General features: G+C 33.5%; 2 protein-coding genes across 2 annotated transcripts; both read right to left on the reverse strand.

The window, feature by feature from the left end:
• Positions 1–1,680: 1,680 nt before the first annotated feature.
• On the reverse strand, positions 1,681–104,418 carry LOC123695274. Its single transcript, XM_045641052.1, has 12 exons — positions 104,253–104,418; positions 37,620–37,725; positions 33,530–33,641; positions 31,161–31,327; positions 30,508–30,591; positions 25,667–25,765; positions 25,159–25,277; positions 15,320–15,475; positions 12,863–13,097; positions 7,513–7,725; positions 4,568–4,820; positions 1,681–3,681 (listed from the first exon to the last, which is right to left on the reverse strand). Exons 1-12 carry the CDS (start codon positions 104,332–104,334, stop codon positions 2,461–2,463), a joined length of 2,847 nt encoding a protein of 948 aa, XP_045497008.1. The 5' UTR covers positions 104,335–104,418; the 3' UTR covers positions 1,681–2,460.
• Positions 104,419–120,480: 16,062 nt separating this feature from the next.
• LOC123695600 lies at positions 120,481–125,765 on the reverse strand. The gene is made up of 4 exons (XM_045641500.1): positions 125,588–125,765; positions 123,734–123,812; positions 121,129–121,341; positions 120,481–120,627 (listed from the first exon to the last, which is right to left on the reverse strand). Exons 1-4 carry the CDS (start codon positions 125,690–125,692, stop codon positions 120,527–120,529), a joined length of 498 nt encoding a protein of 165 aa, XP_045497456.1. The 5' UTR covers positions 125,693–125,765; the 3' UTR covers positions 120,481–120,526.
• Between the last annotated feature and the right edge of the window lie 3,174 nt (positions 125,766–128,939).

Raw genomic sequence — 128,939 nt, forward strand, 5'->3', positions numbered from 1 at the left:
GGTAGCCCTGGTGTTGAATAATACATTGAGAGAACCGAAAACAAAATGTTATTTTGACGCAGTTTGCGAATTTTAAACTAGTAAGAACGAGGGATCAAGTGTAGGTATCGGTGGTATGTGTTTAAAAGAATATTGTTTATTTTATCGCAAAATGGTATCCTATTTTTACTATTTTAAGTTTGATATTTTCGTCGTAATTATTCATAATAATTAGATAAATACAATTACAAAAAAGGGCAATACTTAATAATTATCAAAGCTAGACAAATAATAGCAAAATATTAGAAAAGTTACAATTTAAACAGAAAATAAATATAATTTATATACAGAACAGAACACAATATCATGCTTTACTATTCTTTTGTATCTATCTTCTCCCTTTATAATAAGCGATAGCATGCAGTTCAATTCAACCTTAAATAAAACACAAATATCTATCTAGTAATTCTAATGTGACTGAGTGACAAACATACAAAAAAAATCTTTTAGAAAAAACTATTGCTTAATTAACTTGAACGTTCAGAACCGCTTCTTATATGTAGGATTTTATGACTAACAATATTTACATTTTAATAATATCGTAGCCAGTTAAATTTAAAACTTTTACGTAATATGTACCTAATCCCATTATTATAAAGCTGAAGAGTTTGTTTGTTTGTTTGAACGCACTAATCTCGGGAACTACTGGTCTGATTTGAATAATTCTTTCGGTGTTAGATAGCCTATTTATCGAGGAAGGTTATAGGCTATCATCACGCTACGACCAACAGGAGCGGAGCAATGCGTGTGAAACCGCGGGGAGCAGCTAGTTAATAATAAAATTTTAAAAGCACTTACATTTTTTATACTACAATATAATAAAGCATAATAATATAGTGAACGAAAAACGCGTGCAAAAAAAAAAAGAGATTTTTTAATCACACCAGTTGAAGTTCTTCGAATAACCGATATAATGAATTTTTTCTCCAATGAGAAACATATTTTACTTGGCTATGTGTTAATAATCTTCGTAATTACATACTGGCTACTGTAGGTAATAATAGGTATTTTTGATAATTACTGGCTACGACATTATTAATACTATATTAGTAACAATTTTCTCGTAAATAGTGCGATTGAGTATTTTAATAGTATTTATAAATGAAAATGTAACTTTTAAACCAACTTGTAAAGCTATGAAACAACTGAACCTATTATCCGTACACGATATTTAACTGATTTAAAAGAGATGGTATAGGTTACAATTTTTTATGAATTAGGTATTCTTCTTGTATAAAAAAAATGTACCTAAGGTTTGCAAAAAAACACTGCAAAAAGAAAACTAATCCGTACTTAGACGCCTTACTGTTCAATTATTGTTCATTTAAAGTAATTCCTACAATAGACATTGTATTCAAATGAAACTACAATAAACATAATAATGTCTAAACTAATCTAAGAACAATACAGAATAAGGAACACAGTCACGTTATTATTTATCCAAGTTCATATGTTCATTATAAAATTTATGCTGCGATTTTGCATTCTTTAGCAGCTTTAAGATATCATGCACAGATAGTAGGTATTTTTATCATTTTAAATGAGCTACGAAACTTTAAATAAAAAAGTGCTATCAATATTCTTGTAATCAGTCGGCAGTATTGGTCTTATTTAATTTCAACAGATCTATACCACCAGAATTATCAACTATCAGAATGCTTCGATAGAGATGCCAGCTAGGCTATATGAGACTCAATATTTCAAGAGCTAGAAAGAACTAGAGAGAAGAAAAGAGAAGGAACTAGAAAGGATCTTTAAAATTAGGAAACAGGATCTTTAAAACAGGAAATAAAAGTTTAGGGTGTATTGATGAAACCAATGCAAAATATCTTCTTTTAATCACTTTAGGTATGAGTCCAGATGGTTGGGAAGTTTGAAATAAAGCATTCACTACCATTGAATATAAAGAAAATTAGTATACAAAAAAAAACGTGAAAATGTGTAAATCTATCGATAATATGTCTAGCTCACATCTCTTGTAGAACTACACCCTTAATACTTACTTAGATCACCAATCAATATGGCTACTATCACCGTTTACTAACCTATGATCTTCAAGCATCTTTCAATATCAGAGTAACTAGAGGGTATATACACTAATTACAACAAGGTTTGAGTGCCAGATCTAAACATTAATACGCAGATTAATGAACTTCTAATCGTATAAACAACTATAGGGTTACAAAAACACTGGAACCAATAAATCGCATAATCTAAACACAAACATACATGTACAGAAAATATGAAACTTTGTACAAATCTAAGAACCTCGTAACGTGATGTAAAGTTAATTTAATAATCAACAAACGATTCCGGCACTCAATATAGTGTCTGTCAATGTAAACTCCAGTCCAAGGGAAGATCCCTAGACGCTGAGCGAGAATGGAGCGTGGGCGGCGCGTGCGCACCGCGGGCCGCGTGTCAGTAATCCAGGGACTCTTCATCTGGGGACCGCTTGCGGCAGCACAACCTCCACGCTGCTCCCAGCGCACATACACATATAGCTATAGCCAGCCCTGCTCCTAAAGCAGGCGCCAGCCAATCACCACTACCATTCATTCGCGCTCCTGTACACAACTCTGGAGCCTCATCGTGCAACTTTCCCAACTGTAAACCACTTAACGCATCCAAGTAACCAAGTCTACGCAAACTGTCCTCTGAATACGCTTCCCTTGCTCGTTTTTCTTCGGCAGTCCAGAATCTTCTCTCCCCGCCGGTTATATTTGGACAATTGACAACCCCATTACATATTAAACTAGCTGGGATGCATAGCGCTTCTTCTCCAGGACATATGAAATCGCAGTTGTGTCCTTCAGGGCTACCTAAACCACTGTCGGTCAAACGTGACGTCATTAACGTACCGTCAGAGTTTTTCGGTAAATGGTATAACCCTGTCCAAGCAATTTTGAATGCTGCTCGCGCTGGCGACGCACTTCCAATAAACACAATTCTGATAGACCTCGTTTTTTCTTTTTCTATTATTAATGGATCATCCAAAGATTCAAATCCGAGTTCACCAGCTGATAGAATAGGCAGTTCCCGAGCAAAGGATACATTTTCGCCACACACTGATAAATATGGTTCTATACGACCTGGTAGATAAATTTGAATATTACCATCATCACAGTGTCGCGACGCAAATTTGATGCTATCAAAGTGCAGCCAAATATCTCTCTTCTCCTCTATTTCCAGGTCCCATATACATTGTATTCTCTTAGGTGGTTCTGTGTATCCCAGTGCTTCTAAATGCGGATATACTATTTCCCCATCAGACGCAGCGGCTAGAACTGCTGGTCCACAAAGCGGTCCATGCACGAATTCGTATCTAGCTTCAAAGAGCGGAGAAGGATTTTTAAAGTACGACGCCGCAGCATGAGCATTGTCAACAATTAATTGTAAGTTCAAAGTTTCACCAGACGAAACTACTCTATAAGGCCTTGCACGAGATACTGTATTTGCGTGCTTTGCGCAAAGACAAGATCCTACAGATCTCTGAACGGCTAAATGTAAAGGAAGAGGCGTTGTTGTCATTCCAAGGGATAAGTTTGCAGCCCTTCCTCCAGGGAAAGGCTCCCATATGATTAGTTTATCGGCTCTGTCTTCGTAGCAGTTTTGACAAGAAACTGGTGTGTAGGGGTGTTCCTGCAAAAAACAGATAATGAAAATATGTGTATTATTAAAAATGGTATTGACGTTATAATAATAGACGAAATAATGGTTATTGATGAAATAGTAAAGTTTCCATTCTGTTTAATTTCCCGTTCTCTTTTAAAATTCTGTTACATAAAAATTGAAGACAAAGTTTTATCGAGATATAAAATATTAGCAATTTAAATGTCCATTTCGAAATAAACAAAGCCAATAAAGTAAGTTAAATTTAAATCACTACTCGTCGCTATCAATTCTACGTTAAAAATAAATAAATCGTCTTCATTGGAAATCGAGAAGCGTGAATGAATCAATTTCATTGCGAGAAGTAAATAAAATTTCAACAAAACATCAGCTATTTATTAAATCGCCGTGAATATCGGAGTAAACAACTGTCTGATACTGATATTTCACTATTTAAATAAATACGTTCGGATTTTCATATATTAAAGGCACTCGTTACGCCTGTAATTATGAGTACAGATTCAGTTACGAATATTATTTATGTAGTGAAAATTATATTGAAACATTTTGTTTCATATGATTTAAAGTTATGGTAATGAACGATATATTACCGTGGTTATCATAAATTATTATTGGAACCGTTAACGTAATTGGTATTTCGATAATGTTTTTATGGGTAGATAAGCGATTATATAGTAGTCTTTAATAAACTACCCGCATGGCAATAGAATGATGTTTCAATCATATAATATTTCTATGATGTTTCAATTATTAAACTTGCTTATGAAAATAGTACATACACAACTTAATCTTTGCATTATGTGCAATGAACATTTCATAAATTATCATTTCCTTAATCATAAGTGTCTTATTTTAATATACAATTTACGCTGCCAAAATTGCATCATAAACTCACCTTAAAATTAACACTCATTATAGTCAATATGACCCTTGCATATATCCGCTTGTCCGTTACGAATCTGTACAAGCAATGCACGTCCTCTCCCGGCGGCGCCTGCTTGTAAACTAACGTGTTGAGCGGCGAACGCAGCCGACCTGCCCTCTGCTTCCATGACGCGATCACTTCGTCGCACGCGGTATTTGGTACGGGCTCGCCAAAGCGGGTATTATTGAAAAAGTCGTAGTGCGCCCAGTAGTAGAGGGATGAGCTGTAGAATATGTTCTTGTTAATACGTTTAGTTCTATATTTAATTATTGCATTTAGGTTGGGTTAGTAGTAGATAGAAATCTTTATTGAAAACTTTAAAATGATACAAATACATAGTATATTTGGAGAAACTAAAGCCTGTGTTAAAAAGTAGAGGGATGTGCTGTGGAATGTTATTTTTAGTTTATGTTTTGCATATAAGTGTAATGAGGAGTTGGAATCCTGGAGGAGGCTTAAAACTTTAAAGTGATAAGGTCGATATATAATTTTAACTGTATCAGTATGTGCTTGTAAACTTTAACCAACGTAATTTGATTTATGTTATGAAATATAATCAGATTTTTTTTATATGTTGCACCAATTTGTTTTAAAATAAACGTAATTGTATATTAACTAGCAAGTTAAGTTAGTTTTATACATTTTTCAATTAAAAAAAAAAAATTATGAATACATAATTGCTTTAATTTCCAAGCACCTCATAATATTATGTCATGTATTTTACTAAAATATTTAAATAATGTTCACATTACGAGTCGTAGTGACGACATGAAAGTGATGAAAGTAGAACAGTCTATTTGCCAAATTTGGACTGAATTGTAAGCGAGTTTGAACAAAACTAGAGAAGAACAACGACTAGTTTTAGTTTCTTATGTTTTTCTGTAGATACTGTCTCACAGATGCTGCGTAATATTTTTATATTTGAAGATCTTTTGTAAGAACTTGCAGAAATTAAGTTTTAGTTTGAGTTTAATGTTTATTAGAATTGGAAACTTCATTTAGTCTGTTTAACGGACTGGCAACTCTACAAAACACATCTTACTTAAAATATATATTTATTCATTTTATGTATTTTTAACACTTTTATAATGAAATTATACAACGGGCTCTCATGCAAATATATTTGTACGTGAAACGCTTAAAAAATCATGAAAAAAGTGCGCCAAATTCTATCTCTAATCTGTATTCCCGAACTTTTAATTCATCAACGAATTTGAAATAATGGAGCATATAAAAGAAGCCGTAAATAATATACCTCAAACCAAACGTACGTCCATTACTTGGAAATCACAATCCAATTAACGACCAAAAAACATCCGTATTACCGGGCAATATAACCTAAATAACCGAGCTTAAGATGTTATCGCTAACGTTGGAAATAATATGAGGGTAGTAACAAAAGCCAACGCTGTAATGGACGCCAATTACATGATTAGAAACGATATTGACCCATTCCGTAGTGAAGGCGGCACACAGAGCGAGCAGCCTCGCGAAGCGATTGTGCGCAAAGCAGCTTGGTCCAATGATGTAACAAGAAAAAAAGAGCGTGTGTGCGCACACGTGTCAGAAGTGAAACTTCTTTGGCAAGATTCAAAGATACCAAAATCGTCGCTTTACTCCATGATGTGGCGGTATTGCCATGGTGTAGATATGTTATTATAACGAATGGCATGTGAAAATTTGCTAATGCCATTTTTTCAGTCTCTTTTTTACTCACTTTGAATCATGCCATCTCACTTTGTTTAAATCGTGTGTGCATTTGTGTGCTGTTTTAGAAGATCGAACGTTGTATTGGTAACCTATCTAAATATTTTTAATCATAATATCATTAGCACATCATTAGCACACAGCTCGGTCAGTGAGAACGTGGCAGTTCGAGGAAAATGACGTCACATGCGCTTTCTCGGGCGTACTGCTTCGCGAGGATGCTCGCTCTGTATGGACCCGCCTATTGAACTGTTCCGTATTGATTGCTATGTTAGGAATGATGTATTGAATCTTGCATATTCTTGAGTTATTGTGCCTTGTGATTCGATACGTATTGGTAAGGTCTCGAGTATAATAGAGGGGATCTTATTGTGAAATACGTTGTTAATTTGTTATACTATTTGTTTGTAGTTATTTTCTTTGTAGCATTTTTTTGGTTTTTAAATGATTATAGGTATGTATTTAAATACATTAAGATAAGTATATCGTGATATAAATTAGATAAATGGAAAATAATTTTCTCCACGTGTGTGTATGTTTTGTGTATTTGGAAATTAATGTATTGTTTTCTACTAAATACACAATGAATGTGAATAATATGATAAATAATTTTAATAAGATTAACGATAAATATATTGTATACGTTGAAATAATATTATATCATGTGTATCCAAGCGTAGGCATCCTATAAATAGAAATATCGAACAAATTCAATCAATGACGAGGGTTCTTGAGTGACCTGACTGTCTAAGGCGTTGTTATTTAAGGAGAAAGACGGGGGGTTCTTATCCAGCCATGGTTGAAAATATTTAATTTTCTTGTACAGTTTTTAAAGCACATTTACTCGAAATATGATTAAACGAAAAAAATGAATATTTTAGACACATTATATTATATTTAAACAATAGATTATTAAATAAAATATTATCACAGACTTGCACAAGACTTGCAGAGTTAGCTTATAGATATAGACCCATCCGTGCATTGTCTAAAGTTTTTTTACTAATAAAAAGAGCGTGTGTGCCGAGCACACGTGTCAGAAGTAAAACTTCTTTGGAAAGATTCAAAGATTACGCCTTATCAATGACATGACGGTATCACCATGACGCGACATTTAATTTTTTCTCTCAATGTGCCTAAAGAAGTTTCACTTCAAAAATTTCAGGTAAATTATCAATAACAAATGATGAAATATCTAAAGTACTTACCCACTATAACTGCCAGTTTTGCTCTCAAATCTCACAAACATCGCGTTGCCAGTGGACACGAAGTCATGTTTCTCCATCGGTCTACTAAATGTGTCACAGAACGTCTTGATAATCTTAGCGTCGTCAGGTCGAGGCGCGTCATACAGCGTCAGGGACTCGCCACAGTCCCCTGTCCATGGCACTATGGGAGATTCTATCCGGTTGATTCGGAAGCTGTTGAGAAAATGAACTTTATGATTGGGGGTGAAAGTTCAAAGTTGCTAGTTTCAATTTTATATAGGTAGCAGATATCGTTATAAATGATGTTGAAGAAAATTAGATGCATTATAAAAATAAAATAGTTATACAATGTATTATTAGTATTAGTTTGTAATTAAAGTTATAAAGCTGAGGAATTTGTTTGTTTGTTTGAACGCGCTTATATCAGGAATAACTAGTTCGAACTGAAAGAAAAATGCGTTAGATTCTCGGGGGAGACTAGACTACATCGGGGAAGGAACGAAAAGGAACTACATTTCATTGCACTGCGACTAATATGAGCGGAGCAGAAAATATGATAAATGTTGCAAAAATAGTCCTTTTGACAACAGACGAAGTTGCGTGGGTCAGCTAGTGTGGTACCAATCAGGTTATCAGTCCTTATAAATATTTAAGTTAGATACAAGAACCACGCCACAGTTCACTGTCAAAAGAAAAACGATGAATTCTGTACGGCTGAAGTCTAACTTCCTCCTTTTGTTAATATTTTGTATCGAAGATAGTTTATTATAATAACTTTGTAATAAATAAGGTCTATATTGTGTATGTTAGTTTATGGACGTATATTGTAAGGACGTCAGTCCTCTGTTTGTGTTATGTGGTTAATATTTGCAATAACCTCAAGAATGTTCGGTTCAATGGACCCAGGATTTGAAACAGAGGAACAGGGAACTGACATTTCAATGTGGTGAAGCTTTCACGTGGAAAGTGATATTTGATATGACTTTAATTGAATATTATTATGACATAGTATTATACATTTAGAAATTAAAGACTTTTAACAGATTTTAAACGGGAACATACGCTCGCTGTATAGAGTTCGAAACCTCGAGTTGAAAAAAATTACATATCAATCGTGTTTCTAAATTATTAAATTCAGTTAATTTGCCTACTCACTAATAGTAGTTTTATAGAGCGAAAGAATCATTTATGGTGTTCATTTACATTAGATCCATCTAGAATAATTTCTTATTTAACCTAGTGAGTTTTAAAAGAAGCTTCTTACAGAACACTTATATTTTCTGGAATCAGGCTTTCATATTGTTCGATAAATAGTAGCATAACATCTTTGAAAATAAGATGTTATAGGTACCTATTATGTTACGTCAATAAACTTGTAAATATGAATTCTCAATGTTTATGAATTTAAAATGAGTATAATTTTAATGTTTTAATTTATGAAACAATTTAGTATGTTCATTATGAAACAATTTAGTGTGTACATTAGATGATTTTTATATGAAAAACAATAAATTTTTACACGAAAACGTTATCATAAAATGGCATTTTTATTACTAAACTTTTTAATATTAATTTTACGATGTCGGTCATTGTGATATTTTTCGTTCTTGTAGTAAAATGAAGATTTAATATTGATGCTACATTTTCAGTTGGAAATTTTAGCGCTCCATTTTGTTTTATTTTAGGGTTCCGCGGCCGAATACTGTGAAAATTTTATGAATGTCGTCCTTTTATAATATATTGGTGGCATGAAAAAGTTTTAGAAGTTTTTATTTTAGAATTAAATTTGTAGTTATATTGAGCTGTACGGTGAAAAAGTCACGCACTTTGAAAAGCAAACAAATGGCTTGTTCATTTTAGTATTTTGAGAATACACAATGAAAACAATAAAAAAAATCAAAAGGCAGGTTAATGAACTTTGAGTAGGTTTATTCATTTTTAAAGCTTAAGAAATACTTTTTTTCTATATAAATGTAAGTTATTTGTAGTTGAAAGAAATACCTCGCTTTCAATAACATCAGATTTTCTGAATGAAAAATGCAGGTAAATGTGGTGGGCGGGAAATTATTGGATATTCAAAGAAATGTGGCATTCAAAGTAATGGCATCGAATGCTTTTGATACGAAATATAGCTTGTAATGCTATGTTGAATTTTTGTTTTTAAAGTGAAACTTTTATTACATCGTCTCGAACTTTTTTGTCTGTGTAGCGCATGTCGCGTGACGCACGATACGTACGATAATTATCGTACAAATACGATAATTTTTAGTTAAATGTCTATAGTGTGAAAAAAAGGTTCACTTTTACCGTGGTTTCATAAAACCACACAACATTTTTTTTATTATTTATTAAGCTATTGCATAGCTTCTATCGCGGGCCTTGAGCGCGGGGACCGAATCGAGAAATTCCGTAACGAAAAACCTCACGCTCCCCACTCCGACGGGCTCGGAGGTGTGGCTGGAAGCATCCGATAGCTTTACCGTGGCAGTCCCCGAGTGAGAGTTTTATTTATTTATTTAATCTTTATTGTAAAATAAAAGAACAACATAACCATTCAAAATTTACAAATGGCGGCCTTATGGCTCTAAGCCATCTCTGCCAGGCAAACTTCAGGTAAAGGACAGAGCATAATATAGCAAAAGCTAGGAAGCCAAATAACTAATTAATTAAATATTTACAAATATTATTGTCCTATTTTAATAGAATCTTGTACTATTATGATGCCATATTTACCAAGGAATATAGGCTATGCATACTTATGTCATCTATATATCAGATCAAACCGAACGAAGTCGGGGCAGATTTTAAGTTGTATGTATGTTAATAAAATAGGTTATAAACAATTCAAGGATTTATCTTATTATATCTATATCAAAATATGTTTAGCCGTTTAATAGCAAACATTCAATCGCAAACTAAACTTCAGCAATCATAATAAAAGTATGGTTCTACTGAATATAATCGTCTATTATGGCAAGCAAACAAACATATAAAAATTTATAGGCATAGTATGTTTGTTGACGTAAACTCGCTATTATTGAAGATTGCTCTTTATATGCTCACATTTTCTTTTACTGAGGTAATCGTTCAAATTAAAAAGCAATACTATCAGGAGTTAAAAAGACACAAACCCAAAAAATCCTATTATGGCATTTGTTACATTGTGATATAGATATCTCTTAACCTAAAAATGCTTCTAATTCCTTAAACAAAACATAATATGACGACGCGGTTGGCGCAGTGGTAAAGTAACTCCCTACTGAGCCGACGGTCCCGGGTTCGATCCCCGGTCAGGGCAAATATTTGTGTGATGAACTCAATTATTTGTTCTTGGGTCTGGGTGTTATTATCTATATATATGTATTTATTAAATATTATATTTATCGTCGCCTAGTACCCACAACACAAGCCTTAATTGAGCTTACTGTGGGACTAGGTCGATTTGTGTAATAATGTCCTATAATATTTATTTATTTATATATTCTTTTCAGTCGGTTAAAATAGCTCAGTATAAGTCCCACGGTACGGGGTTTATGCATTTCACATCTGTGTCATCGATTTTCTGATTAGTCGTTTATTTCCTGAGGGACTGTTTATTTATATTACTGATGCATATATAGGTAGAAAGATTCTACGTGTCCGTTTGTAGAGCCTTTTACTTAATGAGATGTATTTTTAAAGGGACATCCATACTAATATTATAAATGCGAAAGTAACTCTGTCTGTCTGTTACTCAATCACGCCTTAACTACTGAACCAATTTGCATGAAATTTGGTATAGAGATATTTTGATACCCGAGAAAGAAGAAGGCTACTTTTTACCCCGGGACATAGGATAGGTTTTATCCCGGAAATCCCACGGGATCGGGAACTATGCGGGTTTTTCTTTGACTGCGCGGGCGAAGCTGCGGGTGGAAAGCTAGTTATTAATATGGAAGAACTACTGGATTCATTTTGAAGTTTCACTGGCAAATAGTTGATTTTACATTGAAAACAATTCAATAAATAAATATATTGAAAAAACTAAATTAATACGCTTTAATACGATAAACTTATGAAATTGATGATGATGATGACTGATGTTGGATAACCTAAATAAAAAAAAAAAAAAAATATTATGTTGTCATCGATCCTTGATAAGTATACAATTTTGAATTAAGTCTGTCCGTTTTATGTGAGTTAAAAAGGTCAAAAACGACTATAAGGAGACGGTGAAGCGAATATAAAAAGTAATGTACCATCAACGGACGTGAAAAGAATTTATATTAGGTCTCGAAAACTTGGAACTTGTTAATTAAAATAGAAAGTAAATTTATGAGAAGTAGACTCTTTTGATTTATGTACACTATAAAAATTTATATCATAAGTGTCTATGAAAAGTATGAACGCAGCTACATATTGTATGACGTAGGTACTAGGTAACATAATATAGGTAACCTATCGAGTCCTGTGTAACATGAAAGGCCACTAGCACACTCTTTGATGAGTTAAGTGGGAAAAATGGGTCTCCATTGATGTGAACTTTTTAAAAGGCTAGACTATAGTTATAGCTAGCAGTTTCAATACGAGTATATAAAAGACTAGCTGTGCCCCGCGGTTTTACCCGCATTGCTCCGCTCCTATTAGTCTTAGCATGATGATTATAATATGTCTTCATAAATAAATAGGCTATCAAACACTAAAGTTATTTTTCAAATCAAAAACTTAGTTCCTGAGATTAGCGCGATCAACCAAACAATCTCTTCAGCTTTATAAGATAAGGATAGATTTTATACAACGTTTTCGAATATGAGATAAATTTTTAATATTAAGAAAAAATTATGATTATACAAAAGGGATGATGGATCGTATGCCTGAATGAATCTGAATAAAATTTAGGACACCGATTTATTTATAACCTGGGATAGCAAAAATTCTTTTTCATTCAGGTGTCACGCGTAAATTCATTCAAGCTGTTTTTATGTGAGATCACGCGGATATTTTCGCGGTAATCATTACCGATTAGTTCTATATTTGACAAATGACAGTTATTTGACAAAATTCCCTCAAATATCGTCGAAAAGTGCCAGATATTGTGAATAATCACACAAGCACACAAACATTCAAAAATACAAACACGAAATTAAATTTATTTCTAACATCTAATTACAACTATTGGACATAATTTTATATTTTATTTTATTTTACAAATAACAAGCTTATTCACGCAACTTCTTTTCTCTGCACGCGATGAAAATGTTTCTCAATCGACTATCCAGCATAACAATAATTTATCTGTTGGTTAACTTTTTGAACCAACCACACAATAAAACTATTCATCTTTATAACACTACCATACATATTTATTTACCTTGGAAAATACAGCCTCACAACTTGACCCGGAAAGCCCTGCATCAGATACGTACAAGACGTGTGAGGTGGATACCAATGTGCCACAGACAGGAATATGCCCTCAGTGTCTCCAGACTTCTTCAGAGATTCCGCTGTGAGGAGCCAGTCGCAGTTACCGATCTTGGAGCCTGGAGCTTCCACGTGCCCTGGCCAGTTGCCGACGTTGAAGTGGAAACCCGTGTTCAGGAGAGGACCTGGTAAGATAATGGTGATAAGTAAATAATCTTTAATTTATTAGTCATTCACGTGTTTTTTGATGGGAATATCATTTTCCTACCAGTACCTGCCGTACCTTTATAAAACACTAGCTTTTCGCCCGCGTCTTCACCCGCGTTTTCAAAAGAAAACCCGCATAGTTCCCGTTCCCCTGGGATTTCCGGGATAACCTATCCTATGTGTTAATCCAATTTACCCTCTATATATGTGCTAATATAATCGGTTCAGTAGTTTATGCGTGAAAATCATACATACATACCTTTCCTCTTTATACTTGTTTTTTTTTTTTCAATAAATGAAATATTATTACCCTTACGTTTATCTACACCACTATAAGAAGAGGGATTCGATTTATCAATTCATCAACCAATATAAAACTACGAAATTTCACGTAACATAGATCACAATTTTTAGTTTTAATCCTATCCTAAAAACCTGTATCATAATGCCATTAATTCGTTATACTATTAATTCGAAAACGAAATAATCTCGAAACAAAATATCCAGCATAAATTCCCATTCTCCAAGTATAGCAGCGTTAATAAAATTGTAACTTCCAGAATAAACTTGTAAAGTCGAGATACGTGAGGATGTGATGAGCGGAGTAGTTCACTGGGCTAACTACGGGAACTTTCCATGATTAAATACTGAACTTTGTTCCGTCGCCATTTTTTATGGCGAGTCTCTGAACATTTTTGAAGCGAAACTTCTTCAGGCGCGTAGTAAAATTACTTGACAATACCGTGACGTCATGGAGTGGCGATTTTGGTATGTTTGATCTTATAAAAAAAGTTTCACTTATGACACGTATGCTCGGCACACACGCTCTTTTTGTGTTGTAAGAAATGTTTGGGACTGATTTTGTATACTAAAACTCTGGCTTGTGATGGATGGAAATTAAAACGGTATGACCTAGTTTTCTTAAGAATGTATAGTTGCTGTCGGTGTAAAATGCAAAATAGGTTAAGTACTTAATGAGTTCATCCATGACAGACAATCACGTCTTTTCTCTGAATTAGTACAGATACAATATATTACTGCATATAGATTTAGTATACCGTTAATTGAGATTAAAAAAAACTAGGGCAATGTTATTCGTCATTCTAATTACTGTTTCGGATGTATCATACATATTGAAAAACTTTCAAAACGTCGTTATTAATTCTAGAAAGAGCACAAAGAGGCATTCTCAAGGTCATTCTTCATAAACCTTTTAGATATCCAACTGACCAGCTGTATAGGGAAGCTAAAATTCTGAATGTAAGGCAGACATATATATTGCAAATAACACTTAGACAACATAAAATAACACCTCTTTGTGCTGTCTCTTCTGGTAAGAGAAGAAATGACCTTGTATGCTCTAACCTTATTCCGCGTACTGGTTTCCTTCGTCGCCAATCTTCATACATGAGTATATTTTTATATAAAAAGGTCAATAAAAGCCTTTCTATACACAATCTTACCTTAGTAAAATGTAAAAAGAAGGTTACAGAGTGGTTGCTGACCCAGAATTATTCAGATACTGAACAGTACATAGTTCAAATAAAAATTTAGCAAATGCAACCACTATAATGGCCACTACATCCACTCACGCGCTTACACACTCATTCACACATACATTCACACACACACACACACACACACGCACACTCATACATACACACAGGCTCACACATGCATGCAAACGCGCACACTCATTCAAACACACACGCACAACATATGAGTATATCTACAACTTGAGTTAAAATGTATAATTTAAATTTTATTTTGTATAGTTTTGTATAAAAAATAGCTAAATTACCTAAATCATTATTTAAGTTAATATTATGCTATAGTTTTGTTATTATTGTGTCATTAAGGAAGGTGGACCCCAAAATACAGGCTGTCCTAGTTTGGGGTCCAAATGTTACATGTTTGTACCTAACCCACAAATTGATCAATAAATGATTTTTATTTTTATTTTATTTTAAAAAGCAAGAACCCAAGCTTTTCTAATATTTTTAAATAAGTACAGAAAAGTTTTTAAAAAGATTAGAAAAACTACTAAAATAAAGAAAATAAAGATGAGACTAGAAAAACTACTAAAATTTCTGTTTTTAGTACCCCACATGCATCAAAGTAAACCTTATCTAACATTGAACATAAATCAATTCCTAAAGGCCGTTTAGAACAGAGACGTTACAGAAAGTTATGCAGATACCTGCGGGCGAACTGACGAACTCGACAAACAAGTCCTGCGAAGTGCCGATGATGGAGTATGGAAATTTGCCCATCCCGCAGAAAGTTCCGATCACGGCGGATGACTCGTCCTTCCCGTCGTAGATACGGATGTAGTCGTATGGACAGTTCTCTGAACCTGGGGGTATTGATTGTTAATATAATATCTAGTGAGTAGTAATTCTTGTTATGTTATGATAAAAGGCTAAAAGAAGATTAAAATATGATAGTAATTTACATAAATGATGTTGATGTCTGTTTAGTATCACCTGTATATTATTACTGGTCCCAGTTAAGTTTTATGTACTCTGACGTTTCAAAAGAACTTCTAAAGGAAGTCTAGTTGTACAAATAAATGTTTAAGTTAAAATTGTATATTATTTATCATTTGACCATCTAATTCCCTATCTAAAAAATTAACATTGTCGATAAGATACTCGGTGTAATTTTTTTCTATCAAAAAATATTATAATGTTGACATTAACAGCAACATTAGGAAAAAGCAAGAAGCTTATATACTCTAATACACTGGAGATTGCACTATGACCATTAACTTGAAACAAGAAACTATGACATTCAATGACGTCAGTCATGTTATTTGTCTCTTTCTGTCGAGTGACCACGCTGGTTTGTAAATTCAGGATTTTTCAAAATAGAAAAAACTAAAAATCATGGTCTATAAATAATAACGACATATATTTTTAACAGTATTTATATTATAATATTATGGTCATACTTTATAGGTAGGTACATACAATTTTAATTGGTATAGAATGATAGTTATAAATAACTTTTGGCTACAAAGCTTGGATATGAACCGATATATAGCATTAACATCCTTTGTAAATAGAGGAAAGTTGTGTTTTGCATCAGATGCTGTTTACCAAATTGTTAGCTACTCAGATCTTCTTTTTAAACGCGTTGCTTCGACGGGTCAATTTCAAGCCAGAATCATCAAAGAAAAACTGTTTATAGCAGCCTTGCACAAATTTCAGCTAACTTTACAAAGTTTATATTTTTTCAAAAGGTATTTTTTTCTGGGTCGTAATCCTCAGTTACCTTGATGGGCACATATCGCACGCTGAGAATGAAAGTGACCTAAAACGAAATTCTTGTTTTTTGGGAATCATCAAAAAAGTGTTCGTAATTTACAGAACTATTTACAAATCATGTCATAATTTGTTCGCATGCAAAGTTATATAGGATATTAAAGTCTGATATCATTTTAGAGGATATTGTCCAAACATACAACCCATAAAAAATAAATAAAATTAAATTTAAATATTTTTTATCTTTTTTTAAAAATTACCATTAGATATTGCGTCACTTTAGTACTGAAAACTTGTAAATCGTCTTTGACTAGTTTGGGAATGAGTCACTTTAGTATTTTTTTACTATGCATGCATTTGGACGTAACCTGAATTATGTCAACTTAGTATTAAAATATTAATGAGAAGTAGTCTAATGAAACCAAAATGTTAACTAAGAAATTATATTTATTGTTTGTTTCAAGACTTATTTTTACTATTTACTTAATACGTATGGGGCAAAAAACTCTAATATTGGTATTATTAGTTTAGTTTTTTTGTTTTTTTGTTTAATTTAATTGAAGTACTGAGTCAAATTCTTCTAACAGCTGCGAGTGAAGATCTAGGTAATGAGATACGATGCAGCAACAAGTGGTTTTACGACGAATGCCAAAAGGTTACTAACGAAAAGAATGAAGCATACCTATCGTTACAGCAGGCCTACACTTGCAGACGAGAGAGAGCATAAAGCGCGACGAAGGAAAAAAAAAACTACATAAGAGAAAGAAGAAGAAATGTTTTGATGTCAACCAGCTTGAAGAGATTGCAAAAAGTTACTCAAGGAAGGACTCGAGAAACTTAGCTCTATCCAAACTAATAGAGGTAGGAAAGATTTCAAACCTAGAACCTCAGCTTGTAAAAGTAAAGATGGCGAGCTACTAAATATGTAGTAAGAACGATATTATTAAAAGATGGAATTAGTACTTCCAAGAACTGCTAAATAGCACAGAAACTGCTGAAACATCATCTTCCATACAAAATTATACTAACATCCCAGATATCTCTCTGCCTACAAATAGACCAAGTTAAATTGGCCATTAGGAAACTCAAAAATCATAAGCCACCAGGAACTGATAACATCTCTGTGGAATTGTTAAAATATGCTGAAACTTGCTTTAAGGAGAAATTTTACGAGCTGATAGTCCAGGTGTGGAAGTCTGAAACGACGCCCTGTTAAGTTATGGGTTTTAATGATAACAACGATTATTTAGCACAATTTTCTTTATTCTTTCTAAAAGGACATTGCTTTACACATTGCATAGGTACAAGAACCACAGACTAAGTACAGGGTTGCCACAGTGACATAAGAAAAATTAAAGTTAAATTTTTGTAATATAATCTAATACGCCCGATGAGAGGAACACCGCTGTAATATAGGGTATATACAGCGGCGTGTACTGCACAAGAAAGGTGACATATTTGATTGCAGAATTATCACGGTTTATCTCTTTTAAACACGGCATATAAAATCTTCGCTTATGTCCTTTTCAATAGAATATCTCCATACACAGAAGACAAACTAGGCGACTACCAGTGCGCTTGGGGCCCTAACCGGTCGACTACTGATCAGATTTTCGCCTTGCGACAGATTCTTGAAAAAAACACTTGTGTTCAATCATGTCATATTATTTTCGTGGATTTCAAGGCTGCATACAACAATGTTCACCGAAATTTCCTGTACCAAGCGTTGACTGAGATCGGCATTCCACCACAATTGGTGTTACTTACAGCAATGATGTAAAAAAAAAATAACAAAGCGTCGTTCGGATCCATTCAGTATCTTGGAACCTTTTAGGGCAATGGAAGGCCTTAGGCAGGGTGATGCGCTCTCCAGCCTTCTGATTAACATAGCCTTAGAAAAATGCATCCGAGATTCCAGAAATTGAGACATCGGGCACTATTTTTCGAATAGATACAAATACTGGGATACGCGGATGACATAGACCTGGATCGCGAGGACGCTACCAGCAGTGATCCTCTACTGCTGTTAACGCATATCTTGCTATAGAACGAACTGCCCAAAAGCCCGGTCTACAAGTCAACACTGCCAAAACAGAATACCTGAAAGCTACTTACGAAACTTGGTAGGAATATTGTCATCGGCGACAAGGCATTCGTGGCTGTACGTGACTGTGTACCTGGCATAATTAATAACAAACCAGAACGAAATATCTGCAGAAATATGTAAACGAATTATGGCTGCTTCGGCCTTCTAAGATATTTTCGTTCGAAACTGCTATCCCGAAACATAAAGGTACTGCTATAAAAGACCCTACTAAGAACATACGGGTCCGAAAGTTGGGTCCTGAGCAAAAAAATGAGGATTGCCTGCTGGTGTTCGAGCGAAAAATCCTTAGACGGATTTTCGGTGCTGTGCTGGAAAATAGACATTGGAGAACGCGGTATAACCATGAGCTTTATGAAATGTACGAGGAGCCGAATGTCATAAAGACCATAAAACTAAGCCGTTTACGCTGGGCCGGACACGAGGCACGTATGGACGACAACAAGGCACCTCTGCGTCTTCTCTATGGAAAACCAGATGGGCCGAAACTCCGATGGTTGGATGGGATCGAACGATTGGTGTGAAAAGCTGGAGACAAAGGACCGAGAGATCTGGAAGAAAATACTGGACCAGGCCAAGGCCCACTAGCAGCTGTAGAGCCTCAGATGATGATGATCACTCAGCGAGGAAACTCTTGTATTTCATGATAACTTTTTGGGTATGAATTTTTCGTTTTCTTTTTCATTTTCTTGAACCATTTGTAATATAAAATCATCTTTAATCTCTTCATATAATGACCTAAACATAAATATTTAAACAAATTATTATTGAAACAACGACATAAACTTTAATACACCATAAAATTAGCTTATCAAAATATTATTAAAACGGCCTAATTATACATAATACACTTACACAAAGAAAGCATTTAATAAAGTACAGGCATAACATGAAATATGTCGTTACCTTTAGAATAGTTGATAATACAAAAATGACCTATTATGATTTAAGTCACAATTCAAAAACTGCATTTTAGTAAGAAGGTGACCTAATACGAAAAACGGTCTTTTTAAGATTAGAACATTGACAAAATATTTACTTACCTTTCGGTAAAAAAACGCCGCAATCAGGATTGAATCACTTTAAAACTAAGAAATGTAATCACTGTGCCGACATAATACTAAAACGGTCACTATTTTAGCGGAGGGACGTATAAAATACGCAAATTATAAAGAGACGCAACATACGTGTTTTTCTCTTTCTAGGTGACATAGGATAGTTTTTGATTTATTAAATGATAGAATACCTTATTTTGAGTCATTTTATGAGTATAACTCATTTTTGCAAAATTTTGAATTAGGTCACTTTCGTTCTCAGCGTGCGATATATTTCTTTTTATTTTACTTTTTGGAAAGCTGAAATACGTAAAACAAAAAAATATGAGGTAAGTTAAAAAAGTATAAATTTCAATGTAAAAACGAACAATCTTATAACTACATGTGAGTGCAATACCGATGTCATGTGTTGTTTCATTACTAGTAACAATCTTTAAAATGGTGTTCTAAATTTTCATCATAATATTGTTATTACCTTAGATTACAAAATAAAGTACAGATGGAGCATGACAACCGCCCGTCGCCCTTGTCAAAGAAAATACGAAATCAAAAACAAATACGTCGCTGCACCAGTGCTATAGCGCATAAAGTGTCATGCAATACGTCAAAGAGGGTTTGTAATTTTGGTAAAAAAATGCCGTCTTGTGATAATAAAACGCTGTAAAATTTGTTCCCGAAAACAAAAAAAAGATAAAACATCGTTTCACAGGTTTTCTGTAGATTATTTGGCTGATTTATTTCTTTAATACGAATAATAATTTTACAGATATGAAGGAATACAAAACTTCAACGTATGTTGCCAGTATTTTGAAAATGAATTTGCCATTTTTATTGGTAAAACGGTAAAATGGTTAAAAGATCTTCAGGGTAATGCTGTTGGATTTTTCGATCGTGAATGTGATTATTTGTATAGTGCACTAAAGGTTCATGATAATTATTAGATTATTTTAATAAGCATAATACATTATTTTGTTACTTTTATAAAGCTTAAAAACGTCATAGTCGTTTTCGCTAGCGATTTAATTTATGTGAACTCCATGATGGATATGATGAAAATAAAATGTCCCGTATTCTCGACTAAAAACTACCGCTATTCGTATTCATATATTATGAAAAATAAAAAATAATATAATTATTATAGTTAATATTGAAACTTTTTTTATGTAATTTATTTAATAAAAAATTGAATACATTTACAATTTTTTCCATATATAACTTTAGTAGGCAGGTACTTTATGTAATAAAAGAATTTAAATAAAAATTAAAACTTGACTTCTCATTTATGTATATAGCCTACGTCACTACCGCCACTAACATAATAATTCAGATCATTGCAATGAAACCTCACAACTCAAAATCGGTCCAACGGTTTATACTGCAGGGCGTGTCAAAGAAATATTATACAAACATCCATAAACTCGAAAAACATAACCCTCTTTTTTCCGTAGTCGGGGAAAAATTTGGGAAATTTTTCAATATCTGGCAACATTACACGCACACAGAAGCACCGTGTACGTACAGTGCAGCGGCGAAATGACAGCACACATAGCTTTATTGAAAATGACGATAAATTATTCGGTTTAGTTCGGCAACGCTCCATCTGTCTTTTATTTTGTAATCTAAGGTTATTACAATATATTCTCTTCGCTATCCATAAAAACTCGTCATCATGGTTACCTTACTTGTTAAATCTGTTTATTGAAAACTTGTTGAAAAATGATAAAGTATTAGGGAAATAACAAATTTAACATGACTGCTTACTAAAATGATGCTAAATTAGACAATTTTTGCCATTGAAATGATTCTAAACAGGTAAATGCAGGAGTATTGAGGAATATTGTAAATAACGTAAATATACACTTGCCTGTGAAATTCTATGCCAGAATTTGGTGTCCAAACACTTCTGCAATTTTGCACAATACAATGCATTCTTTATATTCGGAACATATTCATTAAATAAGCAACAATATTAACTTAAATATTCGAAGCGACGCAATTTTTTTGACACACATGCCATATTGACAAAGTGAGAGTTGCTACAATTTTATTATGGTGATGGGTAGTCACTCAGGGAGTATCGCTTTTTAATAATTGGTTCAGATACTTAGTTTATTTAGCATAAATAATAATTGTCTCATCCAACAATGCTTCGAAATGACGTTGTTGGCAATTTATCAACAAACTCATGTACAAAAACTAACCTTTTGCACAGAATATTACAGTGATTACAGCATACATAGTAGCCTTGGGAAAACTTCGTATTAACAGTGGCAATACCAAGTTAGGTGTGAAAGTGATAAAAAACATGAACTGGGCAATATTTTCTTGTTACACGTCAATGTTCATACCGAAATCTCCAGTGTATTAGATATAAGCTTCTTGGGAAAAAGTAATGCTCAATTTTATTTTTAGTAGTGGCTCTCATGAAAGTGCCAATGAGTCGTCATATTGAAAAATTGATAGTTGGCAAGATTTACGAAGCGATTTCAGAATTGCACTTAGCTAGCTCATTAATTATACTAATCAGTGACCTTCGTATTAAAACACGAAGGAATTTTGTTAGAGTGGTTTCATTTGAATATATTAGTGCCATTTTGCAAGGCAAATAGTGGTAAAATAACAAGCCTCGAGACTTAGTCGTTGATTTTTTATCTATGTTTAATACAGTGTTTAATAATGGTGATGACTGCGATGATGATGATGATGATAATGGTAATGATGAAATTGATATTTTTGGTTTAATGGCATTCAAATGCTTTATAAATTTATAAAGAATACAAAAATTTGAATGAATGAATGAATGAATGAATGAAACATTTATTGACAACAAACGAAAAAGTATACAAGCCGCACAAATTTATAATGGTAATGATGATAATGATGAATTACTGATACTTATTCGTCATGAAAATCGATCAGCAAACAAAGCATACGCTAAATTTAATTCAGACATGGGATTACGACAGTCAATCAAATGTCTAGTTATATAAAAGTAGTTTCCATTTAATTTTTCATCTGTGACAAATATTTTAGCGCTATTGTTCGCAGAAATATTTACAGTAACAGCATTTCCGCGACACGCCACCGAACGACGCAATAAAATGCAACGACTAGGCGACGTTACGTAAAAAATAAACTTTCAAAATATAGTAATATGGTACGGTTTGACACAATTTTTCGGCATTTTTCTCATAAAACGTTATAATGGACAAATAACCTTTCATTGTCTTAATAATGAAGTATTCTTTCGGTTCATTAACTGGTTCTTAATGCCGTTGATAATAATGTTATTAATTCTCGACATAATAGAGTAGATACTAAATAAAGTTACTAATTAACTTATTTAGTATCTACTATTTTAGTATTATTGTCAATCAGTGTACTGAAATTTTAATAATATTCTGTTTAAAAGAAGACTTTAAATCACAATCATTAAAGAATTTAAATTGCACAAATGAATAAAAGAAGTTAGTTCTCTATATTTTCTGAAATACTAATAGACCTTTGCATACCTTAAAAACGTTGGATAAGCAGTCAAAAAAATAAATAAAATAAAATACGCAACACAACATACTCTGATCTGATCCCAATATCTAAAATTATATTTAAAATGCCGCGTATTTTTCAATCTGCGTTCCTTTATACCGTAATATCGAGATCATAAAGTATTTGCAGCACAGTTATGCCATAACAAATGGGATAGACAACTGGGCCAATATCGCCAATAGGCCTCCGAAGTATCCAATAATTTTTCTATCGCGAGGTGCGGTAATTTATCGCTATAATAAATAACGAATATCCCATAATGGACACGGATTCTTAGCGATTCTGGAAACTTCCACGCTCCCCGCTGTCAAAACTTTTCTGACACAGCGAGCCGCTTATTAGCCATCATTTTTCTGTATAGCTTTATATTTACAACTTTGAAGGTTCTGACCGATACTTTTTATGTTCCCGATAAATTTTTACTGAGTGAATGTAAATGCTTTTTATTGGGAATGAAGGAATGGTTACGTCAGAAAATATTTTTTATTAATATTATAAAAAATCTATACTCATCAATGTCCCTGCCAAAAAATGTATTAGTTACTATAAGAATCGAATTATAAAATAGCTGGGACCCCTTGCCATTCCATCGAAATAATATCAAATACCAAAAATGGCTTAACGGGCTCTTTACTGAGGGTCTTTTCTAATAAAATTACAGTATATTGACTTTACTGGTGAAATTGCCAATAACACGAATAACACTTGCATTTTATCTTCTTAAGAATGAAGCTATGAAGCTAATATAACATATTTTGTTTAAGTAATCCACCAAAACATATTCTTGTATAAAGTTGCCAAGACGCGACTGTTGACTGGCTTGAAAAAATTTTACAATGACCAATAATAATAATATGTGAATTTTATCTTGTTCAGAGTCAAACTAATATAACATAATTATTATCATATTTTAATAAAGAAGTATATCATTACAACAGCTCTTTTGATTTCAATTTCTAAAGGCTAAGGCCCTAATCCTAAGGCCCCTTAATAAAAACAGTTTCAGTGTTTTTATTAAGGGGCCTTAGGACAAGGTATAACTAGATCTAGGTATCAATGATCTTGTAAATACCATAATATTCACTAGAAACAATTATACATAGTTAGAAGGTACGATAGGAATGATCAAACGGCTTACCATATAATATGGCAGAGCAAACCATATTGCTCGTAAGTTCTGGATATAAGCCGATTATGAAGACTTAGAGCTTTGAGTCTTGGAAGCTATGGTTCTTGCGACATACTAATTAATGGGGATAATTTATCTACTGGTGTGTATTGGCAAGAGTGAGGCTGTATATGAAATTACGAAATATATAAAAGAAAGTGTAACTTGTGATAAAATAAATAAAATTTATATTCAATTCGATTCATAAACCGCATAATAACGCTTTCGTATTCATTGACCGTCGCGTTTCGTCGTCGCGACCGACTCGAATTTTATAGTTTATTTTTAAATCGTCTTACTCCTGTAGGTGTCGTTACAGAGAAATGATTCTTTCAGATAATTTTAAGGCTCAACCATAAATATATTAATACTTAATATTTTTCAAATTTAATACATCGAAATGAAGAAGATATTATTATTGAAGTGAAACTTCTTTATCGGGGTTGGAAAAAAATTTAGTGTAACGTTTTTTCGTTACGCGTGACATTTTTCCGTTACGCGCCATCTTTTTTTTATCCCTACCACGCGCGATTCGACGTATTTCTGTAAAGTTGCATATAGTAAATTATTTTTTGAAAAATAAGGTCATCAAGAAGTTTCACTTCTTACGTGTGTACACTAGTACACGCACACATTTTTTGATTATTATAATTACGTGTGTCTATCTCATCAGTTGGATATAACAGTACAACAAATAGGATTAGGTAGTAATGAAGCCTAAAAATCTTGTCTAGATGGCTTGATCGTTTAATCCAATTTTCCCAATCCAGGATTTGTATCATAGATATCAAGTCTCCAATTCATCCAGAGGGATAATAATAACGAAGCATTCACTCGAGATTCAAGAGTACAAATGAAATATGATTCCCTAGATTAGGTACGTCAATTAGCAAATCTCACCTGATGTGATAGGCCTCATGGGACAGGTCATAATGTTCTCGCAGCGCTGACCGTCTATATTAAATTCTTCGTTTTCTATGTACAGCTTTATGTATGGGAGCCTGGTGTTAAGGTGGTACCTGGGAGGAAGAATTAATTTTAGTAGACGAATAAAATATGATGTAATTAAAGTTGATAAGATTCCAGATGGAATTGTTTTAAGAGCCGAGTATGAACATTTTTGCAGTTTCGTGACGAGCTTAATTTTGTAGTGCAGGTAGCAATTTAATTGTATTTATGTGAAACTTTAATTTACTTTTATAGATATTAGAGCTTCTACTCTGTTGTCTGTTCAATGATACTAAACTTCCTTTCAAAAATATTACTAACAAAATATTAGGAAGGACATGCGATGACTCGACTACATACATCTGGACCACATTCCATAAGTAAGTAGCCCATACCATGTTCAATAATCCGACCCATAGATAACAAAGATGATGAAATTCTCCAATTTAATTAGACCCACCTGCAGTGCAGATTCCTCGGGTATACCCCAGGGTAGGCCGCGGACTGCACGTAGCAAGTCTGCAGCCGGCAGTCTCTGAACACTCTCTCGCAATATGATCTGTGAAGAAGATGTATTTGAAGACGTGTGTGTACTGCTTTATTAGGAAGAAATATTCTGTGTGAAGTTGTTCCAATATGATACATGTCGAGAAATAATAATTTTGATACATGTATATGGTAATGCTTATGTAAGTCATAGTGTTAGGTATTGTCATAGGTATATAGTCATAGGTATTGTATATGGTAATGCTTATGTAAGTCATAGTGCTGATTTTTTGTTAATTAATGATTTAACGCTGAGTAGTTTAGAATATTGAACTTGTTTAGCATGTTGTGTTGTGATGTTTTAATAATTTTAGAATTAACAGATAGAGTTTTGTCAGATGAAAAAAACATGTGTATTTTAGTATGAAGGGTTTGAAGATAATAGCTTAATTAAAATAGCCTTGGAACAATTCTAAATTGGTTTCAATGATTAATTCTAAAATTATTAATATTCGTGTTTTACCCAATGGTCACAAAAATAATTATAACTTCGTTCGTTTATCTTTTATTAATGAAATATATTTTATATTTTAAACGTATTTTAATTAACGAGTTCTTCAAGAGAGGCGCCATAATGTGGATATAATTTAAATCCCTCTTGCCTCATGAATTAATTTCTCAATTAGCTTTGAGCATAATGTATTATAATAAATATTTATTATCTGTATTTTGTGAAAAAGGAATAAAACTGGAAACCATTGTTAAATCTTTTTTTTATAAAAAAGGCAAGACTATTGTGCATCTACTGATAAAAAACATGAGTGTCCAGTACAGTATCATATTTCTAAGGGAACCCTTAAATGAAAGAAAGTAGATGGGTAAGGAAAGTGCTTGGTAAGTAATCTTTACTTGCTTGGTAATTGGCAAAATATTTGTTAATAGGTTTCCGCCCGCGGCTTCGCCCGTGCAGTCAAAGAAAAACCTACATAGTTCCCGTACCCGTGGGATTTCCGGGATTGCGTCATTTTCCCGGGATAAAAAGTAGCCTATGTCCTTTCTTGGGTATCAAAATATCTCCATACCAAATTTCATGAAAATTGGTTCAGTAGTTTAGGCGTGATTGAGTAACAGACAGACAGAGTTACTTTCGCATTTATAATGTTAGTATGGACAAGTATGGATATAATTATGTAGCATGTTGCGTGAAAAGCGTTATTGATAAAAAAATATAAGGACTATGTAAGAATGCGTATTGCTGAATCAGTTTCTGCTAGATAAACATATTGCGACGAATAAAATAAGCTGACAAAAAAAAATATTAATATGTTTTACAAAAACATTTGACATAACAGAAAGGTCTGTCTTAATTTCTTCAGACTGGACCAAAATAAAATCCTACATGGACTTAAATAAAATGAAGTCCCATGTCCCCTAGTGGGGTAAGAGGCAGATGCATTATACATCTGTGTCCCTGATCGATTTTCTTTAGGGAGCAGGGGCAAGTTGGCGATCAGCCTTCTGTGTCCTGCCAGACCGAGACATTTTTTTCTTCGTCTCCACCGGGAATCGAACCCAGGACCCCTCGGTTCTACGCTCACGCGTCTACCGCTGTACCAAGGAGGCGATCTCAAATAACAGAATACAAAACCTCAACCCAAGTATAATACAGTCAAGACATTATTCAAATACCAAAGTCACTTTGGAAATGAAAATCCCAAGAATACAGTCGACTTTGTAACGTCAGCTAATATTGATTCAGACCAATAGAACCCGATGTCAGCGTTCTTTCATTTGATTACAGACATAAATCTGTGCCCCTTCGATTGTAATATTTCATATGAAGGTATTCAAATTTTCGGCGTCTCTTGATATTGAAAGTCTGTATTTTTTAATTTTTTACCTATTTTGGACTAGTGATTTATGTTTTTAAACTGGAAATATAATATTTTAGTTTTATAGCATTCATATTATGCTTTATAAATAAGATTTTTTTAATGAATAGGTACCTAGCAAAATATTGATAGCAAAACTGTTGCCCGCCTCGGTATCGATTTTTTTTCTATAATATAAAAAATATCTCACTCATGAAAATATTCAAATTCCATGTCAAATAATTCTGTTTTGGTAATCTTCTACAAATAATAATAACTACCTGGTTTCAAACTACCTTTTTATATACATATTACAAAAAAGAGCAGCTCACTTTCTGGAAAGTTGTCGCTACCTATGAACCTTCAGTACCTTTAGGAATTTCGCTTCTTCCGAGAAGAATCAGCAAATTCACTATTATTTGTCTTTCATTCCTATTAACATATTATGGCTGATTTATTTCATCTATTTTTATCTTCCAACTGTTGTTAAATTGTGAATTGCGTAGGTACATAATATGTGGAATTATCGTGTCGAATAGAAAGAGAGAAAGAATAATTAGGTATTGATAATTATTCTTTAATATGAATAGTAATGTAATGCAACGAAACATGTGTTGGCTTTTTGGTTACTATTGCCATTATCCAGATACATACGTTTAATTTGGTATATCTTTTGGTTTAGGTTATTTAGTAGGTACTCTTTAGGTTTTTAATAGCTTCTCGCTTGCAGCTTGCGTAGCGTCATGTCATAGGATAACTTTTCAATCTTGCAAAGTTCCACACACTATATCCTGTTCATATAGGTGTATTGCGGCATAATGCATCAACAACCCATTTAAAAGCATTTTAATCCATAACAATAAAAAATAATAAAATACATTTACAATCACGGCATTGCAGTGAAACATGCATAAACATCCCCATTTTTCGACCACCAATCAAGCTTTATTGTAGCATAAATCGACCCAGCAATTACTAAGACCCTTAACTGAACTGTCAGTGTGGAATCATTTTCTGGCAGCCTCCAAATGGCTAGCACTTTGGTCGGTACGTGACCAAAATTGTGAATAAATCGCGTTGAATTGTCGACGTGCCACCCGGCCACCTATTATTGCAATCTCTGATTTATAACTTGTAATCAACTCGGATGTATTGGTGGAAAAACGCGATTTAAATATTCTTGCGAGTGATGTATTGGTGTGCTATTGTTGTTGGGTTTTAGTGGGAGGGTGTAAATTCTGTGAAGTTACTTAGTTGCGATGCGTCGCACTCAGTGGCGTAGCTATCGTATGGCTAGGTGGTGCAGTGCACCAGGGCCCTGGAGCTCAGGGGGCCCTCAAACCTCAGCTTTGAAAAAAAAAAATTTTATATATTTTTTTAAATAAAAAAAAATCTCGTGAGCAGGCTCGAGCCATTTTTTTGTTTTTTTTTAAACCAACAATTATAGAACTCCTTATTCAACATTTCCAACCTTGTTTCCAACACATGCGCCAGGCGTCCTCGATAGGCATGTGCTGTTTGTTATCGTTAGTTCGGTTATTTGGTAGTTTTGATGAGTACGCCCGTAGTACATTGGATCAGCGATAAGCTCACGTGCTTGACGGTAGTGAGACCAATTCGCCAATTCCACCCATCAACTTTTTAATGAAACTTTCATTCGCTCTTGCCTTGCATGAGTTCTCATTTATGATATTTGTGGCGATGTTTTCAACTTTCTGGGGTCTGGGACGTAGGTACTACAATAGTTGACGCTAGTTGTGTCGCTGACTGTTGTAATTCGTAATTCCCTACTACCAGCCTTATTTCATCAAGTATCACCACTAATGCTATGATTTATATTCCGCACATCCATCCATCTGGCACCAAATTCTGCTAGAACTCATTTTCGCTAAAAAAATTTCCGATGACAAAATATGTATTCGATACCGGTTGCAGCATAACGGTAACCGTATAATCACAGACTAATAATAATATACTACTTAAACAAGTATAATCTATGATAGCTCTCAACATGATCGACAACAAAAAATAAACAACGTTATTCTAAACTCAAATTCAAATTGACAAATGAGCTACTTCACGGAAAAAAAGAAACAGTAAATATCGCAGTGTAAACTGCTTAAACAACGGGGTACCCACTTCATTTTACAGTGGAACAGAGAATTTTCCTGTCCAAACTGATATTTACACTAGATTGTTTACAGTACGATACACTAAATTCATCAATGTTTCCAGTAAAACAGCATTCGACAAGATCGCCTCCGACATTTATCGTTAATTGCAATAGAAAATGAGGCGGCATCAAACTTGGATTTGAGTGAAATTATAGGCGAATTCGCAAAAATTAAAGCGCGCAAGAGAATGTGAATTGGGCGGGGAATTCTGTTAAAAATCGTTTTTTCCATTAATTAATCTCATTTGTATAATAAATATTCTATATTGTCATGTGCGTCGTTGTTTATTTATTCCCTTTTTCTTCTATTAAACACATGAAGAATCTAATAGAGACGACGTATGGATTTAGCCTAACTACTAGAGATAAGTTCTTGTCACTGTTTTCTATTCTTATTCTTATCAATAATTTTGAAGGCAAATATAAGTTCAAACTACGCGGAAAGAGGGGAGGAGGAGGGCCCGGTTCTTTCCCTATGCACCAGGGCCCTTGTCCCCCTAGCTACGCCACTGGTCGCACTTAGAATAGCAAAAACAAGATTAAAAAAATGTTAAGGTGTGCCTATGCATTATTTTGATATTTGATATTGGAAAGATTCGCAGAAAGATAGGAACTTTAGAAAATATTTTGAACCGCCTGTTACACTAGACAATAGCTGCCTTCAATATCGTTGTTCGATATTATGTTTAACTTAATCAATAACAATCAGAATAAATATAATTGCCAATGAAAAATCTACTTTATGCACCCTTAAATAAAAAAGAAACTTACCCAGCCACAACTTCTCCTCTTCTATTCGGGTATAGTTCTGGATGCTGTCCATATCTGAGGTACACTTCGAACTGCTGTTCTGCTCTGTAAAATTGTACCTTATGTTTAGAGTCTAAATTTGAATAAATGTAAGTACAATTTTTATAAAAACAATAATTAGAAACAAGAATACTATTTTCTCAAATGAAGGACTTATTTTGCTTTCTAGTCTTTATTCCAATCACAAACTAGTTTCAGACATAAGTCTGAAAAAATACGTTTTATTTATCATAAGGTAAAAACATTTTTTCTACATAGGCTCGAGAATTCTTTTAGAAACAGACCAAGAAATTATTTCAAACAACACAGCGTCAACTAACATAATTTTTTTTTGACTATTTCAACAGTTATTAATAAATTAACGATACTTCTCTTTCACTATTTCGAATTATATAATACCACTAGCTTACCACCCGTGGCTTCGCCCGCTTTCTCTAAAACGATTTGAGATTCAAACTATCCTATCTCTCAAGTTGGATCGAACTGCATATGTTACATTGTGGTTTAGGAGTCCATTGAGGACAAACATTGTGACACGAGATTTATATATATTAAGATGGTCTACATAATACACATACAAGCTGCTTTCCTTAACAAGTCTAGTTCATAATAACCTTGAGTCAAAGCTGAAGTAAGTTTGGTCGGTGAAGTTATCAGCGTGGAAGACAATTTTCACGAAGTTAGTCTCGGATATAAAGGTTTGCGGCTGCTCTATCTCCCCGCAGAATAGACCCGGCTCTTTTCTGTTTGATACGTCCGTTTTTGCGTTCCCATCGACTATCTGGAACAATATGTTTGTGTAGAATTATGGTGGTAGTGACGTCATAGTATGAGAATGTGTGTGTGCGCGTTGCTATGGCAACCGTGAATTAATTTTGTAGAGACTTAAAATAGAAATCTATTTGATGGAAAAAGTATATTTCCAAAGGCAAATTCAGAAATCGGTATATTATATATTTTTTATTACTTACTATAGAAGGTCATTTCTACTTATTATAGAAATGACCAAAACAATTTCCTTAATTGTTACCAGATTTAATAACATCATTGATAAATGTATGAAAGAAATCACCTTCCATGAATGAATAAAATGAAAAATATTGTGAAAAATATGAAACTTTAATGGATTTTGAAGTGCAAAATTGACCTAAATTGAAACAAAATAAATATTGACGTTAAACGTTGAAAAATGAAAAAGAGATAAATGTTCGGCACACAGCGCTTACATAGCCGTCAATATTTTGTCAGTTTTGTAATGTTAGTTTTAGTTGGGAGTTTATTTCAGATATGGAAGATTGAATTTTAATTCAAATTCAAATTATCTTCATTTGCTAGATCAAAATATTATTCATCCCAAAATTTGTTATCATGACGAATATATGGTAGTTGCCTTAAGGTAGTTAGTTGCCTATTGAAATGTCATAAAGTTACTTAGGGCTGATTTTTCAATCCTTGGTTAAACTTATTCATTGAACAACGTATTAAACTACCATTTCAAAAATGTATTCTAATTGTTCCTATTTGACAGTTTACAGGTGAACTTTTAAAATGTTCGTGTAATATTATATTGGACGGATTAATTTTAACCAAGGATTGAAAAACCTACAAACCCTAAAACGAACAAATTATCTATCAATACCAAAACCATTTTTCAGTACAAAACTTGATTCAAGATTCAGTATTTTAATAATCCCGTTAAATCCGAGCGAATCGAATCAAGAAATGTTAAGACAAAGGTCAAAATTTTTGAGCCGTGAAATTACGCTACGACTAGCGCAGTAAGGTGCGTTAGTTAATTTGGGTCGAATTTATTAATTAATTCTGAACTCAGTAAAAGTACGGAAGACCAATTTGCTCGGAGATTATTGGATCGTGATTTCTTATTGAAATTTGTGAGCTTTGAGCTTTTGGATTGGACTGGAGCAATTTCGTTTCTGTTCGTTTGCTTAAGCGTAACTTGTACTTAATATTATTATGATAATTTTGATGGCGTAGTGTTTGTTGAAAGAATACTGTGATTTAATATGGTCTACAGAAAAGCAAGAGCTCTATATGGCAATATAATTAGAATAATGACAATGTTGAAATATTATGATCGTCGATGAAAAAAGTAATGGATTTGAATAAAATAAAAAAATCTTTATTTGCTAAAAACACTAACTTTACAAAAATATGTACGCTGACTCCTTAACTAGAGGAACTCTGTGTCTTAGGAGCCAGCGTTCCTCCTTATAAAATGAAATGAAATGAAAATACGTTTATAATGGATACAAAAAATATACATTAATGAAATAAATAGGTATTTCTATAAAATATGTATGCCATAATTAGGCTTGCCACTCAGTGTATCATCACTGATTTTCATTGTTTGCTTTAGGATGCCTTATTGACAGTGGATGCATTTATTGTCAAACTAAAATATACAACGTATAACTATAACGAATCAAACCATCATTCTCTAAGAACTTTACACTTTTTGGATATATTTGAGTAGGATAGTCAATAGCAATAAGTGAATACAGTGTGCTCTCAACTGGGGCACTCCACATCTGTTTTATATCTTGTTTTCCGAAGTTATACCAAACCAAACATTTATATGAAGACCTCCGTTGGGGATTGAGTCTAGAACTGCGTCCTCTGTGTTTGGTCAGTCAGTTTGTGTTTGTATTAACTATCATGGAAAGTCGCATTTATTGGAAGTATCCACAAGTTCTTTTAATATATTATGTCTATAAATTACTTCTATACAAGTTCAATCATTTTACTTTCCATCCTTTGCTGCATACCTATCCTGCTATTGTGGCTTAGTCATTTTAAAGTTTCCTATCTCAAATAAATTGGCTTATCCACAACATGGTATCTTCAAAATGTTCTCTAATCGTAACAATGTTTTGTGAATAGCAACTACGTAACTTTGTGCAGTTCAGAGCTATTAGCTTTAATCTGACGCGGCACTTAACGTCTGCGAAGTTCCAGAACTCACCTGCATATATCCCTTGTGACAAGTGGTGCCATTTATTAAACTACCCACTTTGAACTTCTTGAAACGTATCCTTAAGATCCAGTCTTTTGGTGACCCGCGGAATGCTCTAAACCTGCGAAAAAAGCATTTTTAAATGTTTTTCCTTAATTGAAGTCGGACAGTATTTTTGCCTGGTCAGTCTTAAAATATATTTTTGGGAATTCGTACAAGGTTACAGACTTAGAAGAAAAACAATTCAGTAATATTAAGCTCGAAGATAAACTTAATCGGTAAAAAATACATAAAAATAGCGCAGCAATAAGTGATTGGTTTTAATTCATTAACTCAAGAACATACAATCTGTGTAACCAGTTATTCTATTGACTGATTTTCAATTAATTTTGCTTTATTATAATTGTTTTAATATTTAATTAAATATTAGGGATATAGGGATCTTGTCGAAAACCAGCGCCAGGCATATGCCTGGCACATGCTGAACTCGATCCTTTTTGGCGATACGGGGGCACTTTTATCTAACATTGTTTTATTTTTTGTTTTTGTATTGTTTATTCATTTCTTTTTTGTAATTTCTTTGGGGTGTCATGGCCATATAACACCTTTTGGCCAAAGCCAACCTCACCTGCTCGTGGTGCACCCTGCTGGTCTACAAACGAGGCTCTGGCGATTAGTTTAGAGTGGTAGAACTACAGCTGCATACAGTCTCTGTATGTAGCACGAACGGGCTGTAGTTCGTCCGGGGCAGGACCACTACCTCACAGGAAACCGGCGTGAAGCATAAATTTGCGTTTCGCATTAGGTAAGTGAGGCATCCGGAAGCCCATCCCCCCCCCTCCCTTTAAGCATCATGGCAGCGGTTTTAAACAGAAATTTACCCCAGGAGGGTACCAGCTCTTTTGATGCTGGAGAATCCCTCCCTGAGCAATCTTGTTCAGGCCGCCCTACGTATTCTGGGGAGGGCAAAATACCGCTCGTTACTTCCCTACCAGGCAAAAAGAGCAGAAAGACCTGCGCACCCCTTTCCACGCTCCGCGTTAACTTCTGCAATATCAGGGGTATTCACTCTAATATCAACGCCGTGCATTACCACCTCGAAACGGCGAAGCCGGCCTTACTGTTTCTAACCGAAACTCAGATATCTTCACCGTCTGATGCGTCATACCTTAGTTACCCTGGCTTCAGCCTGGAGCACAATTTTTTACCCCGCGCTGGTGTATGCGCATATATCCGGGAAGATATCTGCTTTCGTCGCCTTGGTCATCTTGAAGGTAGGGACCTTTCCATCCTTTGGCTACGTGTAGAATGCGACGACCACCCGCGCATCTATGCGTGCCTTTATAGGTCCCATAGCGGAAATGACGAATCGGACCGACTCTTTGAGCACATTCAGTCATCGGTTGACACCGTGCTTAATCAGACTCCTGCTGCAGAAATCGTTGTCCTTGGTGACTTCAATGCTCATCATACCGAATTTCTCAAGTCACGAACAACCGACCATGCGGGTAGATCTGTACACGACTTCGCTCTTGCCTATAACCTCACGCAATTGGTATCATCGCCCACGCGAATTCCAGACATTGAGGATCATACGCCTTCTTTGTTGGACCTTCTGCTGACTTCCCACCCGGAAGGCTACCAGGTAAATGTCGATGCCCCTATGGGCTCTTCCGACCACTGCCTAGTCCGGAGTTCAGTGCCAATCTTGCGCTTACCTCGGCCTCCACGTGCAGGCCACCGCCGCGTTTGGCACTATAAGTCGGCAGATTGGGATGGGATGCGTACTTTCTTCTCATCGTATCCCTGGAGCCGAGTTTGTTTCTCCGCGAATGATCCTAGTGCGTGTGCTGACTCTGTCGCCGATGTGGTGCTTCAGGGAATGGAGCTCTTTGTTCCAAACTCTGTTGTTCCCGTGGGTGGCAAGTCCCAGCCTTGGTTTGGTCGCTCTTGCAAATCGGCATCGCGCCGTAAACAAGATTGCTTCCAGGCCTGGGCCAATGCACTCGCATCTAGTGATCCAAACGCCCGTACATTGAAAAGAGAATTGAACTCGGCCTCTAGGTCCTTCAAGAAGGCTATTGCAAGAGCGAAAGCAGAGCACATTGCTAAGCTTGGCGAAAAACTTGCCCTACTTCCTTCTGGAACTCGAGCCTTTTGGGCCCTCGCTAAAGCTGTGCAAGGGAATTTTTGTCAGCCGTCCCTACCATCTCTGCGCATGGAGAATGACTCGTTGGCCCACACAGCAAAAGAGAAAGCCGACCTTCTTGGCTCTCTTTTTGCTGCTAATTCGACGTTGGACGACACAGGGTTCTTGCCACCTACCATCCCACGATGTGAAGCATCCATGCCTGACATTCGTTTTAGTCAGAGAGCAGTGCGTAAAGCACTCCTTTCCCTGGACGTCCATAAGTCAAGTGGCCCTGACGGTATTCCTCCTATTGTGCTTAAGATGTGCGCACCTGAGTTGGCTCCGGTTCTGACGCGACTTTTCCGGTACTCCTACTCTACAGGCGTTGTCCCGAACTCATGGAAGACGGCTTTAGTGCATCCGATCCCGAAAAAGGGCGATCGCTCGGACCCGTCCAATTATCGACCCATAGCTATCACTTCTTTGCTCTCCAAGATAATGGAAACCATTATCAATCGCCAGTTGCTGAAATATCTGGAGGAGCACCAGCTGATCTGTGACCGTCAGTATGGATTCCGTCACGGACGATCGGCTGGTGATCTTCTAGTATATTTAACACATCGTTGGGCGGAGGCGATAGAGAGCAAGGGTGAAGCATTGGCGGTCAGTTTGGACATAGCGAAAGCCTTTGATCGGGTCTGGCACAAAGCGCTTCTTTCGAAGCTTTCTTCCTATGGGCTTCCCGAGAACTTTTGCCGATGGGTCGCCAGTTTTCTCACTGAGCGTAGTATGAAAGTCGTGGTCGACGGTTCATGCTCCGAACCCAAGCTCGTGAACGCTGGTGTACCTCAAGGCTGCGTTCTGTCTCCCACACTGTTTCTTCTGCATATCAATGATTTGCTGCGCGTTAGCAGCATTCATTGCTATGCAGATGACAGTACGTGTGATGCAGTTTATGCCGGCCGAAGCAATATTTCTCGGGATCGCGTCATTGAGTGTCGGAACGATCTTGTGTCCGAAATCGAAACTTCCTTAGAAGAAGTCTCGAATTGGGGTCGAATTAACCTGGTCCAATTTAACCCCAATAAGACACAAGTCTGCGCATTTACCGCTAAGAAGAATCCCTTTATCGCGACTCCCATTTTTCAAAGTACTCCCCTAAAAGCCACAGCCAGTATCGGAATTCTTGGTCTCGAAATCACGAGTGATGTGCAGTTCTCTTGTCATCTGGAAGGAAAAGCTAAGTTAGCTTCCCAGAAATTAGGTGTACTCTGTAGAGCGGGGCAGTATTTCACTCCGAGCCATCGCCTTAACCTTTATAAGGCGCAAGTCAGGCCGCATATGGAATACTGCTCCCATCTCTGGGCCGGTGCACCTCAACAGTATCTCCTTCCATTTGACCGAATCCAACGGAGAGCTGTGCGCCTCGTTGGCGAGCCAAGTCTAACCGATCGGCTTGATTCTTTAGCACTGCGTAGAGAAGTCGCCTCCTTGTGCGTCTTCTACCGCATTTATCATGGGGAGTGCTCTGAAGAACTGTTTGGAACACTGCCTGCGGCTGAATTCCACCACCGTACAGCACGTCACAAGCTCAAATTCCATCCATACCATCTGGACAGCTGGCGATCAACAACAGTTCGCTTTAAAAGAAGCTTTTTGCCTCGTGCTACGGAAATTTGGAATCTGCTCCCGCCGGCAGTGTTTCCAATGAGTTACGATTTGGGGACCTTTAAGAAAAGAGCGTACACCCACCTTAAAGGCCGGCAACACACTCGCCATACCCCTGGTATTGTGGGTGCAAGTGGGCGACGATGTTCACTTAACATCAGGTGACCCGTCTGCTCGTTTGCCTGCTATTAACATAAAAAAAAAAAAAAAAAAAAAAAAAAAATTTATGCTTTTACTGTATTGTGTCTCACTATTTTGCCAAATAAACATTTTTTCTTTCTTTCTTTCTTTCTATTATACCTATATGTACAAGTGAGCGGTCGACCAAAGTTCTCGGCTGTGACGGGCGGAGACGACACATCTTCATATATCTCAACTGTCTTGTTGCAGTGATCTCGCTTTGAATCTGAAACAATGGAAATTATATTTAATAATGTAAAGATAAGTTGGCAAAAATGTTAGTGTATGTAAAAACAAGTGAATTAAGGATTTATTTTGTCACGCGAGTGAAAATTATTTTGGTACAAAAACAGATTGGTGCCTGAACAACGCACAAAATATATAAAAATGAAACCCGCTTCGCGTTGTCACGGCATCACGCGTGAACGGGTGGACCGATTTCGATAATTATTTTTTTATTAGATTCCTTGAAGTACGAAGATGGTTCTTATGTAGAGAAAACGTAAATATGTACCACGGGCGAAGCCGGGGCGGACCGCTAGTAACTATTAAAAATAAATTTATGAACCCGAAAAAGAGTCACCAGATGGACAGTCTTGATATGAATAATGTATCATATTGAGATTTAATTGGTGCACACGCATTTTCCAAATTCTTATTTTTTGCTCTTACTCAGTTCTTAGCTCACTTACCCTACAAGTTACAACATATTGTGTTAATAAACAAAAACATTTAAGGAAAATCTTACTAAGTGCAACATCACGTACACACTAAATTTGCTACGTGTGCACATGTGTGTATTTGTCGCTCTGTACTTTAATAGTCTTGAGGAAGGATTATATGAGCCATTTTATTGCTACCAGCTTGTTGTAATGAGATGATTATCTTGAGAACTTTATATGTGTGTAAAAAGATGAGTCTTTATCCTTGTGTTTGTGTTTGTGTTCATTAAAAGGAGTTAGTTCACTTCTTTGTTTGTAACTGTGTATAAATTTGGTTTAACAATTTCAATTATGATTGATAGATTATTAACTGCTGAACTACAAACGATGTTTTCATGATATAATATTTTGAGGCAACTTTTAACTGTATACAGTTATAGAAAAACATTTTTCGGAATGATTTTTTCATTTATTTTAGACTAGCAGTGCTCCGCGGTTTTACCAGTACGCAGTGCTACACTTCTGTTGGACTTAGCGAGATGATATATAGCCTATAGCCTTCCTCGATAATGGGCTATCTAACACCGAAAAAATTTTCCAAATCGGACCAGAAGTTCCCGAGATCAGCGCATTTCATTTATCAAGGAAAAAGATCCTTTTTAATCTAAAGCTTGAATAACCAATAACTGACAACACTATAAAAGCAACATAAAACTGTAAAGAACAAGCTTGTATTCATAGTGATAATATTGACGATCCATATTGCGAAACAAAATTATAAACTTCCATTTTCCAATCCATAATTTTAGCTCGACAATGGAGTTAATAATATAGAGAGATAGTTAAAAGAAAAGCGAAGCGTAATGGAAAATATAAAGCCATTGTATACTGTATACTGTATACTATGTTATAACTAGATTTTGTTATAAAGTAAACAATTGTGAGCAGCTTTTTCCTTTTAGCGAATCGTGTTAAAATTTATCGATTTTATGTTGAACCTGTTTATAAAAGGGTTGTTCTAGAGCGATGATTTAAAAATAGAATATAGGGCGATTGTATTTTATTAGCTGGTTTCTTATAGTGTATAATTTAAGCATGTGGTCTTCTGTGGTCTAATTTTATAACGTCATGTGCATTTTGGAAATTAAGTACCTATCTGTGAAGTCGTCTTTAATCATATATATTTGTAACTTATAGTAGATATTATATAAGTATAATAGAAAATTTTCGAATAATTGTAATCATGCTGTATAGCGAGTCGGCTCGACTGCTGCACTGCTTCAAACTGTCTACTTCATTGATAGTATTGTAACAGTGGAGTGCATTCCTAGTAGTCATAACAAATTGTACAGGGTGTCTCAAAAGAAAGTTTATATTTTGTGGATGAATAAAAAAAAAGTAAGCGGTGTATTGAAAAAATGTTTATTAATTATTAAAGTGCATACTATGGGAATTTATTTCTTAAAAATAATATTGTCCAAATGCAGTCCATTGCGTTCACGGCACTCATTTAATCGAACAGTGTATGCCAAAAAACCAACTTCTCTAGTGCATTTAAAAGAAAATATCCGGCACGAAATGGCAGCCATCACCGTTTCTACCTGCCGAGCTGTCATAAATAATTTTAGTGTTCGATTAAATGAGTGCCGTGAACGCAATGGACTGCATTTGGACGATATTATTTTTAAGAAATAAATTCCCATATTATGCACTTTAATAATTAATAAACATTTTTTCAATACACCGCTTACTTTTTTTTTATTCATCCACAAAATATAAACTTTCTTTTGAACCCTGTATATTTTTACTGACGTATTTTTTAAAGTTATTAATTGTTACTAACAAAATGAGTCCTGGTTGCTTGAATTTGAATTACGAAGATTTTTATCAAGATTAAAAGTATTACTTATCTAAATGACAGACATCCTTGTAAACTGAGCACAAAGCATTCCTCTCAAACTGATTGAATAAAATTTCAATGCCGAACGAACTACGACTTAGTTATTTATCGTATTTCTAAAATAGCAAAGAGAACCGTAAATATTTGTCCGTCTAGGATCCATTTACTGCTCTGTGAATATTTGAGACGTGATGAACAGTTTGAAACGCATTACATCTGCCCCCGTACCATGTGTTATAACATTACTATCTGTGCCCTGCGGTTTTACCTGTATTGTTCCGTTCCTATTGGTCTTAGCGTGATGATATATCTTCATTAATATTATAAAGAGGAAAACTTTGTTTGTTTGTTTGATTGTAATGAATAGGCTCATAAACTACCGGACTGATTTTAAAAATTCACCATTCGAAAGCTAGGTACATTATCCACGAGTAATAAAGGCTAGGTTTTATCCAGGAAATCCCACGGGAACGGGAACTATGCGGGGTTTTCTTTAAAAACGCGGGCGAAGCCGCGGACGGAAAGCTAGTAGCCTATATAGAGCCTATCTCGATAAATGGGCTATACACCACTATTTTTTAATCAGTACAAAAAAATTTACAGGGTGTTAAGTACCTTTAACCAATCATATTTGTGTAAGAAATAATTAAAAACACTAACAAACAGAAATGTCCCAAAATTGTCCACATAAATACGTAAAAATTGTTAAACCTATTCTTAGTCAATGACCCACACTAGGTATTGTGTTGTAATTTTCTAGCGTACGATTTCGAATAGGTCCGCTGCACAGCTCCATTGATAAATTCCGGCAAACTCGCGTCGAAGCTCGCCATCCTTCACCCCGCCACCCCCTTTCCCTCTGTGGCCTGCGCCCGCGTCGCAGTTCGCACTTCGCACCCCAACGCCGAAGGCCGAACGCGTTGCGACAAACACTAAACAGTGCCTAATTGTTAGCGGAAGTGAAAACTTGCTTTTTTTCGTCGCGTTTGTTTACGTTTTTCCCGGTACAATATCATATCACGGGATTATGTACTTATGCTTCGTGCGTTCTTTTTGAGTGGAGAAAATGCGAGTGCAGCAGTACGTATGTACAGTTAAAGAGTACCTGAGTCCCGAATGCTCGATCGCCAAATGTACGAACCGTGGTAAATGCTTACCAGCAGGCGTTGTCACAAAATGTTAACGTGTAATGTACTAGCGTATTTTGAAGAGGATCCTCGACTCGACGTAGTACGAATGTCAAATAACGCTGCGGATGGCGGTTCATGAATTTCTCACAGCGGAGTTTGGAAGTCAGTGGATCGGTCGAGGCGGGCCTGCTGCTTAGCCTCCTCGCTCACCTGATCTCACACCCTTGGACTTCTTTTTGTGGAGTGAAATTAAGTGAACAAAAGTGAGCCGGTTAGTGTCGAACAATTAAAACAGCGCATATTGGATGAAGTGAAAAGACAAAAAAACGTACCTACTTCTCTCGTTAAAAACAATTTAATAAAACGTGCACGTCTGTGTATTGATAATGGTGGTGGAAATTTTGAAGGACAATTATTGAAATACTTGTAAGGTTAGTTAAGATAATTGTAAATACCAGCTGATTCTAACTTCTTAAACACGCTAAAATCGTTTTTTCTTTCAATACAGGTTAGGTATTGTAAAAACAGCTGATTCTAACTTCTTAAACACGCCAAAATCGTTTTTTCTTTCAATACAGATTAGGTATTGTAAAAACAGCTGATTCTAACTTCGTAAACACGCCAAAATCGTTTTTTCTTTCAATACAGGTTAGGTATTGTAAAAACAGCTGATTCTAACTTCTTAAACACGCCACAATCGTTTTTTCTCTCATACAGACTAGTATTGTAAAAACAGCTGATTCTAACTTCTTAAATACGCCAAAATTCGATTTTGATATTGTTTGTTTTGTAATTAGGTACATACCTACGTACCTAATTTATTGTAAAAAAGTAATTATGCCGGTCCTAAGCCCGGATGAAGTATGAAGGGGAGATTTGAATTTAGGAAATTAAAATAAATAAAGTTAGTAACTACATCTCTTGTTTCATTCTATTGCCCAAGGTTAGGTAATACTATCAGTGAATAAGTGAATGAACTCTGCAATGTGTCTATGATTTTAGTGAGACTTTCTTAAATAAACAAATGATTATATCTTTGCTATTTATCGATATTATGTAATTCTTACATCATATATATGATAATAAAGTATTCGCTAACATGTCCTTAAAGTTTTTGTACTGATTAAAAAATAGTGGTGTATAACACGGAAAGAATTTTTCAAATCGGACCAGTAGTTCCCGAGATTAGCGCTTTCAAACAAACAAAATCTTCATAAATGTCACTTTAACAGTACAAAAATATGTTTACATGTCTGGATGTATGCCTACTATTATCAAAACTACCTCGTTATTGATATATGAAACTTCATTAGCGAATCGGCTGTAATTGAACTGTATTTGTTCAATGGATAATTTTACTCTATTATGGCTGTATAAACATAATGAAATGGTTTAATGGGATACAATTGAAGTTATAATTTGTTATGGATAGCTAAAGTTTGTGGGAGTAGGTTATTACTAATTATCCGCGCGTGGCTTCGCCAACAAATTATATGTATACTAAAAAAACCGCATCAAAATCTGTTAGGTAGTTTTAGGATTAAATTGTTGCTATCTGTCCGTCTCTATGAAGCATACAGAGACGGACAGATAGATTGTTTTATAATATTATGTTGTAAAGGAAAGGGTTACTGGTAATAGTGTTACTGACTCTATCCAATGTGATGATGTTTTATAATTGTAGTGCTTTTGTTTTTGTTTGAAAAATATTCGTAAATTCAAAAGTTCTGCCAGTTATTCTAGCTTTTAAAGCATATTTCTTAAATATAAATAATCTTTGATGTTTATTTTTAACGGGAAACATGACTAATATTATGTGCAATACCATTGAGCTCTATCTTTCTTTACTCTATCTACGTATCATATCAAAACTGCTAAACAACGTACCAAAGCAGTAATTGTATAGTCATTTCTGGTGTACGAGCATACATACTAATAAATCAGTCCAATGTTTATCACGTGTTTACTGTAGCGTTGTTGTAGCGACAGATTCGCTAAAAGGGGAATAATTTTCTGACTCCACGCGATAATATTGTCTTAAGTTATTCAAGAGAAGTTTCTAGAGAAGATCTTTATAAGGTGTAGAATTTTCATAGATCAATATACCCACATGCATTCTTCGTATTTACCACGTTAAAATATCTAATATAATTTAATAATTTGTTTAATTAATTGTATTCAATTGAAATTGTATACGTTATATTGGTGATAGAATAAAAAAAACGACGTGTGGCACTCGGGTACTGCCGCGGTAAAGGTATAATGCATGCTATGCCTTCAAGCCACACCTCCGCCCGTCGGAGTGGGGAGCGTCAGGTTTTTAAAGTGAAACTTTTATTACATCGTCTCAAACTTTTTGGTCTGTGTAGCGCATGTCGCGTGACGCACGATAAGTACGATAATTATCGTACAAATACGATAATTTTTAGTTAAATGTCTATAGTGTGAAAAAAGTTTCACTTTTACCGTGGTTTCATAAAACCACACAACATTTTTATTCGTTACGGAATTTCTGGATTCCGTCCCCTCGCTCGAGGCCCGCGATAGAATTCAAATTCAAATTCAAATTCAAATATTTTATTCCATGTACATGGGTACAATACAAGGTGTTATACAAATATGAGATCCAGCCATATTCTACCCGTCAAGACATATGGAATTACAATTAATAATTTTATCCTAAATTTCAATATTATTATTAAATTATCAAATTCATTAATAATAAAAAAAAAAATACACATCAATAAGTCAATAAGGTGCGTCGGGGTAACATCGTAAAAGGGTAAAGTACGAAAATTCTCATTTACCTGAGATTTCGGCAAATAGTTTTACTTATGACAACCTAGCGGTGAAGGACAACTCATGCCGTCCCCCATCTCACACTGCCTCGAGCGTTCTAACCGTGTGGTTGTGTGTGAAATGCATTTTTTGCCAACTGTCATTTTCGACGAAATTTTGAAGATTTTCGATCTTTACCCATCATCTGTAACTTTCCTCTCAGGTGAGATATTTATATGTTTTATACTTGTAATTGTTTATTATTACGTTATTAGTGATAACAAAGCAGTAGATAGATCATAAATAGTGCCATTTCGGACATTTTTGTATTTTCGATCTTTACCAATCGTTTTGATATGAGGTAAGTTCGGAATACTATTCATTCGAACTTGCCCCGTTTCAAACGCTCATATAAAAAAGCAGGGGTTCTCAACTTGGGTCATATTATATCGTTTTAAGTTTGGCATAACAAATTAAAATGATAAAACATTAATATCATTGAGATTATTTCTGTTTATGTAATTAAAAGGCTGTGGATATTTTAGGACGTAAATATTATAGAAAATCGCTTCGTGCCACCAATTACACTCAGGAAGATTTAAATGCTGCCTTAGAAAGCATAGCAAAAGGGGAAGAGGCCAATATGCTGCTGCAAAACATTACAGAATACCAGTATCGACACTCAATGACAGGATTAAACTCAAACTCAAACATTTATTTATTCAATTAGACTACTTTTAGTAGCACTTTCGAATCGTCATTACATAAGTATTTTTAACATTTACCACCGATTCGGAAAGCAGTATATGGAGAAGAACCGGCAAGAAACTCCATAGTTGCTTTTTTAAAATCATGTCAATATTACATAATCTGTAACTTATATCTAACTACATAATCTATACTAATATTATAAAGCTGAAGAGTTTGTTTGTTTGTTTGTTTGAACGCGCTAATCTCGGGAACTACTGGTCCGATTTGAAAAATTCTTTCGGTGTTAGATAGCCCATTTATCGAGGAAGGTTATAGGCAACACTAATTTAGGATAATATATTTCATCACGCTACGGGCAACAGGAGTGGAGCCACGGGGTTGAAACCGCGCGGAGCAGCTAGTATATCATAATATTATGCCAAAGAATTAAAGGTAAAACTAGAATAAAAAGCCAAACCCTGGGTAGACCAACCGCCATTCCTATCGAAATAGAATTCAGATTAGCCAATGCTCTAATAATACTGGAAAAATGGGGTTTTGGTCTCTCCAGGATCGAAATAATAAACCTCGTCGAAGAATTTATCAAACTGAATGGAATCGCTACACCGTTTAAGAATGGGAGGCCGGGATCGGACTGGCTGTATAATTTTCGCAAACGCCATGACCTTTCTATAAAAAAACCACAGCCTATAGAACATGTCAGACGCCAAATGACTGATCCTTTTATCATTGAAGAATATTTTAATTTACTAGAAAAGGTATTGCTGGACCTTGATTTAGTAAACAGACCTAGCCAAGTATGGAACCTAGATCCATCAAAGACTAAGGTAGTTGGAAAAATGGGAAAAGCTTCCTCACGCACCACATTTGGCACAGGAAAAGAAAATATAACAGTGTTGGCTGCAGTTAACGCTAATGGAGCAAAGTTAACGCCACTCATTGTTTTTAAAGGTAAATAATATGTTTGGAATCAGTGGATACCGGACGTAAAAAATGAATACGGTTTTGAATAAGCATATGCTGCTAGTAAAAAAGGGTATCTTTCTGTAAGTGTATTGTTCAATTATTGTTTGATTATTTATTAAAAATATAAATTGTATCCAAATTTTGTTTCCATTCATTTCCTAGTTATGATAACTACTATGTCAATATTTAGACGTAGATCATCGGCAAGGGACAATGGATAGTAATGTACTTGCACAACTACCTATTATGATATTAAAACGGTTGAGAACCTCTGTCTGAATTTGGTAGATGTGGGGAAAGACCGGATTATAAAATTCATTATTTTACAATATTTAATACTTTTTTTTACTTTAAAATACTTTGATAAAGAAACTCGTATACTTTTACATGCTTTACACAATTTGTCAGAGAATCCGAGGAGATAAAACGAAAATTTTAAAAAATACCACCAATTGCCGGTCTTCCCCCCTACATTACGATCTTTACCCGTTTTCATTATTTTCGTTTGTGTGTACATTTTTATTAATATTTATATTAATATATAAGAATAATGATTTTCAGTCTGGTGCAAAGTAAAGTACAATCTGTTGGTTCTATTGAAAGTTTTATAATTTTCTGCTACATTATGTGCTTCGGATCTATATAGATGCTTAAAAAAATATACCTCATCTCATCAAAATCTCGTTCGATGTTGCCCCGATCCACCTTAGTTATTATACATATTAAATGTCAAGTGATTTATCATTAATGTAGTCCCTTACACAATAATAACATTTCTGTACTAAAAGTTCTTTTAATTTAGATTTAAATAGAGCTGTATTTCCTATTTCTGCCATTGCCTTAGGCAATTTATAATACAATATTGGACCCATTCCAAAAATACTTTTAGAAAAGTGCCTTGTTTTACTAGTTAACATACATATTTTATGATTATTACGCTTACTTTGGTAGTGGTCATACATACTTAGATTAGATTTTACAAACATTATAACTTCATATATATATAAACATGGTAGAGTCAAAAGTACAAATTTTTTAAAATATGGAGCACAGCTGTCGGTTCGCTTTATACCAGATATGCAATAGCTTAAAAACTGATTTATGATTATGTAGATTAGATATGTAAACATAATAAACTAGCTTTACGCCCACGGCACTGACCGCGTTAAAGGAAATTCACATAAGAATGAGTTCAGAAAAAGTATAATCTTTGTCACTCCCTAGCCTCTGCACTCTTAACTATCTCCGAACACAAACATATTCTATCTATACTAATATTATAAAGCTGAAGAGTTTGTTTGTTTGTTTGAACGCGCTAATCTCAGGAACTACTGGTCAGATTAGAAAGATTCTATCGGTGTTAGATAGCCCATTTATCGAGGAAGGCTATAGCGCTATACATATAATACATCACGCTAATACTGATGGAAGCGGAGCAAAGCGGGTAAAACCGCGTGGCACAGCTTGTATTATCAAAAAACATTCTTCACGATGGGAATAAAAGACAAACAAACACACTTTTGCATAATTATACTTTTAGATTAAGTAAGAAAGTAAGGATTATGTCTGTATGACTAATTGCCATCACGTTAACCAAAGGTTTTTAAACTAAAAAATAGTACATCTTTTGAGTATAAAACGCCTTGTATTTTCACACGCGTGGCTCAGAAGAAAGCATAGCACTTGACACACGTTCCTCGAGTTAGACACGCTCGTGTTTTAGGTCATCTTAATGTCTGAAATCTAGATTTTTTTATCTTTTGAGTTTTGGTACTGTTTCTAGTTTAAATCATGTTTTGAAATAACTTTGTTTTGATAATATAATGGTAAAATTATTTGATTTGATTAAGGATTAAAAATATGTCGACTGATATATTTTCATCTGATAGCCTATCTGACACTTTGTGAATGTCGTCAATAACTCGTCTTCACATCACCATTATATATTGCTTATATTAAATTAAAAGAATGTTGTTTATTTCAGTTGTCATTTAAACAATAACAAATAACATTTTAAACCGACTTCAAAAAAAGGAGGAGGTTATCAATTCGGCCGAAAGTTTTTTTTTTTTTATGTATGTACACCGATTACTCCGAGGTTTCTGAACCGATTTACGTGATTCTTTTTTTGTTCGATGCGAGATGGTGTCGAATAATTGGTCCCATAAAAATTTTATTCGGATAAGCCCAGTAGTTTTTATTTTATGAGCATTTTTGTCTATATTTGTAAATGTTGCAAGTGCAAGTTTGAAGTCGGTTGTTTTTAACGCAGTTATATAGACTTGTGTTAAACAATGACAAATAAGCAACGCAAAAATGGAAAAGCTCACTTATTTAAAACAACAACATAATGATTCAGCAAATACGTAGAAATAACTACAATTCGTTATAAGTCCTTCAGTTTCTCGATACCTCATTAGGCACGTGCTAAGAGCAATTAACCTATAGAGTTCTTATATTAAGACAGAACAAAATACATATTTTCTAATCTACTTACTCTTAGTCAATAACAGCATAAGCCAGATTGAGATAGCGATAGAGTATCTGCACTGTCTTCAAACGTAGCGCGCCGGCAGTCAGTTTGTTTTCCAACCAGCTGGTGGGCTCAGTGCGTCAAGTGTTTTTAACGAAATATTTAGAAAATATAAAGTGTACAGTGTTTCTTTTTATTTGTCAGTGTGCTAAAATAACTATTGTATGTTTAGCAACCGGCTATCACTAGTCGAATGGGAGTTTTGGATAAAAACAATGTGCAAATATCTTTCCATCGGTAAGTGATTTTCAGCAAATTGATAAATATTTATGTTTTAAACCTATTTGAAGGTTTTATCAAGCGCTTTTTTGTAATTTTATGTTGTAACTGTAACATTTACCCACTTTATGGGGTTGTGGAATATAAAATAATGAAATAATTTTTAAAAAACGTCACAATAATATCACGTTTGGCATTTTGTTTACCACCGTAGTGTTGTAACACATCTAGCGTATATTATCGATTTATGACAAAAAATCTATTTCATATTAACGTTGATTTATTTATTTTGTTTCATAAATCAGATTTATATGTAGTTGTTGTTGCAAATAATAGATGTAAATTTTTTACCGCAGGAAAATAAAACATACCACGTGGTTGTTTTATTTGCACTATGTGTTTTAGTTTTCGTTTGTTGTTTATTAATTTCTCTTTCAGATTATTAATAAATTCATTTTGTTTTAGATTTCCAGAGCTAAATAAAAAATGGGTATAAAACGTGAGACATGAGTTGATTGGACGCCGCCACAATTTGCAATATTGTGTTCACTGCATTTCGAGCCTACGTGTTATCAAGATGGATACTCTAGAAGAATTGTGCAATCTTACGCTTACGTTTTTTTTTGTTCCTGTAGATAATAAATACATTTGATTAAAGAGAGTGAATTTTTATTTTGAAATTTTTTATACATAAGTTAGTTACCTACTTTAAATGTGTAACTATGTGAAAATTAAACGGTTGATTAAATGACAGTTCTCATAGATGAGAAACTACTATTGAAATACATACTTAATATACATGCGTTTTCAAAGAAAAACCCGCATAGTTCCCATTCCTGTTGGATTTACGGGATCAAAAGTAATTTTTCCAAATTTCATTGTAATCGGTTTAGTAGTATTCGCGTGAAAGAGTAACAAACATCCATCCTCACAAACTTTCGATTTATTAGTAGGATGTTAGGAAAATGTTTTCATTAAGACTGTCCTTTTATTAATTTGTTAAAATGCTGCATGATTCCTTCATGCTGACTGTGCCTTTCTCCTCACTCCTTTAACTTTATCATCATTTCCTTCTTTATTTTAAATTACATTTCAAGTTTTAAAATTTCTTTTATAATGTACTAACTTTCCGCCCGCGTTTTTAAAGAAAATCCTGCACAGTTCCCGTTCACGTGGGATTTCCGGGATAAAACCTAACCTATGTGTGTATGTACAAAATTTCATTGTAATCGGTTCCGCAGTGAAAGAGTAACATCCCTTCTCCCATAATTTCGCATTTATTATATACGTAGGATTAAACAAATAATGTATTCAACTGAAATTTATTATAAGTTTTGTTTTTTTATTATTTATTATTTCACGAAACCGTAAATGCAAAATACATTCACGATTTTATCGATTGAAGCACATCCCATCACTATCACCTTCTATCTATCTAAATACGTACCTATAGTAAAAATGGTGCCATGACTATGTTGAAACGTAGCTTGTTGTCTATAGCTGTCTCATTCTTTCATACGACGTTTTCTTTAGATAGAGAGAAACAAATATATGTAAATTGTATACGCTCGATACAAGTACTCTATAGGTTAATTGCTCTTAGGGCACGTGCGTTTCAGATTATTACTCAACATAAGGGTGTATGAAGGGGACAAATTGAATTGTCTCTCGATTTAAAATAAGTGGTTAATTTGTATAAGCATTTTAAAAGAGCCATTTGATTTCTGTTTTTTATTATATCCCAATTTATTTATAAGGGCATTTAAAAAATGTGAATATATTTACAATATTCTTTGGAATGTTTATCATACTTTCTAACGTGTAGTAAAAAAATCCCATTTTATGTGTCGAATGATGTAAGAGTTAGGGCCGATTTTTCAATTGTTGGTTAAAATTTATCCGTCCAATAAAGTATTACACGAACATTTTAAAATGTCACCTGTATAGTTGTATACTGTCAAATACGGACAAATATAATATATTTTTGAAATGGTAGTTTAATACGTTATTCGATGAATAAGTTTTAACCAAGGATTGAAAAATCAGCCCTTAGAGTGCAATGTATAGGTAAAAATCTTACCTATAGGTAAAATCTGTTTCACGCAGGAGCTTTTATTTTTTGTGATTGCTTATATATTTATAAAACATTGAACATACAACATAATATGATGCACATAATATTATAATAAGAAAAGAGGTGCATTTTTCGAAAAAGGGCAGCAGTTAACATTTTAATATTAAGCTCAAACGTGTCAACAATATTATGTACATCTTTGTCAGAGTAGATTTAAGGCCATTTCCATACACAAGTTTTACATAACCTGATAGCAAGAACATTATGCGTTAAGGAAACAAGAAGAAAGCCGTTGAAAGTATAGTTTTAAAGCTTTTTATCCGACAGAAAACTACATTCCCGGTGGAGTAATAAAAATAGTGCACGGAGAATATTTTGCGAACTTTTCCAATACTAACAGTATAGTGTAAATATACTTTTGTTCGAACTATTTTAGCACTTTTATACACAGGGTGTAATCGTTAAGTGTGCACAGGCCATTATTCCGTAACTATTGCAGATATCAAAAAACTTTAAACTGATATTAAAAGTACCTACTTAACGTAATGAGTAAAATGACAATCACTTTTTAAAAATAAAACGAGAAATATCCAAAAAAATTACATCAAAAGATTCCATACATTTAGTATGAAATATGACTATTCCAAACATTTAATATGAAAGATTTTACTTTTTTATATTGGATTTTGTGCTTTAATTATTTCGCAAAGTTTAATGAAAGTTTATTTAGAAACTGTAAATAGAGCTCTATGTGGAATAAATACAATGGTATTTCAAAACGAGGATGTCATTTCGAACATTTGCTTTGAACCATTTCGAACACAAAATGTATGGGAGCGTTTCATGTAACATTTTTGGGTATTTCTTGTTTTATTTTTAAAAAGTTATTATAATAATAATAAAATCTTTTATTGAACAATTTGTGGGTTAGGTACAAACATGTAACATTTGGACCCCAAACTAGGACAGCCTGTATTTTTATTTTCCTTAATGACAATAATAACAGAACTATAGCATAATATTAACTTAAATAATGATTTAGGTAATTTAGCTATTTTTTATACAAAATTATACAAAATAAAATTTAAATTATACATTTTAACTCAAGTTTAGTAGATATACTCATATGTTGTGCGTGCGTGTTTGAATGAGTGTGCGTGTTTGTATGCAATTATTGTCATTTTACTCATTAAGTATTAAGTACTTTCAATATTAGTTTAAAGTTTTTTGATATTTGTAATAGTTACGGAATAATCGCCTGTGCACACTTAACAATTACTTCCGGTATAGACTATAGGTATTATAGATATGTGTGGAATTTAATCGGTTTTACTATTTTATTAACTGACGCTTGGTGCATTAGTTTGTGCATTGGTAGATATTGGTCTGAAAGGCCGTGGGTTTGAATCCAAATGAAAATTATATAATTTTTTAAGAAGTGTAAGTAGTAAAAGAGTGATTGCCTATTTAGGAAGAAAGAAAGAAAGTCTATTGTCTTGATAATAGATAGTGGATGTGAAATGCATTTGCTACATGCCCCACAAAGGGACAAGGGTAGACCTTTGTCCTAACCTTATGAGAATTTAATTATCTACAACATAGGTATTACATGTGATATAGTTTTCATTGTTTACTTTTAGATTTAAATTAATAAACAAGCAATAAACAAACTCTTTTTTCATATTGTAACAATAGTTTTGGCTGAATATTTTTTAGTTACATAATAATAATAAATACATATTTCGGGACAATTTTCACACACGGCATGGTCAGATCCCATACTAAGCTTTTGCTTGTGTTATGGAAAACAGGTGGCTGATAAACATACATATATAATTTTAAATAAATACTTATATGGATAATTATTAACACCCAGACACTGAGCAAACACAACTATGTTCATCACACAAATATTTGGCCGGGGTGGGAGTCGAACCCACGACCAGTGGCTTCGAAGGTAGGGTCACTACCAACCAAGCCAACCGGCCAGGCTAATATTTTATATTGTATAATATGTTATCTATACATATAATAAATCTGTAGAAGGGTCAATTCTGTACATTGAAAATATTGAAAAAATAAATAGCAGGGGGTGTTACTGGATCGATACCAAACCCAAATATGTGATTAAAAAAATTTTTGTCTGTCTGTCTCACGTGAAAACTAACGGTTCGATTTCAATGAAACTTGGTATAATTATACCTTATTATCCTGGGCATAAAATAGGTACTTTTTATCCCGGAAAAATACGTAGAAAAAAATAAATCTTAATTTTTCCGCGCGGACGGAGTCGCGGGCGAAAGCTAGTTTAATATATTAGCTATAAGTAGTTACATGGGAAGCCGCAGGCGAAAGCTCTATTCTGTATTTCTAAGAGCAAAGTAATTTTCGAGTATAATCTTCTTAGGTTACCGTTTCCATGGCAACGTTATTTAATTCGCTATATTATGATTAAGTACTACTTAATAATTCACAGCTTGTTAATGTTAGAATTTTTGGGCTTAATTCCTGGTAGAGACAGACGATTTTAAGTCTAATTTTGATTTGGCATTTAATTATATCTATATTAAATTTATCAGAAATCCTTCTTTTGTGAAGTATATCTGAAACACTATACTTATCAAATGCTTGCTCTTTAGGATATTACTCTACATAACTACATAGTAGGAAAAATCAAAGTCACAATAAAATATTTAGATTTTGTTGCGTTGTTTTTGAGCGTTTTTTTAAAGATAGAGTTGTCTTTGACGAAGGTTCTAGTTTACAATTTGTTTAATTTTAGACAAAATGAGCAAAGCCGCGGATGGAAAGCTAGTTTACCTGAATAAAACCCTTCCAAACAATACACAGTATATGCAATAGGTTATTTATTTACCCCATAAGCCCACAAGGACACCAGGAACCTTGAAAGTTAGAACTATCACCGTGACAACTTTGTCCAGCAACTCTCAAGGGGTCACGATTCTAGTGACCCACACAACTTCTCTTAAAAGGAATGTTTTTGTGATGATATACAGCCTATAGCCTTCCGCAGATAATGGGCTATCTAACACCGAAATAATGTTTCGAATCGGACCAGTAGTTTATATTAGCGCGTTCAATCAATCAATCAAACAAACTCTTCAGCTTTATAATATTAAGTATAGGTAGATAAGTAGACTAACAGCAATAATTTTTCGATTCGAGACATAAATGAGTTCCTGAGATAAACATGTTCAATCAAATAAACTTTTCAGCTTTATGAAGTGAATATTATCTATGCAGTTTTAACTGCAATATAAAATAATAAGACCAAACACTTGTCCTACAAATCAAATAATAACTCATTTACATTAAATGATATTTTAAATAACCAAATCTAAATGAAACAAAACAAATTTGAAATATCAAGTCAGATATAATATTAACAGCTCTAAGAAGAAGCAACACAATTTATCGGTGTCTAGAAACTTCCACAGTTGGTGTAAAGTTACTATTTCTTTCCGCAGACCATATTCCCCGTGAGTCTTAGTTTTATATACTTGAGATACGGTATTCCCTTGACGGTTTATATCTGACCGTAAACTCTGTTGGATATATTATAAAAATTAATCGCTAAATGTAAAACTCGAGAACGGCTTGACCAATTCGGCTATTATTTTGACGTTTTTGTTAAGGCACTAAGCAAGGTTGTTATGAGTAGTCGAAAAAGGGGCATTAGGGCAGATCAACGTCTGTCGGGTAATTTATTTGTAAAAATATATATTTTTTTTAATTTTTATAGCGATATTAGATGAAACTCGATTTAAAAAGTTCGTAAAACAAGATGTGTTATAAAGTCTTATGCAGCATGAATTTTTATGTTAAAATATAAATCAGGGCACTCCATAAAACGGGTAGATAAAATGTATAATTTTATAGATAAGAAATGCTTTACAAAGACCTTACTATTTTAATAAAACAGTATTTCCTTGCAGAACGAAGAAACAGCAAAATAGATCGTGTCATTAGTAGTACAATAAAAGCTTAAAAAAAACATTTAAAAATAATTTATTGCGTTATGCCAATAGTCGCAGAACAAATGTTGTTACTTATGATGTTAGCTATCTTGTCCTGCGAGGTTGCTGGTGTTTTACAAGTAACCCTGTATAAATATTATGAGTAACTTATCAGTGTAATAATTAAAAATAAATCAAGTCAATCACATTGCAACAGTTTCCACAAACTAGCTTTCTTAGTGCGAAGGTGTCCAAAGCGTGAAAACTGAATAGAGCATGGAGTGAAAAATTAAATAATGAATTTTAAAGCTTTTGTTCAATTAAACCTTACTTCCATGTCTAGCTACTGGTGAGAAAAGGTTATGAAACTAATATATTGAGGAAAGAATTTACAGTTTTCCTTTTTATGATATTAAATTGCACATTTTTTAATTTTTATTGTACAGTTTTGAAGTTGGTTTTGAAAGACTCTACATCAACTATAACGATTAATAATACCTCAATCTACAAACACTATCTCAAACTACACATCAGTTTTATGGATTTACTTACAACAGACATGGTAAAATATATACTTACTTATTTAAAAACAATATCTCCATCCAGCGCATTCAAAAATAGTTTTTTTTTTATCATAACTAATCTTCTTATAATATAAAAATGAATCCCAAAATGTGTTGGTAAGCGCATAACTTTAGAACGGCTTAACCGATTTCATTAATTCTTTTTTTATAATATTCCTTGAAGTTCGAGGATGGTTCTTATTTAGAGAAAACGTGAATATATACCACGGGCGAAGCCGGGGCGGACCGCTAGTAGAAAATGAAATTGATTTTCGATTAGAGAAATGGAACTCGGTAACAGTTAACTTTTTAAACACGTTCAACTTAAACCAACAAAATAACAAAACCCATTAATATAATTCATTAAAATAATTCATAGCAATTACAAGCCCATACAAAACCAGGTCACTCGTACACGTGGCATTCACCTCCATATTTCTATCCCTCAATAAATCTCTTAAACCGTTTAATTCACATATTACGTCGGAAATTAGTTGAGAAACTTCTAATTTCAACTGAATTACCGCCTTTTATCTAATTTCGCAGCGCTCCCGTTAAAAGACTCCCCGTCAATCGAATGAGGACTCTAATCAGGCGTATTAGAGTACATTTTCAGTCGATAACGTTAGTTTAATCAGCTGATTGCAGGATACTTTTATTCTCTTGTAAAGAACACAATTCGTGCTCCATTGAACACGGACTTAATTCTGTGGATGTGGTATTTGAAAGAAAATGCTTCCGGGCCGTGGCTTTTATGATGTTATTATTATAAAAGTTACATTTATACGTGTTTCATTTACTGAGTGGTGATTATCCTTGATTCCAAGGATATGATATCAATTCAGTGCATTGTGAATGAAATTTAATGTGGGGTTTCTATTTAATGTTGGGGTTGTGATAATTTGTGCTTTTCAGATTTGGTTCAAATAAATGTGATGTTGTTTGTGTTCTGTTTGCGTGGCAAAACCATAGAAACGATTTTAATTGAATTTATTATCACTACATAATATAAAACAAAGCTATATCGCTGTCTCTGTTCTTTTGTATGCTTTAATCTTTAAAACTACGCAACAGTTTTTGAATCGGTTTTTTTTATAATATCTACCTAGATAGAGTGATTCAAAAGGAAGTTGTTAGTATATAATCTATTAGGTTTGAGACAAAGCGGGCGAAGCCGCGGGCGGTAAGCTAGTCTATGTATAAATGTTATCCATTTAGCATTGATGCATCAATGCTATATAGAAACTTTCTTTGCGATGAAATAAAACTTCAAGCGGTTGAAATAAAGGGTGGAATTTTGAACATCTGTCGCGTTGTGAAATGCAAGCGAAGCTAATGTATTGTTATAACAGCAGTTTAGCTTAAAAATATAATACCGTTAGATAAAATAAATATAATAGTATTTTATTTGCGAGTCGAATTGCCAATGCTAAGCAAATACCGATCTGTTTGAATAGTTATGTGATATTATATTTCCACCAACACGTGTTCATATTTGCAATTTTAAATAAACACGGTTCATTTTTTATTTGGTTTTATGTTACTATGGCTGTATAATATATGCAGAATGATAGTGGTAGTAATTTTAAAAATATGTAATTATGATTCAAAAGTGCTTCTAGAAGAAGTCTAATTGAATAAATAAATGTTTGAGTATTGAGTTTATTATCTTTGTATAAACTAGCAATATGGTCTAATTCTAGGGATTCTGGGTTTAGATTGTTTCTCACATTAAATTTGATGTGAATATTCTAACCGAGTAACAGCTATAACTGGCATTTACGCCACAAGCGTGGTAAAACCTGATCAAAAATTATTAAATTAATAAATCCCTTGTCTACGCAATCACCGTTTCAATTTTACAAATTACTACTTTTTCAAAATCAAACAAAATTCACACCAACATTACATTAATTATTGGCAGACATATTTTCAGTAATTGTACACCATTAGTTCCGAACCATTGTACTCGAACAAAATCAATACTAGCAAGCTCGAATTATGAAAATCAAAGGCATAACCAGCCGAAAATCTAAACGTGATCGAAACTACGAATTAAATTTCCAACAAGCAACGCAAACTTCGCCATTTTAACTTCTATTCGGTAACCAGTTGCGGCAGAATATTCTAGATGTTTCACAGAATCGGACTAACTGGATCCAACCGGTTATTTAAATTTCAAATGCTCGATTTTGTTTTAAACGTCCGCCCGCCTTCGGTTTTGGCGGGAAGTTGGAGGTTGGAGTGCTATATTGTTTTTTGTTTTTCGTTCTGTGTAAACAGTTGGCAAGCAATGCTCATTGGAAGAGTAACTAGGTACTCCTTAAAAATATGTAAAATGTCTATAAAGAGGGCTTTTCGTGGACATAACTTAACTAATTTCTAAATAAATAAATAAACGGCTAAAAAATACAACTAGTGTAATATTGTGTGTAATATTATATATTTTAAATACCCCTGAATTGCCATGAGTCAGTTTAATACTTATACAAACATAGAACCAAATAAATCACTAGATTATAATATATATACATTAATTATATGAAACTGATAATAAGCAAGGCAATCAAGAATTTTTTCAATAATAATAATATTTTGATCAACTGAAGAATTTTCGACATACTTAACAATATCCTTTTTATCAGCCAGAAAGTAATCCCGCACCAATCTTAAGATAAATGCCTCGACCATTGTTATATTTTTCATTAAGACATGGGTCTGATCGGATCACTACGAAGCGAAGGAAATGAATCCGTCTGTTTGTATGCCAAGGATAGATCTGGAGATTGTGCCTGGTACAAGTGTAATAATGTCTTTGTCAATGAGCATTGGCATTGTGATGTGTACTTTATTGGTAGAGGGATAGGGTTTAAGTTTAATTAAATGTGGAGGAATATGTTCAAGGTTCAATCTTTTAAAGTATTTAGTAATCTATGCTTTTATATTAAGTGGTTAGAAGTTATATATATAAAAGAACTGTGTAAATGCAACTGTTTCGTATCCTAATAATTTACAAAGATGCTGCCTTTATGATTTTTTTCATTTTATCAGCCCTTCCCTGTATTAATTTCTTTATCCTTTCCCTATTTATATTTCCTAATAGAAAATGAGGCCCGTGTCCCAGCAGTGGGCTGTGGGAACGTATATGAGCTGATGATGATGATGAATATAAAGTCGGAAAATCAGAAACGAAATGCATAATCACACCTAAAAGTGTTATAATTAGCGAGGTCATGTAAAATCGAAGTATTGAATGTAAAATGTTCCATATAACATTTAACATAGTTTAAAGTGTGAATAGGCGTAACTTTAAATTAAAATCACATACCTATAATTACAGTTTTTACTGCATTTTACTGCACCTTCGCGTGCGGAGTTGGCAATTTTCTTAGCATAATTAAAATTAAAACGTCCGCTGTACGTACCGGAAGGAAGTTAGCGCGGAAAGTTTTTTTTTTTAATTATTAATATTTCAAAAAATTGCTCCTTAAATGGTCCATCAGAATCAGTAATTGCTCCACTTCTATAATTATTAGTTTATTTATAATTAATTTTTAAAAAAATCCAAATACTGAAAACTTGATTTCCCTATAGAATGAAAAATATACACTTTTCATAAAAAATTTTTTTGCAAAAAAATTGCTCCTTAAATGCTCCATCAGAATCAGTAATTGCTCCACTTCTATAATTATTAGTTTATTTATAATTAATTTTTTAAAAAATCCGAATACTGAAAACTTGATTTCCCTATAGAATGAAAAATATTCACTTTTCATAAAAAATTTTTTGCAAAAAAATTGCTCCTTAAATGCTCCACCAGAATCAGTAGTTGCTCCACTTCTATAATTATTAGTTTATTTATAATTAATTTTTAAAAAAATCCAAATACTGAAAACTTGATTTCCCTATAGAATGAAAAATATTCACTTTTCATAAAAAATTTTTTTGCAAAAAAATTGCTCCTTAAATGCTCCATCAGAATCTGTAATTGCTCCACTTCTATAATTATTAGTTTATTTATAATTAATTTAAAAAAAAATCCAAATACTGAAAACTTGATTTCCCTATAGAATGAAAAATATTCACTTTTCATAAAAAATTTTTTTCCAAAAAAATTGCTCCCGATTTGCTCTATCAATTACAAAAAAAATTATTTAATTTTGATAATTTTTACAATAATTAACTGAAAAACTATGTTTGCATAGTAAACTACTGCGCTGTGACGTCATCAATTATTGTCGTTGCGACGCATAAGGGCCATATTTACATGTATCAGCACTGCAGCGATATGTATAGACCTTAATGTTTATGTTTTCTTATTTATATTATTCACTAGATTTCCGCCCGCGGCTTCGCCCGCGTTTTCAAAGGAAAACCCGCATAAGTAGTTCCCGCTAACGCAAACGATAGCAACTTGACACCGAAAGATGAAACAAACGACTGAAGCACAAATTAATTGATAATTACTTGAAGTTTTAATAATACGAATAAACGTACGAGTTTAGGGATGGGTAGGGAAATGTTTATAAAAATACCTATAATAAGAATGATTTAAATAGGTACATAATAATATCTGTTCCTTGAAATTTTGCTAGATGAAAACTCAATAATTAAAATATGGCGCCTAGATATTCTTAGAGTATAATTAATAGCAACATAAGGTAAGTACTAAGTATTAAATAATAATATTATTATTCCCAGCATAAAACTTATTAATGTCATTTTAATGTAATTAATCATATTAAATAGTTGCTCTTTTAAAATCATGTCAATATTACATAATCTGTAACTTATATCTAACTTCATAATATATCATTTTCATCTTCCATATATTCCTTAATGCTATAATAGGCTCTCTGAACCTATGATATATAAAAGAGCTAGATACGTTACCCGCTCTCTATTTTGGCAAGAAAAAACTCAGGTAAGTGCCCGAGTTTCACTTAGTCACGCACCATTCAGCGTCGTGGCTGGACGTTCTTTTTATATTTTAATCGGCAGTTGTTATTACGAAGTACATGAGTGAGACATGTATTATGTCTCGTGCGTGAGAGTGAAAGAGAGAACAACTGTATTGGTGATAATGCGTTAGTAAGTAGGTATGTATTAATTACGCTGTTTTTTAGTGCAATGATGTTGGCGTATGCCGCGTCTACTAGTATAATAGGTCATTGCTCTGAACTAATATATTTTTTACATGAGTTTTACCTGAATTTAGCACTACCAAACTCTTTAATACAATGTGGAATTCTGTTGTAAAAGCGTATACCTAGACCCATAAATGAATTTTTAACTTTGGCTAACCGGTAAAATGGCATTTCAATTTTATTTCTGTTCCTTGTGCCATAACAGTGTTTATCTCCTACTCTTGTGTGTAAGTCGGCGTTTTTGTGTACATGCAAAATATTATTAAATATATACTGTGATGGTACAGTAAGGATACCAGTATTCTTAAAGAGATCTCTTAGCGAGTCCCGAGCACGTAAATTATATATAGAGCGAATGGCTCTTTTCTGTAAGATAAATATAGTTTCTATATCTGCTGCCCTGCCCCATAGTAGAATTCCATAGGACATAATACTTTTTATACACCATTACAATTAATCTAATATTGATTGTGTTCATTGGTTACATTTTTAAAATCTTCGTGTTTTATAAATTTATAAAGAATAGAAAAAATTCGATCACGAGGCGGGACTCGAACCCGCATAATTTCGTGATCGAATGTTTATATTCTTTATATTTATAAATTTATATTTTTAAAGCATTTGAATGTCATAAAACCAAAAATATCAAATTCAATCTTCGTGTTTTGTGAATTATTTAATAAATCATTTACGTGATTCTTTTTTTGTTCGATGCGGGATGGTGTCGAATTGGTCCCATAAAAATTTTATTAGGATAGGCCCAGTATTTTATTTTATGAGCATTTTTGTCTGTATTTGTAAATGTTGCAAGTGCAAGTTTGAAGTCGGTTGTTTTTAACGCAGTTATGTCTTGTATGTAAAACCTTTTTTTATTTAATTTAATTAGCACATATTTTATTATTTATACTCTAGTGAAAAATTTTCAGGTGATTATATAAAAGTAGGGCTCAATTTTTTCGCGAACCCTACTTCTAAATAATTACCACTCTTCAATAATTTAAAACTCCTTGACTGAATCCCTTCACACCCTAAAATAAAAAGTGCCTATTAATTTTTCTTATAGTAAACAGAAATTCAAATTCAATTATAAAAATACTTATTACCGATTTAATACTTTGATGATAATTGATAGTAGAAATATTTATTGCTAACCTTGATATTGTTGTGGACATGATGAAATGTCTCCATATTATGTTATAATATGTAATATATACGATGGTATACAAAAATTATTATCATTCGAACCTGCAATCCTAACTTGAAGACTCAATAAAACAAAAATTATAATTATTTCTTATTATTCTTATCATCAGAACCCTTTAGTTTCTGTGATCTGTGATCAGAACCAAATAATTACATGATAATAATTAATAACCTTTTAAGTAATACCATCCTACTAATCTATACTTCTATACAAATATTATAAAGAGGAAAGGTTTGTATGTATGTATGCAGTGACGGATTAACCCTTAATCAAATTAAGCAATTGCTTAGGGCATCACGTCTGAGGGGGCACCAGAAGAAGCACAAAAAAAATCCGTCCTTAGGGCATCACGTCTCACTCTCACGTCATCAAAAACCACACCAAAAAAAAGTTTCTAGGACTAATTTGAAAATTCGCGCGTTTTAAGTTGACATAGAGTCCGACCTAGAGTCATAACCCCACTCCCGTTTGCCCACTCGCTGCTCGCTAGTGCATTCGACAATTCGAATGCCCCGGAATTGCGATCAGCCAATCACAAACCACTCCCTCCCCGCGGGCCCCAAGCCTGGCGCCTCCGCAAATCTGTTTCAATCAAATGTTTTGTTTTTTGAGTAATTGTGTTTTTTGAGTAAAAATATACAAAGAAACAGCAGACAACTTCTCATTCTTGATTTTTGTATACCCGATGCCGATAAAATTATGTGTCCCAATCAAACTGCAGAATACAGTCAGCACAGTACAAATCTAGTAAACACATATCCAGAAGACCTTAACACCGAATTAATAACAGAAATTCAACAGTTTCATACATATGTCATAAGTAAAATAAGTTTCAGACCCAGTGATTCGGCTCGCACAAGTTTACATCAAACTCACGCACATTGTATATAAAATAATACATGATGATAAGATTGAATCAGCTTTCCCTAATGTGGAAACAGCCCTGCGTAGTCCGGGCAATTTAAACATTCGAAGTTTTATTATGTGTAATGTCCCAACAGGCTGAATTTCTGTGAAGTTGTTGAAAACATAATTATAAACAATGTCTAAAAGTTCCCCATCATTCCCCTGTAAGGAAAAAAAATTATTCAAGGTCAAAGGAAAAAAAAAGAGTTTTTCGCGATTTTCAGCAAAACGGTAAGTTTTATCAGAAAAGTACCTCAGACAAAAATTATAGATCATAAAATTATCTATAAAAAATGTATTAATACTTTTTTTCTTACGAGCCACCGTTTCTGAGATATTTAACGATTCAAAAAGTTATAAAAGTTGTTAAAAAAACATCGTTAAAAAAACGCGTTAAGTACACTACGTACACACCACACACACACACACACACCACATAGGTGGCGTGGAAACGTGCATATTATGACGATAACAACTACCTATTACCGGTACCGTTCACAACATTACCGTTTTGCTGAAAATCGCGAAAAACTCATTTTTATGACCTTTAACCTTGAATAATTTTTTTTCCTTACAGGGGAATGATGGGGAACTTTTAGACATTGTTTATAATTATGTTTTGAACAACTTCACAGAAATTCAGCTTGTTGGGACGTTATGTAACTTCACCCTCATTTTTTGGTTTAAATTGACCGGGCTATGCGTATATTTTTATCGCTTAAGATTACAAATTGCTCAGCGGAACGTTCTTTTTCAAAATTAAAAATATTAAAAAATGAAAAAGGACAAAGATGATAAAAGAAAGGCTCGATAATTTATCGATATTGTACATAGAGTCCGATATGTTAAAAACGTTAGACGTTAATACTATCTTGCGTGAATTCAATGCTCGGAAAAGCCGCAAGGCGCATTTCAATAAATAAATAAATTATGCTTTGGTTTTTATTATTGTCGCACCTACTCCACTTCTAAAGTACGTTACATCTCATCATCTTATTTTACAAAAAACCTTAAAACTAATGTTTTTAGGCGGTAAAGGTTTAAAGACCGATTCTAGTTGACATACGGATAGGGGGGCCCACAGGCATGGATTGCTTAGGGCATCTAGTAGTCTTAATCCGTCACTGTATGTATGTATGGTTTTCACGCATAAACTACTATACCGATTTTGATGAAATTTGGCACAGACAATCTTTAGACCCTGAGAAAGAACATAGGATACCTTTTATTGCGAAATATGTACCACGGGCGAAGCCGGGGCGGACCGCTAGTAATATAATAAATGCGAAAGTTTCTGAGGATGTGTGTGTGTTTGTTACTCATTCACGCAAATACTACTGAACCGATTACAATGAAATTTAGCACACATATAGACCGTAACTTGGATTAACACATAGGATAGGTTTTATCCCGGTAATCCCACGGGAACGGGAACTATGCGGGTTTTCCTATGAAAACGCGGGCGAAGCCGCGGGCGGAAATCTAGTGAATAATATAAATAAGAAAACATAAACATTAAGGTCTATACATATCGCTGCAGTGCTGATACATGTAAATATGGCCCTTATGCGTCGCAACGACAATAATTGATGACGTCACAGCGCAGTAGTTTACTATGCAAACATAGTTTTTCAGTTAATTATTGTAAAAATTATCAAAATTAAATAATTTTTTTTGTAATTGATAGAGCAAATCGGGAGCAATTTTTTTGGAAAAAATTTTTTTATGAAAAGTGAATATTTTTCATTCTATAGGGAAATCAAGTTTTCAGTATTTGGATTTTTTTTTAAATTAATTATAAATAAACTAATAATTATAGAAGTGGAGCAATTACAGATTCTGATGGAGCATTTAAGGAGCAATTTTTTGAGATATTAATAATCAGATTTTAATGATTGTCTATCTAGTATCTCATCACAGTGTTCGTTCAGTGATGATAGTTTTCATAGCGTTTCTGCAGAACCTTTGGACGTTACTCTCTCTGCTTATTTTTGCGACGTACCTAAACATTTAAATGTTATTCATATGAACGCTCAAAGCATCCCTGCTCATTTTCCGGATATGCTGGCGTCATTCGTGTCGAATAATATTCACGCAATACTTGTGTCTGAGACATGGCTTAAGCCATGTCTTCCTTCATCTTCCTACTCCCTTCCCGGATTTAACTTAATTCGTAATGACCGAATCGGGAAAGGTGGCGGTGGTGTGGCCATATACCTTCGCTCACACTTGCCTTATAAAATTGTAAGTACTTCTCCCCAGCCTCCACCTTTAAATACAGCAGAACATCTTCTCTTAGAACTGGATCTTTCTCCCTCAAAAATTTTACTTGGTGTATTTTACAGCCCTTCCCTTTTAGTAGACTACTTTGCATCTTTAGAAAATACGCTTGAATACTACTTACCGATTTACAAACATGTTATTTTTATGGGGGACTTTAATACGTGTCTTCTGAAACGTGACCACCGTTCCAACAAATTACTTGGCCTTGTTAACTCGTTTAACCTTCATGTTCTTTCCCAAAATGCTACTCACTTTATGCCTGGTTGCATCCCTTCTCTGTTAGATCTCATGATAGTCTCCTCTCCCGAATTTGTTGCGAAGTTTGATCAATGTCCTGCTGATGCATTTTCCTGTCATGAACTAATTTACTTGTCCTATAAATTACGTCCACCAAAACTTCGACCATCTGTCCTGTTGCTACGTAATTTTGGTGGAATTAATCAGGAGAACCTCTTGTCTGATGCCAGACAAATGAGCTGGTCAGATGTTTTTGAAGCTGAATCAATTGATGCTAAAGTGGGTATATTCAATAGCATCATTACTCATTTATACGATAAGCATGCACCGCTAAGGCGCGTTAAAAAGAAACATCTGCCTGCGCCGTGGCTCACCAAGGATATTGTTGCTATTATGAATCAGAAAAACCGAGCGAAGTCAAAACTGAAGTCCGCAAAAACTGATGCAGCCAAATTGAAGTATAAGAATATCAGGAATCGGTGTAACATGTTGTGTAGAGATGCACAACGACGCCATATCCATAAATCTATTGACAGTGGTGACACTGCAAAAACATGGAAATTTCTTAGAACCTTAGGTGTTGGAAAATCAGAAACCAATCTCCCGCATAATGTTAACATCGATTCTTTAAATCAACACTTCTCTTCTTCTTCTACCTCCTTCGATGACAAGTTAATTCATCGTACCTTAGCTTATCTTTCATCACTTCCAACACCTCAATTCCCATCATTCGTCTTTAATCAATTCACCGACTGTGATATTAAGAAGAACGTTCTGTCCATATCTTCTAATGCGGTCGGAAGTGATCTTATCTGTCGTAGTATGATCATTCCCATCCTTGATATTATTTCTCCTATCCTCACCCATATTTTAAATTATAGCGTAACTACGTGCAGTTTTCCTGACCTTTGGAAAGCTGCTCAAATTATACCTCTTCCAAAAAAAAATAATCCCAGTAATCCCACTGATTTCCGCCCTATTTCCATTTTACCCTTCCTCTCCAAAGTCCTAGAACGCTTGATACATCAACAACTTACCACCTTTCTGAACAAAAACAGCGTCCTTAGTCCTTTCCAATCCGGTTTCCGTCCTGGTCACAGTACTACGACAGCGTTGGTTAAGGTTACCGACGACATCAGATCAGGTATGGACAATAAGCAGCTAACCGTATTAACTCTTTTAGACTTTAGTAATGCTTTTAATAGTGTCAATCATAGAGTATTGTTAGGTCTGCTTCGTTCAATTAATATATCTCCAGAGGTGATTGATTGGTTTCAAAGTTACCTGCGTGGACGGCGACAGCGCATTATAGTTGATGATAAAATATCATCCTGGTCATCCATTACTGATGGTGTCCCGCAGGGTGGCGTGTTGTCTCCTCTTCTTTTTGCGATATTTATAAACTCTATCACAAGTAATTTAACTTCTCTCTACCACATTTACGCCGATGACTTGCAAATATACACTCAATCAAGCCTCGAAGATATATCACATGCTATAGCCTCAACTAATGCTGATTTAGCCAGGATTGTTGAATGGAGCACAAACTATGGCCTTACCATTAATCCATCTAAGAGTCAGGTCATCATCATTGGTAGCCCCCGTCTCATCTCAAGGCTTGACTGGGAGAACCTCACACCTATTTCTATTGATGGCATTGTTATACCTTTTAGCAAAACTGTTAAAAACCTTGGTGTGTACCTTGATACAACTTTATCTTGGCGTGATCACATAAAAGAGGTGAGTCGTAGGGTTTATGCTTCATCTTGCTCGCTAAGGCGTTTGCGTAACTTCTTGCCATTCTCCACGAAAATCATACTGGCACAATCCCTTCTTTTGCCTATTATCGATTACGCTGACGCTTGCTGTTCGGATCTTACGCAGGAGCTTTTAAATAAACTGGAGCGTCTGCAAAACTTTTGTATACGTTTCATTTTTGGGCTTCGGAAGTACGATCATGTTTCGTATTTTAGAAAAAAACTCAAGTGGCTGCCAATCCGATCTCGTCGTAATATACATTTTCTCCGTCTTTTGTATCAAGTACTTTTTGACCCTAAATCGCCTTCATACCTTAAGAATAACTTTGAATTCCTCCAGAATGAAACTTATACTCTACGGTCGAAAGAAAGACTCACACTGCGTGTGGCTACTCAAAAAACTGATTTCTTAAGTTATTCATTTGCTTCAACCGCTGTAAGATTGTGGAACTCTTTACCTGTGGATATAAGACGTGCACAATCTTTGACTTCTTTTAAACGTCTAATACATAAATATTATTTAGATCTGGAATATGGCTCTGAGTAGTGACCTTAATACTTTAAGTAATTAATAACTATTAACTATATTTTTATATGTGTATGTTTATCATTTAGTAGGTATATATTATTATGTAATTATTAAGTAATATGTATGTTTGTAAAATATTGTTTAGTTTTTAAAATAAGATTTTGATGCCTCCCTTTATACAGCAAACACTTGTCCTTTGCCTAAGGGGTCGCCTGGTAGAGATCACTCTGAAGTGATAAGGCCGCCCCGTTACACATATTAAGCTGTAACATTGTGACTTATTAGGTATATACTTTTATATTTTATAAAAACAATGTGTGTAATGAAGTGTCAAATAAATAAATAAATAATAAATAATCATAAAAAAAAAACTTTCCGCGCTAACTTCCTTCCGGTGCTGTACGTTGTTATGAAATAATAAATTTTCGAAAGCTGTATGTAAGTGAGGAGTTATAAATTATTTTATGAACTCAAATTAAACTTACTAATTTAAATTAGTTTAGTAATATTTGGGGTTCTGTATCGAATAGGTAGACGGGACCCTATTACTGAGGCTTCATTGTCTGCCTGTTCGTCGGACATCAGGCTGTAATTCATGATTAGGTAAGATATTTCAAAATTTTAGAGATTACACATTCTTGTCGCCATTAAAACAATTTGCTGTCCGAAAATAAAAATAAAATAAATATATGTAATGGGGCTCCGTTAAAAAAAACCTCGAACAAAAACTTTTTTCAATCTATTCCTTTATAGTAGATCAAAATCGAGTCTAAAAGCGACTTTTACATGCAAACAAAAAATAAAATAAAAATAAAACACACATACGTTTAAACATAGAGATGAAGTTAACAAAAGCGTGTTTCTAAACTTTCTAATAGGTAATAATTAGAACATTTCAATTCTAATTAAATACAATATGACATCATTAATACAATTCTCGATTAGTCCCCATCATCTTGTCAATCTCAAACCAGAACAGTAAAATAAAATCTTCGCTGATTCATCCTAACTCGAACCAATTTTCTTGAGTGTTCGATGCAATAAAATATTATCGCTAAGAACTCATACCGACCCGTATAGATTACGAATCGGTATTTTATACGTATCGCTTCTTGATATTCTGCTTAGGCGATTAACACACGGCACCGCGCACCGCGGCGGTTGGCAGTGAATCCCTACGAGGAACGGACTGTTCGACCGCGCGGTCGGGCGGTGTATGTGTGTTTGGTATCAACGGATTTAATAGAAGCCAATGCAACTTGAGAACCGCTTCACCGCCAACCGCGGCGGCACGCGGCACCGTGTGTTAATCGCCTTAGACGTTTTATTATTAGATAGACTGGTTATTTATGTAGTACCTACTCGCAACAGCATGAATTTATTTTTTTTAACTTGTAAATTCCTGAGTTGCATTGAAATTTAACTCGAATAAAAAACTGAAATTCAAAGTCAAACTATACCAACTCAACTTAAATGACACTGTGTTTGTGTGATTCGTTTAACATCAAATAAGTCGTGATGATCGATATGTATGAAATTATTTGGTGGTGTAATTAAATATTTCAGGACAATTATTATCACACACGGCACGATCTGATCTAAGTTTTCGCTTGTGTTATGGAAACCAAATGGCTGATAAACATACATATATAATTTTAAATAAATACTTATATAGATAATTAAAACCCAGACACAGATCAAACATATATGTTCAATGTTCATCACACAAATCGAAGCCACGACCTCTGCTTGGAAGGCAGCTGGTCACTACCAACTAAGCCAACTGGTCGGTCATCAATTAAAGCCAATAAAAGCCCTTTAACTACCAAAAATGATAAACCACGTTAATTTACAACCATGAGTTACCTAGTTTTAATCTTGTTTTAATTAGTATTTTAATTAAAATCGCAAGAATTCCGTCAATTCGCGGAATCAAATGAAGCGGTTGCTAGGCAACGGGATTAATTGATGTGCGCGCCATTTATTTTGATATTCATTTGATATTTACGTATGTTTTATTCACAGGTTTTATTGAAGTTATTTTATTTAAATGTTACCGCAGTAAACGTCAAACGAGTTTGCTTATTATTTGTAATATTTGTCTGTTTACAGCGACTGTTTAATAAATTTAATTGTTCAAACGGAAAACGAATAGGTTGATATAAGTAGCTTAACACACATGGACACAATATGGGTGTATTTTTAGTTTTAGTTGGTCTATTAAATTATAAAAAGAATATAATAAGATTAAATAAATACAAATTCGGTAGACCAACCCTCATTAACTTGACAGAATATTTCGGAAAATTCAAATTAACCGCATTGAATAAGTCATCACTTAAATTCACCATGTATTTGGGATCTACATCAGAACACTAGCTGTGCCCCGCGGTTTTACCCGCATTTTCCAGTCCTGTTGGTCTTAGCCTATAGCCTGCCTTGGTAAATGAGCTATCTATCACCGAAAGATTTTTTCAAATCGGACTAGTTGTTCCTGAGATTAGCGCGTTCAAACAAAAAAATAAACACTTCGGCTTTATTATACTAGTATAGCTATATAATATATTAAACTAATCACATCTTACATAAAATATAAGTAAATGGTTCTATTTATCTTTCTCGTAACTATCGTCTCAAGCCGCAGCCGTACTTTGGTATTAATTTGTAAGCAAGAAAGTCTGTCAGCGGCAGATGTCTTATTGTTTGACCGACTTTATTGAGTGGAAGAATTGATTGCTTATTTCATGCCACGTTAGCTATTTAGTTTGATAGAAGTATTAAATCGTTAATTGAATCCTACTAATCCTATCCTATCTTACTAATATCACAGACTAATAATAATTTACTACATATACAACTAATATTACAAATGCGAAAGTTTGTGAGGATGGATGTATGTGTGTAGGTGTGTATGTTTGTTACTATTTCACGCGAATACAAATGAACCGATTCCAATGAAATCTAGCAGACATATAGAAGGTAACTTGGATTAATACATAGTTTTATTCCGGAAATCCCACGGGAACGGGAACTCTTCGAGTTTTTCTTTGAAAATACGGGCAATGTCGCGGATGGAAAGCTAGTGTTCCGCGATAAATTCGCGATATCTATCACCGAAAGAATTTTTCAAATCGGACCATTAGTTCCTGAGATTGGCGCGATCATACAAACAAACGCTTTAGCTTTATAATATTAAGTATAGATAAAGTAAGATATGTATTCCTGGTATACATCTGTCACATGTCTGTCTGTAACAAGGAAGACCTCACGTAATTAATAAAAGTCCTTAGGCGTGTAATTTATTTTCCCTTTGTCACACGCTCGCTCAATTCAATGATGCTTTTCATTAATTATACTTTTACTCGGATTTCTTGAGAGCTTTTGTTAAAAGTCTTGTCCTGGATTTTTTCAAAATGAAACTTTGTTGTTTGTAAATTTGATGGGATTCATTTTGTGTATGAATTGTAATTGTGTTTGAAGTAACTAGAAGTACCTACAGAGTTTGATGGAATTAATTTTATTTATGAGTGAGAAAATATTTTAAGTAACGGAAAGTAGATGTATGTGAAACATTGTTTGATTTAATAGTTTTTATATGATTTTAAAATTGAATTCAATTTTCCGTTCTTTTTCTTGAAAAAAATTCAACACTAGCATAAGAATATAAATATAGGTACTCTAACAGCGATGTGTATAATTTTTTTGATTTTGTATGGCATGAACCACGAAATATAGATTCGAATGAAATCGATCCTGTCATTTTCACGTAAAACGAAACACACATAGTTATACTTCGATTTAGTTTGTGTTGAGTTGGGTAAAATTGAGTTTTAGATTTAATAGTTGATTTTAAATTTGAGTTTAGACGAAAATTGTTAGTGCACCAGGTTTAGTTTTATTTCGAGATTATGTCGAGTTTATTTTGCTTGAGTTTGAGTTATGGTTTCACTAGACCCCAATATCCTCAGTGAACCATAGTATAATTTCATTCGCACGTTAAATAACTACATCCGAGGGGGACGCGGCCCCAATCGATTTGATTGACTTCACCAATTGATTTTATTAGCTTGTTTTATTTTTGTTTGCAGATGCCAGACGATATAACAAGACAAGCTGGTTGACCCGACTTCGCTTGGTTCACTTGGGATGGAAAAAAAATAGTCTATGTTACTGGTGTAGGAATTCAAGTGACTTTTCAGTTACATCAAAAATATTAAAGTGTGAATAAATGTCATACATTAAAGCTTGCAAACTTTGCTACCTATTTAGCTGTCTAAATAGCGAAAGAATTGCGTATTTCATAATTTTTTAATTTCATTCAAGCACCTAAAATAAAAGAAAGTGTGTATGTGACAACGGTCAGATAGGTTGATATGTTTCCTCTTAAAATATATTTTATCGTAGTCCTGTTATATGTATTTAATAGTTATATTTTATATACTACATAAAAGCGAAATACCATGTCCCCTAGTGGGGTAAGGGGCAGATGCATACATCTGTTTCACTGGTCGATTTTCTTTAGGGACAAGTAGGTGATCATCCTTCTGTGTCCTATCAGACCGAGACATTTTATTTTCTTCGTCTCCAACTGGAATCGAACCCAGGCCCTCTCGATTCTACGCTCACGCGTCAACCACTATACCTAGGCGGCGGATATATACCACATACTGGTACCAAATAAAATATGATTACGTGCGTCTGTGCATAATATGAAAGCCGTTTCATTAGATCCAGAAACTAAATCCAAGATAACCTATTCATAAAGCTACACGCACAAAACTCTAGTTATAAACCACAATACTAATCCAAACAAAGGCACACAGAAGAAAACAAAAGAATACGAAACGAAACAAAGAGCACTTTGCGTATAGTTGACCACTTCTTCATAAAGGGGAATCCAAATATCCGAGCGTATGCATGTCTCGCTGAATGCTATTTGTGTAGCTGTGGTGCAAGTTATGAGCGATTCGACAACATCTATACTAATATTATAAACCTGAAGAGTTTGTTTGTTTGAGCGCACTAATCTCAGGAACTACTGGTCCGATTTGAAAAATTCTTTCAGTGTTAGATAGCCCATTTATTGAGGACTGCTAGTTGATAAATAAAATATTTCACGCCATCAGTTCGTCGTCCAGTGACACCATTTACAGGAATAAATAAAACTACCTGGCACTTATTACTTCATTGCATTACTTCAATTACAATACTTTACAAATTAGGGCTGAGTATTTAATTTATAATATTGATGAGTCAGGTATTAAAAAAAAAATCTCTTCCCTCATATTTGAACATTTTAGTACAAACAAACTGGAAAACAAGACAGCTATAAAAATAAGTTTAGAAACGAATTGCATATTAATTGATAACATTTTCTTACTTTTCAACATCTAAATGACGTTTGTTTTGCGAACTTTCGCAAGAACTTTTCGTAAATACCTACTGAATAACGTAATTGAATGAATATTTTAATAGCTCTATGCTTTCAAATTACGTATTATTTGCACATTTTTTTACCATACATAATATAATATTTAAGTTAAATAGTAAGTACGTAAGGTTTTTGAAGAAAAACCATAAATCATATTACAGCTGTTAATACTTCCAATTGTATTCGTTCATTTATTCCATAGCATAAAAGTACATTAATTTACTTTATTTTTAAATCTTTTTTATTCATGTGTTATTAAAGAAAGTGTTTAAAAAAAAAGCATCATATTTTTACCCAAAAAAATCTACATATTATTTAATAGAAATTTATATCGTCTAGACTCGTAACTTATACCACAAGCAGAACTGCAATTTTGTACGATCTCAGTCTTAAGTACGATCCATTGTTTGCAGAGATATCTAGTACACAACTATAGCTCTTATTTATATTAGTGTTTAGTTCTATATTAGTTTGCACATCCGTGATGTAATTTCCTTACAAGTGTATATACGAATTCATAGTGATAAGGGCAGGGTTAAGCACTTATGGAGTAATGAAATACTAGATAGTTCTAGATGGAATATAATTATATAGGGCAGGTGACCCGGTTTTGGCCATTTTAAGAAATTTGTAGACTTTGAGGCTATATAATTTTACAGTTTTTGTTATGACGGACATATTTCTTGTAAAACGTGATTAAATATGTATAAATCTAGCCTAAAGATATATTTTTTTTCATAAGGATTCAATGGAAAAATAATCCTCTAGGAAAGAAAAATAAATGGTAGTTTGTGCCATTTTTGGCCAGATTTACCCTATTTCTGGCCATGTCATGTGCCAGTTCTGGCCATCATCAAATTCATCAAAAATAAAAAGCAGATAATTCAAAGTAATGAAAAATTTATTCGAAAATCGCATATTTTACGACCAACAATAGATAAAATAGCTAACATAATATTGACGACATATATGAAATATAATATCTCAGCTTGAATTAAAATTACAATTATGGAGATCAACATTATATACGAGGTAGATATCTTTAATCTAACACAAGAGATCCTTTTGGAGCTAGAAAAAAAGCTGTTTCATCACAGTTCCAAACTCTCGCAGGGTTTTCTAGAATCTTTAAATTTTCATCACCGAGCAATGAAGAAATTTCTTGGAACCAGTTCCGAATTTTCTCTTCAGTTATTAAGGCACGAGCTTTATTAATATACTCGGCATGTTTTTTGGCTCAAATCAGGATGTCTCGCCATAAATCCATCGAACCAGGATCTTGAAGTCTATCGCATTTATAAAAGGTGTAGCAATTTTGCCCTTCACAACAATTTTCTTAACAGAATCCAGTAAACCTTCCTTGTTAATAGGAAATCCAGCGCGAGCGCAATCTTTGATCCATATGACAAGTTCGTTTTCTAGTTGTATTCCAAGAACTGACTGGGTCCCTACATGTCCAGAAGTTTCAGGTGCTTTTCCAGAAATTTTGTGACGCAATGTCGTTCGAGGTACATTAAAATCTCTACTAGCAGTGGCAACGGGCATTCCATTATTTATTGCGTTCAATAGTAATGATATTTTATGCGGTGAGTACTGGAACAATTTTCTTTTCACGACACCGATTTTTTTAGTATTTGGTTTCGATGGAGGCATTATAATTATTATAACTCTGAAAATGAATAGATTACTTATATCAAAATAGCTTAGTAATTAAGTTGAAAAATCACGATAAAAACTAAATGGCCAAAAGTGGGGTTCTACGTGCACCACTTTTGGCCAATCATGTGGCCAAAGATGGGAAAATTCATTCATTTTGGCTCCATTAGTGGCCACCTCTCATAACCTCACTTAATAAACAAATAGCGATAAAATAACATTAGTGTGTTATTAGACAGTGTATTCTTTATGAAGAATTAACATAAACATTAAAAAAATAAGAAGGATTTAAAAAATAATTATTGATTACTCACCCGCTCGCCTTACCCGTTTTGCTAAGACTTAGAACAATTGACGCTCTTCAAAAACTAACGACTTGTTGGATTGAAGTGAAGTTTGAAACATCAGAGCTTTCAACGCTATCAGTGCTGCCAATAATAGATCTTTTTAATCCCGTAAACAATAGAGTAAAATATTTGTCTTTGCCTTAGTTATAACGATTTGAAGTTCTAAATGGCCACAAAGGGGTCGGTGGCCACAACCGGGTCACTTGCCCTATATACCTTTACTTTATATATCTTGCAGTGTCATTTTAGTACTTCCTATACAAGAACGTCGGTTATAAAGAATCCTTTTGCGGTTTGATCACGCCATAACATCCATGTTATGGAAACAAAAATTAAGAAATGACTTATAAAAAACTAAGAGGATATTTCAACAAATATTCTCTCACATGGTACGCGAAAATATTGAACAAGCTCTTGCTTTTACAAGTGATAACTGCGTTAAAAACAACCGACTTCAAAGTTGCACTTGCAAAATTTACAAATACCTACAGACAAAAATGCTCATAAAATAAAAACTACTGGGCCTATCCGAATAAAATTTTTATGGGACCAATTCGACACCATCCCGCATCGAACAAAAAAAGAATCACGTAAATCGGTTCAGAAACCTCGGAGAAATCGGTGTACATACATAAAAAAAAAAAAAAAAAACATACCGGCCGAATTGATAACCTCCTCCTTTTTTTTGAAGTCGGTTAAAAATAATGTAAAGAGTCCAAGAATCATACTAGGAATTTAGGCCTGGATATCGCGTCTCAATACACGAAATAAATTCTTTTATTTCTGATAGAATTATGTAAGAATTAAAGAAGAAGGCCTTAAAATTACCATTATTAACACATCTATCAATTCTTTTATATATTTATATTATAAAAAATATTCTCATAGGAGTCTTTATTCTCGTTTCAAATAAATTCAACTGCATAGACGTGATGATAAGACTGCTTTTACGCCAATAAAATAAGTATAAAACTCAAACCTACATTATTAACTATATATTTTATATCTGTAACGTTAACCCAGTAACCTAGTTTTCATAAAATATATTAAATTCCTCGTAAAATACTGTAATTTTCAAACCAATTCCAATAATAACACTAATCTATGCTTTATAATATTATCTATATTTTATACTATAAATCTGAAGAGTTTGTTTATTTGAACGCGCAAATCACTTGGTCCGATTTGAAAAATTCTTTCGGTGTTAGATAGTCCATTTATCGAGGAAGGCTATATAACTTCACTCTAAGCTACAACAGAAGCGGAGTATTGCGGGTAAAACCGCGGGGCACAGCTAGTCTCTTATATCTGTAACTAGCTTTCCGCCCGTTACTTCACCAGCGTTTTCAAAAAAAACTCGCATAGTTCCCGTCCCAATGAGAATTCCGGGATAAAATCTATCCTATGTTTTAATCCAAGTTACCATCTATACGTGTGCTGTAATCGGTTCAGTAGTATTTGTGTGAAAGAGTAACAAACAAACACATACACATCCTCACAAACTTTCGCATTTACAATATTAGTGGGATAATTAGTAGGACGTTAACCCAGTAACCCAGTAGTCATAAATTATTTAAAATTCCTCGTAAAATACGTAACGTAAACCAATTTCAATAATAACACTCTAATAAGTAATATGCTTTAGCTGCGGCAAGCATAACTCGATTTTCCTTTTAATATAAGAGCTTTTTCAGTTGATGCTTTTCAATTTAACTCTGTGTGTGCTTCGATTTTTACGAGAAGATTATAGTACCGAATTGAAAAATTGTGTTTTATGTGAACTAGAGTCTTCGTATTTTACTGTAATAATTATACAATTTATACAGTATATTTTTTCGTTTGTAGTTCGTTGTAGATATTAACTGTATTAATTTATTTGCTAGCTCAAATGACACATCAATATTGAACTATTTCTAAGAAAATTTTATGTACTTACCAAAGAGTCGGAGCAAAATTAATACTTACTTACACAATTCGTAATTTAAAGACTATCTTTAACAAATCAAAGTATTTTTATACATAAATTTTAGTGTTGTACAGTCTTCGTACATTAGCTTCATTGCGCGCTGTCAGCATTTAACGCGGACACGCGGCATTTTAATACATTTCATTAGTTCGAGTTCGATCGCCACCGCTATCGCGCGTTCTCACGACCATAACCATTAACCATATTATAGAGTTAAGGCAATAAAGGCAATTATTGTACTTAATTCTTTTATTTACTCCGTACGGGACCTACAACCCCGTACAAGTGTCTATTGTTATAATTATAGCATAGTTAACAAGTAGGTTATATTATGTTCTCTTTCGCTAACTTACTTTAAACTAAAATATCCATCGTAAATTATTATCAATTGGACTCAAACACAACTCAAATCAAGCAGTTCCAAGTACTTTCATATCTATACTAATTACTAATAATATTATAAAGCTGAAGAGTTTGTTTGTTCGAACGCGCTAATCTCGGGAACTAGTGGTCCGATTCGAAAAATTCTTTCAGTGTTAGATAGTCCATTTATCGAGGAAGACTATAGGCTATATATTATATATATATATATATCATCACACTAAGACCAACAGGAGCGGAGCAATGCGGGTGAAACCGTGCGGTAGAGCTAGTAAACAATAATTACGTTTAATAACTCAAATCAAGCAGTTCCAAGTACCCTCATATCTAAAATAAAACCTCACTTCATCGAGCATCCACATGAAATTCAGTTTTAAACTCCGCAGCTCATGTTGTTCCTAACTTCCCAAACTTCCCAACTACCCATGCGACTAAACTTGAAATTTATAAAGTTCCTTCTCCAGTTTGAATATGAATTTTCTTTCAACTGTGTGTTTGTTTTCAGTTAGTTCGTTGATCGGCTTAAGTGTTTGTTTCTAGTTTTACGTTTGGTGGAATTAACATTTTTTTATCACTTTAAATATACACAAAAAAGGATTAAGTGGGTGTAGGTAAAAGTACCAACACTTGATGAAAACATAAGTTGCAATTTATCATTCCGCTCGTTGCTAAATTAATTTACGAAGAATTTGCAAAATAATGTTGTTACAGTGGTTGACGCGTGAGCGTAACACCGAGGGTCCTGGGTTCGATTCCCGGTGGAGACGAAGAAAAAAAATGTCTCGCTCTCGCAGGACACATACTTAAGGCTGATCACCTACTTGTGCCCTAAAGAAAAGCGATCAGTGAAACAGATGTATAATGCATTTGCCCCATATCCCACTAGGGGACATAGGACTTCACCCTTATACAATAGAAATAAATAGTCTGTCCTCTCACTAGAGATAAAAAATTTTACAAAAATATTTACCTAGTTGAACAAATTTTAAAGTCAATTACTTACAGTCGAAAAAATGAAACCACAAGTTTGCTAAATAAAGAAAATACTTTAATATAATCGAAACTAAAAGTTTAATCAGAGTAATCTATTTAAAACACTATTTAGAACAATAGAAACTGAATTGAAAAACGTAATTCTCAACTTTTCATATCTCGAGGCGTTAATAGAAAATTCTATAATAATGAGCTTATATGGAAAATATTAAATTTGAACCCAGCAAGTTGTAGGGCTAGTTTATAGGTTTTTTAAAAGTTACCACGTAATACAAACATTGTTCAGATGAAGTTAATTATACATTTTTTCTCACAACTAAAGAAAATTGCTGGTAGACTTATAAATTAGTTGCAAACTTGGATGTTAATTTTAACAAACTTATTAAAACTGTAGCTAGTTTTTAAAGTTTAGCCTCAGTGTTGGTTTTAAGTGAGATTTGTGGTATGGTGAAAAATGTCTTAATCTGAAAAGATGAAGAGGAATTTCGTAGTTTTAGGGGTAAAATTAGTTTATCGTAAACGGAATAAAATGCATTTGCATTTTGCAATCTCAAATGCATTGAAATTTTCATTACAGAATCTGTCTAATGTAGCATTTCTTTTTCATGTATATATGACCGTGTGTTACATATAAAAACTAGCTTAGCACCCGCGGCTTCGCACGCTTTGTCTAAAACCTAATAAATCTTAATATATATAAATCTCGTGTCACAATATTTGTCCTCAACCTAAACCACTTAACCGATTATAATAAAATTCGCACACCATGTGCAGTTCGATCCAACTTGAAAGATAGGATAGTTTTTATGAAAAAAAATGTGTATGCATGTAGGTTACGAACCGCTAGTTATATACTAAAACCTTCCTCTTGAATCACTCTATCTATTAAAAAAAATGCATCCAAATCCGTTGCGTAGTTTTAAAGATTTAAGCATACAATGGCACATAGGGACAAAGAAAGCAACTTTGTTTTATACTATGTAGTACCTAATAGTGATAATACTAATCTATTATATAATTTGCATCTATAGATATATTTCGAAAATAACATTTTTTTTTAATTCTCGTTTGTTTGACGTAAAGTAAAACTGTATTCATTTCTTAAAAATCTGAACAAACACAAGCCGCAGAGAAAAATCGACGGCCAAAAGCTTTCACAATATTGAATGTCATGAAATTCCGTGCCCGTAAAAATAATGTACTCTGTGATTCCGTGATACAAGTAATTATTCGCCACTCACAATGATTTGACGTTAGTTTTTAAGTTGATGAACACTTAAAGCAATGTATTTTATTTTGGTTTTATTGTGTACTCGATTTTCATAGTTTCAGAACTTTGTCGGATGTTTGTCGCGATACAAACAGAAGGAAGAATGAATATTATCAATATTGGCACGAAACTAATTGTAGAATTCAATAGGATACAACACAACAATACACAACACTACACAAAAATACTTAAGAAAGTAAATACGACGACTACAAACAAAGATGAACAAATGTTTAATATCACGACACTAAAAACAAGTTTGAAGCTAACTAACTAATGCTTATAATATAGATAAACGTAATATTTTGTCTAGAAGTCATCGAACCCACAACTATTGGCACATTCTTATCACCAACTACTCGACCAATTCAAATATAAATAAAAACAAAAAACCCGTAATACAAACACTTCCTACAATTAAAATCATTTCGAAATTGAATAAAATTCTTCAAAATGGAAGTACGAGCCGTATTTCAGTTTAACAATCCCCAATGAAGTCATAACTGAAGTTTATGACACATTAATAAAAGCGATGTTAATAATTTTGCGAATTTATGACCGTTCAGTCATAGCTTCGAATGTATCCGATTGTGCTTGTGTGTACGTTTCATTCACTTGGTTTTTAAATGATTTACAGATACATAAATATATGCATGTTTATACGCCTTAAGAACTATTTGAATATAATATTATATACTAGCTTTCCACCCGCGGCATCGCCCGCGCAGTCAAAGAAAAACCCGCATAGTTCCCGTTCCGGTGGTATTTCTGGGATTAAACCCTGTCCTTTCTCGGGTATCAAAATATCTCTACAAAGAAAAACCCGCATAGTTCCCGTTCCCGTGGGATTTCCGGGATAAAACCTATCCTATGTCCTTTCTCGGGTATCAAAATATCTCTATAGCAAATTTCATGCAAATTGGTACAGTAGGTTGTGCAGAAACACTCTGTGACTTTTGCTGACGTGGGGACCCTTTTGGCATCACTAATTATATTTATTTATTTTTTTAATTTTAATTGCACGCCTCATAAGCGAAGCGTTGAGGTGGGTACTACTGTCACTTCGCGCAAAACATCTGATTTTTCAAACTTAAAATGTCTTTATGTATCATACATTGCACTTGTAAGATAATACATACACACACATATTAAGAAAAAACACTATTTTTAACGTTCATGATATTTTTGATGTCATTTTTGTTATTTAAACTAGTTAAAAAACAGTTTAAAAAAGTTCTGTCTTGGACGTCCGTGTGTCTGTATGTGCGGATCCTTTTTCTTATTAACACGATAGCGACCGAAATACTTTACTAATCGAGTCTTTTTTTTTCTCTTACGCTTGAGTATGCTCAGGAATAGAACCCTTTCATTTTTCAGGGTCTGATTCGATGTGGTTTAATTGTTATTAAATAAACAAAAAAAATATCGACTTTTTTTTTTTTTTTTTATAGTGTACTCAAAATTCACCATTATAAACTCGATTCTTTATACTATAAGCCAAGGTTTAAAAAAATAAGTTGGTAGTCAGTCCCTTAAACCTGCGCAGTTTCACATCTAGGTGGGGCCACAAGAAAAATAGCTCAATTATTACGGTACCGCTTTCTTTACTTTTCCAAATGTTTTATTTTATTTCATTTTTATATTTATAGTCACGTACTCTTTATAAATAATCAATTTTATTGTAAAGGATGAGATTATGAGGCGTGCACTTTTGGATTTTTTTCTTCTTTTTGTTTGTTTTAATTAAGTACCTTATTTTTGTAAAATTGGTGCCAAATAAATGAGTTTGAGTTTGAGTTTGAGTTTGAGTAGGTAGTTAAGGCGTGATTGAGTAACAGACAGACAGAGTTACTTTCACATTTATATTATTATAGTATGGATGTCTATACTAATAATATAAAGCTGATTATAAATCTGAAGAGTTTGTTTGAACGCGCTAATCTCCGGAACCAGGGGTCCTATATGAAAAATTATTTCACTGTTACTTAGTCTTTATCAAAGAAGGCTATTATAGGCTACAGATACAATATAGGATAGGATAATATAGAGCAGAGCAATGTGGGTAAAACCGCGGGGTACAGCTAGTAATATTATAAAGCTGAAGGGTTTGTTTATTTACTTGAACGCTCTTATCTGAGGAACTACTGGACCGATTTCAAAAATTATTTCATGTACCTACGTCATTCCTAAGAGCGAAATAAAGTCTGTAGATATAGCCTACGGGCTAGTTTGTTATATGGATGTCGTGGCCATATCGTAGATTTGCTCATTTCATGAAATGGCCAATTTAGTTTGACCAAATCGTTAAATCGTCAACGTTTCACGATTTGGTCATCCACATTTGGCCAGATCGTCGATCTGGCCAAACGTGGATGGCCATTGCACGAAATGCGACCATTTTTGTTTCTTTTTTAAAAAGCGATTCGCTTCTGGCACTCGCCGGCCGCTGCCGCGGTACGCTCGCTTTGCTCGCTCGGCTCGTGCGTGGCTTATTAAAGTCTAAACTAACCTAACCTATATTTTATACGATCTGGCCAACTGTCGATGACCAAATCGTGAAACGTTGACGATTTAACGATCTGATCAAACTATGTTGGCCATTTCATGAAATGAGCAAATCTAAGATATGGCCACGACATGGACATGACTGTAATGTTAGTACTAGTGACTTATAACGGATTTTAAAGGCGATTTATTTATCAAATGGCTCATCTAATAAAATACCTTTCCGCTGTGCGTTACAGCGAGCGTAGTAACTGGCAGTCTGCGTTATTTTTATTTCTAATGAAACAGAAGAAAATACTTACTCTAAAACATTACATTTTATCACACTCACAGAGGTCAATGGTCTCTAGGATACGATTTTACCTAATATAGTACATAGCATTAAATCTATTTTTAAAAGAATTCCCACATCAAGGAAATGTTTTCTTAGAAAAACAGCTCGGAGCGCTAATCTTGGAAGTAATAAACCTCGACGCATCGACGTTGGAAAAACAATCCAAATAATATCGGTCTATTTTTTAAAGAAGTGCTAGTAATTATTGTTACGTAACTTGTATAATAAAATAACTTTATTTTAAATACTAAAGTTTCATTATGCTTGATATGATTTATTAAATGATTTTGTTGAAAAATACCTACTTTTTATTAACTGACCGGTTGGCTTGGTTGGTAGTGGTCCTTCCAACCCAGAGGTCGAGAGTTCGATTCCCACCCGGGGCAAATATTTGTGTGATGAACATAGATGTTTGCTCTGTGTCTGGGTGTTAATTATCTTTATAAGTATTTATTTAAAATTATGTATGTATGTTTATCAGCCATCTGGTTTCCATAACACAAGTGAAAGCTTAGTATGGGATCAGATCGTGCCGTATGTGAAAATTTTCCTGATATTTATTTATTTATTTTATTGTTATTTCAAATCCCGAAAATTACTTTTGCTTTCATACAATAGCAATTTCATATTAAAGTAGGTATACATATTATAGATTATATATTATGCTTAATAAAAATATATTTCTTAAACCATAGCTTTCAAAAATGGCTGACGTAGCACCACGTTGTTGCTACGATGCGTAGAAGCCGTAACCGTAGTTTTAAAACCACCAGTTTTCATCCATTTTTATGTTGATTTACCTGAAAGAAAGTAAATAAATATTATTATGTAAACATGGGTTTATACAAAAATGTAAAACGTCTGATCAAAATATGTTCAATTTAATTTTAAAAAATTGGTGAAACCATTTTTGATTTTATAAGCTAATCCAAACTATTATTATCTATCTCTTTACGTTTTATTCAGACTCATTAAACTTTTGCATGAAATAACAGAGCTTTAAAAATCATTTTTCTTACACCTAATATACATAGGTATGTACAAATCTTAAAAAGACGTGAATATTGTAAAAGCTATGTCCATATATCTAAACATTCATTCGTTGCCATTCATTGCCATTCGTTGCTATTCGTTGCCATTCCGTTCACTCATTCAATTCGGTCATTAGTGCATGCGCCAGTGTGTTTTTTACGAGAGTAAATTTGTTAGAGCCATTTAGAAAAATGTTGAAGGATTTAGAGCAGCTATTTTAACAGACGACAGTTTGTAATCTGTTTTTATATGTTTTTTATTCTGTTTTGTTTTTGTAGTTTTTTTTTATTAGTTTATCAATTTTTGAATGTACGTATTGTTATGTACGCTTTTGTTATTTAGGCAAGCTTTCGTCGGTGCAAACTTTGCGCATGGTCAAGTATAATAAACTCTAATTTATGATACCTAATAATATCTTTTATACTACTTGTTGCCTGCGACTTCGTCCAGGTGTCTATGAAGATATGAATAGTATGAAGATTAATGTGAAACTAGATCAATTTTTCGTTTGAATTTTATGAATTGTTACTCATTTTTATCGGCATTTGTAATAAGATACAATGATAATTTGGAAAGTCGAATAATATACTAAAACTAACAAGGAACGAACTAACACACATACATAATAAATATCACTATCTTATATACCACATAATACACACAACCATTTATGGCTGTCACACACCGGTATGAAACCGGTATCAAAACGTTATTAATATCGTTATAACGGTGCGAGTATCGTTTATTCGCTTCAGGTAATGCGGTGGGTGCTTCGCTGTTAAATATTCATGTTCGGGAAGATGGCAAATATGTCAAGTTATAGGCTTTTGCGATTAGGTATGTACCAAATAAAAATTACACTGATCGCTCCTATTGCAATAAAAAAATTGGTTGTCTGTAAAGTCGGTTCACTGACGATAGTAATTGAACGTGACAACGTCCGATTGTGCTTCTTTGTCGCTCGTTCCGCGCTCTCGCTTGCACATGCACATGGAATGCCTCAGAGCGAGGTAACGCCGCATGAGTCATGTTTTTTCGTGCGTGCAGCCGGCTCTATCGAATTATAAGACGTTGTCATGTCAATAAATTTAAAATATTCCAGGACAATTTTCACGACACGAACTGATCCCTTAGCTTTTGCTTGTGTTGTGCCAGCCATCTGGTATGGCTGATAAACATACGTATATAGATAATTTAAATAAATTCTTATACCTACCTATAAATAATTAACACTCAGACACAGAGCAAATATCTATGTTAATCATACAAATATTTTCCCTGAGTGGGAATCGAACCCACGACCTCTGGCTTGGAAGGCAGGATAACTACTAACTAACCGATCAGTTAATAAATAATAAAAAAAGACTTGTGACACTCGGGGACTGCCGCGGTAAAGCTATAGCATAGCATGCCTTCAAGCCACACCTCCATGCCCGTCGGAGTGGGGAGCGTGAGGTTTTTTCGTTACGGAATTTCTGGATTCGGTCCCCGCGCTCAAGGCCCGCGATAGAAGCTATGCAATAGCGTAAAAATTAAGACTTATTAGTATTGATCTAATTCTTTGCTTCAATATCTTATAACTTAGACCATTTGGGTGACAGTTGACCTTGACATGAAAGCCAGGTTAAGCCGATGCCTGGATTTAAAGGTAAAGGCACGTATTACCGGAGCTTTAGAAAAGTTTCCATTAGAAGAAATATATTTTATTGAATTATTAATAACTCGATCTATTGGAGACGGTGTTCACGGTGAAATCAGCTACGAAAATATTTTTTATTAACTCCTACCTTATTACGGTTTAAGACATTTATTTCTCAAAAAGATTACATTTGAATCACTTACAGAGAAATAATAATAAAATTTAATAAAACATGTTTGCTCGCTTAACGTTGTACGTAGTAAGTAGTTTGTTAACACAAATAGAATACAACAAGAAAACAAAAAAATGGGCGGTAATTTTTATAAACATAATTTCAGACTACCCCAACGACATTCTAAAGATATAATAATAATAAGGCTTGTGTTCTAGGTAAAGATATGCTATTTTCATGAGATATAAAATTAGTTTTATTTTTGCACTTTGTTTTTACTAAGTATATAAATTATGTATTTTAATTGTAAAAGTATAATTTATAGGTTTTATTTATGTTTATCTTTTATATTTATTTATAAATAATAGGTATATATGTTTTTTATTATAATATTTAGTTTAAAAGATGTTTCTTTAGCAATTTCTTGAAATTAGTTATCGATTTGGCTTCTTTAATATTTTTAGGCAATTTATTATACAGTTGAACTCCTTCGAATAAGATGATACTCTTTTTCCCGTAACTTGTCCTGGTACAGGGCAGGGCTATATTGTTTGCGCGCCGAGTCATACGGTTTGTGTGTTGTATATTGGTGGAAAAGTTAATTAGAGAATGAACATTTTTAGTCAAGATTTTTTTATTAACAGACATATATTAAATTTATAAGTTTGAGCCAGATTCATGAGCCGAGTTTTTTTGTATATGAGTGATGTGGGTGTTCGAGATTTATATTGAAATAAGGTTTTTATAATTTTATTTTGTGTTATTTGCAATTTTTTCAAATTTGTTGCTGATCCTGAACCCCAAACCTCGATTAGATAGTCAATATGCGACTTGACTAGGCTATTATAAATTGAATACCGCACTTTTTGTGGTAGACAACGCGCAATAGGTCGTAGCACGCCTATCAACGAAGTAAGTTTTTTGCGTACTTTTTCGATGTGTGCTTTCCACGTGAGTTGTTTATCGAGAAGGAGACCGAGATATTTTTCCTCGTTTACTTTTTTTATCGTTTCTCCGTTTATGGACAATGGATTGTAGGAGCCTATTTTCTTATTTTTTGCGGTAAAAATGATGTAATTAGTTTTGGAGGCGTTAATCGTAAGTAAATTTGATTGAAACCATCTGTTTAATATGTTAAGATCTTTTTGGGCTTGATTTACTACAATATCTATAGAATTACCATAGTAGAACAAGCAAGTGTCGTCAGCATATAAAGTAATATCTCCGGTTAATCCTATCTCGTGGATGTTGTTAATATAGATAAGGAAAAATAGAGGGCCCAAGAGGGAACCTTGAGGCACGCCACAGCTTATAGATCTTTTTTTGCTACAGTGATCATTAATTTTTACGACTTGATATCGATTGTTAAGGTATGATCTGAATATGTCATAAGCTACTCCAGTTATTCCCGCATTTCTTAATTTCAAGAGTAAAATTTCGTGGCTAACGGTATCGAAAGCTTTCTTAAGATCGACAAATACTCCAAGAGCTACCTTTCTTCGGTCTATGTTGAGTCTGACATTAGTGATAAGATCTACCGTTGCTGCAATAGTATTAGATTTTTCTCTGAATCCGTATTGTTTATTAAAGAAAAATTCAGTAGACGTAAGAAAACCGTTTAACCGAGTGTAAAATTTTTTCAAATATTTTTGACATAGCCGGTAGTACTGATATTGGTCGGTAATTGCTGGGATCTAGTTTCGAGCCAGATTTATGAATGGGAATTACTGAGGCTACTTTGAGGGAGTCCGGAAAACAACCTTTTTGGCATTATAAATCTATTTTGTGTATGTATTTATATCACGCAAGTTATGTTTAAAATCAGGCATATAAATTATACCTTTGAAAACAATGATTATTGAAGTTTTTATGTCTATGGTAATCTTATAATATAAAAATGAATCCTAAAATGTGTTGGTAAGCGCATAACTCGAGAACGGGTGTACCGATTTCGATAATTCTTTTTTTATTATATTCCTTGAAGTACGAGGATGGTTCTTATGTAGAGAAAAGGTAAATATGTACCACGGGCGAAGCCGGGGCGGACCGCTAGTTTTTAAAGTGAATCTTTTATTACATCGTCTCAAACTTTTTGGTCTGTGTAGCGCATGTCGCGTGACGCACGATACGTAGGATAATTATCGTACAAATACGATAATTTTTAGTTAAATGTCTATAGTGTGAAAAAAAGTTTCACTTTTACCGTGGTTTCATAAAACCACACAACATTTTTTTTGATAAGTATGTGAATTTAAAATTAGATAAAAGAAATGATAACAAAAATTCTCGACTTATTCTTCCGAAAAACTAATTAAGATCACATAAATAAATCTAAACACAGCCAAAAACCCTATTTGTACCATGTTAAAATCTAAAAAGTACACTCAATTTTTTTTCAAAATTTTCGCACATAAAACATAAAAAAAGCAATTTACAAAAGCATCCCCTAAATAACTTCAAGCGCTTATAAATCATGAACACGAAGCCTCGTGCATTTTACAGAAGCGCTAAGTGCGAGGTCAGGGTCGCTGGACCCTTTTAATGAAGCTATATAGAAAATTGCACGCTTTTTACGCAGGTGTCTTCAATTTGGGTAGCAATAAGGGTAATAGTAAAAAGCAAGAAAAGGATTAAGAGAGATTTGTTTTTACGTGGGTAGTTTTTTTTTTCTCCTGGTTGTCTGGTAGATATCGCTTGAAACGATAAGACTCATGTTTTGTGATTTAGTGTGTAATGAATAAATTTTCATTCGTTCATTTGTTCTATTGGCAGACAGGGTAAGAATAAACTATTAAGACTTCTCTGCATATGTAAGTACCTAGCCTACATTGATTATTAAACAAGGCCATAGCGAATAGTCTATCTAGATTCGCAATAAAATACATTCTATCTTAATAATTATACATATTATTATGAGAAAATATGTTTTAAAGTGAAACTTTTATTACATCGTCTCAAACTTTTTGGTCTGTGTAGCGCATGTCGCGTGACGCACGATACGTACGATAATTGTCGTACAAATACGATAATTTTTAGTTAAATGTCTATAGTGTGAAAAAAAGTTTCACTTTTACCGTGGTTTCATAAAACCACACAACATTTTTATTATTGCTAAACTGAACAAAGCTTTACATGATTATTGGAAATGTCGATTTAAAAGCAAATCACTCTATAATACAAAGAATTATTGGATTCAACAAATCTATATCACTTTCAAATTTTCGGAACTAAACCAAATTTAAATAAATACCAGCCTTTCAAATAAAAGAAATCATCAAAATCAATTCATCCAGTCGAAAGTTCTGAGGTAACAATCCCCAACAAATACCAGTTGAATTAAGAACCTTCTTCTTTTGAAATCGGTTGAAAACACAAATACACAAATCTTCCTCTAATTAAAAAAAATCATGATTAACGCAAAACGGTACCTATTCACTTCTAGCCTTGGCGGCTTACACGAAAACAGCACGTGTTTTTAAATCTCACAAACCGTAGTTAAATACGAAAACAGAAAATAATTGCATGCTAAGGGTTTACACATTGTGGGGCTAGACAAAAGTTGCGTCCGCCTCAGGGACTCATTAACAGGAATAACATACAGGGTGTTTGAGTGCGCTTTGTTGAATGTAAGAGTAAGAGGAAAGTGAAGGCTTAATTGTGTTCAATTGTATTTGATTAGATTTTTAAGCCATTGCATAGCTTTTATCTCAGACTTTGAGCGCGGCGACCGAATGTAAAAATTCCGTAACGAAAAAACCTAACACTCCCCACTCCAACCGGCACAGCGATGCGATGCTATGCTTTACCTCGGCAGTCCTCGAGTGCCACACGTATGTTTTTTTTGGTTCAGAATGTGGTGGTTAAGAGTTGTTGACGGAAAATATTCAAAAGTAATTATATACTGCGAGGTGCTATTTATATTATTACTAGCTTTGCGCTCGTGGCTTCACCCGCTTTGTCTAAAACCTAATAAATTGAATACAAAAACTCTCTTCTTGAATCACTCTATATATATAAAAAAACAACATTACAATCAGTTGTGCAGTTTTAAAGTTAAGCATACAAACAAACAGACGTAGAAAGCGTCTTTGCTTATACTATGTAGTGATTAGTATTTAATTTATTAGTGCGGTGTTGTTTTTCTAAACATCTGCATCGTTTTGATATTTCAAACTTAAGTTTAACAAACTAGCGATATAATATAGGAAATATTCTTATTTGTCTTAGGGCTGATTTTTCAATCCTTGGTTAAAACTTATTCATCGAATAACGTATTAAACTACCATTTCAAAAATGTATTCTAATTGTCCGTATATGACAGTTTACAGGTGACATTTTAAAATGTTCGTGTAATACTTTATTGGACGAATAAATTTTAACCAAGGATTGAAAAACCGGCCCTTAGGAGACTTTCAATCTTTGATTCGATTGTAAGTATCTCCTATGAGTGGAAATACATAGTGTGTTACATTGTCTAATTTACTTTCATGATAATTTTTTTCAGACTGCGTTATAAAATGTAGAGTTAAAGTCACTTGTACTTACTTAAATTACATGTTTCACACTTTACAAGTCACAAGGGACAAGGGACTTGATTTGAGATAATTATTATTATATTATACTAGCTTTCCACCCGCAGCTTCGCCCGCGCAGTCAAAGAAAAACCCGCATAGTTCCCGTTGCCGTGGGATTTCCGGGATAAAACCTATCCTATTTCCCAGGGTAAAAAGTAGCCTATGTCCTTTCTCGGGTATCAAAATATCTCTATACCAAATTTCATGCAAATTGGTTCAGTAGTTAAGGCGTGATTGAGTAACAGACAGACAGACAGAGTTACTTTCGCATTTATAATATTAGTATTATTAGTATTATTTACTACTATATTAGTGGATACAGAAGGAACATTAAATAATTAAAACATTTAATTATGAAATCAGACATAAAACACTTCACCTTCCTACCAGATTCTTTCTGGAAAGGTCTTTAGAAAATACACCCTGCATCATAATTTAACCGTTTGCTCAAAGAAGCAGCGGTTGAAGAGAGACAGTGTATACCAGGATTGTGTATGCTAGAGAGGGATAGAAGTGGTTTTAAATTCTAATGAAGGATTTCTTCGGGTACCAAGAAAGCTTACTTGGTTGGAACAAGTTGTATGATATTAGCGTGTACTGGAATACGTAGTGCTTTGTGAATCTCATTATTTACGCCTTTAATAAAGCGCTATGTAATTTTCGTTGGAAATGTTGTACAATATTAAGTTTGTTAAAATAAGGTTAAAATGATATACAAGTCTATGGTTTATGTTTAAGTCACAAAATACTGTAAGAACTATATGCAGTTGTTGCAAAGGAGGTTGTTGTGGTAATAAATTAAGAAAACTCATTAGTGTTTTGGCCTGGCTTACGATGTAAATCTAAAACTATTGAACGTTTTATGATATGTTTTATTACTGGATTGGGAAATTAAAATGTTGTGAAACCTTTATACATTTTATTTATTATCACGATTATGTAAATTTGTAAGATTAAGACAATACTGAGACAGTAAAATATCTAGGCAATTCCGTCATGTCATGGAGTAAGAGCCAGCGCGCACGAGCAACTTTGTCTCCGCAACTATTTTGTTGTTTTGCGGGGACAAAGTTGCTCGTGCGCGCTAGCTCTTAGTTGACGATTTTGGTATCTTTGAATCTTGCTAAAGAAGGTTCACTTCTGACACGTGTATTTAAAGCCTTGGTACTTAATTCAAAACTATTCTAATTAGTATTCATAGTTTCCTGGTAATAAATTATTTGACGATGAAGCGAGTATAAAGTTCAACCCTTCAACTATAAAACCTTTTAGTTAGAGTTTGAACCTGTTTGTATTTTTAGTACGATTGTTACAAGTGTGTTTAACTTTCGGAGAACGAGGTGAGTTTAAAATGTAGATATTTTGTCTATTCCCAAACATCTATCTGAGTAAGATCTGAGTACATCTTTACTTATCGATTTTAGTGTTTTGTGTTTTTTTTTTAGGAACTATTTGTTTTGTATTTGTAGAGACGATAATCTAAATAATATAAAATTATAAAGAAAATGAATTCGATCGCTCTGGCGGGTCACGAGTGGCTGAGTTGGTCAAGCATCCACCCCGGATTGGCGTGAAAGGATGCGGGTTCGAGTTCCGTCTCGTGATTGAATTTTTTCTATTCTTTATAAATTTAGATTTATAAAGCATTTGAATGCCGTAAAACCAAAAATATCAAATTCAATTAGTAATATTCATGGCTGAAAACTGGGCTCTACATTGTCAATTATAGATACCTAGTATTATTCTCTAGATTATTTGGTTTCTTATTGGAAACTAGGTTTCCGCCCGCGGCTTCGCCCGCGCAGTCAAAGAAAAACCCGCATTGTTCCCGTTCCCGTGGGATTTCGGGATTGCGTCATTTTCCCGGGATAAATTAGCCTATGTCCTTTCTCGTGTATCAAAATATCTCCATACCTCATGAAAATTGGATCAGTAGTTTAGGCGTGATTGAGTAACAGACAAACAGACAGAGTTACTTTCGCATTTATAATATTAGTATGGATTGTGTCAAGGACATGACAAATATTAAAGGTAAGATTTTAGTGTTATTTTTACATTCAGTAGCATTTCCATCAATTATATTATCTTTTGTCCCTCACTTCAATAAAATGAAACAATACTACTATTAATTACGTACGTTAAATTAACAAAATATATTGTTTTATCTATTTTTGACCTTTTATGAGTCTACAATAACGTTCCACTAAGCATACAGTTTCATGCCTTCCTTCGTTCATACGTATGAATGCTTTTTCATATTTAAACCGTATTTAACTGCGACAGAAATACAACTCAAGTGTTAACACATATTCTAGTGACGTCCTGGCGCGAAGCCAAGCGTCCCATTTTTTGTATACAGCCTCTTTGGAGATATCAAGCGGTGTAATGCGACAAGGCGATGACGGCCTATTGAATTCTGTGTGAGTTGCTACTAATCTTAGCTACTAATATGGTGAATTTTAATATTTTCTAGTATGAAATGAGGATAATTATTATAATAAGTTGCCGCTGTTCTGGAAACTAAAAACTGAAAATAGAATATTTATTTTTTATAACACGCTTTTAAGATTTATTCACGAAAGTAACCATCGCTGATTTATACTAATAATATAAAGCTGAAGAGTTTGTTTGTTTGTTTGAACGCGCAAATCTCAGGAACTACTAGTCCAATTTGAAAAATTATTACGGTGTTAGATAGCCCACTTATCGAGGAAGGCTATAGGCTATATTATATCATCATGATAAGACCAACAGGATTGGAGCACTGCGGGTAAACCGCAGGGCACAGCTAGCTGTTGATAAGTGTACAAATCTTTGAAATAAAAGTGGAAATAGTAAATTGTATGCTTCATTTATAAAATCTAAACTATTATATGACTTTTATTGTATAAACTATTTGTACCCAGCAATTTTGAATGTAAAGCGTTAAGCCCATACAATAAAAATAAATGTGACTATTAGAGTAAAATGAAAAATTACAGCTAGGTTATTGGACAACGTAGCGGATTGTTTTTTGTTATTACGTTAGTAGTATACAGCTTTTTTATATTTATTTCATACTAGCTTTCCGCCCGCAGCTTCGCCCGCGTTTCCAAAGAAAAACCCGCATAGTTCCCGTTCCCGTGGCATTTCCGGGATAAAACCTATCCTATGTGTTAATCCAAGTAACCCTCTATATGTGTACTAAATTTCATTGTAATAGGTTTAGTAGTATTTGCGTGAAAGAGTAACAAACACACACACACACATCCTCACAAACTTTCGCATTTATAATATTAGTAGGATAAAGTATAGCAACTCGGTTTTTATTCGAAACTATACATTTTCAGCATTCTTTTATACATGAAGTTATTGTTTTGTCACCGGTCGTTGATTACAACAAAAAGTTTGAATTGAATCTGCCTGTTTAAGTCGGTCAAAATTAGTTGTAATGAAGTCGATTGCATACATGCATACAGGTCGATTGCATGCTGGGCAAATCCGTGTGGTTTTTGGCATGTCAATTTGAAAGAAAGAAAGAAAATTTATTGCAAAAAACACAGCCAACAACATAACAAAATTTATCCAAACGGATACAGCCTCAGCAAAATGCTGCACAAAAACAGCGCAAAAAAAATATGTTACTACTATACACTTAATGATCTTAAGACTATACACTATACACATACAATAACACAGAAAAACTATTTTAAACTACACATTAAAACTGAACTAAAACTAAAATTTGTAAGAAACAGCGTATCATAAGCGAAAAATAAAATTGTTCTCAACTGTTGACAAGAAACTCAACCTCTTTACCGCGACCTACTTGTGTGTAGTTGTAATGCAAATAGCAAACATAATCACTTATTAAATACAATACAATTTCCTTCAAAATATAGAAAAGTTAAATGTATATTGATTATATTGAAAAGTATTTTTTTATATTTATTTATTTCAGGCAACAAAACAATGTAGTTACAGTTGTATAGTCAATGCAATTATAGTTATGTGGTTTCCCTTCTTCTTACAATTATTACCTATTTATTATTTAAAATTTATTGTGCTTGAGGACAAACATACAAAAAAGAAACAATATAATAAGAGTAAAAATGGGCGCCCATATCACTGTGCACTCATCTCTACCAGGCTTTTTTTGGGACGATAAATAATTCTAGATTGTAGTTTTAGCTACTATGGATAAGGCCCTTACTGAATTTTTGACGTGACTTATTATAGGTCATAATGCATAATTTATGAAGATGAAATTCATTTCTGTAGTTTTGTGATATCATATCAAAGGTCAGGTGTACAAGGTTCTTTAATACACATACAGTTTTAAGCTGTTGCATAGCTTCTATCGCGGGCCTTGAGCGCGGGGACTGAATCGAGAAATTCCTTAACGGAAAAACCTCACGCTGCCCACTCCGACGGGCGGAGGTGTGGCTTGAAGGCATACTATGCAATAGCTTTACCGCGGCAGTCCTTGAGTGCCACACGTCGTTTTTTTTCACACTAATGACTCATAGTAGTACAAAATTGACATATTCACATCTGAACCCTCATCCCGCGAAACATCAAAATTCAAGTACAACGCTGCAAAATTGAAAAGACGCTTCCACCTTATCAATTTACCTAACGAAGTGCACGCTCTAATTCGACAGGCTTGGCACATCTCCAAAACTGTAGCTTAGCTTTCAAATTATAAGTCGACCTACTTCGCTACGTGAATTTACTGATATTGTCGGCAAAATGTATTATGAAATATTTTCTCGGCCGTGCTAACCGTTCGTTATACAGGTTAGGTCATTTTAATTGTGCTGCTAGGCATCTTCTGTTCGAATATAATAGGTAAGTATTATGGAATATTACTAAATGCAGACGTTTAGAAATAATTTGAGTAATTCATTTGAGGAAAATAATAAATAATAACACAATGATAAAGAACTTTCAAACTAAGAGCAGTGGTGGCTCAGTGGTGAGACCTCGGACTTCGAATCGATAAGTCCGGGGTTCGAGACCAGACGAGCGCGCAGGAAATAAATTGATTTTAAAATTTATCTGCGCATGTTGTAACATCACCACTGCTCAAACGGTGAAGGAAAACATCGTGAGGAAACCGACATGTAGAAGAATTAAAAAGTTCGACGACATGTGTCATCCGCCAACACGCACTTGGCCAGCGTGGTGGATTATGGCCTGTACCCTCATAGGAGGCCCGTGTCCCAGCAGTGGGAACGTATAATATGGCTGATGATGATGATGATGATAAAGAACTTTATTTATGCAAAGGTTAATTTTAGAAATTAAAAAAATGATGCTGTTGGTGCAACATTGGTAAAATTAAACTATTTACTTAGAGATAGATATTATAATGCACTTTTATCGTGTATTTTAATTTTAATGTCCATTAGATTTTTTGGTTGCTTGTTAGTCTTTCAATAATTAATCACTACAAAGTATAAAACAAAGTCGCTTTCTCTTTCCCTATGTCCCTTTGTATGCTTAAATCTTTAAAACTACGCAACAGATTTTGATGCGGTTTTTTTAAATAGATAGAGTGATTCAAGAGGAAGGTTTTAGGCACAGCGAGCGAAGCCGCGGGCGGTAAGCTAGTGTTTTAAATAACTTACTTTAATCTAAAGATACACTACAGTACAAAACAATTCACATGTCTATCAATTAAAATATAATCCTATACTTCACTATACTAATGAAATTTCAATGCAAACCGCGTTACTTCACTAGTTTATCTAAGCCGCAAGGCACGTTCATTTATAATTTCCTCAAGCCAAGAGCAACGTTCGGTTGAATACAATTTATTAACATAAGACAATAATTATACCGCGGTTCTCGTTGCCTGTGTATTGTAGCTTAGTCCGAATTTACATTTACCGTTCATTTTGTTGCTATGCGGTGTATTTATAAATTTCAAGGGGTTGTTTGAGATAATAAGAGTTTTTGATTATTTATAGACCTTTGTTATAACAGACACAGAAGTGTAATATATAATAACCTAGATGTAACTATACCTAAGAAGATAAATTATATCGCTGATATCCTCAAACAACAATAACATGTTTTTTTTTATGAAAAAAGTTCATTCAACACAAGGTTTTCTTGTAGAAAATGCCAGTGTAAGCAATTCGGGACCATAATTCTATAGAGACCTTCGTAGTACTGACTTATAACTACCACAAAAGATCTGCTTCACATAATATAACACTTCTAATGACCTACTTTGTTCTGATTAATAATGGAACAAACCATAATTGCGTTCATTAGGTTTTTACCCCCTTACTTCGTTTGCATTCTTATAGTGTCTTTTCAGCGTGTGAAATTTTCATACAAATTATAATCAATTTAATGGAAATTATTTGATCTGTTAACGCGTCTGTTAATTTACCAGTCTTTGACGTAATAAAGAAAATACCAGCTGGAATTATCCCTCCCTGGGAGTCCTAAAGAGCTGACGTCATTAATAATTCAATGGTACAATACAATTTTAAACTGTATGCTGTGGACTTACGGTCTATTATCCTACCGATGACCCGGAAAACAAAATATAAGCCATTGGCGGGCCTCCAAATTAATAATTGAGTATTATGATCGTAATTCGATATTACATAGATAGTTGTTCTATTGTAATTTTGTTATTCCTTGGATGTCGCGACGTCCGTATCATTAGCATTTATTGTGGTTTGTCTTTAACGTTTTAGCTGAAGTTAAACTAAAACAGTTTTGCTAGCGATTTAAGACTGTAATGCATCGTGATGAATCAAGATAGTGTAGAGGGCCTAGATGTCTGTGATCGGTTGTCTTTGCAGATGTTTTTTAGATCGCCGTCATGACAGCAAACATCGAGGATCATTTATTGGGCCAACGCTGCCCATTGTGAAGAGGGCACATCAGTTTTGAAGTTTAATCAATAAAATATGGTTTTAACGCCGAGAAAATTGAGTAGTAGATGGTATTAGTAAGTAAGATTAGTTAGATAGATAATATGATTCATAATACCTTATACCACTTTGTAGTAAATACCACAAACATTTTCACTATTTATTGGTACGACTACAAAAACAAAGTCTGTTCTATATATTTTATTTATCATTGTTATTCAAGTCATGCGTGCGGAGATCGCGTTGAAAATACAAGTTGACGTAAAAACAGGGCAAATTTTATTTTAGAGATGTGTTTGTGGTTAAGGTATCAGGTATCTTTTATACTATTTGTGCCCCGCGGTTTTACCCGTATTATTATAGCCTTTCGCATTCCTCGATAAATAGAATTATCTAACACCGATATTTTTTTTTAATTGGGCCGCTTATAATATAGATTAAGTTATTGTTTGTATGTTTTATGTTTTTAGTACAAGGTAAATAGCTTGTTATTACATCTTGTACATACCTATATTATATACGTATTTAAATTAAGCTTCATTTAAATCATAAATCAGCCTTAAATGTCGTTACAGTAATATCAAATCCTTAATAATATTCTTCTAAGTAAATTAAAGGCGACTGTAATCCTAAAAGAAACTGGCATTCTAATAGTCTGCTTTAAATATTACTAAAGTCAATTTCATCTTTGACGCCAGTTTTATACATTTACTAGATTTCCGCCCGCGGCTTCACCCGCGTTTGCAAAGGAAAACCCGCATAGTTCCCGTTCCCGTGGGATTTCCGGGATAAAAACTATCATATGTGTTAATCCAAGTTACTTTCTATATGTGTGCTAAATTTCATTGTAATCGGTTCAGTAGTTTTTACGTGAAAGAGTAACAAACATCCATACATCCATACAAACTTTCGCATTTATATAATATTAGTAGGATAAAAAAATTCTTTTATTTTCTTAACAAACTGACTTCTATTACTTCAAATAGAAAGAAAGAAAGAAAGAAATTTATTGTCATATAACGATATGCCACACAATATAACAAAAACACATAAAAAAGCTAAAAAAAAGGAAGAACTTAAAAAGTAATTGACCCTTAAATTATATAATATTTTTTACAAATACACACATAAAAAAGAAGGGAAAATAAATATTGTCTCTTTCTATAATAAAACTTTAATGGTATCAGGTTTATCTTGTGATTTTTAGCGAGTTAAATATTATTTTAACGGATTAAAAGCGAGATTTATTTAATTATTTTAGTTTTTGTACACTTTACAGCTATATCAAAGACAGACTGAGACTTGGGGACACGGGATTTCACTTCTAATAAAACTAATATAAACAAGCTTCATACTTCTTTAATAGAGAAGATGAGTTTAATTATAACAAACAATAAAATATTCTTCCTCCACAGTATAAATATATCCACTGAACAGTCTGCGTTTCGATTAAAAATAATATAACTTTTAGCTGCGGAACTCTAAACATTCCCCGTAGTAGATTTAAGTGGTAGGGTTGGACTTGGCGCAGTAAATTTAGTTCCAACATTACACGTCATTTTCAACCTTACATCCCAGTAACAGAGTTGATATTTCCACAATCGACCAACAATATAGAGTGGTATAATATTATGAAATATTGTGAATATCGAATTACATTGTATTTTCCTTTATAAATGTCAATTGCTTTTAATATCAACGACGAATGTTCCTTTCAGGAAATCGAACCGTCAAATAAATAAGCAGATTTTTTTGTAATATCGCTTGATATGAATCTTTAATAAACAGGAAAATAATATTATTCAAGTACAGTTTGAATAAGAGAGAAATAAAATGGTGTTGACCTTTATTCATGGTTTCTTATAAAATTGCACTGTAATTTAAAGCAATAAAACATTTTTTTTATAAAATATTACACTCACTTAAATTATAACCTTCTTATATTATAGATGTAGATATAATATAACACAGTACTATAAGTAACTAAGAATCTAGCGAGAGCTAAAATGATCACTTCACGCCATTTGGGTTATAACAACAAAGACATGAAAATTGAAAAATGCTTCAGAATTGTTCTACAACAGTAACATGAGTAAAAAGATTAAATTCACGCAAAGCATAACGCCAAATGGAACTAAAATTTATATTCCCACATTGCTACGAATAGCTCCGTGCTACGAACGATCCTGTGTTACGAGTGACGTGCTACGAGCTTACCCTGTGCTACGCGCGAACTATGAGCGATTCTACGAGCGAAGCAGAGCTACGCTACTGACAGTTTGAGCTGCACTTTATGTTCATTTATCCATATTGTACATAAAAGAGTTAATTTTTATGAATTCAATGTTTCACACCATTTTCCAACGGTGTCATTTATCACTCCCTGGTTGGACAGCCGCTTGTTACATTTTACGTGTAATAAAAGTTTTTGCAACTCGGAACAGACAGAGTAAGTAGTTTCTAGAAAAACAATTTCCAGTTTATAAGTGGAATAACTAGAAGGCTCTTGCTTGATTCAGTGGATACCGAGCGTTAAAGCTAGGTTTCTGAGTTCAATTCCCGGTAGAAGATAAACATCGCGATCTGGCAAGATACAGAAGGCTTCGTATACTCACCTAACTTGTCCGTAAAAATTGATTAGTGAAACAGATATTTAATGCATCTACTTAACTCTTTACTAATTGACGCCCACGGCTGCCGCGTAACTACATCAAAGATAAATTCCAAAGTTTATTTTAGACGTCGCTATATCGTACATTCAATTTGTTAGAGCAGTATCTCACTAGGAAGTAAACAACATAAACCAATATCAGATTAATTAATTACTATATGTACGTGTGCACAAATAAATGTATTGAGTTCACAAATATTATGATAGACAGAGAGACGTGCGATATCTAATCCAAATACATAGATAGATATAAAAATACATGTGAAATACAATAGTTCGGTTATAAGTGTTTTCACAATGATTCAAGTTGTTTTTGCAATAAAAACATATGCAAAAATAAAATGAAAAATCTGATATGCGAACTAAAAATGTAGGTAGCTGCGAAAGTACCATCCAAATGATAACCTTTTATGGAGATAATTCTTACATAATATTATTTGGTGAGTAGTCCGTCCACTTATAATATCTTATTTAACTTTGTCGTACTACTTACCTCTCTTTATAGCACTCGCTACAAATATACTTCGTTGTTTGACTAAAACTCAGTATTGCTATTTTTCATTTATGTACTTGACTATTCACGAATATTGAAGATTTGTAATGATGTAAATTAATAATTTTCATACGGATGTAGAGACATTTTGACTTGATAAAATTTAAGTTATTAACCGACTTCAAAAAAAAGGAGGAGGTTATCAATTCGGCCGGTATATTTTTTTTTTTTTAATGTATGTACACCGATTACTCCGAGGTTTCTGAACCGATTTACGTGATTCTTTTTTTGTTCGATGCGGGATGGTGTCGAATTGGTCCCATAAAAATTTTATTCGGATAGGCCCAGTAGTTTTTATTTTATGAGCATTTTTGTCTGTAGGTATTTGTAAATTTTGCAAGTGCAAGTTTGAAGTCGGTTGTTTTTAACGCAGTTATCACTTGTATTAAGTTCTAATCGCAGTCGATAAAATATCGCACGCTTATATGGTAGCGTCTACTCGTTCTTTGGACTTTTAGTACTAAAACTTTAAATTGACTTTTCAATATGTTCAGGAATGACATTTTTATAGGTTAAATGTAATAAAAGAATTGGTATCTATGCTATTATTTTCTCAACAATCATCGTATTTTTAACAACCATGGAAGGGTGGGATAAGTTTATTATGTGGAGTTCACAAATGAGCCTATTTGGATTCCAGATTTTAATGAAATATTTTGTTGTTAAGTTGATTCATAGCTATGATTTGTGGAAATGTGACGTGAAAATATTATGAATATCTGTAAGTGTTTGTATCTCTAATATTGCAGTTTGTAACTTTTCACGTTTTTTAATTAAAATTGTACTAGTCTATTCCCTAACTTTTAATCGAACATGTATAAAAAAAAATCATGAAACAGGATAAAATACCTATGAAAAACAAATATGCAGGCTGAAAAGCATTCCATGCGAGTTATTCAATAAAAAATAACCATTGCAACTCGACTCACGAATCATACTAACAGTTCGCCATCGACTATTGAGGTATTGACCCGGCATTTCTCCAGAAGGACTACAAATCGGAGTCTCGACATTATCTCGATTTCCACTTAAACGGACGCGACGGAAAGCTCTCTATTTGTCAAAAGCTCGTAACTGAAACAAATCTTTGCTCGTTTTTATCCGTCGGTTTGTATTTTTCACGCGCCCCCGACTTACTCCACGCGTGCCGTGAATATTAGAGACTAGCTTTCTGCCCGCGGCCTCACCTGCGTTTTCAAAGAAAATCCCGCATAGTTCCCGTTCCCGTGGGATTTCCGGGATAATACCTATCATTTGTGTAAATCAAAGTTATCCTCTATATGTGTGCTAAATTTAATTGTAATCGGTTCAGTAGTATCAATATACTACTGAACCGATTACAATTAAATTGGTTCAATAAAATTATTCAATAATAAGAATAAAAAGCAAGGATTTAAAATTAAACTAATGAGGAAATGTGAAAATAGAGCAATAAACTTAAAACACACGCACGCACAACATATGAGTATATCTACTAAACTTGAGTTAAAATGTATAATTTAAATTTTATTTTGTATAATTTTGTATAAAAAATAGCTAAATTACCTAAATCATTATTTAAGTTAATATTATGCTATAGTTTTGTTATTATTGTGTCATTAAGGAAGGTGGACCCCAAAATACAGGCTGTCCTAGTTTGGGGTCCAAATGTTACATGTTTGTACCTAACCCACAAATTGATCAATAAATGATTTTTATTTTTTATTTTATTATTTATTAACTAACGTGTAACAGTGTGGTACAGATACCCCTCAGCGAGAAAAAATTGGTTGTCTGTAAAGTCGGTTTACTGACGATAATTGAACGTGACAACGTCCGATTGTGCTTCGTTGTCGCTCGTTCCGCGCTCTCGCTCGCACTTCAAGCCTTACACGGAACGCCTCAGATGAGTCAGAGCGAGGTAACGCCGCATGAGTCATGTTTTTTCGTGCGTGCAGCCGGCTTTATCGAATTATAAGACGTTGTCACGTCAAAAACACAAAGGGCGACTTTATCACTGTGCAGTGATTTCTGCCAGGCAAGCAAGGCACACAAGTGAATATTACAGCAGGAATATACTACATGTGTCACCTCTCTTCTGTAGAAATTGATTTCTAAACCGGTGTAACAGAACTTCTTTGTCTATTATAATAAACGGTACTCTAAAGAAGTCTTGTATAATAGATTTAAAATTAATATACGCTCTGTCACGACTATCGTATTTATCAATTTACACTAATCGTTTTTATGGTAAACAGTAATTAATGACACTCAGTTCAGTGATAAAAAATGTTTTGCCAAATATAAAATTTATTTCAATAGACTTTTGTGAAGTGATATAAATAATGAGTTTCCTAATAAAATACACAATTCAATACCGACTAACTAACATAACTATTTTTTTAGATACTAGCGGTCCGCCCTAGCTTCGCCTGTGGTACATGTTTACGTTTTCTCTCCCAAAGAAGCATCCTCTTACTTCAAGGAATAAAAAAGGATTTAATGAAATCGGTTCAGCCGTTCTCGAGTTTTGCGCTTACCAACACATTCAGTGATTCATTTTATTATATAGATTATATGGGAAATTATTTATTTATTTTTAAATAAAAAGAAATGGTCATACAATGCATTCGTTTTTCACTGCTAACCTTTAAAATAATTAGCTTACTACATTATAGACCGCTCTTGACCCTAATTCTGTGAGGATTTTGTTATTTTTTGTGTCTAGACTAGATGTGAGTAAGTCCAGTTTACGTTATCCCAATATATTGCCTGAAAAAAGTGTCGAAAAAGTATCGGGACTATAATCTATTTATTGCAAATTCATAGGTTTTTGCGTGATAGAGTCACTCGTACTATTTATTACATCCAGTTTAATCATCGTAGTAAAGTTTAGTAGATATTAGCAGAAAAACAGTGTAAACGTTACATGAAACTTGGTACCTTGTCTTATAATATACTATGTGTTACTCATGGCTTCACACGGCTGGCTATGAACGGAAATATGTTGACTATCGTCGTTGTTAAAAGTAACTTGTATCATTGCTCTTTTGCGTTTTTTACCCTCCAGAATAAAAATTATGCCATAGCATTGCTTCGTTGCAACGTGAAGAAAAGACAAACAAACAAATTTTCACTTCTTTTATAGTAAAAATAATTAATCCTGGGATTATAATAAAAAGCAAAAATTTCCAATTTTTAAATAATTATAGAAGCGTTATTAAAACTACATCATTGCTCTTAAAATATTTTATTCAAATATCTCAACGTCGATAAATATTGTTGGCGTTTATCTTAAATCATTTAATTGTTCTTACTTTGAAAAGCTTTTAGACGCTATAAATAAATACACAATAAAGTATGTGAATGATGGATATATTACGATGTGAAAAAACTTCATACCCTTAAGCGTATTCCGCGAAGGTATGAGATATGGTTATAGCCAAAGTTTATATTGGGTGTATATGTGTAAGTTTGTATACTTGAGAATAGTTTTATTCCTGTGGCTCTGTATGCGTTAAATGCGGCGTTTGTTAGTTTTTGTATGTTTGTGTCATGAATGTAATTAGTCAGTAGTAAATGCGCCTTTTCTATGTGTATTCATATTTTTAGTGTCATGAATGTAATTAATCAGTAAACAATAAGAAAAAAATAACAGTACAGAGTATTTTTTTCAGTGAGAAAGTTTTATGTTAACGGATTCTCATACACCTTACACTTCAAAAAGCTTCAAAATATAAATGTATTTTTTGTTGTTTTTTTTTAACCGGTAACAAAATCTCGATTATATTTATAACGTATTTTATAAGGTACCAATGTTTAATGTACACAATGTACTTTTAGATCTATCTGATCTATAACTTTTCTTACTTAATAGTAATAAAACTGAAATATACCGATTCAAAACATCTCACCCAATATTATACAAACGAAAGATATACAAAGCAGTAGTGAAACAAGTTCCATAAATAAGAAAGTCATTCAACGTTATACTGTCACATTTGCCATTCAGTAAGTAAAAGCCTCAAACAAAGGGGGACCAAGGAATAGCGTTTCTTTTCATTCCACGAATAAGACATCATCATGTCTATAAATCGTCACGCTGTATACGGAATAATGTCACGCGAACGTCATTAAGTGTCACGTTTTAAGCGTTTGAATGTGTTTGTTTGTGTGGCAACACATAAACAAATGAAAAGAATTTGATAATGTCTGTAATAAAATTCTGCTACGTAATAGGATATGAGTATAGGTATGTACTATGTACATTAATTGTATGTGTCGTGATTTTGATTTGATGGCGAGGAAATATTATTTTTCCCATAAAGAAGCCCCCTTTTACTAAGAAGCTTATCGTTCATTTCAATCAGCTTCTTCCATACTTTATTTCCAAGGGGACGCATTTTCCAGCATTCAGCATTTTTATGTAATTTACCGCAATACAACACAAACTGTAACTAAATATTCACCAAAGTATATTTACACTGAAAGTATGATATAATATGATAATAAAATGAAACCAAAATAATACGCTTTCGTAAATAAATTAACGTCATGTTGGCTTTATACTGTATTTAAATTATAATGATGAATCAGTTTCAATTATATTTATAATTTAATCCGTTATTTAATGAGGGACACACACGCACGAACGAGTCAAAAACCGCAACGTTCATATTAACATTATAACATCCATTTTGGTGGTGTATATAATATTTATAGATGTATTATTTATAAAAGCAATATCCATAAATCCTTTGTCCGTTGAAAAGTGCGAAATTCTTAACATAACTGACCTATTTTCGCTGGATTTCCAATAGCAGTTCCGCATATTAGAAGAAATATGCACGCACAAAGATACATTTTTACACTTAGCATAAATACACTCGTAGCATTTCGTTACGCGTTTCGTTGGTAGCGTAGACTCGTAGCGGGTTCGTAGCGTGTCGCGCGTGCACTCTACGCGAGATCGCGTCGAAGACTGAGCTTGCTACGGTACTCCAAATATTATTGATTCTTTAAATGTTATTTTTGGTTATTTAACATGTTATAATGTTGCGATTGATTTTGTTATTTTGATTTGGATTGCGAGGGAATATTAGGAATTATATTTGAATATTTAAAATAGTGTGAATTAGAAATTAGATAGTGCTTTATAAGTTTAAAATCAATATAAATATAATAAGGCTAATGATAATTAGTACTTTTTACTTATTTTTTAAAAAATGTTAAAATGACTTAGGAATATCAATGTTTAAATGAAAAATACTTATAGACAAGCGAGGGAATCATAAAAGATGGATTTTAAATATTATTATGTAGGTTTAAGCTCAAAATTATATCATTTGTAACAATACTATGTAGAGCTCTTTAAACCGTATTTATTGATGTACTCTAAAATAGTTTATATTATGTACTAAAAATTTTAATTCATTTATTTTATTTGGTAAAGTACATAATATTATGTCTGGAACATGAAACATTATCTTAGATTAAAAACTAGGGATTATTTATATTATTTATAAAAACTTTCTTGTCATTATATTCATATAAATTTTGATATTTACGAATTTTTGACTTAAAACGCGTAGTTTTCTTCATATAAATTGTAGTATTTAAATGTAATAAATTGTAACTTATGTATCGATTGATATTATTATATACCTACACGTTTTGTATACATACTTTTATTAAACAACTTACTCTATAAAATTCTACTTCTATTTAGTTCACAAAAGCTAAAAAGTAATGTAAGCAAGACGTATTGACAAATCAAGAATAGATAGCTCGTTCCATTCAAAGGATTCAGAGCTATAAAAATAGGATTGGAAATATAAAGTAGGTATTTATATATGTGCAGAGGTCGTTGACCTTAGAGGTTACGCGACCAAATTGAAAATGTCCTTTATAAGGTTATTTCAAGAGCACCTTGATTATATGTAAATGTGATGGTTAATGTGTTGTTTGTAAGATCCTAATTGTAGTTGCTGGAAGAGATAGCGAGTGACGTGTATAGAGTCGTGTATGTGTGTGTGCTCACTATTGTTATAATATAACTAGCGGACTGCCCCGGCTTCACCCGTGGTACATGTTTATGTTTTCTTTACATAACAACCATCCACGTACTTCAAGGAATATTATAAAAAAATAATTATCGAAATCGGTCCACCGTCCACCCGTTCACGCGTGATGCCGTGACCTGGAAAAACGGGTTTATATATACATTTTTATACATATAATATATCTAAGATAGGTATATCATATTATTTTGAAGACATTTTTTCTGTGATTAAACACAGACGAAAAACAATATCATCTACTACTCGTAATTACACGATTACGTTCACAAATACATTATGAGAGCTATTTATTTTGAATATGAAACCAAATTTGAGCCACAGATAACATTATCGTAACAACAAGAAACTATGAAACTCTATATTTATTAAAAACACCCAAAATAATTAAATTAAAATAATAGACAAAGAGTCAACACTCAAGTGTTCTAAATTTAGTACAAAGATTTGTTTAGGACAAATTTTTGCGGTCAGTAAAATATTTTCCTTTTTTTCCATACGAGTAAAATAAATTTACAATCCTGCGGTGTATTTGACCTCTTTAGCTTATTTAGTACAACTCAGCGTCCTTTGTCTACATCGCGCCGTCTGATGCCTGATAGGGCTCGCACTCGTAATTATTATTGTTGAGATAAAAATACAATTTGTTAGTTATTGTATTGTATTTGTGACAACCCTAACGTGGAATTGAATCTTATTAAGTTTTGTAGTAAGGGTATTTTGACGACGTGTGTGTGTATATTGTAGCTCCCAAATGGATATTTTGATTTGGTTGTGGTTTGTAAAAAAAATACTATATCGTACCTATATATTTTAATGTAAATAGAAACAGACTTTGTTATTATTATGAAAATATTATTAACATTTCAGATGTAATTTATCGGTAGTGAATTAAAAAGATAAGACACAGTAGTTCTAATAACACGACTTTAATCCAGTTATAAACCGCTTTCCTCAATAAATTACACAGAACAATCGAAAAATAGGTAGATATCATAAAATAGGTCGCCACAAATATGACAAATCAAAGATAGTTTGAGTGTCGACTCCAAAAAGCGATATTTTCCCAATTCCCTTCTTATTTTTCCTCAAGAAATGATCATAATATCTTGAGCTCGAAAATAGCTCAATAATTTCGTCTTATTTGTTTGTAAGCGTTGGGAAATAGTTTTATTGTTGCATCGCTAATAATTGTATTGATTAAACTATCAATGTGAATTGTACTATAATATAAGAAAGTAATTAAAAAAAGGGCATTTTGACTAATGGTAAAGAATAGGAAATATATGATTTTTGATACAATTTAAATCAAAACAACTGAAATAATAAATTTTTCAAATTATTGCTCTAATAAATCTTAAGTATAATTAATCTAAATAGTTTAATGCAAACTGGCTTACCGCCCGCGGCTTCGCACTTATTCTGTAAAACCTAATAAATAATATACTATAACCTTCCTCTTGAATCACTCTATCTATTAAAAAAACCGCATTAAAATCCGTTGCGTAGTTTTAGGGCTGATTTTTCAATCGTCGGTTAAAACTTATTCGTCGAATAACGAATTGAACTACCATTTCAAAAATGTATTCTTCTTGCCTGTAATTGACAGTTTACAGGTGAAATTTTAATATTATCGTGTCATACTTTATTCGACGAATAAGTTTTAACCAACGATTGAAAAATCGGGCCTTAAAGATTTAAGCATACAAAGGGACATAGGGATAGAGAAAGCGACTTTGTTTTATATGTACTATGTAGAGTACCTAATGGATTCAATAAACCCTTGCTCAACCATTTTGAAGTATCTAACTTTGTTTAACTTGCGTTTGAATAAATACAAGTAAATACACACTCCCAGAACTAACGTCACTGTCCCTGTCTATTCCCAGTTAAAATGTCGAACAAATACAATAATGTTATTATTGTACACAGGTGCGTTTAGCCACAGCTGTTGAATTAAATTTATAGGATTAGAGAGTGGTATTAAATGTGGTACATTGTGTTAGCTGCGTCAATGTTTAGGAGTTTAAAATTTAAGGACATTTAATTAATACTTTGTTATGAAATAATTATTTCTTAACATAAAACTAAACCGTGTTCAGATGCTAGAGCTGTAAAAAATTTGAATGGCATTCAATAAAAAAAAAATACAGTAAATTTTAAAACGGGAGATCTTCTTTTTTAAGTTTTTTGATAGTTCTGCTTTTATCTATATTCTATACTAAGATTAAAAAGCTGAAGAGTTTGTTTGTTTGTACGTACTAACCTCAGGAACTACTGGTCCGATTTGAAAAATTCTTTCGGTGTTAGTTAGCCCATTTATTGAGGAAGGCTCACGCTAAGACCAACAGGAGCGGAGCAATGCGGGTGAAACCGGGTGGTACAGTCATATTACATAATTTTAATTATGATATCTGACGACTGTTTTGATCTTAGTTTTGATCGTAAAAATTACTATACATAAATGCTTGTAGAAGTTTACGTTATGGTAGTTCAGCCGCGTGGCAAGCAGCCTGGCAAGCAGTCCAGCAAGCAGCCCGTGCGCTTTCTAAACAAATAAACACAGGCGCATGCACAAACAACATGTTCACATGCGTGTGTCCGTGCTTGTGCTCGTTGAATGTCACTTTGAACGCAAGCGTCTGAACGCAGCATTAGGCCAGTTGCAGAGCTTCACCGATCGTCAATGCGTACGTCAGTCGCGCTTGTCATATGTATGGAAATACGCGTGCGTATGGTCGGTTTTATGAATATCCATACATATGACAAGCGCGACTGACGTACGCAATGACGATCGGTGAAGCTCTACAACCGGCCTTCAAATTGCTTAAATCCTTCACACATTCTAAACTAAGGCAACATGCACATGAGCTGTAAAAGTGTCGTCACACAACTCCACATGACAATGTTCGCAACTTCATAATCTTCTAAATCACACCCTTACAACACTGGAGAACAATATAACACGGATTATGTTGCTACGTGAGATATAAAGCCATTTTTAGGGGAATTCCGAGAGATTTAGTTTGTATTTTATTAAAGTTGACAAAATCTAAAAAATTAGATAGACGCGTGAACATGCGTCGATTTGTGTGAAATTTAATTGATGTGAGCGACATTTCCTAATGCTTATTTATACAGTAACTAGAAAATAATTAATTAAAATGTATCTTTAAAGAAGGCAAGAAGCCCAATTTCATGATTCAATGTTTAAATTTAAGCTTACTTGATTGGATCTGAACACTGAAGAAATTACACGGCGATCGAAGTATTTTTAAGCTATTGCATAGCTTCTATCGCGGGCCTTGAGCGCGGGGACCGAATCGAGAAATTCCGTAACGAAAACACCTCACGCTCCCCACTCCGACGGGCGGAGGTGTGGCTTGAAGGCATAGCATGCAATAGCTTTACCGCGGCAGTCCCCGAGTGCCACACGTCTTTTTTTAAATAATAGGATAAGATTGTGAACAATTTATCTTTACTTTCTTTATATACAAATGTTCTTTATTTGGCTATTAGAAAACGTATTTTTTAATTCAGTTCAGATGCCAACCATTATTTTAACCAAATTGGTATAATCATAAGAACAAGTCACAAATTTAACACACAACGTTAATTTTTTGAATGAATTACGTTACTATTAGTTATGAATTACGTTACTATTAAGAATAAGACACCTTTTTTTAGAATAACTATTATAGAACCTTAAAATTAAAACAAATATATCACTCGTATTTCTACGAAATTCCCTATTTTCTTGAAGACTCTTTTACTGCTACGAGTCTGATGTGAGGAACTTAAATTTTATGTAAGTTCATAATATTTGGTAAGATCTATTTTAGCGTGTTTGTTATTATAACTTTCTGAATTATTAGAAACGATAAGTCATAATATTATAATGAACATAATACTTATATAAGCGACTCTGTTAGAACTGTTTGAGGATAATTAAAAGTAATAAAACATGAATAAAACTGTGAATTAATATACCTACAGTGTTTATTGTTTGACTAGCTGCTCTGCGCGGTTTCACCCCCGTTGTTGGCCGTAGCGTGATGATAATATATAGCTTATAATTTATTTATTTATTTATTTATTTATGGAACACACAACAATAAATACACATTACATTATATATAAGAAGACATTATCTAATTAATTGTATCTGATGTATTTATCAATTATAGCTGTACACAACATTCGCATTAATAACACTTATACAATTAAACATAAATGAAAGAAAAACATAATCAATATACTACATTATTTTATACGCTGCTGGAAAAACTGTGAATAATTTTATGCTTATACTGTGCGAGAGATCCAAAAAATATGTCAAGATCTGGTAAGAGCATTATTTGTTGGTTATAAGTAGCACACATTCTGGATAATGGAGCATGTTTGCCTAGGTTAGTTTTACAAGCTGGAACACAAAAAAGGTTTTTTACCGGTTTTCTGGGAAAGCCATACGGTATCTGAAAAGCGATGTTAGAAATGATGTCCTCACAGACAACAGCACCGTTTACACATTTATGGAGAAATAGTAAATCGTGTAATTTGCGGCGGTCGCGTAACGAAATCATTTTAAAAAAATCTAAGCGTTCACTATATGGGCAGCGATGTGATATACCTCGAGAGGTAAAAGCCAAGTGTCTCGTGAAGGAACGCTGAATAGATTCAATACGCTGCGAATGTACTATAATGTATATATTATCATCACGCTTGTGCATGTGAGTTATATTTATCAATAAATTTCAAGAGCACATTATTACTTTCTATCCAAATAAATATAATTGAAGTGTATGAAACATGAGACTACTCGATACTATAATATATAAAATACTAGCTTTCCGACCGCGGCATCGCCCGCGCAGTCAAAGAAAAACCCGCATAGTTCCCGTTCCCGTGTAATTTCCGGGATAAAACCTATCCTATGTCCTTTCTCGGGTATCAAAATATCTCTATACCAAAATTCATGCAAATTGCTTCAGTAGTTAAGGTGTGATTGAGTAACAGACAGACAGACAGAGTTACTTTCGCATTTATAATATTAGTATGGATATTCCTGTTTTATGAATAATAAATGCTAAGCTACATGTCAAACTGTTGCTCTATTTTCAGTTAAACAAACAAACATTCACATTTATAATATAAGTAGTATTCTACTTCAGTTTCATAAGCTCTACTCATAGAGTATTCCATACAATATGTTATTTTTATTTCTACGTTTACAGTTTCAATTGCATAATGCACCACAATAATAAGCCATATGCTTAAATATTTCTGCGGTGGGACTGTTAGGCTTGTAAACCATATTCAAAGCTAAGATATAAATATTATTATATAAAAGAGCTTTTTTTTTAAATACCTATTTGTTCAACTCCTTGCTCACTAAGCTCTTCATCAGTGAACACGCTTTAAAAATTATGACTATACGACTGCAGAAAAAGCCATATATACTCGAATAACGATTAATTTAAGATACAATTATAATTCAACAGTTAACTTGCAGAATAAAACACGTCTCATACTACATATACTTACAAATACATATTAAAAAACGGAAGAGTTTGTTTCAACACGCTAATCGCAGGAACAACGGGTCCAATTTGAAAAATTATGACACTGTTAGATAGTTCATTTATTGATGAAGACTATTATAGGCTAAAATATATCATCACTCTCAGTCTAATAATCCGCGGAGCAATGCCGGTAAAACCGCGGGCCACAACTAGTTAATTATATAATCTACGTTTCAAAAAGTAACTTCTTTTTATTTCGTTATAACAGATATGGCAGTCATCCATAAAAATGATTTGTATGGAATTTAGATAAAACACGAGAACTGTAAATTACATTTTTATTCAAGTTACCATTGATTCCATTAATAAAAGCAGTCTAGACGAATTAATACACTACCGTCTGAAAACTAAAAAATGCTTGAACTTTTTTGTCTATGATAATAAAATGTTGAAGTGTTTGTTTAGTTGAGCGTTCTTATCTCAGGAACTACTTGAATTGAAAAGTTGTTTTATGGTGGATAGTTCATTTATCGAGGAAGGCTTATAATGCTTACTTATAATAATTTAAATCTTTATCTTGCTCTATCTGTTTACTTGTCTCTTCTTTACGCCTTTTTTTGGAAAGGTTTTATCACGGAAATCCCATGGAAACGGGAACTATGCGGTTTTTTCTTTAATTTCGCGGGCGCAGCCACTGGCGGAAAGCTAGTAAGGCTATATTATCACGGTATAATAGGAGTTGAGCAGAGAAAGAAAAACTTTACAAAAATATTCATGTTGAGAGAATGAATGTTTTTGATCTATATAATAAAAATTTATCGCCAAATGTGTTGTTAAGACCAATTCGATTTTTTATTAACTTAACTTATTTGTTAAGGCACAAGGATGGTTGGAGTGAAAACACGAAAAAGGGACAATAGGGCAGAACAACGGCGGTCGCTTCAACCAGTATATGTAGAACTAGATTTCCGCCCGCGGCTTCGCCCGCGTTTGCAAAGGAAAACCCGCATAGTTCCCGTTCCTATGGGATTTCCGGGATAAAAACTATCCTATGTGTTAATCCAAGTTACCCTCTATATGTGTGCTAAATTTCATTGTAATCGGTTCAGTAGTTTTTACGTGAAAGAGTAACAAACATCCATACATCAATACAAACTTTCGCAATTATAATATTAGTAGGATATTTTAAGTGAATCTTCTCTATGAAGTGGATTAGTAACCTAATCGTACATAGGTTTGAATTCGTTGTGTATTGGATTTACATTTTGCAATGTTGGCGTTAGTCCAGTATGATGAGTTATAGCTGCCTTTTTTACAACCTTTTTGGATATTGAGAATGTTATGCTTATTAGAGTATGCTTGTTTTAGAATGTATTCAATTCTATGTACCGTATAGTGAATTTTTATTTCATTTTTTCAATATATTTTTATATGATTTTCTAATCTATTATCTGTAGAAGGGTCAATTCTGTACATTGAAAATATTGAAAAAATAAATAGCAGGGGGTGTTACTGGATCGATACCAAACCCAAATATGTGATTAAAAAAATTTTTGTCTGTCTGTCTGTCTGTCTGTCTGTATGTGAAGGCATCACGTGAAAACTAGCGGTTCGATTTCGATGAAACTTGGTATAATTATACCTTATTATCCTGGGCGTAAAATAGGATACTTTTTATCCTGGAAAAATACGTAGAAAAAAAAAAATCTTAATTTTTCAGTTTTATCCATAGACGTTGTTCCGTAGAACCGCGAACACACGTTGCGTATTATTATAGGCCTAGCCGTATTTGGGAATTGGGTCCAATAGATATTTATAAGATGTTATTATCAGAGGTACTCAAAATGGATAAATAAACCATCCACGCGAAGACCGACATCCGCGCGGACGGAGTCGCGGGCGGAAGCTAGTAATAAATAATAAAAGAAATTTGAGAATTAATGAATGAAAATGTATTTTTCATAAATTAAGCTTAGAAGTGGATAAGTAAAGTTATATAGATAATTAAGGATTTATGGCTAATATACATATGTATAAATAACAGTACCATAACTATTTTTTCGCAGTCAAATATAAACTAATAAAAGCTTCTGGAATATTTTTTTTTTAACTAAAGATCAATAAATATTTTGAATATTACAACTTAATTTAATTCAAATTATTATTTACGACTCTTAAGTTAAAGACCAAGGCTTTATGATCTATTTACTTTAACGAATTAACAAAAACATTCTATATACAGATCCCTCAAGGTATAACGACAATAACTTAATTTTATTGTATACTTGCCTGTCCGGTTGGCGTGGTTGGTAGTGACCCTGCCTTCCAAGCCACTGGTCGTGGGTTCGATTCCAACTCGGGGCAAATGTTTGTGTGATGAACATTTGTTTGCTCTGTGTCTGGGTGTTAATTATCTGTATAAGTATTTATTTAAAATTATATTATATACAGTATGTTTATCAGCCATCTGGTTTCCATAACACAAGCGAAAGCTTAGTATGGGATCAGATCGTGCCGTGTGTGAAAATTGTCCCGAAATATTTATTTATTTATATCCTTAAGTAATAACTTACCATTCTTAAGCGGTATTCATAGCATAAATAAACACGATGCAAGATCATCTTTTTCCTCATATACTATGGAGTTTTAAGGGTCCAATTATGGCATTCAAAGTGACCCCGTCTTCAAAGTGTTGGTTCAAAGGAATCCACCCTCGTGATTTTAATATACTCCCTGTAGAGATCTAAATACATTCTTATATTCTTTTGGGGTCCAACTTCGAAAATGCACCATTAAATTTAATAAACTTCAAGCTACAAGGCGGTTTGTGTATTTTGGGGAAAATAATAATTATCAGCCCCTAGTGACAAAAACGATGGGGTGTAATTATAAAGTTTATCTCAATAAATACTGCCTGCTTGTTGCATATTATGTTCGTTTTTGTTATGTGTTAAAATATATAGGGAGTCCCACTATTGGTATACTAAGCGCGCAGGCACTTGTAGTTAAGCATACACTGATTAGGATATTATATTCCCCGATATTATATATATTGACGACGCGGTTGGCGCAGTGGTAAAGTAACTGCCTACTGAGCCGACGGTCCCGGGTTCGATCCCCGGTCAGGGCAAATATTTGTGTGATGAACTCAATTATTTGTTCTTGGGTCTGGGTGTTATTATCTATATATGTATTTATTAAATATTATATTTATCGTCGCCTAGTACCCACAACACAAGCCTTAATTGAGCTTACTGCGGGACTAGGTCGATTTGTGTAATAATGTCCTATAATATTTATTTATTTATTTATTTATTTATTTATTCACTTCTTCTCTACAATACGTAATAAATTACAGGAATGATGATTATTCACAGGAAATCAGTGTTTCAAGGAAATATTTCTCTGAATGTCATTTTCTTTCGTCCAAAATATCATAAATATCATAACTATTATTGACAAGTGCGATTCCTCCTCCTTTGATCCTGGCTAACCAAATATACATCTTCATTGACCCAAAAATATATTTGATTGATCCCGAATCATCCTGAAAAAGACCTTTTTCTTACTTACAAGTTTCTCTCTACGCGTTGAAAGTTTTAAAAGGAAGGATTTAGAATCAATAGGATGAAATTGTTTTCCTCGACTGTTTGTTTACTTTTGCTTGATAAATAAGCTGTAAAACGACCAAAAATCATTTAAAAAAAAGAGCGTGTGTGCCAAACACACGTGTCAGAAGTGAAATTTCTTTGGCAAGATTCAAAGATACCAAAATCGTCGCCTTACTCCATGACGTGACGGTATTGTCATGACGCAACCTTGAAATATTACTCTTAACGCGCCAAAATAAGTTTCACTTCAAAAAGAAACAAACATAGATAAATGTTTTAAATTACGTAATTGTACAGACATTCACAAATCAAAACACAAAGAATATTATAAAAATCGTATTAAACATTTTTAAAAACACTAATATAGAGTTGTTCCAAGAAGCAAAACTAAAATAATACCCAGATTGTGACCGGTCAAGCCCTTAATACCAAACTGTTGAATTTACCGTTAACATACGAACAAATACTAGGTTCTGTTTGTCGGTTTGCGTACAGGGTTACCGGTGATCCGGATTGTACAGCCGCGAAGGATTTGGAGGCATTTTTGTGGATGTTGAAGTATTGGCAATGGGCTTGGTATGCATGTTGTCGTTTAGATAGCAGTTGTTATTTCATGTACTTCTTGTTTGTTTATTTAGACGATGTGGGTGTAGGAATATTAAAATTAATTTTCCGGTTGGGATAAAAAACTGAAGATATACATTATACGTTCGTGAAGAGTGAATCAATTTGTGAAATTACCAGCCACAAAACAAGACAAAAGAAATATTTTTCAAATAACAGATTTGCTGAAAACTTCTTAAGATTTCGATTCCAATCTGAAAATATTTACTAGCTGTATCGTGCGGTTTTATCCGTCGCCTATAATCAAATATTTCCAAAGCTCATGTGCTATTCTGATGTATAAACCTATATAAGTATAAAGTTTCATCCGATTCCGTCCTGTAGTTTTCGTGAAAGAGTAACAAACGCACATACATAAACTTTCGCATTTATAATATTAATAACCATCACAACCCTATTTTCAAGCCTTGCCGGTACCAGACATTTCAGTCTTGCCAAACATCACACACACACACATCCATACTCATAAACTTTCGCATTTATAATATTAGTAACAATCACAATCCTATTCCAAACCTCCCTATACCCGAATTGTCACTCTTTACAGCAATTAACATTTTAAAGTTTCGATAACCCTAGGTGTATCCATGTTTAACCAAATACAATGGATCGATATGGCTCTGTTTGTGAGGAACAGCAAAATTCTCAAAGGCCTTTGAGGCAATGCGATAACGCCTATTCATTGAACAAGTTTTTGCATACGATTATGCGTAATTGATTTTACTGCGTAGGCTTAGAGATGTCTTTTCGTGAGTTGGTTTAAATGAATTTTCTGATAGATAACGATTGAATATTGATATATTACAATGTGAATGTACATAATATTTCAATGTAAAATTAAACATTAATTAGACGAAACGAAATAGTTAGACTAATGTTAAAATATTTTCTTTTAAGCTATTGCATAGCTTCTATCACGGGCCTTGAGAGCGGGGACCGAATCCAGAAATTGCGTAACGAAAAACCTCACGCTCCCCACTCCGACGGGCGGAGGTGTGGCTTGAAGGCATGCTATGCAATAGCTTTTCCGCGGCAGTCCCCGAGTGCCACACGTCGTTTTTTTGTTATGTATATTTCTGATACTTATTTTGAGGCTACTTACCAACATATTTGTTTTTGATTTAGTTTAACGAAAAACATCAGTGATCATGCTTGACTTCCGCAAAGTTATTATGAGTAATTGTATAATTAAATCAGTCAATTAGCCTAGATATTTTACCTTCTTATCGTTTTCTTTATTTACTGAAAACAATTAGTTGAATAAAATGAATAAAAAATACTTTATTGCATTGAAAATACATAAATAGTAAATACATATTATAACAAAGACAAGACTACATAGATCGCTACGTAGCGATCTCTACCAGGCTATTAGTTCATTAAAACACAAATTCTAAATATTATATCTGCGTTAGTTTATAAATTCAACCACAAATCGAAATACGTATTATAACCGAGTGGTGTTTAGCCTCCTTTATATTCATTCATTCGCTCAGTGATCCAGAATCCCGGCCACTTTATAGACATTTCAGTGCAAATCCTCTAAGAATACGAGTGTAAGAGATTGAATCATTTGAATAATGCGATATCACGTAGAGGGCTACTGTTTTAAGTGTTTTAAACAAATTAGATGTGATTTAAATAGTTTACTGAAATATAGAGATCAAATTTAAATTGAAATGTTGTTTAGTAAGCATGATTCAGCATTGTTTGGCTAAAGCTCGCAAAAATGACTAGCTACGTCCCGCGGTCTTACTGGTCTTTGTTTGATGATATAATATTATGTATAACCTATATAAGCCTTACTCGATAAATAGACTTAATAGTGAAATAATTTTTCAAATCGGACCCGTGGTTCCTTAGATTAGCGCGCTCAAGCAAAAAAAAACTTTCCAGCTTTATAGTATTCATCTTAAGTACAGATAGCAGTTAAAATAAATGTTTAAAATACCTAATAAATGATAAAAAAGCAGCACTGTTTTTGTTGTTAATTTAAAGAATGAACAATGAAATAGTATTCGTTTAATTTCTGTCAAATGAATTTAATACATACCTTATTGAACTCTATACAAATGTTTTGTTCAATTGATTGTAGCAAATATAAAAATACCTTCTAAATATTTATATTTGACGATCATTCCTTGACGGGTCACAGGTGGCCGTCATGTGCCGTCAAACATACCCTCATCATAATATGTGGCATGCAGACATTTGGTATGTTGAATTAATATTATATGTGTTTATATGTCTATGTACTTATATGTATGTGAAGGACGTATGTTTTTATACCTGGAGTTTGAATGGATTGGATGTTTCCTTATTGATTGTTTATGGGAAATTATGATTGGCTTTCTGGATGTATGTAGAGATCTTGTATTACTTTCCATTGTAGATCAAATTTTCGTTATATTAAAAAAAATATATTTAATATTTAAAAAAACAAGCACGTATCTAAAAGCAGGTCGTCTCAAATCGTTATAAAGCTAAATGTAAAGAAATTCGTTTCATTTTCAATTGTTTAATGTTCAAAAAAGTCATTATTTCATTCGTACTAGGTACCAAACAACTCCAAACAATTGGAAGAAAAACTAAGACTCGCATACTTAACATAAGATTAAGCTAGTAGTTAAAAACAAACAATATAAATTAAACAAGCAAAACTAAAAAATCGCACTTTATGTAAATCCGGAATAAAATTTGAATTTGAATTCATTATCCCGGCTACAGTTACACTAAGCCTCGTATTTCTTGGAATGCCGTTTACGCAAATAGTGGCATTTGCAAGGATTCCGACTCCCAAACATTTTGCTAACATTTACATAGGTTCCTGGATATTCCTTGAAACTATAGATAACATAATATTTTCGCCTTTGGTCACGGACATGCATGAACTGCTGGACTGATTTCGATAATTTTTTTTTTCGCTACTAAGTGTTCGTTAAAAGAAAAACTCAGAAATTAGCGCTAAAACCGGTCATTAAAACTTCACGGGTATTGATAATAATTATTTTGTGCGAAGATAGGATAGTCTGTGGTACATTAAATTGTTGAATAAATAAATATGTATCATGCATGGTTTATTGCTTTATTTTAAACTGGCGGCCCGCCCCGCTTTCGCCCGTGGTGTATGTTTACGTTTTTTCCATTAGAACCATCCTTCGAGGAATACTTCGAGGAATTGATAAAGAAATTATTAACGAAATCGGTCTAGCCGTTCTCCAGATTTGCGCTTAGCAAAAAATTTAGTGTTTCATTTTTGTATTATAGACATCTCCTTAGTGTAATGGCTGTAATGCACTTAGTCTATTATATAGTAGAGACATACAGAGATGCTATTTCCAAGTAATTTACGAGTAATATAGGTACGTACATTGTATGTTAATTACAAGTTAGCGTTTGCTCATTTGTCTTCTGTGGCTAAATAAATTTAGAGCACGTCATGCTGTTGAACTGGGAGGTTGTTAGCTTCTTACATCTAGATTTAATGACTTAATCAGTTATTTTTCTATGAAACTCCTGGCATCTTTTCCTTACATACGTTCTTTATTAGATTTTGTTTATCATGGTAATAACTAGTAGGTACCATGTACACAGTAATAACTACATCAGCTATCTTTTTTGGCGTTATTTTTATATAAATAATAATAATCAACACAGTAAAGTTCTCTAAAGGGCCTCTGCGTGTTGGATCCGTGTCCCCACGTAAGCCTTCCAAAGGACCGGGTACCTTCCTTATGATGGTACCCGAGTAGTATGGATTGAGATACACATAATAATAATAAAATAACTCTCTCTGTCTGACTGTTACTCAATCACGCCTTATCTACTGAACCAATTTGCATGAAATTTGGTATAGAGATATTTTGATACCCGAGTAGAGAACTATGCGGGTTTGTTTTTGACTGCGCGGGCGATGCCGCGGGCGGAAAGCTTGTATTGAATAAAGGTAGTAAAGGTAGTACATGATAAAACTGTGCTATGACGATTCAATAAGTGCTACTTCTAGGATAAGTCTAATTGGATAAATAAATGGTTGAGTTTCAGTTTAAACATGTACTTTAACTAATCAATAAAATTGTTAGCAATATATTTGTATTTTACGATTTCGGATGACAAGAATGTTAACATAAATGATTATTTTTACTCCTTTACACAATACATAACATCTCTCATCTCTTTAAACTACTATTTGTATACCCTAAAATCTAAATGAAAGAAAATTTTAAGACCTATTTTACTTTTCATCCATTTCAACTGGCTTAAAACTGCATTACTTCTTTAGCTTTACGTTATATACATACGCTGTAATTTAGAGGTTTAACTGAATGAATCTTTTAAAATTCCTTTTAGTATGGAGAATATACTCGGGAAGAAAATTTAGTTCGGAGCTAGAAGTGTTTTTAGTTTCTTTCCACCTGCGACTTCGTTCATGAATTTTACCTTTTACGACATTCATTAGAAATTTAAAGTCCTTATTTTGATTTTATTTATTATTGTCCCCATTCGCACTTTTTACGCACCAAAATATTTAAGCCCATTCTATAAGTATTTATTATTAGAATATACTAGCGGTCCGCCTCGGATTCTCCTGTGGTACATGTTTACGTTTTCTCTCCATAAGAACCATCTTCGTATTTCAAGGAATATTATAAAAAAATTAACGAAATCGGTTCAGCCGTTCTCGAGTTATGCGCTTACCAACACATTTTGCGATTCATTTTTGTATTATAGAGATAACAAATTCTTGTTTGTAGCCAAACTCTTCCGAAACAGCTTGACCGATTCTTATGAAATTGTGCGCTTATTAGGTAGGTCTGAGAATCCAACAGCATCTATATATGTATCCCCCTAACTAATAAAAGGCAGGACAACGTTTTCCGGGATAGATAGTTATATAAAAAAATGTGTGCGTGTACTACGTGCGTAGTGTACACACGTAAGAAGTGAAACTTCTTTATGACCTTATTTTTCAAAAAATAATTTACTATATGCAACTTTACAGAAATACGTCGAATCACGCGTGGTAGGAATAAGAAAAAGATAACGTAAAAATGTCACGCGTAACGAAAAAATGTTACACTAAATTTTTTTCCAACCCCGATAAAGAAGTTTCACTTCAAAAACAGGAACATCATTAACCATACATCAAAATACATAATTCCCATCCTTTGTGCGAAATCAATACAAATGTTTACATAAAATACACTTTATTTATAAAACTCTTATTACATGAGACTTAAACAAAGAAAAGATTCCCATAGTGCTGGCTATCGTCTTCAGATGCCTTGTTGATGTTGCTCGTTAGTTCACACGATGTGTAATTCTCGGGTTTCAGATCTGAAATATATAGTGTTTATTAATAGCTTTCTTTTGTGGGAAAGAGCTAAATGTTTTGGGTATAGATTTTGTATGTTTATACAGTGTAGAAATTTTCGATGGGCCCTTGAAATGCTGTATGGCAAATTTTGCTGAAAGGAAACATTCCTTTACTTTTAAAAGGAAATATACCTAAGTGCATTCAAAGATTTTCTAAAATTCACCTCCTCAACCGGGAATCGAACTAGCTAAAACATAAATTGTTCAAAACTTGATATTGGCAGAATCCGTCCTCACTGGAATCGAGAGTTGCCACTTAAGAAATAGAAGAAGAAAAGAAGAATTCATTTCTATCCTTAAGATTGTTGTTTTCATTTCCATCAGTCGTAAAGTAACCAAGCTATATTACTATACCCATTGAGCCCCAAGCGGCCCGATCGGTCCCAGACACAATAGATTTTCTATTGTGTCTGTGGTTCCGGGGCCTGAGTTATTAACTGATTTAAATGAAGACAAAAATACCTTTGCTCTTTTCAGACTTCATCATATCCTTTCCATTTCGCCAGTCAAACCTGACCCTCCAGTTTGGTTGTAAAAGTACTGGGATAACCAACTTCGTAAGGGTCTTGGTAGTGGTTGACGGTGTCGTGGTTTCCTGGAAGTGGAGGCGGGTCAGCTTTATGAGATACCGGGTTGATAGAGTGGAGACTGTAGTTCTGGGTGATTTGGTTCTACCTGGAAATAATTATTAAGATGATGATGATGATTAAATCTATCGGTCTGGTCTTAGCAGTGATTTAGAAGAAATTCGGAATTAAAAATGTTTAAAATGAATAGGGTCCACACAGAGCGAGCAGCCTCGCGAAGCGATTGCTGCGCGAACCAGCTCGGTCAGTGTGGACGTGTTTCAGCCAAGGAAAACAACATGTAATGTCATTTAAATTCAAATAAACTATTTTTCTTTCTCTCATTTTCCTCGGCTTGCTCACAAAGACGCGATTTATGTTCAACGGTTTTTTTTTAACAACGAAATTTCAATAAACACTTGAAATAGAGGATACAATTCCTACTTGCGGGAAAACAGTGGGATACACCTAGTATATTATGTAACAAAAATTTTGGTCTGTTATATCAGCTGGTAGGTCACTTGATGGCAAGCAATCACGAACCTTGTAAATTTATTATGAGCAAATGTATTTCTATCGTTCAAGGGGTAAGGGATAAGATAGGATTGATGACGGTGATAAAGGAAAGGTCTGGGAAGGGTGAGGAAGCGTATTTGTATACTAGTTACCGCAAAATCAAAATACTATTATTTAAAGTAATGTATTTACCGGCTTCCTTTTAGTGCAGTTTTGCGCTATATACTGAATATCTTAATGTCATAAAATATAAGCTTTATGATCGAATTAAAATGATGCTTTTATAATCAAATTCTTGATGGATTGAACGTCAAATAAAACATTTGTAAATAACTTTGTGATAGAATTTCACATCGTAAAATTAAATCATGCAGTGCGTTATCTAACAATAATAACATATAAGAGAAAGCAAAATGGAATGAAAATATTATACTTACATTAATGAAAGATCTAAATCTATTATATGACTTTCTTTACAAAATACAAAAAGTATCGAGTTATAATAAAGAGGAGTCATAAAAATAGAATCATCGGTATATTTATTCTTCAAACAAAAGGATATCGAAAACACATCGAAACGAAGGTATTGTATCATACAATTTAATTAAATATTGTTTATATTAAATTGTTAAGTCTGTAATGGTGCATTCACACAATCGCGCCAGGAGCGAAGCGAGCAGCGAACCGAATAACGAAGACGAATGAGTAAACTACACTCGCTATCCGCTAAGACTCGAATACATTGATGAGTCGCTACGCGAATAGTGAACTCAAATGTGTAAATGCACCATAAAAATATTATGCGGTAGATAAGGTCCGAAGCAATATTTTCCTAAGAGATGAATTTTAATTAGAATGTATTTATTCAGTCCGAGTATCTGATGTATGCTTTGATTACGGATGTTAAATAATAGTTGGAAATACCTTTGGATATGTTTTCATACCTTTATTAATTTTCTGTGTTGTATATAAACACAGGATAATAAGGTTGTATGCATAATATGAGGTTATTAAATATTGAAATGATAATATCTATAGAATAAGATAAAATTGAATTCTGTTTTATAATTGAGATTTTTTAGCATTACATTAAATTGAACATTAACCTTTAACATTAGATAACATTGTGTGAAAAGTGAAATCCCATGTCCTTTATTGTAAGTACCTACATATTATTTTTTAATAGGTTTCCGTTTGTTTCGTTCCTTTTTTTATTATAAAAAGCTTCGCCCGTGGTACATATTTAGCAATAAAAAGTAGCCTATGTTCTTTCTCAGGGTCTAAAGATCTGTCTGTCTGTGCCATTTCATCAAAATCGGTTGAGAAGTTTATGCGTGAAAACCATACATACATACATACATACATAATTACAAACCTTTCCTCACATATTCAAAGTTTCGGCACGTGCAAAATCTCAATAGTAACAGAGCCTTATGAACCGATATAATAATATTGAAGTTGATATTTATTTGTTATTTGTAATACGTATTCAGATATTAATTTTTGATATAATATGATATGTGAAAGAAATAATAAGCGAAATAAATAAAGACAGAAGAAAATTATGGAATGGAAAAATGTTATAGAATATTTACTTAGACCAATATTTTCATTACACAGCCATTTATATACATTTACAAATAAGTCTTTTTGACGGATTTTAAATGTGATTTACAATCAGAAGCGGAGCGTTTTTATATTTATACGCGAAATTTTTATACAGCGGGGGCCCCGTATAAAAATTTGTTTGGGGGCCCTTAGGAAGGGTAAAGATTTCTCACAAAAGCGCACGTTGGGGGCCCCCTTGGCGCGGTGGCCCTTTATAATTGATACGGCAGATACGGCGGTAGCTACGCCCCTGTTTACAATCTTTAACGCGAGATCGCTGTAGTGTTCGAAACGAAGAGTTAAATAATATAATGAATAAATCACGTTTAAAATCCGTTAAAAACATATTAAAATCGAAATCTATGGTTTAGACTCACCAGTTCGTCCCAATCTTCTTATTTTCACTGGTCGTTTTATTGCCTTTACTATGTTGTTCCAAGCGTTGTTTACTGAAGTCTGTAAAATACATATCCTTTAAATTTATAATATAAATGTGAATATAAACGTATTCTAATAAGGATTTTTCATCGAAGTAAATAAGAATTTAAATCAATGGATACTTTAATTAATCGTTCTTTGATATTCACATTATAATACATGGATCTGTAAGACAATTATTGTTGTACAATATTTGTTATAAACCTTCAAGTTAATATATAATATTATACATATCAAAATATTATTAATTTATCTATAGAATCAATCGTAACGTCGACTAGAAGCGTCACACTATAGTATGAGAAAATAAGTAAAATTAGCGGAAATAAATCGTGTGAAAATCGCTAAAGTTATACTTGACATGTCCAGATGATCATATTATCAAGTCCTCAAGATTGGGGGGGTGAGGTGACGGAATAGGGGGGGGTGGCAAATGACCTCTTTTTAGATTATTGCTCATAATTCTAAAACGATTTTCAAAACTACACTAATAATTATTATAATTTTTCCCGCAAATGGTCAATTTTCGGCTTAATTTTCTCTTGCTACTAAGAAATCGTCAACAAGAAAAGTGTCACTTGTCGATAAAATTAATCTGTTTATTACGTTTTAAGTTTAGTTTTTAACCGACTTCAAAAAAAAGGAGGAGGTTATCAATTCGGCCGGTATGTTTTTTTTTTTTTTTTTTATGTATGTACACCGATTACTCCGAGGTTTCTGAACCAATTTACGTGATTCTTTTTTTGTTCGATGCGGGATGGTGTCGAATTGGTCCCATAAAAATTTTATTCGGATAGGCCCAGTAGTTTTTATTTTATGAGCATTTTTGTCTGTAGGTATTTGTAAATTTTGCAAGTGCAAGTTTGAAGTCGGTTGTTTTTAACGCAGTTATTACTTGTTTCCCATGATAAATATGGTGTGCAAATTATAAAAAGTGCTATTAAACCTTTGGCAATAATATTAGAAACTATAAATGTAACAGTGCTCTACAAATATTGTGACTGAAATATTGCATCACGTTTTTTTTCTTATTGTAGAGGTCACGATGTGATAAGTGCATAAAGACTTATGAAAACATTTATAACTAGCCCTACCAACTAGGATAACGACATAAACAAAATATAAAAAAAAACTCTACATACTTATAAAATCACTGAAATAATGTCTCTTCTTATAAATTTTAATTATAGATATATATATATATATAGATATCTCCACGGGCACTATGTTGATCAAACGTGCCATATAGTTAGTAATTATTTGATCCGTTTTCACTTGTTGATCCGGTTGGTATTTGTGGATCCATTGCCACACCACCGTCCGTATGTGGAGCCACAAGTGTCACCATCAGTAATAATAATAATTACGTGCTTTTTATACAAATCCACCTTTTTTGCGTTTTAGCTCTTGTTGATCCGATTCAAATGAGCCAATCAGAGCCCACCGAGCTCAGCCATTGGTCGCTTGCGGCCTTAGCCATTTGAAGGTTTAAAGACATTTATTCCCGTTATAGAAACGTATGTTGCCGTTCGCCTTCCATAATTTGTTCGGATCTTCGGGAGGGCAAGATAGCTAGCTCGTCTATTAGGATAGTGGCGATTTGATGTTGAGATTATAATATTAATTGTATTTATGTTTTTATGTAGCGCTTTGCGGATGAACATACACGTATTATAAAAGTATAATTGTTTTAAATTCATTATTTTAGTGTCGTCGTAGATTTTATTTGTAGAAGTTAAAAAAGGATAGTTAAAGATAGTTTTAATGATTTTATATTACACAATATCACATACCCCAACATCAGACGGTATATTAGATATATACTCATGCATGTCACTGTTCACTGTATTTAGTATCACTAAAAATATTATGAACGTCACCACTCGTAGGAAGCTCATTTCTAACTCATTTCAATCGACAGTCGACTTAACAATAACATTCTTATATTAAATATTTATACTTAGCTTGTTTCATTTAGTGATTCATTGAATGATGATGTGATTTATTAGGAAAGTCTTTTACAGGTGGTATTTATTTTGGTTAAGATTTATTAGTAGATACCTGTATATGTAGAGTTTTTGTCTATTCCTTTAAACCATTTTACGGGTGCTGTATCCATATTAATATTATAAATGCGAAAGTAACTCTGTCTGTCTGTCTGTTACTCAATCACGCCTTAACTACTGATCAACCAAACCAATTTGCATGAAATTTGGTATAGAGATATTTTGATACCCGAGAAAGGACTACTTTTTACCCCGGGACATAGAATAGGTTTTATTCCGGAAATCCCACGGGAACGGGAACTATGTGGCCTGTGGGTTTCTCTTTGACTGCGCGGGCGATGCCACGGGTGGAAAGCTAGTAATAAATAAATAGTTAAATAAAAATGAATTTTTGATAACTGGGAATATCTGGTCGAGATTTTTGCACATACAAGAAATAAACGAGATCATTATAAATAAAACAAGTCCTTTTAGTTATATGCTCATAATATTATGTTATGCTAGGCATAAATGAAACTACAACAAATATTTACATTTTCGGTATTACATAGTATTTAATTCAAATCTATATTTTATATAGAACGGAATAAAATGACACTAAAAGTATATTTGTGAAAAATACGGCGACATAAACAGAATGTTAACAGAGCAATAAAACTATATTATCTTGATGTGTTTTGTTATATTTATTTGCTTTGAAATGAATAAAAACGCTTGCAGTTACAGGCTTATCTTAATTTGTGATATTTATATTATAAATAATAATAAACAAATCATTTATTTCACTTTATTTTTTTTTAAATAATACTTCTTTTGCCGCGATGGAGAAAAATGATGAGAGTGAATTTTTACGATGCGCGCACACCGACACCTAAATTTAACAGCATGAAGTTAGTTCTAGGTGGTATGAAAATTGATAACTATATTCAAGTTGTATGTTCTAGTATTTTTTCCATACACCAAAGAAGTATAACTTCTAACGCGTGTACATAAGTATGTACACACACTCTTTTTTTTACAAATAAGAGCGACCCAGGCTCCTAAGATAGTACCTAAGAACTGTTTTTTAGGAGCCTGTGTCTTTCATTTACAGTTACACGACATGAATAATGTGTGGTAGATTGTATTAAAATATGTAAGGGCAGTTTCATTCATTGATTCTACGACCCTATTTTAAGCTAAAGTAAGTATTTTCATATATTATTCCTTTTTTGAACAATGATACATGCTAAACAGAAAACTTTCTTAAGTGGAAAACTAGCTGCATAAAGTTATAATTAAATACTACTTATGTTTATAAAATGCTTGTGTTACACACGTTAATTGTCATTGAAACAGCTTGAACAATTTTCATGCAATTATTGTCAACTTTTATATTGTTATTACTGTGGGCTGTAGGTAGTAGTAGGTAGGTCAGTATTATTTAAATATTTCAGGAAAATTTTCACAAACGGCACGATCTGATCCCATACTAAGCTTTCGCTTATGTTATGGAAACCAGATGGCTGATAAGCGTTCATATATAATTTTTAATTAATACTTATATATAGATAATTAACACCCAGACACAGAGCAAACATCTATGTTCATCACACAAATATTTGACCCGGGTGGGAATCGAACCCATGACCTCTGGCTTGGAAGGCAGGGCCACAGCTACCATCAAGCCAACCGGTCAGTCGAATTTACTTTATATTTTTTTATTACTCGCCTCAAAAAAAGAACTTTCGACTTTCGAGTTTCGATTGTTGGCTATTACTTCACTAAATTTTAATTACTTTCCAATATCCATTCACATATAAACACATTACATAAACATTAAACATATATATAGTCATATTCCTAATGACACAGAATATCACAAAGTACGGTATACAATGACTGCTTCAAGCACTTAATGCTCAACATTATAGCGACATGATAAATATCTTTAGCTGTATTCACGACATTGTTGTGCACAGAGTAATGCGGATTCAGAGAATCGTAAATAAGATTAAAAATATAAGAGGTTTCTTGTATTGAAATGTACTAGTGCAGCCACCGTGGTTTCACTCGACGACAAAACAATGGTTAAGAATTTTCGTCTCCTATTTGTTACAAATATAAAGTTAATTTGTGAAATTTCGTATTTGTAATATGGATAGTGGTTTTAAAATGTAATGTTATTTTTATTTGTTAAAGGGGTTTTTTAAACGATTAATTAATATCATATTTAGTGAAGCTTACATATGGAATACGGATTATTTAGCAAAACTTGTTACAAGCAAATAAAATAAATTATATTGAACGGATTAAATGCATTTGACATATATTACATAAGCATATAATATCTTTTTTATGCAAATAAATAAATAAAAAATAAATTGATGGCTCTACATCCAAGGTAATCTTTATAAATCGCTACGAAAATGCCACTTTGACTAATGGCTTCTATATGTTCATGTGCCTTAAAGGAGATTAAATAATTCCGATATTGTGTCACAATAAAAACACATTTGATGAATTAATAAACAGATTTTATTTCATCCAAATATACCTTCGAGCTTTCCACCTACGACTTCGCGCGTGTATCAAAGGAAACCCCGTATAGTTCCCGTTTCAGTGCGATTTCCGGGATGATACCTATCCTATGTCCTTTCTCAAGTATCAGTCTATCATTGATAGAAATCATATTGTATCTGAATCGGTTCAGTTGTGTAGGCGTAAAGACGGGACAGACAGTTAATTTCGTATTTAAAATGTAGGATAGGATCATCATCATCATTTTAATTTCGTTTCATTCATGATTCATTTCGACATTCAATTCGATTACATCATAATTTTGTTCTATTTATTTTTTATTTTTTCATTTTACTCAAGCTGCATAAAGATTCATTACCATACTAGCCGAATACGGATTGATAAAAACTTTTTGGTTCTAGGACAAGTTATATCCACTTATCCCGGATAATATGAGTAGATACGGTTTTTTGAAGTAATTAAAATTACAGTAAAACATAAAATACAGTTAGATTATTCCCGAGAGAAGTTGCGAATTGCGGTTTACTGGACTTGATGTCATAATATTTTTTTCCACTAGAAGTTCGCCTCTTACATGTTTTAAAATTATGTAGGTATGGTTATTTTTGTTTAGCCTGTT

The sequence above is a fragment of the Colias croceus genome, chromosome 11 (genome assembly GCF_905220415.1).
Source record: "Colias croceus chromosome 11, ilColCroc2.1".
In the NCBI taxonomy this organism is placed as follows: Eukaryota; Metazoa; Arthropoda; class Insecta; order Lepidoptera; family Pieridae; genus Colias; species Colias croceus.

Excerpts from the sequence above, each read along its gene's own strand:
- LOC123695600 (XM_045641500.1), bottom strand. The coding sequence starts at position 125,692 with ATGAGCTTCCTACGAGTGGTGACGTTCATAATATTTTTAGTGATACTA. Across the intron at positions 123,813-125,587 it reads ATATACCGTCTGATGTTGGG|ACTTCAGTAAACAACGCTTG; the intron begins GTATGTGATATT and ends TGTATTTTACAG. Across the intron at positions 120,628-121,128 it reads GAAGTCTGAAAAGAGCAAAG|ATCTGAAACCCGAGAATTAC; the intron begins GTATTTTTGTCT and ends TATATATTTCAG.
- LOC123695274 (XM_045641052.1), bottom strand. The coding sequence starts at position 104,334 with ATGCTAAGTGTAAAAATGTATCTTTGTGCGTGCATATTTCTTCTAATA. Across the intron at positions 15,476-25,158 it reads CATGAGGCCTATCACATCAG|GTTCAGAGAACTGTCCATAC; the intron begins GTGAGATTTGCT and ends CAATACCCCCAG. Across the intron at positions 7,726-12,862 it reads GTGAGGCTGTATTTTCCAAG|CTTCCGAATCAACCGGATAG; the intron begins GTAAATAAATAT and ends TTTTCTCAACAG.